The following is a 121,896-nucleotide window of genomic DNA, read 5'->3' on the forward strand; positions in this document are numbered from 1 at the left end:
GCCGATCGGCAGAAAAAAAGATGTTTTGTGATCTGGAGCACAGCAGACTTGCAGGAAATACTGCAAAATTTACTGCAGTGATCACCTTAAAGTCACGTACCTGTGTGCAGAATATGGTGTGGATTGAAGTTTGTTGACCATCTGGCTGAGACCAGCCTTGCCAGATTTAGCAAAAAAATCCTCCGCGATCCAACAAATACTGCAGTCTCATGCACATAAGCAGCCACCTTTAAGTGTGTTGAATTATGCATGGAAATGATCATTCAGCACAAGTACAAACTTCCAGCGAAGGCTAGATTACAAACACCTTAATCGATTACGGCATGCAAAAAGCAATTTATTGCACAAAACCAAGCCTCTCGTAGCTAATATATAATTTAGCAAACAATATTGTGGAATACACTTGACAACTACTGAGTGCAGTTAAATAATCATTGTTGATGAATTTTAGTAACATTATGTATGAAAAATCAATTTCTGACTATTCTATAAGAATATCTGACTGCTCTATTGGAGAGTTTCCTTCAAGTTATACATATTATAGCCATGTGGGGTTGGAGTAAATTGACCTATATAATTTAACGTGGCATATTGCATGCTATAGTAAAATCATTGTGCCTTTTTCTGAAAAATATCTTCATCCTCATACTCAACAGGGTTAAAAGGTATAGTCTAGACATAGCATCTGCGTTTTCATTTTGATATGCAATTGTACTATGCTGAGCCCACTTATGCATGGGGGCAGTATTAGCAATAATTATAGTAGTTATCAAAAGCAGAAACCATGCAAGGGTTTGCTACAATTCCATAATTGATTGTAGGGAAGAGTGGCTCTACCAACTACTGTGAGGATAAGTAAAATAAAATTGAGATATAAGCCTGAAAGCAATCTTCAAGCCAACAGTTTAATGTATGTACATTTTGTACATCCTATCTGTGCGGGCCACTATACATTCCATGTAATTTTCTAAACTACTTAAATCCTACCTCAAAAACTTCAAAATCAGGACCCAGTGCAGGACAAATTTTCGACTATTTGAATTTTGTGAAAAGATCTTAATATATTAATGTGACAAAGTCATCACGATAATTATTCTAAATTCAGTGACATGTGACCACTGGTCTTATTAACCCTTTATTACCGAAGTTTTTTTTATAAAACCGCAAGTGTGAAAACTTTTATGGCTTGTGTGAAATGTGGGCGATACGAGTGGACCCCACCCATTAATTAACCCATCAAGCTATATACCGTTTGATAGCCAACTCTCTCTTCTACCAACACAGCTAGAATACTTACAGATCACACACACAACTCACGCGCTATGAAGCGAAGAATGCGTATCTTCTCCGTATCGCCATGGCATTGAAAGATGGGCGCCGCCATCTTACTAATCAACGCGATGACATCACACTATTTATTTTTAGAATCCTTATCACGTGGGGAATGGAGTAACTCCAACTAAAGCCTCCTAGTAGCAGGGAGAAGGCGAACATGGAGTTTTAAACAGGTATTATTGTTTTGTATACGCTATTTTATATTGCCAAGTGCCATAACTTGCCCATGCTTCTTCCTATCGCCGAACGGTAAACTTCATTAAAAACGCCCGGTCCTTCTGAGCAGTTTGGTAGCAATTTCAGCTTCGTAGCCCCTAGGAAAAAGGAGTTATGGCTCCGTTTATAAAGGGCACTCGTTATGGCAATATATTAGCCATTCGATAATAAAGGGTTAAATGTTTAATCTAATCCATTATAACCAAGTCAATTTTCAAGTTCCAGTAAATCATCTGATTGGCATATCATTATAACAATTAAAATCAAAATTTCTTCCAAATCACAAATAACTAAACTTCATTTTTAGAGATTTTGTGTCATGGAAGTATAATTCTATGTTTTTACTGTCTTGCACAGGATATGATAATAGCTACTAGACATGACTGAGAATGAATACGTTGCAATTGGTATACTTTAGTACAAAATTAGCTACCAGGAAATGTCACTGCTTTGTATGATAGTTTTCCATGCAGATGTGATTTCAAGGCATGTAAAAACTTGTCTGGCTATAGCATACCATCTGACCCTGCATGCTACTGCATCTGAATATCACATGAAAATAGATGATCAGATAATTATAAGCTCTGATTTAACTATCAAAAAGGTGGTGTTATAACTATGCTGCATGACCTGCATAGCTATAGCGATATAGATCTGGCCATAAGACTTCTAATGCACCTATCAATGTCAAGCCCCACCTACCCCAGGTCGGGCAGAGGTGGGGATTTGCAAATGTTAGATGACAAATTCCCCACCCCTGAGGACAGCTTCGAGTTACAAATCCCCTACTAATTCATATTATTTACCCCAGGAATTACTAACAAAATGGCCATATTATTTATCCCAGGAATCATTAACAATGCGGCGAAGTATGGCTATTCATGCTGCAAATGCCCCTACCCTGGGGTGACGAATCCCCTACAAATTCCTAACCGCTGCCCGACCTGGGTAGGTGGGACGTGACATTGATAGGTGCGTAACCAAAAGTGACACGAAGTGGTCAAACTTACCAAAACAATTATCATAACAATACCACAAGTCATTCTCGTTACAAAATAAAGTCGTTAATGCCATGGTTCGGCTGTAATAGGATTAAATTTGTTGAGGCGCAAAACCAGCTTAAGGGCACTGGTTCATGTATAAAGTCTATGGGCATGTGATGGAGTTTCCAATCCAAAGTGGTATATTACCTATGGTGGCACTCCGATATATCCTGCACTCTGATCTTTGTCCTCAGTCAAAACGAAAGTCAAAATTGAGTCAAGCAAGAAATTTGCATTAGGTCAAAACACAAGTTCATCTGTAAAGTGCATACCATAAGTGCTACTTTTAGAATTAAACAATAACCGTATTTTTACAAAAATTCAGTCAAGAGTCAAGCACAGCTTTTAGTGTAAGTCAAGGGTCAAGGCTTTATTTTTCTAGTTTGACCACTTTGACTGAGGACAAAGATCGGAGTACAGGGTATATTGGAATGCAACCCCCTTGTTGTTTCCACTATCATTTCTTAGGCGTTGCTTTTTAAATTTTTGGGGCCGAAGTAATGGCTTGTTTGATTCCTATTAAATGCTGACCTTAGGGTTTGTGTCCGTGTGGTCTGGTTCAATGTGTCATTTGTCATGTTTTATTACTACAGTAAACAAGTTTAGGGATCACATGGCTTTGAGAAGGATCAATAAAGAATTGCAAGATCTGGAGAGAGACCCTCCTGCTCAGTGTACGGCTGGACCTGCTGAAGAAGACCTCTTTCACTGGCAAGCAACCATAAGGGGACCACCAGGTACCCCTTATGAGGGTGGAGTATTCTGTCTCATGATCCGCTTCCCTATGGACTATCCATTTAGACCACCTTCAGTGAAATTCTCAACAAAAATTTATCATCCAAATATTGATTCCAATGGTAATCCATGCATAGAAATAATAGAACGTCCACAGTGGAGTCCAGCTCTTACCATATCAAAAGTGCTTCAATCTCTCTGTTCATTATTGTGTGATCCTAACCCAGATGACCCGTATGTACCAGAAATTGCTAGGATGTACAAGACTGATCGAGCAAAGTACAATGAGTTGGCGAAGGAATGGACTCGCAAGTATGCCATGTGACCAATGGACCCAAAGTTGGTTGGAAATTTTGTACCATATAATAATATTGTTATGTGGTTTATATATAAATGTAAGGCTTATTATGATGGCCACTGATCACATCTTTTTGAACTGCAAGTCCATCACATGCCATTGTTTTAAGTTGCTTATTATTATATTTATCATGTACTATTTCTCTTTAATAAGACACCTGGTTTAGTGCTGACTTTGCATAAATTTGAAAGGGGTGTGCAAATTATGTAGAATACAATGGCTGGTCAACCGTATTGCGAGATAATGGAAGTAACAAGAACAGAAAGTTGGAAAGGATTAGCCCTAAACTTTCAAAAAATGATAGCGACTTTCAAGAGGACAAGGTCATCAAGTTGCTTCACAAAGATGGGATATTGAAGAAATATGACTGTGAGAAATTGTCCAGTAGAGACACGACCAAAGACAAGACATCTGACTTTATTGATATTCTTGCTGAACGCTTTCAATCTGTTGATGGAGTGCCAACATAGATATACTAACTACCTGGGGTTAGTATATCTGTGGTGCCAACATATGTGGTGCTTATTGTTATCTGAAGTTATGAGTTGTCAAAGTTTATGTATGTGGAAGACGCCTTCTCGTAAACCCAGTCACATTTTGCTTAAGTTTTATACCATCAAAGTTTCCTATTATGTATATGGTAATTCATTAAAGTATAATTTGAGTATTGCACATGTCAATTACTTTTAATAGAACACACACAATAGGCACTTCATGATGGTGAATTTCAGACAGTGAAACATACTTGAATCATGCCATCAAATACAACGGTGTATACTTATTTCTCTAGCTAACCTATATCTAATCAAAAACAGCCAAGCTGTAAAAAAAGGAGTGCGGCCCTCAAAAAGGCTATGGTGAAAAAAGATGTGAAATCCAAGGTGGCGGCCAAGAAATGGCTGTGATGGTAGGTTAATGGTAAAAATTTCAATAACGACAGTTCAGGTGAATTTTGTGCCAATTGACCAAGCGGCACCAAATTCACCTGAATTGTCGTTATTAAATTTTTTACCATTAACCTACCATCACAGCCATTTCTTGACCGCCACCTTGGATTTCACATCTTTTTTCACCATAGCCTTTTCAAGGGCCGCACTCCTTTTTTTACAGCTTGGCTGTTTTTGATTAGATTTCACTTCTTTTTGTATTTGTATACCCCAAAGCCGGCCTATGGCCAGCTTTGGGGCTTTTTAACCTATATATTTTTCTTTACCACAGGAAAAAGAAAAAGATGAAGCAGATTTTATAAATACTTTAACTCATTCTGATTTTATCAGTAAATGTACAAATTATATATATAATGCATATATCAAGAGTTCATAATATAAAAAGAGAGCATATATTTGTTACATGTCAATTAATCCCCACAGGATAGTTTGCAGCTGATCTCTCTACTGGGTGACTTGAAGTGTAGCTGAACTCTACAGGGTGATCTGCTTGTACGTAGATGAACTCTTTACAGGATTTTCTCTACAGGGTGACTTGACTCTAGCTGAACTTTACGCAGGGTTATCTGTTTGTAGTTGAATTCTATACAGGGTGATTTGTTTGCAGCTGAACTCTCTACAAGGTAACTTCTTCTAGCTGATCTGTCTACAGGGTGACTTGTTTCTAGCTGGTCTCTCTACAGGGCGATTTGTTTGTAGCTAAATTCTCTACAGGGTGATGTGTTTGCAGCTGAACTCTCTACATGGTGGTTGCTTTGTAGCTGAACTCTCTAAAAGGTGACTTCTTCTAGCTGAACTCTCTACAGGGTGATCTTTTCATAGCTGAACTCTCTACAGGATGATTTGTTTGCAGCTGAACTCTCTACATGATGATTTCTTTGTAGCTGAACTCTCTACAGGGTGATTTGTTTGTAGCTGAAATCCCTACAAGGTAACTTCTTCTAGCTGATCTTTCTACAGGGTGATTTATTTGTAGCTGAGTTCTCTACAGGGTGGTTTCTTTATAGCTGAACTCTCTACAAGGTGACTTCTTCTAGCTGATCTCTCTACAGGGTGATTTGTTTGTAGCTGAACTCTCTACAAGCGATTTGTTTGTAGCTGAACTCTCTACAAGGTGATACTTCTAGGTGATCTCTCTACAGGATGACTTGTTTCTAACTGAACTCTCAACAGGGTGATCTGTTCATAGCTGAATTTTCTACTGGGTGATTTGTTTGCAGCTGAACTCTCTACATGGTGGTTTCTTTGTAGCTGAACTCTCTACAAGGTAATTTCTTCTAGCTGAACTCTCTACAGGGTGACAGGTTTCTAGCTGATCTCTCTACAGGGTGATCTGTTCATAGCTGAACTTTCTACAGGGTGATTTGTTTGCAGCTGAACTCTCTACATGGTAGTTTCTTTGTAGCTGAACTCTCTACAATGTGACTTCTTCTAGCTGAACTCTCTACAAGGTGACTTGTTTCTAGCTGATCTCTCTACAGGGTGACTTGTTTCTAGCTGAACTCTCTACAGGTGATTTGTTTGTAGCTGAACTCTCTATATGGTGGTTTTGTTGAAGCTGAACTCTGTGTAAGGTAACTTCTTCTAGCTGATCTTTTTACACTGCATATTTGTTTGTAGCTGAGTTCTCTACAGGGTGATTTGTTTGCAGCTGAACTCTCTACATGGGAGTTTCATTGTAGCTGAAGTCTCTACAATGTGACTTCTTCTAGCTGAACTCTCTACAGGGTGACTTGTTTCTAGCCGATCTCTCTACAGGGTGACTTTTTTCTAGCTGAACTATCTACAGGTGATTTGTTTGCAGCTGAACTCTGGTTTCTTTGTAGCTGAACTCTGGTTTCTTTGTAGCTGAACTCTCTACAAGGTAACTTCTTCTAGCTGATCTTTCTACAGGGTGATTAGTTTGTAGCTGAATTCTCTACAGGGTGATTTATTTGCAGCTGAACTCTCTACAAGGTGACTTCTTCTAGCTGAACTCTCTACAGAGTGATTGATTTATTTTGCAGCTGAACTCTCTACATGGTGGTTGCTTTGTAGCTGAACTCTCTAAAAGGTGACTTCTTCTAGCTGAACTCTCTACAGGGTGATCTTTTCATAGCTGAACTCTCTACAGGATGATTTGTTTGCAGCTGAACTCTCTACATGATGATTTCTTTGTAGCTGAACTCTCTACAGGGTGATTTGTTTGTAGCTGAACTCCCTACAAGGTAACTTCTTTTAGCTGATCTATCTACAGGGCGATTTGTTTGTAGCTGAGTTCTCTACAGGGTGTTTGTTTGCAGCTGAACTCTCTACATGGTAGTTTCTTTGTAGCTGAACTCTCTACAATGTGACTTCTTCTAGCTGAACTCTCTACAGGGTGACTTGTTTCTAGCTGATCTCTCTACAGGGTGACTTGTTTCTAGCTGAACTCTCTACAAGGTGATTTGTTTGCAGCTGAACTCTCTACAAGGTAACTTCTTCTAGCTGATCTTTCTACAGGGTGATTTGTTTGTAGCTGAATACTCTACAGGGTGACTTATTTCTAACTGATCTCTCTACAGGGTGACTTGTTCCTAGCTGAACTCTCTACAGGTGATTTTCTTGCAGCTGAACTCTCTTACATGGTGGTTTCTTTGTAGCTGAACTCTCTACAAGGTGACTTCTTCAAGCTGATCTCTCTCTACAAGATGACTTGTTTCTAACTGAACTCTCTACAGTGTGATCTGTTCATAACGGAACTTTCTACTGGGTGATTTGTTTGTAGCTGAACACTTTACATGATTGTTTCTTTGTAACTGAACTCTCTACAAGGTAAGTTCTTCTAGCTGATCTCTCTACAGGGCAATTTGTTTGAGCTGAACTCTCTGCATGATGGTTTCTTTGTAGCTGAACTCTCTATTAGGTACCTTCTTCTGGTTGATCTGACTACAGGGTGACTTGTTTGTAGCTGAATTCCCTACAGAATAACTTGCAATGTAATATAATTGAGTAAAATTATATTAATGTAGCTGAATGCTTTATTAGGGTGACTGTTCTATTAGAGTATCTCGAATTTGCTACACGTAGTTGCCTTTCGAATCACAACTCAGTGGTTTGTAATCCGATTCTTCTGTACTACTGCAAGGACTTTCTATGATGATTATTCCAGCTACATACTGGCATTTTCAGCTCAATGCTCTAAGCGGTTTGCCTGACAGACACGAAAACTAATAGTTTTTTATTCATAAAAATTGATCGCGTAATTTTGACACAGGTCGGGTTTTGTGTCATATCTCCGTGGTCTTTATCCCGATTCCTTTCAAACCACAAAAAGGCACTCCTACGATGGTTGCTCCATCTACATAGCAATTTTCAACTGATTCCTCAAAGGAGTTTACCCTGTAGGCGTGACAGACCTTCGACCTTATTTTACGCAAATAATCGGTCATAACTCCGTGAATGTTCATAGGATTCCTACCAAAGTTGGTACAGAGATCCGTCTTAATGAGCCCTTTAAGTGTGCCAAATTTCAGCCCAATCCGAGCACGCATTCGTGTTTTATGGCGGATTTTGCGAAGTGTGCGAAATGAAGAAGTAGAAGAAGAAAACGAAGAAATTAAAACGAAATTTTGTTCGCTCGTATCTCGGAAATGGCTGGAGCAATTTTCTTCACATTTGGTGTGTAGACTCCCTATACTGGCCGGCACCTCTCTAGCTAATTTGGTTTCAATCGGATAAGGGATCACAGAGCTACATAGGTGTGAAAATTGCGTTTTTTTTCTTCCTGTTAATATACTCACGGGTAGCACGCCGGCTTCTTGGGCCGCACGACACACTACCGTGTGTCTTGATCACGGGTGGCACGCCGGCTTCTTGGGCCGTATGACACACGGTCAGTCATGTTAGGTTTGTTGGCTGATTCCGATAGATAATTGTAGAGTACAGTTATCTGGCCATCAATTATCCAAACGTTCTATTATCTGAACTATGGAAGTGACTGTTCTATTAGAGTATTTTGCCTTGGTGTATGTTCTATTATAGTATCTTAACTGAGCTCGGTATACAAATGTATGGGCTTTGTTTATCTGAACTTTCCCATTATCTGAACACACCTAGGGCCAAATGAATGGAGGGACCACTGTAATCTGAAATGTTGGTGGTAAGAAGACAGTTGAGTACTTAAGTGATGACTGTCCTCCACTTCCTATGCCTATTATACAGTTTATAGATGTTGTCAACTTATTGTACTGTTACCTGAGGTAGCTAATTTCACATTGATAGCATCCCAACATCTGTTTTGAATTCTCTTACACTGGCCACATTGGTTGCAAAACTTTCTTCACTGAGGTCAACAATTAATGAAGTATCTCAGGAAATTTTGTACTCCAATTAATTTGAGAAATCATATGTCCAAGTCAGTGTAGAAATATCAGATATTCAGCAGTTTAATTATGATAGCTTAGGATGTGTGTAATATAATCAGTTATCTACTGCCTTGTAACTAGTCTATTTCTAGTTTTGCATGGTAAACTGGCTACCAAGAAGTGGCGATATTGTCAATAAATTTGTAGTAGTACTTGGCCACCAATTTGAAGCATGAACTCTTGATTTATCTCATTAATGTGTTACCACTGTCAATAGCTAATGAGAGCAAATTGGATCCCATTAAGACATATCAAGCATATAATTATGAGAGAAAACGTCTTAGTCTACAATAAAAATGGTCCACTTCAATTTCTGTGTGGACACAGCTACATTACTGACCGAGGGGCCTTACCCCTCAGCAGACCGAGGGGGGGGGCTTCAGACCCCTAGTCCCTTCATTTCTGCCGCCTATGGTCAGACGTGGTATCACTATACAAGATATCAGTAGATTTGCATTTGATATTACTTGGGATCAGCTTTGTGCCAGTCTCAGAACAAGAGAGGGTAATAATTGAGGGCAAAGATGACAATTGCCAGAGAACAATAGTATTTGAGCGTAGTATGATAGGGGATTTTCTTCTGCTGCAATTGAAGTAGAAAAAAAAGAAAAGTCACCCTGTAGACAGATCAGCTAGAAGAAGTCACCTTGTAGAGAGTTCGGCTACAAATAAACCATCCTGTAGAGAGTTCAGTTTAAAATGATATTATAAACTGGAAAGCAACCATCAAGGGACCTGTAGATAGTACTTATGAAGGTGGAGTATTCCAATAACGTTTCCATTAAAATTTCCTTTCAAACCACCAGACGACACCTTTCAGACTAAGATTTACCAGATCCAATGGTGTTAGTGTAGGGCAAATCTGTGTTATATTTTAATTGTAGCCCAGCTCTCACTCTGTCTACAGTATATCTATCAGTCATATCCCTGTTGGTTGATCCTAATCATTACGAGCCAATGGAGCCAGAGATAGCCAGGTTGTACAAGAATAACAGAGCCAAGTTCAATGAGATAGCAAAACAGTGGACTCAGCAGTATGCTGTTAATCAGTAGCTTTATGTGTCATGAGTCAGCTAGTATACATGTACCCCTGAGCATGTATACGTATCTATTACTTTATGTAGTGGTCTCATAAGATTACATACTGGTGTGCAATAAGGCAGCAATACACAATGTGCCTGTAGTGTTATGATACTGTAAAAGTCAAAATCTCTTTTGGGAGGCATGGCTTTGAATGTAATTGTGGATTAACATATCATATCTAATGTGGCAGAGCCTTTCTTCATTTCAAAGTCTATATAATGTCATGATGTTGAAATCAGAAAAGGGGATTGGTAGAGAATCATGCATTTGGGCTTGATCTGGACGCTACTCAAAACCGTCTGGTTGCTGAAAAACAAGTTTGCTGTAGCGTAACAAGCTGCATTGTTAAATTTCCAATAAACATTGTTTACAGAATGTGAATGAAGCAGTTAACTGTCTTGCCCAAGCATTGTTCATTTGTTGGCATACACTGCCCTCCTGATGGATGGTGATGGTGATGGAGCAACTTCATTGTAGTCTAACTAAACAGTTGGAGGAGAGACACAGGCTGCTGCTGTTGCATGCTGCTATTGCATGCAGCTGCTGCTTGCTGAGGCTGTTGCAGCTGCTGCTTGCTGCTGCTAGGCGACCAGTTTCCTAGCTGTGGATAAAAGTTATCAATTCTGTCACAAGTTGGTAGAGGTCTCAGATATCTACACTCACAATCACCACCCATCATCCACCGTAACTTATCTAGTGACAATCTGTTGTTATCAGAAAAGTTGAAACTAGCAAAGATCAGTGATCTGGGAAGACATTTGACTTGTAGACTCAGAGAGATAATTAGAAAGTATAAAAACACTAAATATGGTCATCTTCATGCCACCGAAGTGTTATCAGATGAGCCTGCAGAATATGGAGCTGTAGTGGATGTGTTCTCATTCGGTTGTGTGATGCTCCACACATTATCCCATCAGTTGTCCACTCCTTCACAACCTGTAGGAACTCAATCAGAAGTTGAAAGATGTCAGAAATACCTTGATGTAATAGCAGAGCAGAGAGAAACTCCTATAAATTGACCATTAATGGTAGATGCATGTTTTACCAGAATTGTGTTGAGTTAGTGCAATGTGCAAGTAACTGTAAAGTGCCCTGAATGATTTTATGTAAACTGAGTACTGTATATAGATATGCAAGTGGTAATGATAATTGTTTCAGTAAATGTCATGATGCAAAAAAAAGTATAATTCTGTTAGAAATCCAATGTGAAGTTGAATATGGTCTATTTATTGATAGAAGCTCAAAGTTCTATATCCTAATGTGAACACTCTAGCTGTTGTCAAAGATTAAAAATAATAGGCTCATGATGTTTAAAAATCAACCAGTACAGCAACACTGTCCTTTTATCTGTATAAATATCTGTATCATATAGTACAGTGTTATGTTATGGATCATGGAGACTGGCACCTTTTCACAAAAAAAAATCTGCCTCACAATAGCTTTATGGTGTCGTGGCACTATTGGTTAGGTAGAATCAAGCCCAAAAATGTCTCCAGAATGGCCAAAAATTCTTCAGATAAGTTGCTATGGAATTTTAAACAAACTTTATTCAGTAGAATCTGACTGACTGACTGACTGACTGACTGACTGACTGACTGACTGACTGACTGACTGACTGACTGACTGACTGACTGACTGACTGACTGACTGACTGACTGACTGACTGTCTGACTGACTGACTGACTGACTCCTTCAGACAAGTGTTAACTGAGGTATTAACTCAATAACGGCTAAGGCTACTGGCTTGATTTTTCACTCGCTTCAGCCTGACAAGTTCCTTTTGATATGCTCCTAGCTGCGCCTTTAGCGGTATGTACGTAAGTACTAGTGTTTTTCTAGTATACTAGAACTACAACTAAAACTAGTTTTAGTACAGCTTTTTCTTTTTAGTTCTAGGAACTATAATTCCATTACAATCTATTTAAAAAACTGGAACTATACCAGAAAAGTGTTGTTTTTAAGTTTTTGAACAAGAACTAAACTAAAATTAAAAGTTTTATAGAACTAAACTAAAACTGCAACTGTTGTTTGAGATTTATAAGGAACCTGATTGGTGAACTGACTATCTGGCACATTAAAGCCTGACTATGAAGTACATATTAACATAATTATAAGATGATAATATAACCTTTTTAAGAACAAAGGCAACTTTCCATTGCTATCTCGAGTGGCTTGTGACATTTCAGCAACCACCACTTGAATATTTTCTTCCGGTGCATGGAGGGGAAACAAAACACATGAAAGACAGTAACTTAGAGAGATCTTCTTATGGAGAAACATGAAGTATATTTTTAGGTAGTATGTTGTTTAAATCTTTGATTAGGTTCTACTTCTCAAAGTGGTATAGGATGATAATACTAATACACCTAGTTAGTGACCAATTTTTTTGTAAAAGCAATGAATAAGTATGACAAAGTATTTATATTCTTAGCATCAGTACTGTACTATAACTGATACTTACTAAATTTCAGGTACTATAATACTAACTAAAATTGTTTCAATCATGGATACTAGAACTAATACAAACTATTATTTTTTCTAACAAGGTGTACTAGAACTAATACTAACTAAAATTGTTTTAAACCATGAATACTAGAACTAATACTAACTTAAAATATTTCTGGCAACTGAACCAGAACTAGAACTGTACTAGAACATTATACCTGTACTAGAAAAACACTAATAAATACCCTAGTGAATTTTCGTTACATACAAACATCCCGGATCACGAGATCACTATTTAACCACAATTGATATAGCGTACTTACACCATGTGCGCGAAACTGTTCATACTCTATGGAGTCAGCGGTGTTGCTAGGACTGCTGTAGCAACTTACCTACCCAGCTCAGATGTAAACACGTGACTGTAAATGGTAATTAATCACTACTTAATCTATCTGTACTTTGTTACATTGTAAGTACAGACACCTGATCCCCTGGAACATTGACAACACACTTTCATGATCTCTGTTGCTAGTAGACTGCTGTATTAATTATAGCACACTTATACAAGGGGGTATTACTCAAGCACTTGTTGTAGGTCAGTATTTGAGTGTGACCACGGTCAAAGTCTTGACCAGACAATTCAAAATTTTGACCGAATTTTGGAAAATCAACCATATGGGCGCATTTGACACCTAAAATATTTAATGATCAAATAACAAGGTTTATAGTGCAAATCTACTTGTTGATGATTGTAACCATTATCAACGCCTTGAATTACTAGAAAACTTTTGAAATATTTTTAAAACTGTGTCCTGCTCGTAATAGCAACTCACTAAACATGAAAATTCTAGGCACACCCATATGGGTGATTTTCCAAAATTCAGTCACAATTTCACCTTGACCTGTGACTTGAAGAGCTTTTCAGAGTTTGACCTGTGACTTTGAAGTACTTCTTAAGTTTTGGCTGCCCCGGCCCTATTTTCCAATTTGTTCTGTGCTTATAACATAGTATAATAATTTCTCAGTACATGTTACCAACAGCTAATGATGATAAAATGTTTACTGGAGCTTTAAAACATCCTGTTAGAGATCCTTGTGTCTTGTGAGTTACGTATAATTATTTCCATAAAAATATGAGTGACTATAGATTTCAACTCTGTCTCATCTTGACGTTTGACCTACAGTAAGAGTCTGTGTAACACCCCTTGCTTATAGAGCAAGGTATAAACAAATACCACTAGTATGATTGTGTTTAAGAGTCCAACATATTAGTCACTAGTGCACTGTAAATTTGGAAATATATAGAGCAGATCACAGCTGTGGAGTTCAACTGAAACATATGGCAATTCCTTGTGGCACTTGAATAGCCAGGTGCTGGAAAAGGTGTGTGTTTCAATTACCTGCAGTAATAGAGTGACCTATATACTAAAATAGTGAGACCACAGCCAGTCTGTGTTTGGTGAAAATTTCATCTATTTGTTCACCCATTTTTGAAACAGGTCCATGCACTTGGGGTTTAACTGCAGTAGGTATGAACATTATACAAATGCTAGTATACTCCAAGTAATTTTTGTAGCCTGGTGGCATGTGATACCCCTTCTGTAATCACTGCCATGTTCACCTCACCATTTAGCACCATGGCTTTGTTATGGCTTTAAGTTGCTATTAGTACGATGATACCTTGCACCCATTTAGATGGTCAATAATTGTTTCTTGTGTGCTTTATTGTCACTTGTGTGTTGTTACTTCAGACATTATTGCTTATCCTTTTATAAAGTATTAAACAACACTATGGAAAAAGGGTGCTTGTTTGATTTATACCAGGGGCAGTAGGACAAGCCCACGTGATCATGTAGTATTGTGCAAGTACTACAAGTATTTCACATGAGCTGACTAGTATCTGTACAAAAGGTAGAGGAAGGGACTCAACACATTTTAGTTATAATTAGTTTGTTGTTTGCAGTGGTGTGATTTATGATTGGAAAAACGCTGCTGTTATGAAATAATAAGACTTACAGTAATGACAAAGTGTGGCAGTCATGACTTTCACATAAACAGTAACGGTGATCATCAATGATTACAATACTATCATTTTTGTATGATCTATTATTTCAACAGGTAGTAGTAGTACTACTACGTTTAATAAGAAAAATATTTTTGTTAGTGCAGCAATAGTACTTCATATTGCATGCGGTCTACTCTTGTCCTACTCCTCTAGGTTTATACATTTATGCTTTATTTAAGTGTGTCACCATTTACCAGCTGGCACAGTGATGATATATTGGATACAGTAAAACCTGTTCTATTTCGGTTGCTATTGGGCCAAAGTTTCCTGACCTTATTAAGCAGGTGGCTGCATTAACAGGTCACGTACTACACTGACACATTTGGGGATTATTACAATGGTCAGTTTAGACAGGTGACATAGTGACCCTACTAAACAGGTAGGGTACACAAAAGGGCTTGGACATAATTCAATGGCCAGTTTAGACATGTCCATGACCTTAACATACAGTGACCTGATTGGGCAGGTTTCAGTAATGGCCATTACACCTATCACAGGATGGTTGTATGTGGCAACTATGTAATGTGCCATACTATGAAATATGTATCATAGTTTCAGAGTAGGGTTCAAATAATACCGATATTCCTGGAGTAAGTGATACTTCAGTAGTGAACTGACAATGCAGATAAATTAATGCGAACTTTGCCATGGCCTCATCTTACCTTGTAAACATTTTGTACAGCTTGACTTAGTACTTAGTATTAAAACACATCAATACCATGGCACAAGTTATATTGTTAGGTATCACCCACTCCTAAGAGGTATGCACACAACTTGTTCAGCAGTATATAAGGTAAATTGGGAGAGTATAATAAATGTGTTACCTAATCAAAATTTTCCTTGTACTCAATTTAGTGTTGCAGTGGTTCTCTGATGGTTAGATATTATGTACAGGCAGATTTAATGGAGATGTCTTGACTTGTCACACATGAACCTGTATGAAATGGATGGCTAACAGCAACTAGAGGAGAACACTGAAGTATCCATAATTATAGTTGTTACAGGATAGTCAAACTTGACACAAATCAAAATGTTTTAAAGTATTATTTTGGTGTCATATTTATGAGATTATGACACTTCTGTATGATACAGTGCTTATAGTTCTTATATAGATCAATCTTTAATGGATACCATATATGCATACATTTATTAAGCATACAACCAATAGCATCAAAATGAGAGTGTAAAAGTGTAAAAATTACACACAGAGTCCCCACCAGTTAAAGTAATGAAGGATGAACTGGTTAGTTGGAGAGTCTCAACATTTCATGGTGGTGGCATCTTGTCTTCTGAGCTGGGAACTTTCTATAGTTGTGTACACAACAAAGAGCAGTGAAACCACATTTGGAACCAAACTTATGAAGTATGTCTGTGGTATGATCACTAAAATGTGACCAACTGAGCAAAAAATTCCCTCACATTCTATTTTATTGATTCTCTGTTATTGATAGTAACAAGGGTGGACAGCATAAGTTTTAGCCATAGTCTTGGAGTTAGTTGGAGCAGCAAGAAATAAACTACAGCTGCAAGCTATAAGTGGATTAATCTGTTCACTATGAACAGGTAAATCTGTCAAGGTATATAGTGCTTATTCTATTTTTGTGCGCAAATAAGGCTATATTATTCTAACAAAGAAATGACAATGGTAATTTGCTCTACCACATAATAAATAACTGCCCATAATCACGTACCTTTAATTTTACCTAACGAACATGACACAGATTTTCATACACTTCCTATCAGGCAAGTCCAATTGTGTGTATATAGACTTTATTAATTCCAACTGCATACCAAAGCAATTAAATCATGCACAAAATTTTTATGAGACATACATACTTTTTACCCAATTTATTTCAATAGTAATATAGAATGTTGTCAAAACGCCTTCCCAAAAAACCACTTTTTGCTCAACTGGACACAAATGATCTACAGGGGCTTTCAGGATAGCTGTCCACACCTACATTGCACTTGTGCAGCAATAGCCAATGAAGTTGACTTGCTGTAGAATTCAAATTTGCTGGTCAAATTCCATTGGCAACGTAGTCACGAACAACCAAACCTCTGTGCCTATTCGACATAATAACTATAATGAGATAGTCTTATTATTGAGGTCATAAAGGACACCTTACTTTCTTTGGGGTCTACTTGATGTGGTCACTACAATGAGATGGTCTTATTAATGAGGTCTTCAAGTACGTTTAGTTTTGTGCGGAGCCTACTCACAGAGCAGTCTTTCATTTTTAAGCATTAAATAATGTAGCTATACTACTAATATTGTTTCCTGCTTATCAAAGGCAATAAACGCCTTCTTTTATATCATCCTATCAGCATCACTTCCCCATTGTTGTTAAGGTGATGGAAAGAAATATTCTTCATCAACTTGCAGCTGCTTTGGAGTCTAAGAAACTTTTTATAGAAACTTTTTATAGTGAGTAACTTTTGTAATAGCTATATACATTCCACCATTACCTCCTTTAGATGTTACACGTGTACATGCTAATTTATGTGCGAGTGAATACATTGGGAACTATGGAAATGTCACATGTGCATAACAGTGATAAAGTATATGCTATAACTATAATTATAGTTTTGTTGTTTGAAAAATTACACAAACACTCCTGCCACTGCTAGGTCTTCAACTATCTCTTCCGTTACTGCTACAAGATCTTCAGATTTTCTCAGTACCTCAATTAACTTAGACCAAGATTTTGGGGAAACACCTTTGTCACCAAATAGCCAGTCCTCCAACAATTGCTCACAACATTTAATCGGATCGTGATGAAACTTCTCTCCTATCAGCCTTTTGTCTTCTTCTTCAAACTCCAAACAATCGGCCACCACATTCCAGTCAGTTGCTACTCTGGGAACTACTTTCTCACGTAGTAATACCATCTCAGATCCTGAAATGAAGACAAGCGACACAATTAAGATTCCAAATATGGACACCAGCAATCGAGCCATGCATGGTATGTATTTGTGCAACAATCTTAATTATAATATTCGTATAGTTTTGACTAGCTCAAACTATGTGTATAGTATCTATCAGTAACTATCTGCTAAGCAAGTAGGCTTAAATACATTACACTTTTCAAACTTCCTCTTCTTTTTGGCACTTTTTTTCTCCTTCACCATTATTCCCAAGATTATTCCTGTAGTGTTTGTAGAATTAAAAGTATATTTCTTCTGCAGCTGTAAAATAACTACCATATAGCAAGCATACACTTAAAATATCAAGTGACTTTGATAGAGTAGTCATGCACGTATCACTGCATGGGCTAATTATTTTATTAGGGTACCATGATATTATCCGATTAGATGCCTGGGCATTTATTTCCATGCTTGTCCTTGTAGCTGCTACTGTTTGATAAGTCCCTAGTTTCACAAGTTGTAGTAAACCTGGTTCTAGTTATTGTAATCTCATACAAGACCTTGTATTAAGGTAGCACCTCTTTAGGACCCAGTGTTTATTTATGAACAACTTTAATATGGGTGACTGCTCTATTGACTTGTATTGCATAAATGTTTTTTATAATCTGAAGATCATCTGATCACTCCTGATTTTTCACACTACTGATTACTCCCAAAATTATTGTACGCATACCTGTATAACAAAAAGATCATGCATACTGTATTTGACCAGTTAATAGCTGCAGTTACGTATACAAAGGCAACTACTATCTGAGGGTGGCTACTATGGGTTTGTGTGGCAGCAGTCTATGGTGTTTATATGGATTCACAAATGAGTGACCTTGTGTTTAATTATTATCATTCATTTTAACTTCTCTCAGAACTGACTTAAAACAACTCCTTTGCCCAGTTTCCACTTCAAACGTGTCATAATTACACTTTTATCAATATCAGATACAAGCTGCAGCTCGGCTCTTATGACAATAAATCTAGGCTGTAGAGTGGCTACTATCTGGGAGCAGCTATTATACGAGCTGCAGCTATTAACCAGTCAAATACACTATTATGTTGTTACAGAAGTTTACAGTTAATAGTGGACTTGTTTACACAAGTATACTAAACTTGATAATTATGACCTTCATGAACAAGCACTGACCCATGAACAAACATACCACTTCATGTTAGCTTTAGCACTGCAATGCTGTGTTACTAGCATAAAACAGTGTGCAGTACTGCCAAACAATTCAATGTGTGCATTGGAGAATATTTGTATAGCTACGTAAATAGAAATTATTTGATGAAAAGTCAGATCATTCATTTATGATATGCTGCATGTATGTAACAAATGTAACACACTTATGGAGGTTTAAATCTGATTTGCAACTGCAACATCCAGTGGCTATATAGGTCAAGGGAAGAGAGTGTTTCTAAATACAAGATGAATGGATTAAGGTTGGAACAAATGAACAAATACATCCTCCGAAACTTCTTTTGAAAATGTTACCGAAGCTTCAAAGCTTTGTTACAAATGTCATGTGAACAATTAATGAACACAATTGATGGTTATTAGGGTGTACACTGTAGTACAAACTCCTACACTTTGTTATAGCTCCAGTAAATTCATTGTTTAAACTATAACTACACCAAAAAATACATAACTAAATGGCAGCTTCCACAAGGAGTCACAATACTTGTGCAATTGGTTTAACTTGTTAGTGTCCATGGTAATGAAGCTTTGGTGGAGTAAAGCAATATCCAAATGTTACAAAACCAAACAAAGCTTCGAAGCTTTGAACTACTTTTCTCAACCTTAGAATGGATGTATTATAAGGGTATTAGTAAGAGTGAATAATAAAAGAGGTAAAAGACCTCTTTTATTATTATTCACTCTTGGCATTAGCACATAAGATCAAAAGTGCCCATTTGTAGCAAAGAGGAGGCTGCTACAATGCTAATGACTGGTAATACAAGACTAGAAATTGCCATGAAATCAATTTTAACAAGTGTAGAGTCTACAAGTGTAAGGAAACATTAGAAATACTACAAGGGTAGTATATCTTTACAATAAAAAAATGCTACAGTATCATTACCTGACATGTAATTTACAGTAATCCTGCACTTCAGATGATAACCCTCCTTGTTTAAATACTAATGATCCTTGTATATTTCCAAAATTTTCCTTACTCTTGTTTGTTAACTACTGTATTAGTGACATCATTCATCATTGGTGAATTTCTTTAGAATGGCATCAGACTATGACAAAATGCATGCCCTTGTGTATTAATTCAGCGATGTATATGCACTCATACCCAGGGCGCATGGGTGGGGGGGAGGGGGGCAACTGGGGCATTTTGCCCGGTCCTCAGCCTGAAAGGGGCCCGGGAGACCCCATGAAGGGCTCCTTGAATCCTGTTTAAAAGATCGATATACTCTAATAGAGCAGTCACAGTATTCTTCAGTGTAGCAAGCTTATAAAAAAGGAGATATGGTTGGTGAGGAGCAGCTACTGTTATTGTCAGCATGTAATGACCTTTTTGGTCCTTGGGTGAAGTTGTGTTTCAGAATGGAACCCTCCTTGCCACTGGGGCCTCACTTTAACTCCTTGCCCTGGGCCCCTTAATTTCTCTGGGCGGCCTTGCTCGTACCCATGGCATAACTATTATGTGTATACATATTAAAAATTGTTAATTCAAAAATGAAGTAGGGATCCAAGTGTTGAAACAAGAGATATTACAGCATAGCTCGGTGGGAAAATCCCTACATTGGCATATTAGTTTTATCGCTTGGTTCCCTACTTCATTTGTTGAATTAATATTCATAATATACTAGTTTTTTTTGTTTTTTTTTGTTATAGCATACAGCTACACATGTGTTATTGTTCTATTAGAGTGACTGCTGTATTAGAGTATCTCAAGTCAGCCAGGGGGTGTGCCACTATTTCATATTTTCGTGGTGCTAGCATTATGAAATACAACTAGGCCAATAAAAATGGGGTGTGTCATCATGATAGATTGTTAAGAGATACGGTATCAGTGCTCGATTGTTATTAATCAACCAAGATTGCATCAACTAATCAATAGGTGTGGCATTGAACCTATCATGAAGTTACAGGTATCTACCAAGTATCAGTGCTTAAATAAGTTTGCAGCATCTAAATATGTTGCTCAAAAAAAGTGTTGATAGAGAAACCAATGCCTTGATATGGTTTCATTGCAACAACAAGAAGACAATGAGCTTGATGGAAGATAAAGGAAAAACTAGGCGCAGAGAGCACAAACTTGTCGGAACCCCTAAAAACAAATCCCACTGGTGAGTTTGCTATTTTAGTGTAAAATGCTGGCTGTGGGCTGTTTCATTTGGCCTCTAGGCTTGCGACTGTGGTCAGGCAGGCAGGCAGGCAGGCAGGCTGGTAGTCAGTCTAAAATTCGAGTTATAGGATTTTTTTTTAACAATTCCATATCTGGCCGCTTATTAGTGTTTTCTTGTTCTTAATGCAGTATTCAATGTTAGATGGACTAATATCATTCTGTAAAGGTGATATTCATTGCATAAGATGTCTCTAGGATGGTTGTTGAAGGCAGAATTTTAGGTGGTACATCATTTTTGTCCTACTTAAACAGTACTATCGTACCGTTTGATATTAGCAATTATAATATTATAATAATAATGAATAAACTATAAGCCATTAACAATGTGTATGAAATTTTTAGGCATAAATATCATCCACATTTAATAGAAGAACAATCATATTTAGCTAAGAACTACAATAACTATAAGTGCATATATACGTACTTTTAATATCTGGTTCATCAGATGCCTTGACAGTTAGCAGATCCATTTCAAATTCATTAGCAGACACTGCATAAACAAAAACATGATATACTAACAAGTCGCATGTTGTAGCTGGTTATTTTAGAAGAGTATTATTTATAGAAGACATACGTTTACACACTGTAGGTAGAAAATATAAACTCTCTTATTAACCCACAAAATAATTAAATTTATATACTGCATTGCCACTTACCACTGTCAGACTTGGTCATTTCTTCATACATGAACCACATCAATTGTGAAGAGTTCAGCTTCATGTGGAATGCATTGTAAACAGTACAGTCAGCATGAATTGTTGCAGAAGAAATGTTTTCTGGTAGAACAGCAATATGCTCTTCATTGGTTTTACCACACTGACACAAAAAGCCATATTGCAGCCTTTCATAATCAAAACTTAAGTGAACACAAACTTCTGTAAGAGCATATACCAAACGGTTGTAGGCCTTAACATGAATGTGAGTTGGTGAAGTATTATCAATGTGCCTCATTTGCACTTCAAGATAAGACACTTTATCAAACAATGACAAGGAATAACCACCAGGTATATTCAGTGTGGTTAAATTACTGAAGGCGTGACATACTCCATGATCAGAAAAACGAGGGTACCAACCTGTAGGCAAATTCTGTAGCAGTTGCACTACTAAAGAACAAAAAAATCCTCTTGGTAGGAGACCTGAACGAAATCGAAAAAGTAATGGCTCTCCAAGAAGTTGTCCATACTGAGCAAGAATCTTTTCCTTTTGCTGCAAAGTGAAAGTTGGCAAAACAAAAGGCATAAAATATACTCCTCTATCCTTTTCTGTCACGACAGGAGCAATAATCTTTTTGTGAACAAGCAAAGACAAGAAGTACTCTTGTTTAATATCATCTTTCCATTCAATGTGCTGAAGCAAATCCTTTGAAAAAAGACCTTCATATTTTAGTTTCTGAACAGCTTGATTATCAGGAGAATCTTGTTGAAAAGTGGCACATACCACGCTACTCAGTTTATCAAACCACCATTGGTGGTCAGTAATGACATAATTGCACAATCCTGGAACCTCTGAGAAGTATAGAAGAGCACCCAAAGAATGATGATAAAGCAAAGCACTCCTAATTTCTTCCACATCAGTAATCAACCCTGCATCATTTGCAAGGGAAACGCAATCATTAAATGAAAGATATGACATTTGATTTTTAGCACAGACATCTCGAATTTCAAGCTCAAATAGAATCCACGATACAGGTAATTCATAAACTTCCTTTTCTGAGGCTAAGGATTCAATCTTTGCTCGAATCACATCTGCAATTGGGTCTTCACTGTTTAGATTGCCAGCAGTAGTGTTATCTACGGAAAACAACACTTTACCTTCTGTTGTCTCCCAAACTGAAGCCTTACACTGTGCATTGCCTACAGTAGCAGCTAACTCGTCAGCAGTTTTCATCCCAGTATCTGATGATACTTTGTCTGCATGAGTACCCACCAAACAGATATGTGATTTCTTATTTTCACCTGCATTTGTAACTAGGTGTGGAATTTCAGAAGGCGTTCTTTCCAATGCATCATTGGCAGATGACATTAGCAACTTGATCATATCCCGGTTGGAGTAGTTCAAATGATATGGTGCAAATATGTGCTTGCCATGTTGACTGCACTCCACCAATACTTGATCATCAAGGCTTTTGGATAAGTCATGTACAACAAATGTGATTGTTGGGCTAATATTCATTGTCGGTAACAGGTGGACATACTGTGGTTGACCCCCGGTGTCCAGCACATTGATGATGTTCAAAGCCTCTCCTGTTTGGTAGACAAAGGTAGGAGTATTAGATGCTGCATGGGAATGGTGCAATTCCGGATCTTTGTTTGCCTCCAGATGTTGTCCATCAATCTGTTCCATAGCAGAATGAGAATCAACTTGTTGCACAGAAAGATTGTTTTTTTGTTTATCATGTCTTTCAGGTGGTGAGAATTGCATGGCATTGGAGGCTTCATCCTTGTTGTCAACAGATAATGTAGTAAATTTTCTTGAAAGTAATGCAGATCGAAGAAGGCTCATCTTGAAATCAGTGGAAACATTAATCAAAGAAATGTTATCAGATGACTCTGGACCAGGTGCCATTCTCACTGAAACTGTGTGGTTGTTATGGACAATATTGGTGCTATGATGTGCTGCATTAAATTTCTTCTGCAGAAGCAAGTTCACAAAACTAGTTTTACCAGTAGCTCCTGATCCAGTCACAAAAACATTCAGATATCTGACTGGAATGGTGCCGTGTAGCTTTTGCGCCTTGTCAAGGTTCTTCAGCAACATTTCTCTGTTTTTGTCTATTACCTACGTACATTAACAAAATAAGATTATTTTGCAGAAAATTGTTTAACTGCATTTGTAATTTCAAGTCAATATTAGCAGGTTGTATCGTCACTGTATAAATGTTTCAAGGAAAATACATACTTTTACTTAACCCTTAGTCCCACAAATAACTTTTGGGGAATGCATATTTACACAATATGGGCACGCATAGTGACGTTAGGTGGGGTGACTTAATTCTTGTAGCCTAAAACTACACATTGATCAAAAGTCTGTTAATAACTGGGCTACTTGGAGAAGGTCAAATGAACACTAGCTACAGCGCATTACTTGTTGTTCCTTTTGATCAATGTGTAGTTTTAGGCTATAAGAATTAAGAATTAATTCACTATTACTTGTTATGAAGCAATGAACAATATCGAGTCGCATCTCTGTGTTTCAAAATTCTTGTCACACGTTTAATTTTGATTGCAGGTATACTCACATGAGTCATATATGGCCTGATTGAAAATTTAATGATGAAGCCAATGCAATTTGTTGCAAGTTGATTGGAACAACCACCACCTAGTGTGGATTATTTTATGAAGGCATGTAAAAGGTTTACGTGTTTCCTTACTAAAAAGATTTACATGACTAGTCTTGGCCTCAGTGTTTAGCATTAGGAAAAAACTCTAGGTATCTTTTACATCCTTGTTACATCACAAGTAGAATGACGTAAATTGCGCAGCCATAGGATGGATGCTTCGAAATTACAGCATTTGGTGCAAGGCACATGTATTTGGGCCAGTTTTCTGGATTATACAAGTTTAGGACTAAAATTACATCAGGTTGGGCAGATATTTCATTACAATCTCTGTCATATTCGAGTTGACAGTTGCTTCATATAAAAGCTGTCATTTAATAGACAATTATAAGGAAAATTTAGAAAATTTACATTAGCAAAAAGCAATGTAAATTAAAAAAGTGGCCAAATTAGCTGCAAGGAGGTCATTTACATCTGCAGCTATATTAGTAGGCATTAAATTCCTACTTCAATCATATGCAGTGTTGGGAGTAATGCTTTACTTACGTAACGCGTTACGTAATATTATTACTTTTGTGGTAACAAATAATATAACGAAATACGCTATAAAAACAGGTAATATAATGCAAGTTGCTTTACTTACAAATGTAACGCATTACCTAAGTAATATAGTTACTGTAAGTCTAATATTACGTAATATTATTACTACAAGTAATGAAGTTACTAATCTCATTAGTTATCCTCTGAGTAACACCGAGCCACAACGAAGTAACTAGGCCTACTGAATGAAGCTTATTCACCAGCTTCTTACTTATAACCAAGATTTGCATATTGTCCAACAATGCAATCATGTCACGTGATAAGGTGATAGTTTCACATGTGACAGCTTAAGGCTATGGACACAAAGTAATATAACATGTAATATTATTACAGTTACTTTATTTTATGGGTAATACGTAACTGTAACTAAATAGTTTAGTTGCAAGTAATATGTAACTACCCCAAAAACACCTTCGCTGTAAAAAAAGGCGCGTCCAAGAAACTACAAGTACCTGTAATCAAATATAATTAAAAACAGCTCAGTTGTAGGGAAAGATTTCATGAAAGTAAAAATAACTGGTAACTTATAGAACTGATATCTGGAGCGGCCAAGAATCAATCTTAATCTAATTACTTATACCAATTTTGTATAATCCGTGCAAAAATACCTAGCATTCGCTGTAAAAAAAGTGCACCCATGAAAGTAACTGGCAATTGAAATAACTGATATCTGAAACGGCCAAGAATGAATGCTGATATACAACTAATTGGAATTAACAAAAAGTTTAACATTGAACCTTTGTCTTTCAGCTGTGTTCTACATTCACTCTTGCTGCATCATTATTGATTTCTTTTAACTCTAATTGGCTGGTAATTTGGCCGCTTTTTTAATATTCAGTGTATAGAGCAAAAAAAAGGCGGCCAAATTACCAGCCAATTAGAGTTAAAAGAAATCAATTTATGATGTAGCAAGAGTGAATGTAGAACACAGCTGAAAGACAAAGGTTCAATGTTAAACTTTTTGTTAATTCCAATTAGTTGTATATCAGCATTCATTCTTGGCCGCTTCAGATATCAGCTATTTCAATTGCCATGCAGTTACTTTCATGGGTGCACTTTTTTTACAGCCAATGCTAGGTATTTTTGCACGGATTAAAAAAAAATAGTATAAGTAGTTGGATTAAGATTGATTCTTGGCTGCTCCGGATATCAGTTCTTTAAGTTACCAGTTATTTTTACTTTCATGAAATCTTTCCCTACAACTGAGCTGTTTTTAATTATATTTGATTACAGGTACTTGTAGTTTCTTGGACACGCCTTTTTTTACAGCGAAGGTGTTTTTGGGGTAGATATCACTCATTTTTGTTATAGTGACAGTCTCACTGGTGGAACAACAAAATTGTTAAAATGGTAACATTTAGATGACTGATATTTGGAAATTAGCAATAATATTATTATCTTGGAGAGTCAAACATGTGCACCTGTCATCGTGTTTGACAAAGGCATGCACATTACAGACACTGTTCACACTATAAATTTGGAAGTATGAATTTACAGTGTAGAATAGACAGACTGTTCTATTAGAGTATAGATCTATGTTTACTGTGACATTCATTTACTATTAACAAAATTTTACAATATATCATCTGTGGTAAATGCTTTAGATTATGCTCATAATTAGCAAGTGCCTAATTAGTTCACAATTACTACACAGCTGGCTATTGACTGTTCTATTAGAGTATATTTATCTTTTTTAATACCATACCTGTTTCACTGCCCATACAAAGGTATCAATAGTAGCAGTGAAATTTATCCCGTATTTCACTGACAGCAGTGAAAAAGTTGTAAATGTAATTTCATTGGCTAGAATTTATGTTAACAATGTAGCGCCAATTAGTGTCGACGCATGTTTAGTACATAGTGACAAATTGCGTACATAGCAGTGCTAATGCACAGCATGCGTATATGCAGCGAGTATGGTATTAACTGGGAATAGCATGGATAGCAGTGAAATTTGGGATAAATACCACTCTTGTTGTATTGGAAATGGTAAATTTCCAATACAACACTCGTGATATTAATCCCAAATTTCACTGCTACCCATGCTATTACTAGTACTTATAATATTATTTACAAAATATATCTGTGGTAAATATTTCAGGCATCTTATGCTCAAACTTAAGCATTAACCCTTAAACGCTCACGCAGGTTTTGAGAAATGCGTGTTTACCAAAATTGGTTTTATATTGAAAGTGGTGAGAGTTTGCTAAACTGAATTAGCCTAACACCTTATATAAACAGAAAGTTTATTCAATAGGCTATCAGGGGAAGTTATAAATAACCACTGTAACAATAGGCGCTCACTTGTTATGAAGCGATGAAGAACAGCGTATTGATTTTTCGTGATTTCGTATTCCTTCCGGTGGCAGCCATATTTGTAATTGGCTGAGTCACGTGACCCATATATGGCCTGAGGCATAATTGAATGGCGAATCGATCGGCATTTATTGCAGAACAATAGAATGAACTGGGAAGGAGATATGAGTCTTTTTCCAAAGGTATGTAAACAGTTTTACGTGTTCATTTCGTAAAAAGTTAGTTTCATGGCGAGTTTTGGCCCTGTGTTTCAGTGTAGGGTAAAACCCTACATGTCATTTCATTCGCTATTACATCACGAATTAAATGATGGCAGTTGCGTAGCCATAGGGACAATAGTTCGGAAGTTACAGCGTTTTGTTTACTGCCATGCGTGAGGGCCACTATAATGGCCTTTGCGCGTTTAAGGGTTAACTGGGTGCCTAATAAATTACTACACAGCTAGCTATACATAATTTTGACTGAATTCATAATACAGACAATTTATTGCACAAGCACTGATGGGTGGTAATACAATGCAATGCTTACCAGCAGCTATAGTGATCTTACTTAGTTCACTGCAGCTATATACACGTAAGTCTCAGATTACATTTCAAGTGTTTGAGTGTTGTGGCTTTGTAGGGAAACACTATGCATCTCTTTGTCTCAATAACTGCGTCATCATCATATTTAGATCAACTGTTGTAACTGGATTGACAAGGTGTACAGATTTTCTAGTCATATAGAATCAATAAAGAGGGATCAGTAAAGAGGATGGAGGGAAACCAACAAGATATCAGTTAATTGAACAAGAATTATTGGAGGAACAGTCAAAATGCACTTAAATGAAACATCTCAATTAATATTCAAAACTCTTTGCTGATACAATAACCATGAACTCTGCTCTGGCAATTATCTTATCATTGTGTATAACGTTATATAATTTGATTCTTAGTGTGTAGCTAGAGCCTTAGGCCTCATAGTGCATGGAATAGCAATTTATACAGGCAGATGAAAGAATACCTTGTATACGCAACCTGAAAGCTCAATACATATAGTCATTATTATCAAGAGTCCATACAAGCATATAACAACAGTTCATTTTAATATGGGACTCTAACCATCTTTTGGACAATGTAAATATAGGGATACAACCAGTGCATTGAGATCAGAGCCTTTTTGACTGGAATTAAACTTTCAAACTTGATGAAGCGAATTTGGTCACTGAAGGACTAAAAGTTGCAGTATACTTAACTAAAATTTTCTGAGAGAGTATGTCCCAGAGGCCCAGACTATATAGACCAGTTGACTTAGCCTTAGCTACCACTTTCACCTTACTCTGGTGCCCCTGATGTATCAGTAACATATAATAGGGTAGCTATAGAAAAAGCTAGTTAATGCCATAGGCATATAGCCAGGGGCGGGCATTTGCCCTACGATCACGCGTTCTATGCGACCATATTCATCATCACACAAAAAATTAGCAGCACACAAACAATCCTATATATAGCTAGGCTATAGTACACACGTACCGCATTGCTGAGCCATGACTAAGGACAAGTACCACACAAGACTGACAATTATCACCGTGATCTATTTAGGTGAAGTCCCTTGGAATGTCCCTGCAACACCCCAAGCGGACACACGTGATACGCAGTTTCAATTAAAATAGAACTAATGTTTAAAATGGCAGTCCAAGAAGGAGAGTGAGAGAGAAGTAACGAGACTACATTAAGTCTTATTGTAACTGGATTTCATTTCATGGTGAGGTGTACTTTAATACAGAGGCCGTACACTGTTGCTGAAGTATGAAAGAATAAGAGTCTGGAGTGGAGTTTAATGAAACTGATTAGATCGAGGATTAGATCATCGACACACACTGATTAACCAAATTTACGGTATTTTAGAGACCCGCCAGACGAAATCTCCTAGTAGCTCCACTAGCTCGTATTATCTCATGGCCGAGCTCATGGCGAGATTGTTGACAAGGTGTACGGACCAATTACCAAAAACCCGTGGCTATCTTGTCATTTTCCACTTACATCATCATCAGAAGTCTTGGAACTTTGGCTGCAGGAGAAAGTCAGTAAGCGGATCTGTGTCAGATATCAATGTTTGTATGAAAACGTATACCCATTCACATGTTCTGGTGTAAATTACTGAATTTATGTACAGTGAAACTTATGAAGAAGTTTGCTGTATGACACAGACGTTATTTTACTTAATCATGGTACACTGTAATTTTCACAAACTAACCTGCAGAACTAATTCACAGTGCTTTGTTTCATTGTAACACTGTAATGTAGTAAAGGTTAACAATGGCTGTCAAGACATCGAAATAAATCAGAGCGTTCCTTTCCAAATATCTGGCATTCAATTTGCCATAGAAAAAGTAAGTGATTTTCAACCTTAAAATGACAAACTTAAATTTCCTCTGATTTCCTTCTGCTATAGCTCATCTTAATCGCTATTCACTGCTATTTCCAAATCTGGTTTGAATCTGAGGTATCTATCATGTGTCGTGGGTTATTACGCCTTTTATTGCATGACTCCAAAACACTCAATACAAAATGTATGGGGAAATTTGCTACACCCGGTCAGTTTAGACCATTTTGACGAGCCAAAATTTCTGTGAATTGGACTTCTTTTGGCATCATTGTACTCGCAGAGAGTTGCTCTACATGTATCAAATTCAGAAAGTTACTAAACAGACTCAAGATAGGCAGTACATGATAATTAATTTAATTTTTTAATAATTTTTCAATTGAAATGTATTGGACATGCCTGTTCCAGCTGGCATTTTTGCCATGAACAAAAGTATAGCAAATGTCCGCAAACTTCTTGATATGCCTTCTATTCAGGTCTCTTAAACGAATAAAATCCCCAAATGTTTATTTTGTGTAAAAAGTGACAAATTTAAGTGTATTGCATTTAATGCTCACCTATCTGTTTTTACAGGCAATCTAGTCATAGTGATTCACCCACCAACAGTGGATGTGGTTGTGATACTTAACGCTGGACCAGGTAGGACCCTTATTAGTATTGTGAATTTTGGATCAGTTTACATACAGAACTCGAGGAATTATATTGTGTTTTCTTTTTGTAGTGCTCAATATTGTGACGTCAAAAGGTATCATGAATTTCTACATAATTAGTTGATATTGTACTATCTCATATGATGGTATCAAACTTTTACCCAGGTCAGTTTACGTGTTGTGCGTATAGTATTAATGTTTTCCTAGTACCCAGATTTTTTGGTATATTGTACGTATTAATGACACTGTTGGTTTTGCAGGCGCCATCTGGTCATAGCAGTTCACATACTAGCAGTCGGATGTAGTCATGGTAAGTCACGTTTGACCAGGAAAAAATGCTTGTTTGTTGTTTTACAGGACTGGTCTGTTGTGTTGTCAGAATACCAAGCAAATTGTATTTTGTGGTGACCACACACCCAGCCCTAGTGATAATTGGCCAGTTGTCTGATTAGCAGCTTTGACTTAAGGTATGTGCACAAGCTCACAGCAATTGCTTTGTAAGTTGTAACTTTATGCACAAGTGTAACTTAAGATCAGGTATTGGTTGTAAAATGGGTTAAACAATACATCAGGTATTTGCTTAGCTTAAAAGTGGGAATTGCAACAATTGCAATCCGGAATTTCCTGTTGTATAGTTAAGAAATATATTTAACATGTTGTATATTCTGTTTGGTGGCCACTTGTTGTTTGACAGGTCTCCTTGTGTTCGTGTTTACATACTTAGGCACCAAAACACATTTACGTTACCTCTGGTATACCAGATTCACTTATAGCCTTGAAAATAATTTTTTAAATGTTTAATTCAGTGCCTGTTTGTCCTTTTACAGGGCTCACTTAATCTTGTGTCATCATGAAGACATCTAAGAAATAATCACTTGGTGTTAAACTGATGTTTATTAAATTTTTGTTATGTGTTGAAATAGCACTGTTACATGTTTACTCTACTGCAAGAAATTTTCATGAATACTGCAGCCATCTTATCCACAATTAGAATTGCCTTATTAGTAGCTGTCACAGCAGTTCACACTTCCACGGCAGTTTCACACCTCCACAAAGCACCATCTGGCAGTGTAAGGTGGAGCTTGTGTTGTGGCTTTCATTATGTACGTAATGTAGAGCAACAAAGTTTTGTTTGGAATGTGGTTGGTGACTACATGAGTTTTGGTCATTCCACACAACTTCCAAAATATTTCTTGTATTATAAGTGGTGCATGGCACTAAATGGAGTATTGACGAACGATTTATACACCTTCCCTAGTGTCTGTACGTTCTTCACGCTTTCACACCTTGTTTATAAGACATCTGCCGATTATAAACACTCGCATGGGGCTTGGCACTAAATGGACTCTAAAAGATTTCTGCTTAAAATGCCTTCCCTAGGAAACTTAAGGGTCTGCACGCTTTCACAACTTGTTTGTCAGACATTAGGGCTTGTGTCCACATCGTGTCTTTAAAAGTTATTGTAGGGATTACAGGTTTGAATGGAGAAAATACGTGTAGGGCCAATCAGAATTAGATAATGTCAGGCCTAGACGGCCGGTACAAACACGGGTAAGATGACTGGTATAACGTGACGATACGTGTAATACAAGGTAGAGAATTAAAGTGAAATATGTCTAAATACGGCTATATTTTTTATTTTAACAAGGTCACAAGAAAACGACGACAAATAAAGATTTTATTACGTAACCCAATACAAATCCATTGAGAGATGTTGCATAATCCAGGGCTAATATTGCAAAACCGACCCTACACATAAATAACTCACATTAGTGGCCGCGTCTTTTAATTGGGCGTGCGCTTCGTAATTTCTTGGCCGCGCACCTCACTACCATGAGTCTTGATATGTAACTAGTTACTTTTACAAAGTAACTTGCCCAACACTGATCAAATGTGACTGGCTGAGAGAAAATCAGCCATTTTCAAAAAATATGTGACCGGATCTGCAAAAAAGGGACATATCGCACAAGCCTAAATTTACAGTATAAAGCATTGAATACATTGGGTGACATACTTTCGTATTATTGAAAAAATTCCATAAATTGTTTTTACCCCTGTTTCTTAGTGAAGGAAGGGACTAACAATAAAAACGTGGCTATCATCTTATTTGCCTGCTCAAGAGGAGTTGGAAAACCTTTATTTCATTGCAGTAGACCCAAGGATACGTAAGTTATGAGCGTTTGTTTATGTCATGTCAAAGCGAAAGTACGCGATCAATTTTTTCTTCACAAATATTATTTAGCCTTTGTATGCAGTGAAGAAGGGTGAGTAAAGGACAACCTTACCCAGCAATTGATTCCCCTGGTCATGGAGAACACGATGGTGAAACGTTTAACTCCGTACCTCAATCCATTGGTAAGTTACAACCGTTTTTGTAAGCGCATGTAATTTATTTTCCCTATACTTGCTGTACAAATCGATTTTTCTGTAGTTGCTACTTTGTAGGGCTGTAACTCCCAAATCTATTCGCATATGAAACTGAAACGTTGCCAATAGGTACAATTGGCTAAGTAGATTATAAATATTTAATAACCAGGAATTCGAAAAATATGCGATTATGTCCTGTTTTTGCAGATCCGGTCACATATATATTTTGCTATAAAAACGTATAATTGGTGGGTGATACATAAAAAAACTTATGCATGTTTTAATCACTTTGGTATGAACAGACAAAAAAGCTCATAGGTATCATAGAAAAGAAGTAGGAAGACAATGGAGGTCGCCTACACCTGCAGATATAGTAGTAAACGTTTAATCCCTACTTCAGTCTGTACCCATGACTGAATTACGGATTAAATGTCCCTCCATGTGGACAAAAAAAGAAAGCCACTTCAACAAATATAATTATGACGATGGTGGTAAACTTTATTTCTATGTGTCATATTATAGATAAGCACTAATAGTTTACCTGCCTGTTGCTATACAAACATGAAACAAATATTTTCTTAATCTGCATGAAAAGGCAAATCTGGTTGTATATAGGTTTTATTGATCAGTACAGGAAAAGCACTACACCTTGATGGATTTGCCAGTTCATGGTGAACAGATTGAGCTAAGTCCCACTTTTGTAGCTTTTTTCATTCATGGGTTATGATTGATAAATTAAGCACCTGTAATTTATTTGCCATATTGTTGCTGTACAAATCAGCTATTCCACCTATAACTCCAAGACCTTTCATCATCAAAGGTAGAAATTTTGGCTGTTCACTCCTTTGTTACTGTAAATAAAATAAAATGGAATTCAAGGAATGTGCGAAAACAGCTAGTTTTTTCTCAGCAGGTCACAATGTATACCCATGACTGAAACAGGAATTAAATGTCCACTAATATAGCTGCAGCTCTAGATGACCTCATTTGTTTCATTAATTGCTTTTCGTTGCTATGATCCCTACTCAAATGCAGAATTTCTTACACTTGTTTCTTTGCTTTTATTTTGGAATGTGATTTATGACTGGTAAACCAGTGCATATTGCATCAAAGGAAAGACACACCATAAAGAAACCAATTCAGTGACTAAACTTGTGTCACCTAATAAGCCAGAGTCGAATATCTCTTTAATACAATTCAGAGTCAACATGATTTGATCACAGATATGCTTATGTAGGATCAAGAATTTCCAAGTACTCTACACACTGATGTTATATACTTCCTTTGAAACGAATATTCAAATACCAGAAATGGTATTCGAATAATCGTTTCAATCCTAATCTATTCCTGCACAGCAATATGAACTATTTTCCACCCATTGTACAGTGCTACATACTCTAAACCACAGTAGAGTTACGCTTGGAGAATTCTGATAAACAGGATTTTTATTTTTTATTTTATTTGAACCTGTTGGAAAGGTTTGAGACATTGTGAGGGAATTTACTGTTTAGCACTGAAACAAAAAATTATTCAAATATTCAACTCTTTGGTCAGTACGACATTATTTGATTTGTTAACGCACTATTCATATTTTTCCTAGCACTTTAGTAAGCTGTGATCAGATGGATGAAGCCAACCTAGAAGCTTGAGATTGTGAACAAACTGGCATATTTATAAATTTATTTTAGAAGAGATAGAAATAGTTCTCCTTACTGCCCGACAAAGATTTCAATGTTTATTCATGCTTAAAGAATAATTGAATAATCAATTGTTTTGTTCACAACTATTCATATAGTAAAAATTGCTATTCAAGTCAGCACTACTACTGTCACAGGGTAAAGGCACAGCCTGTGAATCCTGATCAAAATCACGAAGATATTATCAATGCAATTGTAATGATAGTTAATCCAGTGTTTGCCCAGCAACTTGTCAGGGCACTCACTGACCCAGACTAATTGGATTTATCAGATGGAAATGGTAATTCAAAGTCCATTAAACTAGCATCATCAGTTAGCTTTTTGTCAGCTTTAGTCAGCTCACAGCTCTTTAGCAATTGGTCAACACATCATTTTCAGACTTTGCCATTATTAACCCTTTAAGTACCAGCGTCGTGCATGTACGTCCAAATATAGCCTCACATGAAAGCCCAGCGTTGTACATGTACGTCCAAGGTATTAAACAATAAACAAAGAGCTATATCTTCACAGTATTAGAAGCTATGGGCTTTAAACAAAGACGATTTTGTTCGCCATTAGTAGGCGATTCTTTTGATATACAATGCCAATATATTATGTGAAACTACACTAGCCTTCTAATTCTAAGTACATTATATTTACACAACAACTAAACTAATCTTGTACAAATCCGTCCATAACTTTTGCCTTGTAGCTCATATTGAGCTACAATAAACTTCACGGCGCTCTTCATTTAGAGATGCATCTAATGATATACAAGATCACGTGATGGCACTCTTTAAAAGGAGTAAAGTAATGGCTTGTAACAGATCGCATCATGAAGAAGACAGATTGTCAACGGTGTTAACAAATCGCTTTGCTAGTTGAAAATGGTAAGTTCTACACACTAATAACTTAGATAGTTCTGCTCATTATTGATAGGCGAATCTGTACTGCAGTTTGCATTAGCCCTTACCACTTCCAGCGGTTTTGGTGACACTACAAACTTGCTAAGTAATAGAATACGCAATTTCATAAACTTGCGGGTTTTCAGGGTAGGCACTGCGTAAATTACTGTAGTCCTTAAAGGGTTATTAACCAACATTAGTGACCCAGTCTGGGAAAATTGGTCTTATTGCCTACTTAAAAGTATCAAGAAATTCCAATTTTAGGCATTTAGTGTGTCATGTAGCTCACCAATGGTTGAAGCTATGTGCACCAAATTTTCACACATTTTACACCAATTCCTTACCTTCCAGAGCATCCACTATGCAAGTAGCCAACAGCTAAGTTTCCTACTATTTTAGATTGTTTGTAAGCAGTGGTTGACTATATCAGGCGAGCTCCAAAAAAGGAGAGAGGTGGGGGCCCAAAAAGAGGGCAAGAGGCTGTTTAAAAATTGAAAAGGGAAGGTGTAGGGATAAATTAGGCCTAGTAATGGGCCATTCAATTTCAAAACTGGCTAAAATGAAAGGAAAGTTACAGTACAGGTCTTTATGCAACACCAAGGAGCTGTACAACCACATACAGCCATCCCCAGGCTGACCAGAGCTCCATTAAGGCCCCAGACTGCTCGTACAGATCACCACTAGGCTTGGGAAAAGCAGCCAGCAAAGGCAGATCACCCAAATCTAGCTGATTTTGATTGTGAAATTAAACAGTTTACCAATGAAGCTTTGTGTTCTTCGTGAAAAATCGAATCTGCTGACATGGGTGATAAGACCGGTTTTCCCACATTGTATAGTTCATTGGACTTAGCCTGAACAGTGTGATCCAAAGAACCCGCTTTAGCTCTTAACTGTGACTTGCAACAAATACAGGTTGCTTGATTCAAATTGTTTTGATTACTTTTCTTTCCATGGTTGATCTTCTGGTCAGTTTGTTTACCCTCAACAATTGTACAGAGGCTTAGTGTTAATGTGGTACAAATCTGATGATGAAAGAGTAATAATTTGGCAGGTAATTCTCTTGTTGCAATATTCAGGGTACTATGTACAAAATGTAATCAAAATTTTTGCCAATTTAGTATTGAAGGAATTTGTGCCATTCTTGGCAGCTTCATTGCATTCTCAAATGTTCGTACAAATCTCTCGATCTCATGGAGGGATGGTAATTAAGGGGTCTGATCTGATGTGTTTGATTCTATTCTCTAGAAATTATCACATTTCTGCACCATCCCTTCAATCTTTTTGTCTACACTAGGACACCATGCAGATATGGCTTCTTGCAAGTGATTTTATCATGACAATTCCAATGTGTCCAGCATGGAGCATTTCCAATACTTCTTGCAGTTTATAGTATTATGCTTTCAAAAGAAACATTATGCTCTAGAGTTGGCTGTTGTATTAGAGCACTAGAGTGTAAGTGACTGTTCTATTAGAGTATCTCGATCTTATTTCCACAATGTGTGAATAATCAGCCAAAAAACAATAAAAGTAGCTAGACAGATGTTAGCAACATCATGGGGCAAGCCTGAGTGAGGCTTGCATAAAATTCTATTTGTACATGGTTGATGTGTGGTGCTTTTGGTATTTTGTAGGTGAAGCAGAGAGCAGATTTGAGCAAGACTGCTAGTATGTATCCACTGCTAGCTATTTTTGGTTCACATTTCATTAACTACAGTGAATCTACATATTATACATGTTTATGAAATTCAATGATTATGTACCACTTGGTTGATTAAAGCATATATAGAAACTGTGCAGTGTTGGTGTTACTGGTGTCATGATCTGACATTGATCGTCTCAGTATTCCCTGTCTTCTGCGGTTTCATTGGCTGTCTTCAGCAAGTGTGTATAGTGTATACTTGTTTCTGCTTCACCTGGAGTTTACTCTGTCCATGTAGATAACAAGTTCTAAGCCATGCCTAAACCATGTGGCACAAATACGGTCTTTTTACGTACAGGAAATTTTCGTGAACGTGACATATGTACCATTCACCAACCAGTGTGGGGGCAAGTCGTTTTCATACAGGAAATTTTCGTGAACGCGACGTACATACCATTCACCAACCAGTGTAGGGCAATCCATTTTTGTACAGGAAATTTTTGTGTACACTAGCCTTATATGGAAGCATTTGTAAGTCAGTTGTGTTTTCTTGTAATTGTTCGTGAACGAGACGTACGTACCATCAACTCGCTAGTGTGGGGCTCGCTCAGGCTTGCCCCAATAACATTGTGCATTTTCTTGATATGAAATTTGGTATTACGGTGTAGTGTATTCATTTGCTGTATTTTTGGCACGCGCATTGCACATTTAATTTAAAATCTTAAAAATCATCCTATTATGCTGGCATAATTCTTGGTACTTTTGCTAGCCTATTATACTCACAATTATGCTGGCATGCCTACTAACAACCATGCCATGACAAATGCATGGAGCTGGTGTGTTTGAATGGCCATGCTCCTTTCCATAGAATGTGGCAATTTTATTCTTTGCTCATCCTTTAGCTGAACTTTTTTCCATGTACAGGGTACATTTGCCCACACATGACTATGTCTTGGGCCATGCGTGGCTGTGCCTTTTACCCATGTAGAAAAAACAAATGATGCCACCCACAAAATGCCATGTGTGTGTGAACTTATACGTGAGTGGACTGCATTTTAGTTTGCAACTGTTCATAAGCTTCACGCCCGGAAGGGTTACTAAACCATACACTTGAATGTTTATCATCTTAATTCATTCGCAAAAAAACTAGACTAGGCTTTCCACAAAAGCTGACCAGTCCTCTGTGTTAGAATAGAAAGTGTTCTAGTTGGGATGCTGCCATTCTAGTTTGCCAGTGTATTGTTTAGCAGGTAATAATAACAATCACAAGTTAAAATCAATGCAATGGCACAGCAGATGCGTATACAACAATAGCAAAATGTATGAAGTTCACACTGTTGTACACTTAGCCAAATCAAAAGGAATAAAGACCAAATCCTAAAAAGAGCTGCCTAAGGACTGGCTAAGTAAGTCCCTGGTAGGTGCATTGTATGTACTGCAATATGCCAAAAGGCACTTGCTGGACTGAACTGATGTCTAACAGCAAAACAATAAAGCCCATATGTAGCCTTAGCTGTTATCAAGTTACACTTGTTTGAAGGCATTAGTAAATCAATCAGCAGAAAATTCTAAGCACTTTTGTATGTAGGAAGTGTTTAGGGTCATGTGTACTTAGGCTAACCAATACTAGTAACTGCCAAGGTACTGTGAAGCTGGTTCCTGGTCAATAATTATTTTTCATTGAAAGGTGCAAACTCCATGATCCTTACTATGTTGTACTTTGCATGGGAGGATCAAAGCGATGCCACATAACATATTGTCCATACAGTACTAATCAACTGCATAACTGTACTGTATGAGTCATACAGTACAGTTATGTGTTTAATTGGGCAAATACAGTACAGTTATACGCTTAATTGGGCAAATACAGCACACTTGGGCAAATGCAGTACAGTTATGTGGAGAATTTACTTAAGGAATGTTACGTAGACAACATTAAACACACTGTAAATTGCTAAAACCAGCCAAACTAATCTTACGGATTCGTTCTACGGCTAGGAATAGATTGTATAAACACTTACTGATCATCTGATCACGAAGCTTTTTAAACACGACTCCACTAAGACAGCACGATTGATCACGTGTGTGACATTGTAAATCGCTAAAACTAGCCAAACTAATCCTATTAGTTTGTTCTACGACTAGAAATAGATTAGTTAAACACTTATTGATATTCTTGTCATCGAAAATCGCAGCGGTTTGACTACTAGAGAAAATCGCTCCAAGCCAAACGACCAGGAAGTATAATATAACACTTAAACACCGCCTTGCTTGTGTGTACGAAAAATAGAGTACTCGGGGGTGTCTCGAGGCAAATACAGCACTCGGCTTCGCCTCGTGCTGTATTAGCCTCTCGACACACACCCTCATACTGTATTTTCCGTACACACGCTTGGCGGTGCTTTAACTCTAACATACAGTACTACGTACAGTACAATATGTTAATGATATACGAATGTACAACTACCAGCTAACAGAATACATAGAAAAGCTGAATATATATATAATGATCTAACAAGCAACAGAATGTGGCTACATAATGGACATTATCTGAATTGATGTCACAACTTAAAAATGGCGGTTATATTGTGGGGACTTTAATTTGTACAGAGGGTATTGATTTCACTATGAAAACGTTCATATATTCCAGCAGGGGCGAGGTGAGACATACATACATACTTACTTATGTACAAGACAAATGTTTGTAGTTTTGTATCTATATCAAAACTTAAGTCTGGTGGGATTATTTCACACCACCACATTATGTTAACTAGCCTCTAGAACATCTTATGTGTGTTCTATTAGAAGTGCGTACTCTATTACACAAAGAGTCAAATAAAACATATAATAATTGTGTCTTCAAACCTGTGATGCTGTGAAATAATGGTGTGGCCTTATGAAATTAAAGGTACAGCCAAGAAATGGTCACAACAGCATTATTATGGCCGTGTAATATCATTGCAACCATTTCTTGGCTGCCAACTTTGAGTTTACAAATCTTTCTCCACAGGAGGTTTGAAGGTCACACCCTTTTTCACAGCTTGGCTGTTTTCACATGAATTTTATATACAGTATTTGCAACAGGCAATTTGAACTTATGTATACACATATCCAAATTTCAATTTGTCACAAAAAATCACCCATATTGTTGCACATGAAATAACTGAATTTTAATATTTAAATAGGGTGATGCTGTTTAGTGCAATTGAGAATTGATTACAATCATTAACAAGTGGATTTGCACCAACAAGCTTATTACTTAATCATTAAATACATGCGCCCATGTGGGTGATTTTCCAAAATTCAGTCAAGTTTATCATCATCATACCTTGTGGTACACTGGAGCAACAGTTCCTTTATCCTACAATATAAATATACCATAGAATAACTTACAAGCTATATAAATTTATTTATAAACATGTAGATACACAAATTTGTCTATTTGTAAATTAGACTATTACTATAGTAATTACTTAATCATCTTTGTAAATACTAACACCACTCCTGCTCAAAATAAAGTGATCATTGCATCATGACTGACAAATTCTTGTTCATTTAGTATTGTTGGCATGTATGCATAGGTAAGCAGGGCATACAGGCAAGAACCAACTTATTTGCTTATACATTTGTCACAGGTACATACTATACTGTAGAAACCGTCACCCATGGTCCTTCAGTAACTATTGCAAGTCAGTGTTCTCTTGATGGTTTGAACTTCTATTATCTGAACACTTGGTTATTTGAACAGTAGAAATGACTGCTCTATTAGAGTATTTTGTCTAAGATGTATGTTCCATCAGAGTATTTGAACAGGGTTCTATATAATGAATGGGCTTTGATTATCCAAACTTTTTGATTATCTGAACATGTCTTGGTCACAAGGGGGGTTGGATAATCAAGGAGGCAGGGGGCACTGTAATTAGACCAAGATTCTGCAAAGAAACAATAACAATGCTAATGAAGAGTGTCATTCTTAACAGCAAATCTCAATAGTGTGATTGTTACACACTGTTGGTTTTAGCATCATATCTTTATGCTCTTTAGCTTGATTTCTTCCAAATCACAAACAGTTTGAGGTTTAATAGTTTACCTATCCACATAATAATTTTCAGCTTCTTGTTTTAAGCAGTTTTCCCTATAGTTATGGGAGGACAATCTGCCTGCTTCTTACGACAGACCCAAAACCACATAACATTTGATTTGTTAAAGTTCCTGCTATCAGAAATAAAACTAGAAACTAACTGCAAATTCATTAAAGGAACTGCTACTGCAGGGATGGGTCCACAGCAAATCAGGATAGTGTTATCAGCATGCTGAACCAATAACCCGTTTGTAACTTGGAGTGGCAACTTGTTCATATATGTTAGGAATAGCAGTGGTCCCAAGGGAACTTCCTTGTGGAATACCACCCAACATTGGTTGCCAATCAGAGAACTCTTAACACGATGAATCCTCCCACTCAAATAACTCTGAAACCACTTTAATACAGCAGAAGCAACATTTAGTCTCTGCATAGTAAGATGCATTGATCTAGCGAGTCATAGGCTCTCCTCAGATCCAAGAATGCACCACATACTGATTGACCAAAGTCTAAGGAATTAACGATGTAACCAAGAGCAACTAATAAGATGTCTTCCGTAAACTTCTACGTCAGAAAGCAACCCGGTGAGGATGAATTTATTACCACTAAATAAGAATGCAACTGGGTGGACACAATTTTTTCAAACACCTTAGCAACCACAGGGACTACAGAGATGGCCAGCCTATAGTTACTAGGGTCATCAGTACAACCTCCTTTATGTATTGGGGTGATGTTGGATTGTTTCCATGCAGATGCAATAATACCTTCTCTCAAAGATTCATTATACAACGTGGTTAAGGGGAGGGGGGCAATCACTTCAACTATTTCTTAAGCTATGTAATAGGTTTGTGGTTACTATTACCAGTTCCAGGATTACAAAAGTCACTACAAATATGTAACTTGAAGCCATTGGTGATGTGGGACAGGAATTAATAACTTCAGAGTGTAGTAGAGCTAACAGTTAATGAAGAAACAAATGTAACAACATAATTATATAGCTAGCACCATAGTGTGGTTCTATTGGTATATCTATATATACATTTCTATTAAAAATATTATACATACTCTCATAGACATGGTTGCCAACATTCTTCTTGATAACACCACAAAAGCCTGAAAAATAAATACATATTAAACTGTGCGCGCATTTTATTATGCTTTTGTGTATAGCAATTCCCTATGCCAAAACCCATCAATTCTGCTGTTATCATTTTTTGTAATATATATGTACCTACACATGCTATCACAATTACCCTAAATATATACAAGTGTTAGGGCTGAGTGATACTGCCATTTTAGTATCACGATTGATACTAAAGCCACTATTCACGATACTGAATAGTTCACGATACTTACAAATAAGTCAATCATAGCTGGTGCTACATAGCATATTGCTCAGCATTCCTGCAGGAAGTCCTTATAGGTGATAGCAAACTAGCCACTATCATCCTTGTTTACAGTAACAGTTATTTTAACACATGCTTTGAGGTTGTTATGGTGTTCACACCTCTCTGCAGGGGAAACCAGATGGGTGGACTTTATCATTTCCAACTAGTACTGCATAACAAATGGATTTTTAATGACAATAATGTACAGACATGGTATCACGATAGTTAATAACAAAATATTGCGATATATCGCTAAAACGGTAGTATCGCTCAGCCCTAACAGGTGTATGTCATGAATTCCTTTTAACCCTTGTATGATTCTTAAAGCAGTTCAATCACAAGGAAATATTACATGGGATGTGTAAAAAAAGTATTTCCACTGTAGCCAAGTGACTGTTTTATTAAAATAGTTATCCTGACTACCTTATTAAAGTATTTCTCTTGAAACTCCAGAAACTCTTTGAGTATCCCCCTATATCAGTAACATTACGGTTAGGGCATCAATGGTGTGTTCTATTAGAGTAGTTAAAAAGCTCTTTGTTAGAAAGAACGGGCATGCCAATTCACAAAATATTGTGAACCCTGAAGACAAAGTTGTTTGGATTAAAAAGGGGACATACCATACCCAGGCACATCTGAAGAACTTGATACTTAATAAATTATGAATGTAGACTTTGCAAATATATTGGAACAGATGTCGTTTGCAAAAAAATCTAAGTATGTGTATAAAAGTAAAGAGCATTACTGTAATTTAAAATTGTTGCCTATATAGTAGATGAAATGTGGACAATGTTAAAGCTGTGATGTTTTAACACTAAAGTGGTCAACTGACATACATACATGTTAGCTGAGTAAACATGTACCGTAGGTACATACCTCATTGATATTATGACTGGTCTCAGTACTTATCTCAATATATGTGGCCCTGTGTTGTTCTGCAAACTATGAATATAAAGTATGATTTAACACGCAATGCCACCACACGACACTTACCATTTCAGCTTCTTTGACTGAAACTTTACGTGAACCTTCCAAATGACAGTTATTACCAACAACCACCAATTCAAAATCATCTGAATACTACACAAATACATTCACACGCAACCACGTAACACCGTGTTTACTCTTCAGATCAAATGTGACCGGATCTGGGCTTATAGCCTTTTACAGTCCTTAACTTGACTTGAGAACAAGCTACTGGCTTGACATTTGGTCACTGTATACCCATAACAAATTACTATTGCTTGGTGCCGTATGATGGTGATTGGTTAAACACCTGAGGAATTACCATTGGTCAAACATGGATTCGGTGGAGCTTCAGAATGACTATAAGACCCCTTTCCACAGATCCACTCACAAATGATTTCTAGAAGATCTATACACTTGCATTATCAGATAACAAGCTCATATCAATGAATATAATAATGAATATTACATTATAGCAAAACACTTTGCAAGGCCTGGTAACCCTGCTTTGTGACAAAGCACTCCGGCCAATCTTATGCAATGCAAAGAAACCCATGATTGTATTCCAATTATTTCTTACCTTATTAAACAGGTGGTTTCTATAGCTAGAACAGATCAATAGTTCAAACATTCAACTCTTCATTGGATTCCTTATTGTTTGTATGCCTGAACCACCATTTGGTTTTCTGTTTGTAGCTATGTCCTTTCTTTGTTTACTCCCACTTTAGTAATGGTGTGTTATTTGGACTGCTAAACTTTTTCTGTGACCAGAGCATCAATTAAGAAACCATTCATTTGATTTGCTACTTTTCATAAGCTTTGCACTGCTTTATAATGCTATAAGTAATGTTCAAAGCTGTGTTTATTTCACCAAACAGCAAGTTTAGACAAATGAGTGGAATGATTGGACAGATTTTACTGCATACAAAATATTCCACCAGTGATGTAGCCCTGATGGAGCTCACCTGGTAAATTTCATGCATCCATTGATCCAGTCCTCGAAATGATGCATAATTTGTGATGTCAAACACTAACACGATTCCCTGGATAGAAAAATAATAATAGCAATTGTGACCGAACTTTGGAAAACCATCGATCTACATACAATAGTACGTTTACAATAAAATGTATCAATTTATTTGCTTATCCAGCTGTCTAGTACTGTATTTCCCACACTGCTGAACTTATTAAACTGAAACTTAGCCAGTTCATTCCTCTGTCCCTTAAGAACCAATAAAATAAATTTTGGAAAATGTGTGGATATCGATGGTTTTTTTAACACAATTAAATAAGCTTTAATTTTGGTCCCACTAGAACATCTTCATCTAGAAAACGGTCTTAGGTCACAGTGAACTTTATCTAGCTACCTTACCGCTACATTAAACTTGTATCCTGTACTTGAATTTGTAAACAATTGAATCTGATATCTACCAATTTTACAACTATACAAACCAATGTCACAGATGTGTCAAAAACAGCTTTCATTAAAGGATGATGGTGAAGCCATTCAAGTTTATATTGCATGTGCATGCTAATTTACAATAGCAGAAATTGTGCTAGCCAACCTAGTTGCAAAACATGACACAAGCATATGTATGTAATATATACAATCCTAGTGGTTTCCATCTTTATTCATTGAGGAAGAAAACAGGCTAGACATGACTTTCAAAGTTTTTTTGACTGTGCATGTGATTACTTTATAAAAGTCACACAACACATTACAACCCCTGAACACAATTGTACAGTATGTTAGTATTGTATATTAGGGATCACAGAAATTTGCGCTTTCTCATAAGAAATTAACCAGGGGCAATGCCACTGGTCCAGTTGATCAGATTTCCACTGATCACTCTTCTGTAAAGATCGAAATACACTATTAGGGTGGTGTTCACAATACTGTCATGATGACTTCTGCAGACTATCACATTTATAACAGAGGAATCATCCATATTTTCTGTAGTGACCAGACTGACTGCAGAGACAGAGACACTTCTCGTACTGTCTTTATTTGTAATGATGTTACTGTTACTGAAAACAAAGCGAAATTGTTATTTTATTTTTCAGTGATTAAAGGTTGGTGTGTGAGTTCAGATACAAAACAAATTTATTACACACCTGGTATCATTATTCTCTTTTAATGCAGTATGCTAAGTAAACAAAAAAGTACAAGGAAAAATGTGACCGGATTTGCGTAAAGGGGTCTTCCACACACATCCAATTCTACAAACGTGGGAGACCATAATTTTGTTGCCAAAGCACATACAAACCTCAAACTTTCTCCATCAATTAGCCTATGTTGGTTCTCACTACAGCCCAAAGTTCAAGGCAATAGCTTATTGTAATATAAAGTTATGAGTCATCAAAGCTGGTATATTGGATGTGTGTGGAAGACCCCTTTTCGCAAATCCGGTCACAAATTAGGAATTTAAAGCCAACCAGGGTCCATAGAATAAAAAGTAGTGAAGCAAGGTAGGTCACATACAACTGCAGATATACTACAGTACGACATTTAATCCCTAATTCAGTGTTTTAGTTATGGCTATAAATAGGAAACAAAGTAGTATATATCTGCAACCTCCCCTGTTTCATTGTAAACTTTTCACACAGAGCAGTAGTACTGTATATTAGGGATCACGGAGGTTTGCACTCTTCCTCACAAACAAGCATTGACCAGAAACCAGCTTCACAATCCATGGTACTTTGGCAGTATTACGTATTGGTTAGGCATAACCAAGCCCAAAAGTGCTTTCAGTGTGATCTGAAATGCTTTGAAAGGTAGCTACAATCATTCAGAACAATTTTAAAACAGTCATTCAGTGGAATTTTCAACTAACTACCAACTGATGCCTTCAGAAAACATAACTCGATAACAAGTAAGGCTACAGTACATCTTGACTTTTTCACTATTCAATGTTGCTACAGCCCAACAGGTCCCTTAAGGCAAACCGCAATACGTACAATGCATTTGCTTCAGATTTACCTGTATCCTCCTTTGTGTCCCATATATCTTTGCTGATAGCACAAGGTGTCAAATCGTGGTAACTCTGTGTGATGGTTTTGACTGGGAATTGTCCCAGTTATCCATTGTGACTGGAGTGATGGCAGAGGCCCTTCTCGTAGTGTTCTTCATTTGTAGTGCCATGTAATGGGCTGAACACAACTGAAAACAAAGCATAATGGCCATGTCACTATTTCAGTAATTTATGTTGGGGCATGCGTTTAGACAAAAACAATAAGCCAGGGGCCATTCTTTCTTATAATGCAGTGGTATCTGAGGGTTTCACCAGTCATAACAATGTTACAAAGAAAGTAAACAAACAAATACAAGAAAAATTTTAAAATTTTAGGGATCAAAGTAATGAAACAAGATACAATAGTGGAGATTAATTTCCCTAATTCAGTTATAGTACAGACTAAAGTATGGATTAAAAGTCCACTAGTATATCTTCAAATATAGGTGACTTCCCTTGTTTCATTACCTCTATTTCTTTGATCCATAATTGAACTTTAAAAAATCCTAATTTATTTTTTCCTTGTACTTGTTATTTCTATGATCCATAATTGAATTAAAATTCTTAAAATAATGCTCATGATTATATACTGCTGCACACATACACGTGTTCCACTGTGATATGACCTGATCACAGATGGGTCGTGCACTGCATCCCTATAAAATAGCACAAAAGCACATCATAATAATAATAAATATTATGACTATAGCTATTCTGACAATACACTAACTTTAGTAAGGTACATGCATAAGTGAGTGTGTAATAATAATGTAGTAGCTACGTATACACACTATACGCAACCAGATTTGCAAAAAGAGGTCTTACATCTTTCCGTATTTCCAGCCTAATGATTTTAACCTATCCCTAACCAATCACCTTAAAATTACACCACACAATGGTTGTATATTAGGACTACAGTGTGACCAAATTGTAAGCTGGTGCCTTATTCACAAATCACATTATGGCCGGGTTGCTAGACATAAAAAGTTCCTGTTTTACTGGCTTTTAGTTCTATTGAAATGGCACCGGAATGTGGAACAGCTTTGGAATGGCACCGTGCCAGAGCACCATCAAAACAGAAATGAAATGCTATGACTGATGCAAATAACTATCTATATGTAGCAGTTCTTGCTGCACAACAATGCATTGATTTCTGTTCCTTTTTCAACTTCACAGGTCTACTCAAGAAAGACACTTCACGATTCAACCATTGTAAGTCTAAAGAGGTAGATAGCAATTACTTTACCAACTCAGTACTAGTAACAAAGACTTGTTGCAGCAGCAAAAGTGGCGTAAGAACAGCAGGAACACTATCATGGTATACAATACAAGCTGTAACACCTCAAGGTAGTTTATAGCTGCACTTGTGCAACAGTTTGTTAAAACAACTGATTACACAAGAGCAGCTGCGACCACAGTAAATCTTTAGTCTGAGAAGTGGAAAAGAGTGAACAAAAAATTAGTTTTCAAAAATGGAAGCTAGCTCATGGGTGCAATGCTTTCTCTTTTCATCTACTTTCTGGAGTTAACAATTCACAACAAATTGTACTAATATATCAACTCTACCTACAGACTTCCCCTTTTATTAGATAATTATTATAGACTGTGGTTCATACAGAGGAAAGGCACAGCAAGCTATGTCACCCTCATATAACAGTTCAGTTTCAGATTTATTAAAGTGATACTGCCTGACTAATAAAATATAGAATTGAAATGGAGTGGAGTCAAAACAGCAGATGGAATCAAAACGGCAGTGAAATGATGTTGAAATGGCAGTGAAATGACATCAAAACATGATGGCAGTGGATGGTGACAGAACGTCACTCAAATGGTGCCAGAATGCCATCAAAAGTGTAATGCAACAGAATGGGAACTTTTTATACCTACTGTACATACAGTTGTAAAAGCCATAAGATCTTTTTGAAGGTTCCGTCACACATACTTACATCTCAATACAAGCAATGAGCACAGTCAATAATGTAACAAACCATTAATTTACCGAATCTGTAGCCTTAATTTCTTCCAATCAACCCAGGTAGTTTTTATTCTACAATCTTGCCAGAGTTTAGCACCTAACGTTGAACAGATACAAAATTTGTATTTACCATTATACTGTATACGTACTGACATGACACAAGAACAAAAATACTACCACAAGATTGCGTTCAACAAATACACACAAAATGCATATGTGTGTTTACAAACAGTTTATTAAGGCATAGTACAAAAGGCCCCTAGATCAGCTAAAACATATTACACCAACAATAAGTTACATAACCTAATGTCGCATGTAATGGACCAAAATTAGCATTTGTATAATTATACCATGTGCTAATACAAAACAGTAATAACTTAAAATTGTCAATATAAGAACACCATCTTATAGCTTTCACCTGATTCTAAAACAAAGCTTACAGCAACAGTAATAGCAAAAGACATTCTTTATGCAACATGTACAAGACATGACAAACATAGAAAATAACTACTGTACTTGACCGGTTAATAGCCGCGGCTCGTATAATAGCCACCCCTGGATAGTAGCCACTCCACAGTCTAGAATAATTGTCATAACAGCTGCCCTCGCATGGTTGTATCTGAACATACTGTTGCAACAAGTGTTGTCCAGACACGTTTGAAGCAGAAACCGGACAAAGGAGTTATTTCAATGACAGGAAAAAATAGCGTTTTTGAGAGATGTTAAAATGAATGATAGTATTGAAGGATGATTAAACAAGATCAGTCACTCGTAAATCCGTATAAACACCACAGGCTGCTGCCACACAAGCCCATAGTAGCCAGGGTTTTGCTTCCTGAAAGTTATAGTAGCCATGGCTATTAACCGGTCAAATGTGGCACTTAACATTACTATGTGCATAGTAAGCAATATACAATATGTTTGGATTGTCACTGTACAATGTACCCCTCGGTTATCCGAATGCCAATGTGTCTCAGGAAATGGTAAAGTGTTCAAATAAGTGGATAGTTCAGATAACTGAAGCCCATACATTTATATACAAAACTCTGTTGAACTACTCTAATAGAACATACACTTGTGCTCAAAATACTCTAATAGAACAGTCATTCCAATATCAGCTACACAAAGGTACGAAAAAATTAGGGTTGGATAACTGAGGACCTATTGTACTGGAGAATCATTCATTGAGTCTGATAGCTGCTTAATTAAGTTGGTCAATTAAGTGGACAAACAGTGTGTACGGCTCCAGGCACAAAAAAATATATGGCCACTGCACTAAATGTATGTGCAACTTACTTAACAATCCACAGACCGCATTTATACCATGTTCTTTCCCATGCTAGATTGCAGTATACAGCCTTATGTAAGATTACATATTTCGTGTCTCAGAAAAATAGATGGTTTGATATGCAGGTTTGTACTAGTTATACTGACCACTCTTAGTTGTATCATACAGTATGGTAGTACTGTATATTAATTAGGAATCATGGGTTTTTCTGAAAATATCACCCAAAAACCAGCTTCACAATACCATCCTGGTGCCTTGGCAGTATTGTTTAGGTATAACCAAGACCAAAAGTGCCTTCAGTATGATTCCAAATGATCCCAATAGATAGCTACATTTATTCAATGGAATTTCTACTGACTGGCTAACTGCCTGTCTGCCAAATGCCTTCAGACAAATGTAACTTGATAATGGCTAAGGCTACAGGCTTGATTTTTCATTGTTAAACACCACTTCGTCCTGAGATGTACCTTTTGGCATACCACAGTATGTAAAATGCATGTATCATGGATTTACCTTTGTGTCTGGCCATTTCTTTTTGCTGACAACCCAAGGTGTCGAGTTGTGGTAACACAATGCATGGCTTCCCATTTGTAAGTGGGGATCGTCTGTATTTTACCATGGAGACAGAATTGATTGCAGAAGTGCTTCTAATACTGTTCTTTACTGTGTAACTAGCTGAAGCGAAGTGTAATGTCCATTTCACTTTCAAGTCAGTAATTGATAGTTGGGATGCACGAATCATCTGTATTTTTTGTGGTGACTGGATTGATTGCAGAGCTGTTTCTCCTATACTGTTATTCATTTGTAGTGCTGCGTAACAGGCTGAACATAGCTGAAAGTGAAGCGGAATGGCCACTTCACTTTCAAGTTAGTGATTGATAGCTGAGGTGTGTCTTCAGACAAAAAAAAACATTAACTCTAGCTATTCTTTCTTTTGATGCTGTATACACGGGTTCACCAGTCATAACAATGTTACAAAATAGTAAAAAGTATAAGGAAAAATTAGGAAGATTAGGGATCATAGAAAAAACCTAGGAAAACAAGGGAGGTCACCTGCACCTGCAGATTATATTAGTGAACATTTAACCCCTACTTCAGTCTATAGTATATCTGCAGGTGTAGGCAACCTCTCTTGTTTCCCTATTATTTTCTGTGATCCCTAACCAGACTTACAATCCCTAAATTTTCCTTACACTTGTCAGACAGTAGGGATCATGAAGGTTCCATCTTCCCACGAAAGAATATTGACCAGTACCCAGCCTCACAATACCTTCATGGCATCTTGGCAGTATTAGTTATAATTACACCCAAAAGTGCAACAACACCATACTATTTTTTTTATTTATCAAGTGGAATTTTCTGCTGATTGACTAATTAGCTGACTGACTGACTGACTGACTGACTGACTGACTGACTGACTGACTGACTGACCAACCAACCGACTAATGTTTTCAGACAAGAGTAGCTCAATGATGGCTAAGGTTACAGAACATGACTTTATCACTCATAAATGTGCCATTTTACAGTAGCTCAACAGGTGCTTTTTAACATGCATCACGGACTAACCTTCTGTCCTCCTTTGTGTCCCATTTCTTTTCCCTGACAATCCAAGGTAATGATTTGAGATAGCGCACCAGTGCCTTCCATGTTGCCATAAATTAACCTAAATTACCAGAAGTAAGCAGATTGGTTGTGGGCTCTTATGTAATGGCCAAAGCATAATAATCAAAAGCTAAGTGAAACTGCTGCATTACTTATTAGTTATAAGGGGTGTACATTTCACCATACTATTATAGCCTCGTACATTTAGCACCATTCTTTCCTTTGATGAAGTGTTATATAAGTACACAAACAATGAACTGAGTTACAAACCAGTATAAGGAAAAGTAGGAATTTTACAAACAGTAGGGATCATTAACAACAATAAATGTCTACCCTCCTCTGCTGCTCACTGCTATTGGAGCCAGAAAGGCCATTTTCTTATAGATTAACATGAACTAATAAATATATATCATTTACCTTTTGTATACTGCCTATAAACCTCTGACTTCCCTGAATTACTATCTCCAACCAATACAATTGGCAATAGTGCATGAAAATGACTACAGACATACAAAAAGAGTGCATAAAATGAAAAGATTTAGTGGAAGCATTATACTCATGCATCATTACCTTCAGGTTATACTGTTTTAATTATATAAAGGTCCACTATAAGCCCACATTACAATAAAATAACACAAATCAAACCAATAAACAACTGTAACACATGCATGCATCATTATGTGAATACAGCAAAATACCAAAATTATTATCACAAAAGTTACATGGGTACATATATATATATATAGAACCAAGTAAAAAGAAATTACACAAACACACTCTAAGTTTAATAATCCAAGTGTAGGCATTCACCAGTTTAATTCTCGTAATCAGCTATGTAGCAGATAGTCAAGGCCTAAAACCATTGAGTGACTTGACATATTCTAAGACCATTGGTTGATTTGTATTACGTATAATGATTATGTACTTGTGTGGTTTCTTATACCATCGTCATCCCTCAAATGCTTTGATTGTAATATTGATATGTCAGTTAGAAGTAGCTAGGAAAACAACACATACATACCACAAGATGGGACTTTAAATATTTGAGACCAAGTATTTATGTACATTGTGTCCTGAAAGCTATAGGCTTAAGTCTGTCCGATGCAAATCTTCCACTGATTATTCTTTCTACAACACTCTTTTTATTCACCTACAGTGTATTATTCCCTACCAAATAGCTTCTCAGCTATGGTGTTTGGTAATCTAGGGGACTGCTGGAATAATAAAAACTTCATAACTAATAACTGCTGTAAAATGCTTTTGTACTCTGCAATCAACCATAAAAATACAAACAGTACATTGCCCTTCATGGTTAATTATATCAACCACGGATTATTTTTATAACATATAACAGCACGTTAAGGTCACTATCAATATGTAATGCCCGACTACCACTAATACGGGCTGAGAGTAGGGAAAGGTCGGGGATGGTGGGGGAATTGACTGCTAAAATTTTCCCCCGACATAGTGGGGATTTCAGTTTAGGAAGGAGTGGTGTCTCGGGTGCTAGCTATTACGTTAATACTAGAATCCACTCGAACTAACTCATCATTAGACCAACGCCACACGACCGTACAAATCCTCTCGGCTCTTAGCGCGGGGTTTGCAGGTCGAGACTTGGTCGGGGTTTGCATCGCCAGTGTTTCCCCAGTAGGTGGGGAATTGTAATTTTCAGTTTTTCAAATCCCCACCTTCCCCCACCTCAGCCCGTATTAGTGGTAGTCGGGGATTACATTGATAGGTGCATTAGTCTGTAGAAACTCAGTGCCGCTGCCTGTGCCACTGCAGCAGCTGCTCATCCACACCTATGAAAAAATTTTTAAACCGAGGTCAGCCGAACTGATGTAGCTAGCCACGCCAGGATTCCAGATAGACTAAACTGATCGCTTCCAATACGCCTCTATATGCCTTGCTGTATAGCACAAAAGTAATAGAACATGACTCACCAATTCAATTCTGACAGGTACAATTACTAGTAGCTATAGTTAGCTACCCGGCGACGTGGCCAATCAACTTGCTTACACATCATGTTTTCAAAATCATACTACCCAAACAGTTTCAAAATCATAGCTTACGTAAGACTTACCTCTTATACCAATAATGGCCAAAGATCGCAAGTGGAATCATTCTGATATGATTTTTTAGAGTCGACTCCACACCCCAGCTGCCCGGCGAAAGAGAAGAACCGAAAATGCTCGGCTTACCGTATAATGCCATAGATTATATAGTCGTTACCCGGGGATATGAAACGTAACCGCGCACTCCAATAGCAACAATACATTCCAAATTCCGCATCCGTGTTGTTAATTATTTCTATGCGCTCCTCCTTCTTGCTTGATGGTGAAGCAAAACTACCGACTCTACTCCATTGTTTGTTCGTTTAAAAGTGAGTTTAAGTAACTGAAAGACCATGCTGCTAAAAAGAAGCGGTAAATTCGGCCGTGTTTTGACGTTTCTATGGAATTTATGAGAAATTGGGGCGAAGCGGATCATGCCTATTTTTGTGTACCAAATTCATTGCAATAACGCTTCTATTTAGACAGTCCGATGCTTTTCTACAGTAAAGAACTCACCCAAGATTAATAATAACTGGTTATATTATTGATTTCATCCTGGTACGTCTGGTTGTGGACTGCTGTTTGTAAGAGTTGTTAATAGCAACAAGAAATTTTTGTGGACCTGCCAAGCTGAACTGCTGGTACTAATTCAATAATTTTTATATTGGAAGTTATCTACTGTTGTTATAGTTTGAGATGAGCCATATAATAAAGTGTTGTGTTACTGGTGATTGTTTCTATGACTCACAGAATTCACTCATCATGTGTGATGTATTTTACATTTCTATATGTGTTGTATTTATTACACTAATTTGTTATACAGATAAATTTAGTAGAAAACAACCTGCCATTCCAATAAAGGAAGGTTGTGTAGCTACCACTGAAGCAATGGAGGTAGCTGCCTGCTTTGGCTGGTAACTACTGAAGGTGATTTAGCACTACAAAAGATGTGAAACATCAATTCAGCTGCTTTTAATAGAGCAGCCAGGTTGCCTTTGTCTTCTAAACTTTAAATTGTCTAGTTGCATTTTTGAGAGCTATTCAACAGTTTTAGTGGATCTCATCATATATATCTGACTTCGGCAAATGATGAAATTTTTTGATTAGACTTCCCTAGGCGGCACATTAGATGACACATACCTGACATCATAATACAATAGCACTATATGTTGTCAGTGGTGATGCTGTACTTTTTAATGGTCAGGCTAATGGTAGTCTCCACTGCTATCTACAGAGTGCCATCATGTACAACCTGGCCACGTGATAATATATATGCTGTTCAAATCTGCATGTACATCATATACAAATGTTTACTGTGAAACACAACTTGTAAATCAGTAGTCAGTTGACCACATGCACATCTAGCAGTAAAATGGAAGTACTCATGTTGTATATGTAATTGTAGCACAATAATTGTGATATAACACACTGTATGTAGAAAAATGTAATAAAATATGACTGTCCTTCAAATTATTTTTACATCGGCCACTTGGAGTTCAGTCATTCATTCAAGAAGCTTTGCATGTCTATCTACCACTAGTGAATCTCAGAGGTATTCCATTTATGAGGTTGCATCCATGACCATGCGGCATCGACCGTTTGATCATGTCATTAATCGCATCTCTGGTAAAATACATTTTCCACCAGTACCTTGTGAAAAGGCTTAATTGCAGAGGTTGGTTGGAAATGAATGCAATCCGGTACACTCTAGATGAAGCAAGCGACAAATGATGTCACCATATGCTTCACCATAGATAATAAACACCCCCACTCTACGGTTTCACGCAGCTATACCAATTCTTTAGCAGATGTTACATTCATGCCTGTTGTTCAGGCAAATCTGGTTGCATTGTCTTAGTTAATGGTGATTACACAGTGACACAGACTATATCTTTATCAGGGATATGAAACAGTACCATCTCGATTATCTCACACTTCATTTGTATAAACTACTGTAACTACCTCTTCCACTTTTCAGGTGTTCATTCACATGATATGGGTGTAGCATCGCATGTAGCATAAGGCATCATCTTACTGTTCCTTAGATCTGTTCTTGTAATGTCACAGATTCGAATGTCGTCTATGACACAAAACCCATCAGCCCCAGGAGCAGTCACTGAAGTGCGAAGACCAGTTAGTCCGGAATGCGTGCCGGCATAGATAGTGCCATATGCTTTCATACAGCAACTACAGTAGCCAGATCATGCTCCTCTCATGCTGTTATACATCTGCTCGGGAAGGTGCTTATAAGTGCCATGAATTCCGGTGACTGAGTCACCAGAATATGTACACAGTTCTCCTAGTTTTCTGTAAGGTCTAGCGGCTATTAACGTTTGACCACTGGTAGCTGTGCTATAAATTGGATAAATATAACGAAGTGTATATTTAGCCGGTACCGGTTTGCAAACACTAACGGCTATTGTGCCGGCACTAGTAGGTTGCCCCGAGCATTCAACTTTAGGGCACGCGTCTAGTAGGTTGCCCCGAGCATTCAACTTTAGGGGATGCGAAAAGTAGTTCCTTAGCGTTAGGGGTAGGCTAGGGTTCAGCTTTGGTTTCTTCTTCACTCTTGTTATATATAGAAGTCACTTCAGTCGGATGTTTATAACGTAGAAACTAAATAATATGACTAGCTGCAGCACCGGTGGTATAATCGTTACAAACATTGCTTATGAGTACGGATTCCCGGGTTCGAACCCTCGCTTAGACAACTTTTTTTTCGCTTTCTTAGGTTTTTTGTACAAGATTTTATTTAATGCACGTAACATTCTAAGTATTATACCCTCCACTGCCGGCAAAATAGCCGGCAAAACAGTGTAACCGGTACCGGCTCTATATAACCTGCCTAAAAAAAACGAGGATAAAGAATGTAGCTTTGTAATAACTTTTTTTTTTCCCCCGGGCTGGATGGACTGCCCTTGCCTACCACCCCCAGCACAAAGAAAGCACGTGCTGGACAACTGAATAAAAAGGACCAGATTGCTAAAAGTTTAAAAGTCCCTGTGCTCATCAATGCGGCCCATCTCAGGAAAGGCATCAGAGGAGCGATGCGAGATGGACCTATACTTCCACGTATGCACATTGTAGCTGACCGAAGTAAAGAAAAAGACAATGTGCATCGGATAAAAGCCAGAGTCTGACTGTAACTAGTAGAGCCGCGGCGAGATAGATGGTCAGCCAAACGACGGTAGAAAACTATTGCCTCCCTTCCCATACCTCCAGTGGTCGCAAACACAAGGGGAGTGAAGGAGGCCTGCTCAACCTCTCTGACACGGTCACCATACTCACGTTTCTTCTGTGCTTCGTGACGCCGATACAAAGAGGGGACACTGGTGTTGCAGTAGCTCGGTGCATTAGGATGAAACACCCTTACGTCAAAAAAGGCACTTTGCCGCTGCCCCCAGAATCCCCTAGCTTGGTAATAACTACCTTATTTTTATCTTAGCTCACCTTCAAATAGTTCTTTTAGCGAGTCATTTAGGAGTTTGCCATCACCTGTGCATTGTAGTTAAGCGCCTCAACAACACGGAGTGTCAAAAGCGAAGTACTCCGTTTCATATCCCGGGTAACGACTATATAATCTATGATAATGCTGACTAATTTTTTAAAACCTGCAAGAAAGTTTCTCGTGACACGCAACTGCAGGGAGTGGTAAGTAAGTAAACATTGCCAAATTTGAATGTGAAGGGTTCCTGCTCTTGCAATGCCTTGGAGAGGTCTATGCCATATAGACTCTGATCTGGCTGCAGAAGCTGCAAAATTGACCTGTCCAAATGTTCTTTGGACAAAACTCTGTATGGCTGAAGTAGCAGCTTTTGTATTTTTTGCAAGGCTATAATTATACAGAAAGGGCTAGCAGGGAGTCAGAAATATGTTGGTTCTGTTGAATGCAGAAAAAAAATCCTGCATGACCAGGTGATGCATGTTGATCCCAGACTTGATCCACATATACACTGAACTGATGATGGTAGTTTGTTGCTGTGATTTGATTTGATTGTGGCTTTACAGTAGTGTATACATGTGCACAATAATTAAGACTCTGAATAATTACAATCAAAATTAATTATATTGGGGGTAGCTACACTAACGTAACAGTACTGAAGGTCCGCTATAGCGTCCACTAAAACATGAAAAAATTACTTACAACTAAATTACTTATAAAACTACAATGACATGATCTTGTCCACAACTCTGAAGTCTAAACTAGAAGGACTAGACTAACTGTTAAGACATATTTTTGTTGATACACCTAATTGTTTAACTATCTGTGCTATTTATATTCCATGTGAGGTTTTGCACAGAAATATTACAACACATTAGCTAAAGGAGGTCGGGGGTCTACTACATGGGCATGCAAAATGGCACATGTAAGGGTTGTCATGTCTACAGTTTGATAAATAATGTGTCCATAAAAAAATTGTATATTCTAGTCAGACATATATACTGACGGTAAATTTTACAGTTAGCCTATAACAAAACTAAAACTCTTGTAATGAAAGTTTTACGGCACTCAGCATAATATTTCTGACTTGATATATGATTATAAATCACTGTCAGCACTGTAAGATGCATGATCATTTCTGTTGCAAGTATGGAGTCCAGAGGTCTTGAGTGCATGGCCAGATCTATATCGCTATAGCTATGCAGGTCATGCAGCATAGTTATAACACCTTTTTGATAGTTAAATCAGAGCTTATAATTATCTGATCATCTATTTTCATGTGATATTCAGATGCAGTATAGCATGCAGGGTCAGATGGTATGCTATAGCCAGACAAGTTTTTACATGCCTTGAAATCACATCTGCATGGAAAACTATCATACAAAGCAGTGACATTTCCTGGTAGCTAATTTTGTATTAAAGTATACCAATTGCAACGTATTCAGTCTCAGTCATGTCTAGTAGCTATTATCATATCCTCTGCAAGACAGTAAAAACATAGAATTATACTTCCATGACACAAAATCTCTAAAAATGAAGTTTAGTTATTTGTGATTTGGAAGAAATTTTGATTTTAATTGTTATAATGATATGCCAATCAGATGATTTACTGGAACTTGAAAATTGACTTGGTTATAATGGATTAGATTAAACATTTAATAAGAGCAGTGGTCACATGTCACTGAATTTAGAATAATTATCATGATGACTTTGTCCATTATATATTAAGATCTTTTCACAAAATTCAAATAGTCGAAAATTTGTCCTGCACTGGGTCCTGATTTTGAAGTTTTTGAGGTAGGATTTAAGTAGTTTAGAAAATTACATGGAATGTATAGTGGCCCGCACAGATAGGATATACAAAATGTACATACATTAAACTGTTGGCTTGAAGATTGCTTTCAGGCTTATATCTCAATTTTATTTTACTTATCCTCACAGTAGTTGGTAGAGCCACTCTTCTCTACCATCAACTATGGAATTGGAGCAAACCCTTGCATGGTTTCTGCTTTTGATAACTACTATAATTATTGCTAATACTGCCCCCATGCATAAGTGGGCTCAGCATAGTACAATTGCATATCAAAATGAAAACGCAGATGCTATGTCTAGACTATACCTTTTAACCCTGTTGAGTATAAGGATGAAGATATTTTTCAGAAAAAGGCACAATGATTTTACTATAGCATGCAATTATATGCCACATTAAATTATATAGGTCAATTTACTCCAACCCCACATAGCTATAATATGTATAACTTGAAGGAAACTCTCCAATAGAGCAGTCAGATATTCTTATAGAATAGTCAGAAATTGATTTTCATACATAATGTTACTAAAATTCATCAACAATCACAAAAATGATTATTTAACTGCACTCAGTAGTTGTCAAGTGTATTCCACAATATTTTTTGCTAAATTATATATTAGCTACGAGAGGCTTGGTTTTGTGCAATAAATCGCTTTTTGCATGCCGTAATTGATTAAGGTGTTTGTAATCTAGCCTTCGCTGGAAGTTTGTACTTGTGCTGAATGATCATTCCCAAGCATAATTCAACACACTTAAAGGTGGCTGCTTATGTGCATGAGACTGCAGTATTTGTTGGATCGTGGAGGATTTTTTTGCTAAATCTGGCAAGGCTGGTCTCAGCCAGATGGTCAACAAACTTCAATCCATAGGCGGCGTAAAGGGGGGGGGGGGGGGGCTAGGGGGCTAAAGCCCCCCCTCAGAATGATATCACACCGAAATTATCTTTCTTGGAGTGGAGCTGAAAACCGTGATAAAGATCGAGATACTCTAATAGAGCAGTCACTCTAATAAAGTAGTCAGTGTGTAGCGAGCTATGTAAGGATTTTTATGTAGTTTATCAGCTAGAAATGGTAGCTGGTGAGGTGGAAAGCTCTTGTCAGTTGGTTGTGACCTTGTTTTTTTTTTTGTTTTTTTTTTTTTGGTCTTACCTTACCAAACTATAGAAATAAGTCTGGGTCAGCTCAGCGGAGCCCCCCCCCTCATATCAACTACTTCTTCCGCCGCTGCTTCAATCCACACCATATTCTGCACACAGGTACGTGACTTTAAGGTGATCACTGCAGTAAATGTTGCAGTATTTCCTGCAAGTTTGCTGTGCTCCAGATCACAAAACATCTTTTTTTCTGCCGATCGGCGAGCGACACCACTACCAAACATTAATTAAACTACCTTTACTCCATAGTAAGAGCGAACAACCTCTCAAAGCTTGAGAGAGAGTTTTGGCCTAAAAGAATAACATTGCAAATTACGACGGTGAAACATTGATCGAATTCAAGGTATTTCGCTTTCCTGATTGCCACTAGAAGAGATGGACGAAATTTGCTGCCACTCTAGTGTTTTCTTGATTAGACCTACCCCTACACATGACTATAGTTTGTAAGTTGATTTGAAGATATCGATTTTTCGGTTTGCGGACCCTAACTTAGTTTAGTCAAGAATGTGCTTCCCCCAAAGCATGTAATCCACCATTGTAAGACTTCTAATGCACCTATCAATGTCAAGCCCCACCTACCCCAGGTCGGGCAGAGGTGGGGATTTGCAAATGCTAGATGACAAATTCCCCACCCCTGGGGACAGCTTCGAGTTACAAATCCCCTACTAATTCATATCATTTACCCCAGGAATTACTAACAAAATGGCCATATTATTTATCCCAGGAATCATTAACAACGTGGCGAAGTATGGCTATTCATGCTGCAAAGCCCCTACCCTGGGGTGACGAATCCCCTACAAATTCCTAACCGCTGCCCAACCTGGGTAGGTGGGACGTGACATTGATAGGTGCATAACCAAAAGTGACACGAAGTGGTCAAACTTACCAAAACAATTATCATAACAATACCACAAGTCATTCTCGTTACAAAATAAAGTCGTTGATGCCATGGTTCGGCTGTAATAGGATTAAATTTGTTGAGGCGCAAAACCAGCTTAAGGCACTGGTTCATGTATAAAGTCTATGGGCATGTGATGGAGTTTCCAATCCAAAGTGGTATATTACCTATGGTGGCACTCCGATATATCCTGCACTCTGATCTTTGTCCTCAGTCAAAACGAAAGTCAAAATTGAGTCAAGCAAGAAATTTGCAGTAGGTCAAAAGACAAGTTCGTCTGTAAAGTGCATACCACAAGTGCTACTTTTAGAATTAGACAATAACCTTATTTTTACAAAAATTCAGTCAAGAGTCAAGCACAGCTTTTAGTGTAAGTCAAGGGTCAAGGCTTTATTTTTCTAGTTTGACCACTTTGACTGAGGACAAAGATCGGAGTACAGGGTATATTGGAATGCCACCCCCTTGTTGTTTCCACTATCATTTCTTAGGCGTTGCTTTTTAAATTTTTGGGGCCGAAGTGATGGCTTGTTTGATTCCTATTAAACGCTGACCTTAGGGTTTGTGTCCATGTGGTCTGGTTCAATGTGTCATTTGTCATGTTTTATTACTACAGTAAACAAGTTTAGGGATCACATGGCTTTGAGAAGGATCAATGAAGAATTGCAAGATCTGGAGAGAGACCTTCCTGCTCAGTGTACGGCTGGACCTGCTGAAGAAGACCTCTTTCACTGGCAAGCAACCATAAGGGGACCACCAGGTACCCCTTATGAGGGTGGAGTATTCTGTCTCATGATCCGCTTCCCTATGGACTATCCATTTAGACCACCTTCAGTGAAATTCTGAACAAAAATTTATCATCCAAATATTGATTCCAATGGTAATCCATGCATAGAAATAATAGAACGTCCACAGTGGAGTCCAGCTCTTAACATATCAAAAGTGCTTCAATCTCTCTGTTCATTATTGTGTGATCCTAACCCAGATGACCCGTATGTACCAGAAATTGCTAGGATGTACAAGATTGATCGAGCAAAGTACAATGAGTTGGCGAAGGAATGGACTCGCAAGTATGCCATGTGACCAATGGACCCAAAGTTGGTTGGAAATTTTGTACCATATAATAATATTGTCATGTGGTTTATATATAAATGTAAGGCTTATTATGATGGCCACTGATCACATCTTTTTGAACTGCAAGTCCATCACATGCCATTGTTTTAAGTTGCTTATTATTATATTTATCATGTACTATTTCTCTTTAATAAGACACCTGGTTTAGTGCTGACTTTGCATAAATTTGAAAGGGGTGTGCAAATTATGTAGAATACGATGGCTGGTCAACCGTATTGCGAGATAATGGAAGTAATGAGAACAGAAAGTTGGAAAGGATTAGCCCTAAACTTTCAAAAAATGATAGCGACTTTCAAGAGGACAAGGTCATCAAGTTGCTTCACAAAGATGGGATATTGAAGAAATATGACTGTGAGAAATTGTCCAGTAGAGACACGACCAAAGACAAGACATCTGACTTAGTTGATATTCTTGCTGAACGCTTTCAATCTGTTGATGGAGTGCCAACATAGATATACTAACTACCTGGGGTTAGTATATCTGTGGTGCCAACATATGAGGTGCTTATTGTTATCTGAAGTTATGAGTTGTCAAAGTTTATGTATGTGGAAGACGCCTTCTCGTAAACCCAGTCACATTTTGCTTAAGTTTTATACCGTCAAAGTTTCCTATTATGTATATGGTAATTCATTAAAGTATAATTTGAGTATTGCACATGTCAATTACTTTTAATAGAACACACACAATAGGCACTTCATGATGGTGAATTTCAGACAGTGAAACATACTTGAATCATGCCATCAAATACAACAGTGTATACTTATTTCTCTAGCTAACCTATATCTAATCAAAAACAGCCAAGCTGTAAAAAAAGGAGTGAGGCCCTTGAAAAGGCTATGGTGAAAAAAGATGTGAAATCCAGGGTGGCGGTCAAGAAATGGCTGTGATGGTAGGTTAATGGTAAAAATTTTAATAACGACAATTCAGGTGAATTTGGTGCCGCTTGGTCAATTGGCACAAAATTCACCGGAATTATCGTCATTAAAATTTTTACCATTAACCTACCATCACAGCCATTTCTTGACCGCCACCTTGGATTTCACATCTTTTTTCACCATAGTCTTTTCAAGGGCCGCACTCCTTTTTTTACAGCTTGGCTGTTTTTGATTAGATTTCACTTCTTTTTGTATTTGTATACCCCAAAGCCGGCCTATGGCCAGCTTTGGGGCTTTTTAACCTATATATTTTTCTTTACCACAGGAAAAAGAAAAAGATGAAGCAGATTTTATAAATACTTTAACTCATTCTGATTTTATCAGTAAATGTACAAATTATAAATATAATGCATATATCAAGAGTTCATAATATAAAAAGAGAGCATATATTTATTACATGTCAATTAATCCCCACAGGATAGTTTGCAGCTGATCTCTCTACTGGGTGACTTGAAATGTAGCTGAACTCTCTAGTCTCTACTAGGGATGCGGCGATTATGCCAGCATAATTTCGGGCATAATAGGTATGTGTGGAAATCAGGAATTATGCTAGCATTTTGAGGTGATTATAAAGCTTTAACAGTAATAAAATCTGCAGAATGCACAATTCCGTTAAAAAAGATCGAGATACTCTAATAGAGCAGTCAGAATCTCTAATAGAACAGTCACTGAATATTATTTACTCTAATAAAGCAGTCATATTAAAGTCAAATACTCTAATTCAGCAACCATCTAAAGAATTCAAGACTATTTGAAGATTAAACATCAATGAAAATAGTGTGATACAGCAATAAACTGGCATTATTAGCCAATTGTGGTGGCATAATTTTGGGAATAATGGGCAATTCTCAAAAGCATAATAGGTGATTTTTTGAGCACTGCTCAAAAGCATAATGCTCAATTTTTGGAGCATAATAGCCTCATGCCTAGTCTCTACAGGGTGATCTGCTTGTACGTAGATGAACTCTTTACAGGATTTTCTCTACAGGGTGACTTGACTCTATCTGAACTCTCTGCAGGGTTATCTGTTTGTAGTTGAATTCTATACAGGATGATTTGTTTGCAGCTGAACTCTCTACAAGGTAACTTCTTCTAGCTGATCTGTCTACAGGGTGACTTGTTTCTAGCTGGTCTCTCTACAGGGCGATTTGTTTGTAGCTGAATTCTCTACAGGGTGATGTGTTTGCAGCTGAACTCTCTACATGGTGGTTGCTTTGTAGCTGAACTCTCTAAAAGGTGACTTTCTCTAGCTGAACTCTCTACAGGGTGATCTTTTCATAGCTGAACTCTCTACAGGATGATTTGTTTGCAGCTGAACTCTCTACATGATGATTTCTTTGTAGCTGAACTCTCTACAGGGTGATTTGTTTGTAGCTGAAATCCCTACAAGGTAACTTCTTCTAGCTGATCTTTCTACAGGGTGATTTATTTGTAGCTGAGTTCTTTACAGGGTGTTTGTTTGCAGCTGAATTCTCTACATGGTGGTTTCTTTATAGCTGAACTCTCTACAAGGTGACTTCTTCTAGCTGATCTCTCTACAGGGTGATTTGTTTGTAGCTGAACTCTCTACAAGTGATTTGTTTGTAGCTGAACTCTCTACAAGGTGATACTTCTAGGTGATCTCTCTACAGGATGACTTGTTTCTAACTAAACTCTCAACAGGGTGATCTGTTCATAGCTGAACTTTCTACTGGGTGATTTGTTTGCAGCTGAACTCTCTACATGGTGGTTTCTTTGTAGCTGAACTCTCTACAAGGTAATTTCTTCTAGCTGAACTCTCTACAGGGTGACATGTTTCTAGCTGATCTCTCTACAGGGTGATCTGTTCATATAGCTGAACTTTCTACAGGGTGATTTGTTTGCAGCTGAACTCTCTACATGGTAGTTTCTTTGTAGCTGAACTCTCTACAATGTGACTTCTTCTAGCTGAACTCTCTACAAGGTGACTTGTTTCTAGCTGATCTCTCTACAGGGTGACTTGTTTCTAGCTGAACTCTATACAGGTGATTTGTTTGTAGCTGAACTCTCTACATGGTGGTTTTGTTGTAGCTGAACTCTGTATAAGGTAACTTCTTCTAGCTGATCTTTTTACAGGGCATATTTGTTTGTAGCTGAGTTCTCTACAGGGTGATTTGTTTGCAGCTGAACTCTCTACATGGGAGTTTCATTGTAGCTGAACTCTCTACAATGTGACTTCTTCTAGCTGAACTCTCTACAGGGTGACTTGTTTCTAGCTGATCTCTCTACAGGGTGACTTGTTTCTAGCTGAACTATCTACAGGTGATTTGTTAGCAGCTGAACTCTGGTTTCTTTGTAGCTGAACTCTCTACAAGGTAACTTCTTCTAGCTGATATTTCTACAGGGTGATTAGTTTGTAGCTGAATTCTCTACAGGGTGATTTATTTGCAGCTAAACTCTCTACAAGGTGACTTCTTCTAGCTGAGCTCTCTACTGAGTGATTGATTTTTTTTGCAGCTGAACTCTCTACATGGTGGTTGCTTTGTAGCTGAACTGTCTAAAAGGTGACTTCTTCTAGCTGAACTCTCTACAGGGTGATTTTGTCATAGCTGAACTCTCTACAGGATGATTTGTTTGCAGCTGAACTCTCTACATGATGATTTCTTTGTAGCTGAACTCTCTACAGGGTGATCTGTTTGTAGCTGAACTCCCTACAAGGTAACTTCTTCTAGCTGATCTTTCTACAGGGCAATTTGTTTGTAGCTGAGTTCTCTACAGGGTGATTTGTTTGCAGCTGAACTCTCTACATGGTAGTTTCTTTGTAGCCGAACTCTCTACAATGTGACTTCTTCTAGCTGAACTCTCTACAGGGTGACTTGTTTCTAGCTGATCTCTCTACAGGGTGACTTGTTACTAGCTGAACTCTCTACAAGTGATTTGTTTGTAGCTGAACTCTCTACAAGGTGATACTTCTAGGTGATCTCTCTACAGGATGACTTGTTTCTAACTAAACTCTCAACAGGGTGATCTGTTCATAGCTGAACTTTCTACTGGGTGATTTGTTTGCAGCTGAACTCTCTACATGGTGGTTTCTTTGTAGCTGAACTCTCTACAAGGTAATTTCTTCTAGCTGAACTCTCTACAGGGTGACATGTTTCTAGCTGATCTCTCTACAGGGTGATCTGTTCATAGCTGAACTTTCTACAGGGTGATTTGTTTGCAGCTGAACTCTCTACATGGTAGTTTCTTTGTACCTGAACTCTCTACAATGTGACTTGTTTCTAGCTGATCTCTCTACAGGGTGACTTGTTTCTAGCTGAACTCTCTACAGGTGATTTGTTTGTAGCTGAACTCTCTACATGGTGGTTTCGTTGTAGCTGAACTCTGTATAAGGTAATTTCTTCTAGCTGATCTTTTTACAGGGCATATTTGTTTGTAGCTGAGTTCTCTACAGGGTGATTTGTTTGCAGCTGAACTCTCTACATGGGAGTTTCATTGTAGCTGAACTCTCTACAATGTGACTTCTTCTAGCTGAACTCTCTACAAGGTGACTTGTTTCTAGCTGATCTCTCTACAGGGTGACTTGTTTCTAGCTGAACTATCTACAGGTGATTTGTTTGCAGCTGAACTCTGGTTTCTTTGTAGCTGAACTCTGGTTTCTTTGTAGCTGAACTCTCTACAAGGTAACTTCTTCTAGCTGATCTTTCTACAGGGTGATTAGTTTGTAGCTGAATTCTCTACAGGGTGATTTATTTGCAGCTGAACTCTCTACAAGGTGACTTCTTCTAGCTGAACTCTCTACAATGTGACTTCTTCTAGCTGAACTCTCTACAGGGTGACTTGTTTCTAGCTGATCTCTCTACAGGGTGACTTCTTACTAGCTGAACTCTCTACAGGGGATTTGTTTGCAGCTGAACTCTCTACAAGGTGACTTCTTCTAGCTTATCTCTCTACAGGGTGATTTGTTTCTAGCTGAACTCTCTACAAGTGATTTGTTTGTAGCTGAACTTTCTACAAGGTGACACTTCTAGGTGATCTCTCTACAGGATGACTTGTTTCTAACTGAACTCTCAACAGGGTGATCTGTTCATAGCTGAACTTTCTACTGGGTGATTTGTTTGCAGCTTAACTCTCTACATGGTGGTTTCTTTGTAGCTGAACTCTCTACAAGGTAACTTCTTCTAGCTGATCTTTTTACAGGGCATGTTTGTTTGTAGCTGAGTTCTCTACAGGGTGATTTGTTTGCAGCTGAACTCTCTACATGATGGTTTCTTTGTAGCTGAACTCTCTACAAGGTGACTTCTTCTAGCTGATACAGGGTGACTTGTTTCTAGATGAACTCTCTACAGGGTGACTTGCATGTAGCTGAATGATCTATCAGATTAACTGTTTGTAGCTGAATTCCGTACAGAATATCCTGCAATGTAATATAATTCTGTAATGGAGTAAGTTATAAACGTAGCTGAATGCTCTATTAGGGTGACTGTTCTATTATAGTATCTCGATCTCTCATTTGCTACACGTAGTTGCCTTTCGAATCATAACTCAGTGGTTTGTAATCCGATTCTTCTGTACTACTGCAAGGACTTTCTATGACGATTATTCCAGCTACACACTGATTTTCAGCTCATTGCTCTAAGCGGTTTGCCTGGTAGATGTGAAAACTAATAGTTTTTTTATTCATAAAAATCGATCGCGTAATTTTGACACAGGTTGGGTTTTGTGTCATATCTCCATGGTCTTTATCTCAATTCCTTTCAAACCACAAAAAGACACTCCTACGATGGTTACTCCATCTACATATAAATGTTCAACTCATTCCTCCAAGGAGTTTACCCTGTAGGCGTGACAGACCTTCGACCTTATTTTACGCACACAATCGGTCATAACTCAGTGTATGTTCTGTCATGCTACAACTGGTCCCCCCAAAATCGGTCCCCCCGGACCAGTTGCAGCAACCATACTTGGTCCCCCCGGACTACTTGCAGCACTGCAACTTGTCCCCCCCGGACAACTTACGCCGCCACAGTTGGTCCCCCTCTGCCATAAGTGGTCCCCCACTGGCTTTATCATAGACTCGATCATAGATCTTTGAGAAGTCGTGGGGCTAGGCACAAAGTGCCCCACTGTGCCGACCTAGCTTCCCGGCCGTTCCACTGTGGTCTTCGAAGTGGCCTTATAATTACTAGTATGCGTATGTGGACAAGATCGAGATACTCTAATAGAACAGTCATCTAACATCTACAGTTGCATTGGTACATTTAGCCTGCTAAGAATATCTTGCAAATGAAATGCATGCGATCTTGTGTATGCCATTCTTTAGGTCTATAATAATAATAATCTGCTGGCACGATTGTCACTTAATGTCCCTATACCACTCTAGTCCACATAAAAAGCAGTATGATCTAAATCATTCAACGTAATTTTGTCTTACAAAAAGCTTTAGCTTCTGGGGGGCACAGATCCCTACTCCATATACTGGTGCACCCCCTTTGATAAACCCTGGATCAGCTGCTGTAAACATTAGGGGTAAAAACACTATAGCTAGCTATAGTACATACAGTGGAACTTCTCTTAACAAACTCCCCGAATTAAGGACACAATAGAAAAAACCTCCACAATAAGGACAAACATTTTGGTCTCAAATGGTCTGGTCAATACATTTTTACTTCTGAAAAAGGAAAACCTCTATATTATTATAGCAAAAAGTGGCCAAAAATTCTGTGTCCCACAGTGTCCATAATAAAGAGGTTCACTGTACAATTAAATTTGCAGCTTAATGCCGACAAGATAAATTACATATAAATGACATAATAACAAAACTTTAGCTGATACTATTATTAGTAGTTAACTATTAGTGTTCACAGTATTGAGGTTGGCTGGCACAATCCACTGGCACAGCAAAAGGCTACTGCATGGAGGTTTATCAGCTGTGATGCCTGAGCACATAATGTACCCACATCCATGCATTACAGCTACAGTGCTATATAGATGATGATGAAATGTACAATGGCTTAATACACATCACGTAAATGCAATTATAAGAGGTTCTTGGAAAGGTAATCTTATGTCATTGATATGAAGCATGATTAAATTAGAAGCTGGATTTTCATAGAAGTACAGTAACACCTTCACTGATCTCATGCACAACACTATAATGCAGTCCATGATGTGCTGATATTGTAGTCATTAAGTCACCAAGAAGGTCAGTGCCATCTGAATCAACAGCTATGTAGCAGTTGTAAGCTGTAACTACAATTTTACCATCTATAATTGAATTACTTGAGCTCTTTACAGCTATTGACCATATCCAAGGAGTATAATGCATAAGAAGAGAATTTCATAATATCAAGCAAAAGAGATACCAGATATTGTTTTCAAGGATAGTTGTTTGTAATGATCATGTGATCAATAACTAACTTACTCACACTTAATTAATAATATTATTTTATATTACATGTATACTCTTTTAGAGTCCTACAACTTTGAGTGGCCAGTACAATCTTCGTGATGAATTGTGTCAGTGCTTTTGTGAAGTGTTGTTGTCAGCATGGTGAACCCTTTTCTATATAACCATGTGACACCCATGACCCTGTGTAAAATGGTGAAATATACAGTAACGTAAATAGTTGCATGGACATCAAGTGGAGTTTTCAGATTTGGTAATTATTTAGCTTGATTGGCTATTGATCCCCTACTGTAACACTGGCCAACAGTGAGGGTGGTTGGTCTGGTCATAACAATGATGCTTTCTCACATTTTTAGGTAAAACAGTGGATATTATAGAGAATCCACTAAATGCAAATTTTGTCAATGCTGGTATGAATCTTAACTACGTGCAGGATTCAAGAAATGGAAATCGTGAAAGTACTAGCACTGACTCATTATCACAATAGTTTGAAATAGAAATAAAAAGTAAAATTCCAATTCCACTTTTTTGTTCCAAAAATTTCTTGTACAACTCATTCAGCTTGTCTTTATCAGTAACCTCTACTGACTCCACACACACACAAGTCTGTTGACAACTGCTAAGTAACATTACTGAGTATACAGTATCTACTGTAATTGTATCTGATTTTGTAAGTCCTAAAATGTTAATCCTTGCTGGTTGTCACAATCAGTTGGTCCAAGTAACTGAAAAGCACATCAAGTTGTGAATAACAGATTTTAAAATGGAGAATCTACATAACTGAACAAATGATTTCTTATTTTCAATTAGCCAAGTTGTGTTTATACACTGTACATGCATGCTGCTTAGGCTCATTGCCAGAAAGACATGCAGCCTTTTGTATTAGCTTTGGTTATTCTCTGCTAGGTTTGAGCTAATTTAGCCTATTATGCTTTTGAGCAGTACTCAAAAATCCAACCTATCATGCTCAAAATTCAACATTGTCTTTGAACATTGAGAGGTGGTCAAGTTTGAATAGCCACCACATTGATTTTTGAAACTGAGATAATAAATGCTGCAGTGTTTAACCAAGTAAATAAGGTATAAGATATGGCTGGAATATAGAACAATAAAAAAAGTACCATTGTGTGTGGTGACTCAATTAAACTATTATGTGTCACACATTAAGTTTACTAACTTATTGGCTTGTAAGAACCACTTAAGGTCACCATCATATACTGCATTAGTTCTAGTATCATTAATGGAGAGTTTAAAGCCTGCCTGTATATACCATTTTTGATGAAACTGACATTTTAGTACATGCCGGCATGTTCAAAAGCTATTGTCTGTAGCTATTGAAGCTGTGTATGAGGTGTGAAACATGCAGCTAATAGTAGTTCCTGATCACTGTCCAAGCCTTTTTTCCAAGTGAATTAATAGTTTTCACCATTGGTAGAACAACTGTCTAACCCATACTCCAGCCTAAATCAGAGTATAGAGATTAAATCATGTTTTATTATAGAACTGAGAAAACTATAGCCAACTGTTCAGTTGGTGTGTCATGAAAGTGGAGATGGTAAATTAAGCATTGCAAGTTACACCGAAGTGATGGAGGTTCCCAGAAGCTTTATTTGTAGCCTCTTCCAGAGATGCATCTTAGTGTTATCTTGTTACATACTGACTACTTGACACTAAGCCATGTCATATTGGCGACTGTTCTGCTTGACTGACTGCTCTATTAGAGTATGTTTTGTTTATATTTTTGAAAAGGGGGATCAAAAGGGACACTAGTGCCCACAACGAATTACACGAATTAAGAACCACGTGCAAATGCAAAGCAATGCAATGTTCAGAATTATATGTTTAAGAATATAGGTCATGCATTACTCAAATTTCGCTTCACTGCGTATTTCGTGGAGGTCAGTGCGTTTTGATCAAGACGTTGAACTAGTACTGACTGGGAAGCTGATAGTGGAGATTTCATTGGGGGGACCAGCTGCAGCAGGGCGGACCATCTGCAGCAACTTTACTAGTCTGGCGCCGCCCGCCCCTTCGCATAAAGTAAGGGTCTGGTGAAATACAGATACTAAATCATTTCTAGCGCCCAGATTCGGCGCTAGCCAATTAGTGCATGCCAATGACGTTCACACAGAAATCGCCTTGGCAACACAATGCTTTTGTTCGAATTGAAGTGCAATCATCTGACGTAACAAGCATTACGTGCGCTGTCTAATTGAATTCCTTTTGAAATGATTAGGTATTTGTATTTCACCAGACCCTTACTTTTTGCGAAGGGGCGGGCGGCGCCAGACTACAACTTTACATGGTCCGGCCGGACTACTTGAGGCGCGGTAGTTGGTCCGGCCGGACCACTTGCGGCGGGGGACCACCTGCAGCGTGACAGTTCATTGGATTCCTACCAAAGTTGGTACTGAGATCCGCCTTAATGGGCCCTTCAAGTGTGCCACATTTCAGCCCTATCCGAGTACGAATTCGTGTTTTATGTAAATATTTTAATAACGACAATTCAGGTGAATTTGGTGCCGCTTGGTCTTGGCACAAAATTCACCTGAGTTGTCATTATTAAAACTTTTACCATTAAGGTTACGGGATACTGTAAACCCCACATGTACACTATCGATCATTTTTCATGATTAGGAGTTTGATTTTTCTTAATGTATTGTTATCAAATATTTATGCATTCTTAACTTCTCATAAATCGACATGGAATTCAAATGTTGTTATGGAAACATGAGTTGTCCCCATGCCAAACAGTGAAAACTGTGAACCAAAAATCAGACCAATGAAGAACCATGAGAACTTACGAACAATTCTAAAGTTTGAAGAACATCACTTGTGAGGGGCTGACAAGAGGATTTGTGAATAATGTGTATAGTTGCTGAAATATGACTACAATATGGCCTAAAGCAAGACACTAGTCACAAAATTAATTTTTAAATTGATATCACAAGCACTAGAAACATTATTTCTAACAAATGGCTCCGTCAGGACCTAGACAAGAAGCCAGACTAGTAGTCTGTTTATACAAAATGTTAACAACTAGTTTGACAGTCCTGATTTTTGGTTCAGGAAAATATCGCCATTAGTCAGCAAAACTACGCATGCGCTTACAGGTGCGCCAGTTGCTAAGTGTGTTGTATCTATGTTATCTTGTACTGTTACGTGTGTTTTCTTGTACCTTGTAACTGTCCAGTCAGCCCGCTATTATTCTCCCAACAATTTAAGCCTGTTACCAGCTGATACAAAACACAACAACACCAAGCCCGCCTTAATTACGTAATAAATTTTTTGTTTGACAGTCGCTCACTATCCCGTAACCTTAACCTACCATCACAGCCATTTCTTGGCCTACACCTTGGATTTCACATCTTTTTTCACCATAGCCTGTCTGCAGGGCTGCACTTTTTTTACAGCTTGGCTGTTTTGGATTAGATTTCACTTCTTTTTGTATTTGTATACCCCACAGCTGGCCTATGGCTGGCTTTAAGGCTTTTTTTAACCTATCAGTTTTTCTTTACCACAGGAAGAAGAAAGATGAAGCAGGGTGATTTCTTTGTAGCTGACCTCTCTACAAGGTTATCCTTCTAGCTGATCTTTCTACCGGATGACTTGTTTGTAGCTGAACTCTCTACAGGGTGGTTTGTTTGTAGCTGAATTTTCTACAGGGCGATTTGTTTGTAGCTGAACTCTCTACATGGTAGTTTCTTTGTAGCTGAACTATCTACAATGTAACTTCTTCTAGCTGAACTCTCTACAGGGTGACTTGTTTCTAGCTGATCTCTCTACAGGGTGATTTGTTTGTAGCTGAACTCTCTACAAGGTAACTTCTTCTAGCTGATCTTTCTACAGGGTGATTTGTTTGTAGCTGAATTCTCTACAGGGTGACCTGTTTCTAGCTGATCTCTCTACAGGGTGACTTGTTCCTAGCTGAACCCTCTACAGGTGATTTGCTTGCAGCTGAACTCCCTTATATGGTGGTTTCTTTGTAGCTGAACTCTCTACAATGTGACTTCTTCAAGCTGATCTCTCTCTACAAGATGACTTGTTTCTAACTGAACTCTCTACAGTGTGATCTGTTCATAGCGGAACTTTCTACTGGGTGATTTGTTTGTAGCTGAACACTTTGCATGATTGTTTCTTTGTAACTGAACTCTCTACAAGGTAACTTCTTATAGCTGATCTCTCTACAGGGCAATTTGTTTGAGCTGAACTCTCTACATGATGGTTTCTTTGTAGCTGAACTCTCTATTAGGTACCTTCTTCTGGCTGATCTGACTACAGGGTGACTTGTTTGTAGCTGAATTCCCTACAGAATAACTTGCAATGTAATATAATTGAGTAAATTATAAATGCAGCTGAATGCTTTATTAGGGTGACTGTTCTATTAGAGTATCTCGATCTCGAATTTGCTACACGTAATTGCCTTTCGAATCACAACTCAGTGGTTTGTAATCCGATTCTTCTGTACTACTGCAAGGACTTTCTATGATGATTATTCCAGCTACATACTGGCATTTTCAGCTCAATGCTCTAAGCGGTTTGCCTGACAGACACGAAAACTAATAGTTTTTTATTCATAAAAATCGATCGCGTAATTTTGACACAGGTCGGGTTTTGTGTCATATCTCCGTGGTCTTTATCCCGATTCCTTTCAAACCACAAAAAGGCACTCCTACGATGGTTGCTCCATCTACATAGCAATTTTCAACTGATTCCTCAAAGGAGTTTACCCTGTAGGCGTGACAGACCTTCGACCTTATTTTACGCAAATAATCGGTCATAACTCCGTGAATGTTCATCGGATTCCTACCAAAGTTGGTACAGAGATCCGCTTTAATTTTTTTTTTATTATTATTGGTACAGATATCCGCCTTAATGAGCCCTTAAGTGTGCCAAATTTCAGCCCAATCCGAGCACGCATTCGTGTTTTATGGCGAATTTTGCGAAGTGTGCGAAATGAAGAAGTAGAAGAAGAAAAAAACGAAGAAATTAAAACGAAATTTTGTTCGCTCGTATCTCGGAAATGACTGGAGCGATTTTCTTCAAATTTGGTGTGTAGACTCCCCATACTGGCCGGCACCTCTCTAGCAATTTGGTTCCAATCGGATAAGGGATCACAGAGCTACATAGGTGTGAAAATTGCGTTTTCTTTCTTCCTGTTAATATACTCACGGGTGGCACGCCGGCTTCTTGGGCCGCACGACACACTACCGTGTCTTGATGTCAGTCATGTTAGCTTTGTTGGCTGATTCTGATAGATAATTGTAGAGTACAGTTATCTGGCCATCTATTATCCAAACGTTCTATTATCTGAACTACGGAAGTGACTGTTCTATTAGAGTATTTTGCCTTAGTGTATGTTCTATTATAGTATCTTAACTGAGCTTTGTTTGGGCTTTGTTTATCTGAACTTTCCCATTATCTGAACACACCTAGGGCCAAATGAGTTTGGATAATGGACGGACCACTGTAATCTGAAATGTTGGTGGTAAGAAGACAGTTGAGTACTTAAGTGATGGCTGTCCTCCACTTCCTACGCCTATTATACAGTTTATAGATGCTGTCAACTTATTGTACTGTTACCTGAGGTAGCTAATTTCACATTGATAGCATCCCAACATCTGTTTTGAATTCTCTTACACTGGCCACATTGGTTGCAAAACTTTCTTCACTGAGGTCAACAATTAATGAAGTATCTCAGGAAATTTTGTACTCCAATTAATTTGAGAAATCATATGTCCAAGTCAGTGTAGAAATATCAGATATTCAGCAGTTTAATTACGATAGCTTAGGATGTGTGTAATATAATCAGTTATCTACTGCCTTGTAACTAGTCTATTTCTAGTTTTGCATGATAAACTGGCTACCAAGAAGTGGCGATATTGTCAATAAATTTGTAGTAGTACTTGGCCACCAATTTGAAGCATGAACTCTTGATTTATCTCATTAATGTATTACCACTGTCAATAGTTAATGAGAGCAAATTGGATCCCATTAAGACATATCAAGCATATATGAGAGAAAACGTCTCAGTCTACAATAAAAATGGTCCACTTCAAATTCTGTGTGGACACAGCTACATTACTGACTGAGGGGACTTACCCCTCAGCAGACCAAGGGGGGACTTTAGACCTCTAGTCCCTTCATTTCTGCCGCCTATGGTCAGAAGTGGTATCACTATACAAGATATCAGTAGATTTGCATTTGATATTACTTGGGATCAGCTTTGTGCCAGTCTCAGAACAACAGAGGCTAATAATTGAGGGCAAAGATGACAATTGCCAGAGAACACAATAGTATTTGAGCATAGTATGATAGGGATTTTCTTCTGCTGCAATTGAAGTAGAAAAAAAAGAAAAGTCACCCTGTAGACAGATCAGCTAGAAGAAGTCACCTTGTAGAGAGTTCGGCTACAAATAAACCACCCTGTAGAGAGTTCAGTTTAAAATGATATTATAAACTGGAAAGCAACCATCAAGGGACCTGTAGATAGTCCTTATGAAGGTGGAGTATTCCAATAACGTTTCCATTAAAATTTCCTTTCAAACCACCAGAAGACACCTTTCAGACTAAGATTTACCAGATCCAATGGTGTTAGTGTAGGGCAAATCTGTGTTATATTTTAATTGGAGTCCAGCTCTCACTCTGTCTACAGTACTTCTATCAGTCATATCCCTGTAAGTTGATCCTAATCATTATGAGCCAATGGAGCCAGAGATAGCCAGGTTGTACAAGAATAACAGAGCCAAGTTCAATGAGATAGCAAAACAGTGGACTCAGCAGTATGCTGTTAATCAGTAGCTTTATGTGTCATGAATCGGCTAGTATACATGTACCCCTGAGCATGTATACGTATCTATTACTTTGTGTAGTAGTCTCATAAGATTACATACTGGTGTGCAGTAAGGCAGCAATACACAATGTGCCTGTAGTGTTATGATACTGTAAAAGTCAAAATCTCTTTTGGGAGGCATGGTTTTGAATGTAATTGTGGATTAGCATATCATATCTAATGTGGCAGAGCTGTTCTTCATTTCAAAGTCTATAATATAATGTCATGATGTTGAAATCAGAAAAGGGAATTGGTAGAGAATCATGCATTTGGGCTTGATCTGGATGCTACTCGAAACCGTCTGGTTACTGAAAAACAAGTTTGCTGTAGCATAACAAGCTGCATTGTTAAATTTCCAATAAACATTGTTTACAGAATGTGAATGAAGCAGTTAACTGTCTTGCCCAAGCATTGTTCATTTGTTGGCATACACTGCCCTCCTGATGGATGGTGATGGAGTGACATCATTGTGGTCTAACTAAACAGTTGGAAGAGACACGGGCTGCTGCTTGCTGCTGTTGCATGCAGCTGCTGCTTGCTGAGGCTGCTGCTTGCTGCTGCTAGGCAACCAGTTTCCTAGTTGTGGGTAAAAGTTATCAATTCTGTCATGGCCTCAGATATCTACACTCACAATCACCACCCATCATCCACCGTAACTTATCTAGTGACAATCTGTTGTTATCAGAAAAGTTGAAACTAGCAAAGATCAGTGATCTGGGAAGACATTTGACTTGTAGACTCAGAAAGATAATTAGAAATTATGAAAACACTAAATATGGTCATCTTCATGCCACCGAAGTGTTATCAGATGAGCCTGTAGAATATGGAGCTGAAGTGGATGTGCTCTCATTCATGATCAGTCGTGTGATGCTCCACACATTATCCCATCAGTGGTCCACTCCTTCAAAACCTGTAGGAACTCAATCAGAAGTTGAAAGATGTCAGAAATACCTTGATGTAATAGCAGAGCAGAGAGAAACTCCTATAAATTGACCATTAATGATAGATGCATGTTTTACCAGAATTGTGTTGAGTTAGTGCAATGTGCAGGTAACTGTAAAATGCCCTGAATGATTTTATGTAAACTGAGTACTGTATATAGTTATGCAAGTGGTAATGATAATTGTTTCAGTAAATGTCATGATGCAAAAAAAAGTATAATTCTGTTAGAAATCCAATGTAAAGTTGAATATGGTCTATTTATTGATAGAAGCTCAAAGTTCTATATCCTAATGTGAACACTCTAGCTGTTGTCAAAGTTTAAAAATAATAGGCTCATGATGTTTAGAAATCGACCAGTACAGCAACACTGTCCTTTTATCTGTATAAATATCTGTATCATATAGTACAGTGTTATGCTACGGATCATGGAGGCTGGCACCTTTTCACAAAAAAAAAATTGACCAGAATCAGCCTCACAATAGCTTTATGGTGTCGTGGCACTATTGGTTAGTAGAATCAAGCCCAAAAGTGTCTCCAGAATGGCCAAAAATGCTTCAGATAAGTTGCTATGGAATTTTAAACAAATTGTATTCAGTGGAATTTTCTGCTGATTGACTGACTGACTGACTGACTGTACTGACTGACTGACTGACTGACTGTACTGACTGACTGACTGACTGACTGACTGACTGACTGACTGACTGACTGACTGACTGACTGACTGACTGACTGACTGACTGACTGACTGACTGACTGACTGACTGACTGACTGACTGACTGACTGACTGACTGACTAGCTGATTCCTTCAGACAAGTGTTAACAGAGGTATTAACTCAATAACAGCTAAGGCTACGGGCTTGATTTTCACTGTTCAGCATCGCTTCAGCCTGACAAGTTCCCTTTTATATGCTCCTAGCTGCGCCTTTAGCGGTATGTACATTAATACCCTAGTGAATTTTCAGTATGTACAAACATCCCGGATCACGAGATCACTATTTAACCACAAATGATATAGTGTACTTACACCATGTGCACGAAACTGTTCATGCTCTATGGGGTCAGCGGTGTTGCTACGACTGCTGTAGCAACTCACCTACCCAGCTCAGACGTAAACACATGACTGTTAATGTGACCAGGCCTGCGAAAATAGGGTATGTGGGCACAAACTACACCCAGTCATTCTACAGGTTATGGAACAGAATATTTGCATTCTGTAACTTGCATTGTAATGCCAATTAAATACGTTCTAAGAGCTAAAAATTGCATTGCCATAGCATAATGGTACAAAAAATTATGTACGATGAAAGTTTTAAAAAGTAGGCAAAAATCATGTGCCCACATGCCCTATTATCGCAGGCCCAGTCACTAATGGTGATTAATGATGAAGATCATCAAGGTGAGATTTCACACACAGAGGTCAATGCACCAATCAGTCAGTACTTAATCAGTCACCAATCAATCACTACACTGTGAAAAAGGTAGGATATTAGATGGTATTTCCAGTGGCTTATTGAATACAAATAAGCCTTAATATAAACCCTGTATTATACTCATGTTATACTTTAGTATAATGCATACTATACTATTACATATGTGACCGGATCTTGGAAAACCTACCTTTTGGGCACAAGCTAACTTTTTGGGAAAACTCAAATGAAAATTTCAACAATATTTTTTAAATTTTTTTTTTGCACATTTGGATAAAGCAACTATGAAACCTTCTTGCTATGAAGTTTCACACCCAAAGCTTCCTTTTCCTAGGAGATATGGACGATTATATCAGACCATGTAGTAATTTCACATGTGTGGGACAACAAGTAACTTACAAATTGGGTGATTTGTTCAGGTGCTGCAATGGCTAAAACTTAGTCTTAGACAATAATATATGGCCTTTTAATTGCAGAAAAGTACCAAGAATACTTCATTAACCCATCAGAAATGTCTTTTAAAGTATTTTAGATTGTAAGAATGGAATTATTAGTAAACAAAGAGATTTGTCACCCTTAATCACCCACAGAACTCAATACATTACCATAAAGTCAGTTTGTAATGTACAGGACAGAAAATCGGCCATATCTCAGGAATGCTTAAAGATATTAAGCTGAAATTTTAACACAAGATAGATGAGCACCTAGTACCTCATTTAAGCTATAAAACAGAGAATTGACCAATGTGCCAAAAAGGTAGGTTTTCCAAGATCAGGTCACATATATGGTTTCAGTTTATTTACCACATTACCTAAAAAAGCTTATATCAAATATAATGCCCACACTATACCATCACATATATGGTTTCAGTATGTTTAACACATTAACTAAAGCCTTACATGTGATTGTTAGGTTATATCAAGCTTTTTTGTATTCAATAAGCCACTGGAAATACCATCTTATATCCCTCTTTTTTCACAGTGCTACTTAATCTATCTGTACTGTGTTACATTGTAAGTACAGACACCTGATCCCCTGGAACATTGACAACACACTTTCATGATCTCTGTTGCTGGTAGACTGCTGTATTAATTATAGCACACTTATACAAGGGGGTGTTACTCAAGCACTTGTTGTAGGTCAGTCTTTGAGTGTGACCACGGTCAAAGTCTTGACCAGGCAAATCAAAATTTCACCTTGATCTGTGACTTGAAGAGCTTTTCAGTGTTTGACCAGTGACTTTGAAATAGTTCTTAAGTTTTGGCTGCCCCAGCCCTATTTTTCAATTTGTTCTGTGCTTATAACATAGTATAATAATTTCTCAGTACGTGCTACCAACAGCTAATGATGATGAAATGTTTACTGGAGCTTTAAAACATCCTGTTAGCGATCCTTGTGTCTTGTGAGTTACGTATATTTCCATAAAAATATGAGTGACTGTAGATCTCATCTTGACTCTTGACCTACTGTAGGACAATTTTGCAAGTTTATCCACATCAAAGTTTGACCTACAGTAAGAGTCTGTGTAACACCCCTTGCTTATAGAGCAAGGTATGAACAAATACCACTAGTATAATTGTGTTTAAGAGTCCAACGTATTAGTCACTAGTGCACTGTAAATTTGGAAATATATAGAGGAGATCACAGCTGTGGAGTTCAACTGAAACATATGGCAAAAACTTGTGGCACTTGTATAGCCAGGTGCTGGAAAAATTCTGTGTTTCAATTACCTGCAGTAATAGAGTGACCTATATACTAAAATAGTGAGACCACAGCCAGTTTTTGTTTGGTGAAAATGTCATCTATTTGTTCACCCAATTTTGAAACAGGTCCATGCACTTGGGGCTTAACTGCAGTAGGTATGAACATTATACAAATGCTAGTATACTCCAAGTAATTTTTGTAGCCTGGTGGCATGTGATGCCCCTTCTGTAATCACTGCCATGTTCACCTCACCATTTAGCAACATGGCTTTGTTATGGCTTGAAGTTGCCATTAGTACAATGATATAATTATTATATTCATTATTTTCTGAAAGGAGATAGACATGCCTAAAATTCGTAGTTGGGGTTTTGTAAATTTCTTCTTAGTTTTTGTTTTATGACATCGCAGTCAGATTACTGATGTTTCAGTCTGTGAAATTTGTTGAAAACCACAATTTATAAAAGTACGCTGTGAGACACTGCAAATATGTATAACCACAAAAAAGCAAAAAAATATGAAATACTAATGAGCAAAGCAACACATGGAAGGATAAAAACATTATAGAATGTATCTAGTGGCATATAGAAATAAATGCGTGGGCGAGGAAGTAAAATAAGTTTGGAGGTTTATGCCCGGTTGCACTATAGGACAAGCCCACGTGATCATGTAGTATTGTGCAAGTACTAAAAGTATTTCACATGAGCTGACTAGTATCTGTACAAAGGTAGAGGAAGGGACTCAACACATTTTAGTTATAATTAGTTTGTTGCTTGCAGTGGTGTGATTCATGATTGGAAAAATGCTGCTGTTATGAAATAATCAGACTTACAGTAATGACAAAGTGTGGCAGTCATGATTTTCACATAAACAGTAACGGTGATCATTAACGATTACAATACCATCATTTTTGTATGATCTATTATTTCAACAGGTAGTAGTACTACTACGTTTAATAAGAAAAATATTTGTGACCAGGCCTGCAGAAACAGGGCATGTGGGCACAAACTACACCCCATCACACTAAAAGTTATATCTCAGTACTGGAACAGCATAATTATTTGCATTTTGTAAGATACATCATAAAGCCAATTAAATGCTTACTAAGTAGTAAAGATTTCATTGCCATACCACATGGGGATAAAACGTTATGAGTCAAGGATGTTTGAGCTAAATCATGTGCCCACATGCCCTGTTTTTGCAGGCCCAGTCACATTTTCCTTGTAATCGATTTAGTGTTGCATTGGATCTCTGATGGTTAGATATTAGTGTACAGGTGAATTTAATGGAGATTTTGTGACTTGTCACACATGAACCTGTATGAAATGCACATGAACCTGTATGAAATGGATGGCTAACAGCAACTAGAGGAGAACACTGTGAAGTATCCATATAGTTGTTACAGAATATTCAAACTTAACATAAATTAAAATGTTTTAAAGTATTATTTTAGTGTCATATTTATGAGATGACAATTCTGTGTGATACAGTGTTTATAGTTCTTTTATAGATCAATCTTTAATGGATACTATATATGCATAGTATTGCATACAACCAAGAGTTTATAGCATCAAAATGAGAGTGTAAACTGTAAAAAATTGCACACAGTCCCGAAGTAATGAAGGATGAACTGGTTAGTTGGAGAGTCTCAACACTTCATGGTAGTGGCGTCTTGTCTTCTGAGCTGGGAACTTTCTATATAGTTGTGTACATAACAAAGAACAGTAAAACCACATTTGGAACCAAACTTATGAAGTATGTCTGTGGTATAATCACTAAAATATGACCAACTGAGCAAAAAATTCATCATTTTCATACATTCCTCAAATTCTATTTTATTACTTCTCTGTTATTGATAGTAACAAAAGAGTGGACAGCATAAGTTTTAGCCATATAGTCTTGGAGTTAGTTGGAATAGCAAGAAATAAACTACAGGTGCTTATATTTAATTAATCAAGACTGAAAGCAAGCTATAAATGGATCAATCTGTTCACTATGAACAGGTAAATCTGTCAAGGTATATAGTGCTTTTTCTATTTTTATGTGCAAATAAGGCTATTCTAACAACGAAATGACAATGGTAATTTATTCTACCACATAATAAATAACCGCCCATAATCACGTACCTTTTACCGAATGAACATGACACAGATTTTCATACACTTCCTGATCAGGCAAGTCCAATAGTGTATAGACTTTATTAATTTCAGCTGCATACCAAAGCAATTATACCATGCACAAAAAATTTATGAGACATGCATACTTTTTTACCCAATTTATTTCAATAGTAATATAGGATTTTGTCAAACTCCCCTTACCAAAAAAAACCACTTTTTGCTTAACTGGACACAATTGTCACACAAATGATCTATAGGGACTTTCAGGATGGCTGTCCACAACCATGTGCAGCAATAGCCAATGAAGTTGACTCTTTGTAGAATTCAAATTTGCCGGTCAAATTCCATTGGCAACAGTCACGAACAACCAAACCTCTGGGCCTATTTGACACAATAACTATAATGAGGTGGTTTAATTAATGAGGTCTTCAAGTATGTTTAGATTTGTGTGGGGCCTACTCATAGAGCAGTCTTTCATTTTTAAGTATTAAAGTCGGTAATGTAGCTGTACTGCTGACATTGTTCCTGCTCATCAAAGGCAATAAGCACCTTCTTTTATATCATCCTACCAGCCTCACTTCCCCATTGTTGTTAAGGTGATGGAAAGAATTATTCTTCATCAACTTACAGCTGCTTTGAAGTCTAAGAAACTTTTATAGTGAGTGACGTTTGTAATAGCTATACATTCCACCATTACCTCCTTTAGATGCTACACATGTACATGCTAATTTATGCGTGAGTGAATACATTGGGAACTATGGAAGTGTCACATGTGCATAACAGTGATAAAGTATATGCTATAACTATAATTATAGTTTTGTTGTTGAAAAATTACACAAACAATCCTGCCACTACTAGGTCTTCAACTATCTCTTCCAATACTGCTACAAGATCAGATTTTCTCAGTACCTCAATCAACTTAGACCAAGATTTTGGGGAAACACCTTTGTCACCAAATAGCCAGTCCTCCAACAATTTCTCACAACATTTAATCGGATCGTGGTGAAACTTCTCTCCTATCAGCCTTTTGTCTTCTTCTTCAAACTCCAAACAATCGGCCACCACATTCTAGTCAGTTGCTACTCTGGGAACTACTTTCTCACGTAGTAATACCATCTCAGATCCTGAAATGAAGACAAGTGACACAATTAAGATTCCAAATATGGACACCAGCAATCGAGCCATGCATGGTATGTATTTGTGCAACAATCTTAATTATAATATTCGTATGGTTTTGACTAGCTCAAACTATGTGTATAGTATCTATCAGTAACTATCTGCTAAGCAAGTAGGCTTAAATACATTACACTTTTCAAACTTCCTCTTCTTTTTGGCAATTTTTTTCTCCTTCACCATTATTCCCAAGATTATTCCTGTAGTAATTAAAAGTATATTTCTTCTGCAGCTGTAAAATAACTACCATATAGCAAGCATACACTTAAAATATCAAGTGACTGATAGAGTAGTCATGCACGTATCACTGCATGGGCTGATTATTTTATTAGGGTACCATAATATTATCCGATTAGATGCCTGGGCATTTATTTCCATGCTTGTCCTTGTAGCTACTGCTGTTTGATAAGTCCCTAGTTTCACAAGTTGTAGTAAACCTGGTTCTAGTTATTGTAATCTCATACAAGACCTTGTATTAAGGTAGCACCTCTTTAGGACCCAGTGTTTATTTATGAACAACTTTAATATGGGTGACTGCTCTATTGACTTGTATTGCATAAATGTTTTTTATAATCTGAAGATCATCTGATCACTCCTGATTTTTCACACTACTGATTACTCCCAAAATTATTGTACGCATACCTGTATAACAAAAAGATCATGCATACTGTATTTGACCAGTTAATAGCTGCAGTTACGTATACAAAGGCAACTACTATCTGAGGGTGGCTACTATGGGTTTGTGTGGCAGCAGTCTATGGTGTTTATATGGATTCACAAATGAGTGACCTTGTGTTTAATTATTATCATTCATTTTAACTTCTCTCAGAACTGACTTAAAACAACTCCTTTGCCCAGTTTCCACTTCAAACGTGTCATAACTACACTTTTATCAATATCAGATACAAGCTGCAGCTCCGCTCTTATGACAATAAATCTAGGCTGTAGAGTGGCTACTATCTGGGAGCAGCTATTATACGAGCTGCAGCTATTAACCAGTCAAATACACTATTACGTTGTTACAGAATTTTACAGTTAATAGTGGACTTGTTTACTCAAGTATACTAAACTTGATATGACCTTCATGAACAAGCACTGACCCATGAACAAACATACCACTTCACGTTAGCTTTAGCACTTAGCACTGCAATGCTGTGTTACCATCATAAAACAGTGTGAAGTACTGCCAAACAATTCAATGTGTGCATTGGAGAATATTTGTATAGCTATGTAAACAGAAATTATTTGATGATCATTTGTGATATGTGACAGTCTCTGGGAAAATCGGTCTTATCACCCATTTAAAAGTATCGAGAAACGTCGGTTTTAAATATTCAGTGTGTTGTAGCTGGCCAATGGTGGTAGCTACGCATACCAAATTTTCACACGTTTCACAACAATTTCTTACCTTCCTGATCATCCACTGAAGAATTAGTCAACAGCTAAGTTTCCTGCCATTTTAGATAGTTTATAAACCAAAGCTGTCTGTATCAGGAGAGCTCCAGAAGGGTGGGAGGCGGGGGCCCTGGAAGGCAGGAAAGATGGTGTTCAAAAATTGAAAAGAAACGTGCTGGGATGAATTAGGCCAAGTTATAGGCCATTCAAGGCTCAGAACTGGCTAAAATGAAAGGAAACTTACAGCACAGGTCATTGTCCAACACCACAGAGCTGTACAGCCACACACAGCCATCACCTGGTTGGCCAGGGCTCCATCAAGACCCCAGACCACTCGTACGTATCGCCACTGTGCTCTAAAAAAGCAGCCAGCAAAAGCAGACCACTTTACTCTCGTCGACTGTGGCAGTGAAACTTGATAGTGCATTCATTAGGCTTTGTGTTTGTGTGAAAAAATCAAACTTCCTGTCTTGGGTGATAAGAATGGCTTTCGTAGATCCAGTCACATATGCTGCATGTATGTAACAATTGTAACACACTTATGGAGGTTTAAATCTGATTTGCAACTGCAACATCCAGTGGCTATATAGGTCAAGGGAAGAGAGTGTTTCTAAATACAAGATGAATGGATTAGGGTTGGAACGAATGAACAAATACATCCTCCGAAGCTTCTTTTGAAAATGTTACCGAAGCTTCAAAGCTTTGTTACACATGTCATGTGAACAATTAATGAACACAATTGATGGTTATTAGGGTATACACTGTAGTACAAACTCCTACACTTTGTTATAGCTCCAGTAAATTCATCGTTTAAACTATAACTACACCAAAAAAATACATAAATAAATGGCAGCTTCCACAAGGAGTCACAATACTTGTGCAATTGGTTTAACTTGTTAGTGTCCATGGTAATGAAGCTTTGGTGGAGTAAAGCAACATCTGAATGTTATGAAACTGGACAAAGCTTTGAAGCTTTGAATTACTTGTCTCAACCATAGAATGGATGTATTATATGGGTATTAGCAAGAGCAAATAATAAAAGAGGTATTAGAAGGGGTAAAAGACCTCTTTTATTATTATTCACTCTTGGCATTAGCACATAAGATCAAAAGTGCCCATTTGTAGCAAAGAGGAGGCTGCTACAATGCTAATGACTGGTAATACAAGACTAGAAATTGCCATGAAATCAATTTTAACAAGTGTAGAGTCTACAAGTGTAAGGAAACATTAGAAATACTACAAGGGTTACAATAAAAAAAATGCTACAGTATCATTGCCTGACAGGCAAATTTAATCCTGCACTCCAGATGATAACCCTCCTTGTTTAAACACTAATGATCCTTGCATATTCCCAAAATTTTCCTTACTCTTGTTTGTTAACTACTGTATTAGTGACATCATTCATCATTAGTGAATTTCTTTAGAATGGCATCAGACTATGACAAAATGCATGCCCTTGTGTATTAGTTAAGCAATGTATATGCACTCACACCCAGGGCCGCGTGGGTGGGGGGAGGGGAGCAACTGGGGAATTTTGCCCGGTCCCCAGCCTGAAAGGAGCCCAGGAGGCCCCATGAAGGGCTCCTTGAATCCTGTTTAAATGATCGATATACTCTAATAGAGCAGTCACAGTATTCTTCAGTGTAGCAAGCTTATAAATAAGGAGATATGGTTGGTGAGAGGCAGCTACTGTTATTGTCACCATGTAATGACCTTTTTGGTCTTCAACCTACAGCTTGGGTGAAGTTGTACTTCAGAATGAAACCCTCCTTGCCATTGGGGCTATAACTCCTTGCCCTGGGCCCCTTCATTTCTCTGGGTGGCCTTGCTCGTACCCATGGCATAACTATTATGTGTATACATATTAATTCAAAAATGAAGTAGGGATCCAAGCATTGAAACAAGAGATGAATGATATTACAGCATAGCTCGGTGGGAAAATCCCTACATTGGCATATTAGTTTTATCGCTTGGTTCCCTACTTCATTTGTTGAATTAATATTCATAATATACTAGTTTGTTTGGTTTTTTTTTGTTATAACATACAGCTACACATGTGTTACTGTTCTATTAGAGTGACTGCTGTATTAGAGTATCTCAAGTCAGCCAGGGGGTGTGCCACTATTTCATATTTTCGTGGTGCTAGCATTATGAAATACAACTAGGCCAACAATAATGGGGTGTGTCATCATGATAGATTGTTAAGAGATACGGTCTCAGTGCTCGATCGTTATTAATCAACCAAGATCGCACCAACTAATCAATAGGTGTGGCATTGAACCTATCATGAAGTTACAGGTATCTACCAAGGCATCAGTGCTTAAATAAGTTTGCAGCGTCTAAATATGTTGCTCAAGAAAAGTGTTGATAGAAAAACCAATGCCTCGATATGGTTTCATTGCAACAACAAGAAGACAATGAGCTTGATTGACGATAAAGGAAAGACAAGGTGCAGAGAGCACAAACTCGTCGGAACCCCTAAAAACAAATCCCACCAGTGAGTTTGCTATTTTAGTGTAAAATGCTGGCTGTGGGCTGTTTCATTTGGCCTCTAGGCTTGCGACTGTGGTCAGGCAGGCAGGCAGGCTGGCAGTCAGTCTAAAATTCGAGTTATAGCAATTTTTTTTAAAAATTCCATATCCGGCCGCTTATTAGTGTTTTCTTGTTCTTAATGCAGTATTTGATGTTAGATGGACTATTATCATTCTGTAAAGGTGATATTCATTGCATAAGATGTCTCTAAGATAATTGTTGAAGGCAGAATTTTAGGTGGCACGTCATTTTTGTCCTACTTAAACGGTACTATTGTACTGTTTGATATTAGCAATTGTAATATTATAATAATAATGAATAAACTATAAGCCATTAACAATGTGTATGAAATTTTTAGGCATAAATATCACCCACATTTAATACAAGTACAATTATATTTAGCTAAGAGCTACATATAGCTATAAGTGCATATATACATATATGTACTTTTAATATCTGGTTCATCAGGTGCCTTGACAGTTAGCAGGTCCATTTCAAATTCATTACCAGACACTGCATAAACAAAAACATGATATACTAACAAGTTGCATGTCGTAGCTGGTTATTTAAGAAGAGTATTATTTATAGAAGACATAAGTTTACACACTGTAGGTAGAAAATATAAACTCTCTTATTAAATCACAAAATAACTAAATTTATAATCTGCATTGCCACTTACCACTGTCAGACTTGGTCATTTTTTCATACATGAACCACATCAATTGTGAAGAGTTCAGTTTCATGTGGAATGCATTGTAAACAGTACATCCAGCATGAATTGTTGCAGAAGAAATGTTTTCTGGTAGAACAGCAACATGATCTTCATTGGTTTTACCACACTGACACAAAAAGCCATACTGCAGCCTTCCATAATCAAAATTTAAGTGAACACAAACTTCTGTAAGAGCATATACCAAACGGTTGTAGGCCTTAACATGAATATGAGTTGGCGAAGTATTATCAATGTGCCTCATTTGCACTTCAAAATAAGACACTTTATCAAACAATGACAAGGAATAACCATCAGGTATACTCAGTGTGGTTAAATTACTGAAGGTGTGACATACTCCATTATCAGAAAAACGAGGGTACCAACCTGTAGGCAAATTCTGTAGCAGTTGCACTACTAAAGAACAAAAAAATCCTCTTGGTAAGAGACCTGAACGAAATCGAAAAAGTAATGGCTCTCCAAGAAGTTGTCCATACTGAGCAAGAACCTTTTCTTTTTGCTGCAAAGTGAAAGTTGGCAAAACAAAAGGCATAAAGTATACTCCTCTATCCTTTTCTGTCATGACGGGAGCAATAATCTTTTTGTGAACAAGCAAAGACAAGAAGTACTCTTGTTTAATATCATCTTTCCATTCAATGTGCTGAAGGAAATCCTTGGAAAAAAGACCTTCGTATTTTAGTTTCTGAACAGCTTGATTATCAGGAGAATCTTGTTGAAAAGTGGCACATACCACACTACTCAGTTTATCAAACCACCATTGTGGGTCAATAATGACATAATTGCACAATCCTGGAACCTCTGAGAAGTATAGAAGAGCACCCAAAGAATGATGATAGAGCAAAGCACTCCTAATTTCTTCCACATCAGTAATCAACCCTGCATCATTTGCAAGGGAAACACAATCATTAAACGAAAGATATGACATCTGATTTTTAGTACAGACATCTCGAATTTCAAGCTCAAATAGAATCCATGATACAGGCAACTCATAAACTTCCTTTTCTGAGGCTAAGGATTCAATCCTTGCTCGAATCACATCTGCAACTGGGTCTTCACTGTTCAGATTGCCAGCAGTAGTGTTATCTACAGAAAACAACACTTTACCTTCTGTTGTCTCCCAAACTGAAGCCTTACATTGTGCATTGCCTACAGTAGCAGCTAACTCATCAGCAGTTTTCATCCCAGTATCTGATGATACTTTGTCTGCATGAGTACCCACCAAACAGATATGTGATTTCTTATTTTCACCTGCATTTGTAACTAGGTGTGGAATTTCAGAAGGCGTTCTTTCCAATGCATCATTGGCAGATGACATTAGCAACTTGATCATATCCCGGTTGGAGTAGTTCAAATGATATGGTGCAAACGTGTGCTTGCCATGTTGACTGCACTCCACCAATACTTGATCATCAAGGCTTTTGGATAAGTCATGTACAACAAATGTGATTGTTGGGCTAATATTCATTGTCGGTAACAAGTGCACATACTGTGGTTGACCCCCGGTGTCCAGCACATTGATGATGTTCAGAGCCTCTCCCGTTTGGTAGACAAAGGTAGGAGTATTAGATGCTGCATGGGAATGGTGCAATTCCGGATCTTTGTTTGCCTCCAGATGTTGTCCATCAATCTGTTCCATAGCAGAATGAGAATCAACTTGTTGCACAGAAAGATTGTTTTTTTGTTTATCTTGTCTTTCAGGTGGTGAGAATTCCATGGAATTGGAGGCTTCATTCTTGTTGTCAACAGATAATGTAGTAAATTTTCTTGAAAGCAATGCAGATCGAAGAAGGCTCGTCTTGAAATCAGTGGAAACGTTAATCAAAGAAACGTTATCAGATGACTCTGGACCAGGTGCCATTCTCACTGACACTGTGTGGTTGTTATGGACAATATTGGTGCTATGATGTACTGCACTAAATTTCTTCTGTAGAAGCAAGTTCACAAAACTAGTTTTACCAGTAGCTCCTGATCCAGTCACAAAAACATTCAGATATCTGACTGGAATGGTGCCATGTAGCTTTTGCGCCTTGTCAAGGTTCTTCAGCAGCACTTCTCTGTTTTTGTCTATTACCTACATAAACACATAAACAAAATAAGATTGTCATTATTATCAAGACACATGGTAGTGTGTCGGGCGGCCCAAGAAGCCGGCACACCACACCATGAGTATATTAACAGGAAGAAAGTAAATGCGATATTCACACCTTTGTAGCTCCGTGATTCCTTATCCGATTGAAACCAAAGTTGCTACAGAAGTGCCGGCTAGGTAGGGGAGTCCACATTCCAAATTTGAAGAAAATCACTCCAGCCATTTCCGAGATACGAGTGGCCAAAGTTTGGGATTTTTCTTCGTTTTTTTTTCCTCTTCTACTTCTTCATTTCACACACTTTGCAAAATCTGCCATAAAACACGAATGCATGCTCCAATCGGGCTCACATTTGGCACACGTAAAGAGCTCATTAAGGCGAATCTCAGTACCAAGTTTGGTAGGAATCCGGTCCGGTGAACATTCACAGAGTTATGACCGATTATTTGCGTAAAATAAGGTCGAAGGTCTGTCACGCCCACAGGGTAAACCGCTTGAAGGAATGAGCTGAAAATTGCTATGTAGATGGAGTAACTATTGTAGGAGTGCCTTTTTGTGGTTTGAAAGGAATCCAGTTAAAGGCCATCGAGATATGACACAAAACCCAACCTGTGTCACAATTACGTGATCAGTTTTTATAAATAAAAAACTGTTAGTTTTCACGTCTACCAGGCAAATCGCTTAGAGCAGTGAGCTGAAAATTGGTGTGTAGCTGGAATAATTATCATAGAAAGTTCTTGCACTAGTACAGAAGAATCGGATTACAAACCACTGAGTTATGATTCCAAAGCCAACTACATGTAGCATATGCGAGATCAAGATACTCTAATAGAACAGTCACCCTAATAGAGCATTCAGCTATGTTTATAACTTACTCCATTATAGAATTATATTACATTGCAAGTTATTCTGTATGGAGTTCAGCTACAACAGTTAATCTTATAGACAATTCAACTACAAGCAAGTCACCCTGTAGAGAGTTCAGCTACAAATATGTTGCTGTAGAGATTCGGAACATTATAAGTCACACTGAAGAGAATTCAGCTATAAACAAGTCACCTTGTAGAGAGTTCAGCTACAAAAAGTCACTCTGTAGAGAATTCAGCTACAAACAAGTCACTGTGTAGAGGTTTCAGTTACAAAAAAACTACCCAGTAGAGAGTTCATCTAGATCAGCTACAAACAAGTTACTTTATGCAATGTTCAGCTACAAGTAAGTCACTCTGTAGAGAGTTCAGCTACAAACAAGTCACTCTGTAGTACAAACAAGTCACCGTGTAGCTGGAAAGTTCAGCAACCAATCAAAAAAATCACTCTGTAAAGAGTTCAGCTATACAAACATATTATAACTCTATAGAGAAAGATATAACTATATAGAGAGATGTCATCCAGTAGAGAGATCAGCTACAAGACATCGCCTTATAGAGAGTTCAGTTACAAAGAAACCACCATGTAGAGAGTTCAGTTGCAAACATATCACCCTGTAGAGAGTTCAGCTATGAACAGATCACCCTGTAGAGAGTTCAGCTAGAAAACGTCATCCTGTAGAGAGATCAGTTAGAAGGATCATCTTGTAGAGTTCAACTACAAACAAATCACCCTGCAGATAGTTCAGCTACAAACAAGTCACCCTGTAGAGAGATAAGCTAGAAGAAGTTACCTTGTACAGAGTTCAGCTACAAAGAAACCATCATGTAGAGAGTTCAGCTGCAAACAAATCCTACTGTAGAGAGTTCAGCTACAAACAGATCACCCTGTAGAGAGATCAGCTACAAAGAAACCACCATGTAGAGAGTTCAGCTGCAAACAAATCATCTGTAGAGAGTTCAGCCAGAAACAAGTCACCCCATAGAGAGATCAGCTACAAAGAAACCATCCTGTAGAGAGTTCAATTACAAACAGATAACCCTATAGAGAGTTCAGCTATAAACAAGTCACCGTGTAGAGAGATCAGCTAGAAACAAGTCATCCAGAGATCAGCTAGAAACAAGTCACCATGTAGAGAGATCAGCTAGAAACAAGTCACCCTGTAGAGAGATCAGCTACAAAGAAACCATCCAGTAGAGAGTTCAGCTACAATCAAGTTACACTATAGAGAGATCAGCTAGAAACAAATCGTCTTGTAGAGAGTTCAGTTGCAAAAAAAACACCCTGTAGAGAATTCAGCCACTCTGTAGAGAGTTCAGCTAGAACAAGTCACCTTGTAGAGAGTTCAGCTACAAAGAAATCTCCATGTAGAGAGTTCAGCTGCAAACAAATCACCCTGTAGAGAGTTCAGCTAGAAACAAATCATCCTGTAGAGAGTTCAGCTAGAAACAAATCACCCTGAAAAGAGTTCAGCTACAAACAATGAGAGTTTCAGCTACAGTTCAGTTATGTAAGAAGTCACCTTATTAACTGCAGTATGTGATAATCATACTTCAATGTAAATATATACAAATATTTCATCAGACAAAAGCTATACACACAATTACTTCCTTTGTTCCACAATTCCTGCAGTAAAGAAAAAAAAACAAATTAAAAGGAAGCATCAAAGCCATATTGGCCAGCTTTGTGACTTACAATACAAAAAGAAGTGATATCTAAACCAAAACAGCCAAGCTGTAAAAAAAGTGCAGCCCCCAAAAAAGCCAAGGTGAAAAATTATGTGAAATCCAAGGTGGCGGCCAAGAAATGGCTGTGATGGTAGGTTAATGGCAAAATTTTAAATTACGACAATTCAGGTGAATTTGGTGCTGAATCCTAGTGGAGAAGGCAACACAAATTCACCTGAATTGTCGTAATTAAAATTTTGTCATTAACCTACCATCACAGCCATTTCTTGGCCACCACCTTGGATTTCACATCTTTTTTCACCTTAGCTTTTTTGGGGGCCGCACTCTTTTTTTACAGCTTGGTTGTTTTGGCTTAGATTATGATCTGCAATACAGTACATTGTTTAACTGCATTTGGAATTTCAAGTCAATATTAGCGGGTTGTATCGTCACTGAATAAATGTTTCAAGGAAACTACATACTTTTACTTAACCCTTAGTCCCGCAAATAACTTTTGGGGAATGCATATTTACACAATAATAGCACGCATGGTGACGTTAGGTGGGGTTACTTAATTCTTATAGCCCTAAAACTACACATTGAACAAAAGTCACTGGGCTACTTGGAGAAGGTCAAATGAACACTAACTACAGTGTATGTAATAAGAACCAGGGTTCTACGGGATTTAGATAACTTGTATTATTGTATTGTATTATTGTATTAATGCTTTACAGTGACCAGCACTGAAGGTCTGCAGCAACATGTGCTGCAGCCTTAGCAGGGGTTAATCTAGGGGGGGGCACAGGCCCCCTCTGGGTTAGCTATTGCCCCCCCTAGGTTTATACCTAAAGCCTTGAGAAATGGAAAGGTTTAATTGATCCCAAAGTTGTATAATCCAATGGTCAATATTCAATGGCATCACAGTAAAATTTCACCAAAATTGAGTATATTTACACCTAAATTTTCAAAATTTTCCTGGGGGAGCATGCCCCCAGACCCCCCTAGAATCCGAAGCAACTTACTTCGCCCCCTCTAGGTTAATATTCTGGGTTGAGCCCTGCTTAGGGTTACCTAACCTAATTTCAAGGACTTAGACTTAGTGGCTTATAGCTGAAAAGGTGTAACAGAAAAGGGGCCAAAGTAAGGAAAAAAATCCCTTTAACCCCAGGAATCGAACTGCAGGTCACCCAATGTCTAGTCGGGGCCACACTCAGTCTCCTCCAGGAGGGATGGATTTTCTTCCTTAATCCTAAAGTATTTATTGTATTAATGCTTTACAGTGACCAGCACTGAAGGTCTGCAGCAACATGTGCTGCAGACTTGAAGACCCTAGGCTGTAGCACCCCACTGCGCTCAGGTGCTACTAGGGTCTGAGGGTTTTCTAAATCCCATAGAACCCCGTGGTTCTTGATTTCCAACTTATTTAGACTACAACTCGTTATTGTACCTTGAGTTGACAGCTGCTTGTAAATGAGAAATGTATGCCTAGTTACTAGAAACAAGCCTCTACACCTCCCTACATGGCGGGACCTCAGCGTGGCTGTTGCTACCTGTTTAAGCGCCCATGCATTGCCATTGTTACTGGTGTGTGCTATGTTTCAAAGTACTGGACTCGAGCGACTGGTCTACAACTCATTGTTGTTGTTGTTGTACCTCGACAGCTGCTTGTAAACAAGTAATGTAGTGTTGATTAGTACAAACAAGCCCATTACACCTCCATTTAATTCAGTACGCTGTTACTAGCAATTTAAACGCCCCTGCATTGCTAATGTTACAGGTGCTTAATTATTGTGTTTCGTATCACTTCAGAGTGTGGTCTCTATTGGACATGAGTGTAGCTCTAGCTGTTACATTTGTTAATGTAAATGGACATGTCCTGGAGATATCACGGAAATACTTCTCCATGTGTCACAATAGAATCGATTGTGGGTTACGACCCAATCCTGCAAAAATACGTGATGAGTATCTATCATGCCAAACTATGGTGAAATCTGCATGAGTTACTTTGTTAAACTAGTTTGTGAGTATTCAGGTTGCTAATAATTCGTGGAATACATGTTAATTACAAGCCCTAGTGTATGAAGAAGCTACACGACTAGAAAGTTCCATAAATCATTTAAAGCATTGCCTTGCTCATGCTATATGAAAAATAAAGCACTTAGCGCTTGGCCTCGATGCTAACAAAGCACTCGGCTTTGCCTTGTGCTTTATTAGCATCTCGGCCACATTCCTCGTGCTTTAATTTTCATAATATAACACTCGCGGCTATGCTTTAACATATCCTTTAATTTCCACTAGTATAGCTGCAGCTGTAGATGAACTCATTTGTTTCATTAATTGCTTTTCATTGCTATGATCCCTACTCAAATGCAGAATTTCTTACACTTGTTTCTTTGCTTTTTTGTAATGTGATTTATGACTGGTAAAGCAGTGCATATTGCATCAAAGGAAAGACACATAAAGAAACCAATTCAGTGACCAAACTTGTGCCAACTACTAGGCCAGAGTCAAATATGCTCAAAAGTTTGTCCAAAATCTTTAGTAATTTCACAAAACTTTCACCTACTGTGCTTTTCAGTGCTCTCATTATGCTTGCATTATGTTCCTAGGTTAACAACATTTCCTTGGAAAATTTTAATCAGTGAATGCTCAATTAGAGTATTTCACTACAAAGTGACTGTTCTATTAGAATTAATCTAAGGAGCTACAGCTAGTGCTCCCTTGATTATCCGAACCTCTATTATCTGAACACATACATAGTTATCCGAACAGTAGAAATGATTATTAGAGTATTTTGTCTAAGATGTATGTTCTATTAGAGTATTTGAACAGGCTCTGTGTATAAATGAATGGGCTTTGAATATCCAAACTCTTTGATTATCTGAACATGTAACACTTTCACACCTCAGATCAAAGGAGCTGCCCAGGCTACATTTCGTATGTAGCCCAGCTAGCCAGGGTACATACAAAATGTAGCCAGGCTACATACGAAATGTAGCCAATCTACAACTGGGCTATGATTATATAGATGTTGATGCTGAAATCGATTGTGGAGATCGATCAACACTCTCGTGATTAGGATGCATGACTTGGATTTTGTTATGAAAACCACTCAGACAGAGAGTATTTTGTTATCCTTGCCATCCTACGAGTTGAAAAACGTTGAAAGCTAGTGCTATAGCGTATTCATCGATCATTTCCACATGTTTTCAAAAAAAGACACACCCCCATCATGAAGTTACCACTCTGCACAGAGTAACCACTCTACAAGCAAGCTTACCTTTCTAGGCCTTTAGTGAATTGCATAGTTTTTCCATAAACAATTCAATAGCACTGATTAAAACATGAAACTCATTTAATGGAAATTCTCCGTGATATCTCTAGGATATGTCCATTTATCATAACCGAACATAACCAGAACGTACTAGCTGCTGACTCATAATCGAAAATTTTAGGTATCCATATAAAATATATCCAGTGGCTGCACTCGTGTTGGCTTGGGTGATTGGTTTCCCTGTACAGGCTATCAGCCTAATAAGTGTTACATATTAGATGTAACACGGGGAATTCGGACTTTGCCTGATATGCATGCCGTCTGCCCAAGGGCCGCAGGCCCGAGGGCAGAGGGCATATATATCAGGCAAAGCCCTCATGCCCGTGTTACAACTATTACATGCACAATGCATTTGAGTGCTCCACTTACTGCTCTATTAGGGAGTATCGATCTATTTAAATGGAATTATGTACCATAATTTGAAATATCCACCTAATATGCTAGCATAGCACTCACATATTTGATGCAGGCCTACTGACTATCTATTACTGCAAAGCAATGTGAACTATTTTCCACCCATTGTAAAGTACAAATGAAGAACAGTACAAGAAGCACTTCCACAATCAATCCAGTCACTATACAGATATTACAACTGAACTCGCAACCTGACTATTAAAGGTCCACTGAAATGGAAAATTCACTTGCCATTTTATTGAATAAATAGGTTGTTTGTATCATGCAATGCATAAAAACACCTTTTTAATAATTCAATTATGTTGTTGTACTGAGATATTAAGCCACGTCTAGTTACATCACGTTGTGACGCAAGACAAAGAACCGGAAGTACTGTTATTACACATGGGAAAGGCAGATAAAAACTGAAAGTCTAATGTGCAGGTGGCAATACCAAGCTCTCCTTTTCAACTCTGTAGTGTTCTAAAATTACTTGAACGTTCTGCTGGAAAACAATAGTACAGTTGTCCTGTAGTTGCTTGGTAGTTGCCTGTAGCAGCTCGGCCTGTGTACTTCACACTATCAAAGCTCACGCTTCATTATGCTTCACTGAAGTAAAATTAGTTCGAATTGTTTACAAAGCTGGGTTAGCAGTACCATGAAACAAACAATGGTACCTATATTACACTTCCCTGAGTCGCTTCTCTGCCTGGTAGAGCCGAATGCCTTGCCAGTGGCGCCATCGCAATTGTTTCCTCTTGTTTCTCTATCTCCATCCGCTGTATTGGACCCTTCAGTGTATTCAAAACATCTAAGAAATAAACTCGAGACATGTTTCGACCACTCTGCTATTGATTTACAGTCCCTTTAACAGGCGTTCTCGAGCGTACTTCACCACAAGACCAGCGTAAATTCACTTACTAGCTTGTGACTGGTTGTAGTACAAGTTCTTACCATGTTTTGAGTAGTTACGTTAGATACGACGTGAAACTAAATTGAATCTAGCTGTACATGGATGCTTCTGTCGCTTCAATGGTACCTCACGCGTATTAAAGTTTCTTTGTCTGATGCATTATGACGTATTATAATTGACAAACCACAATACACTAATATGTGTTATATCTACTAAACAAAACAAAATCTAACTAAATCACATACACTAACCTATCCCACTAGTAGCAAGGATTGGTAATAGCCAAAGTGTATTTACCATTTCAGTGGACCTTTAATTATTGAAAAGTAAAAAGTGGCTATTCCACTTCATTTTCAACTTTGCTCCACCCATTATAGGATCAACAAACAAAGAAGTGCCTCTGCAATCGATCCCTGGCTATGGAAATTATGAACAATTCTTCATGCAGCACCAAACCCAGTACACCAATGGCAGATCCAGGATGGGGCATTTGGGGCAAATGCCCCCCCTCCTCAAGAAATTGCATACAAGATCAAGATACTCTAATAGAGCAGTCAATTACTCTAATAAAGCAGTCACAATGTTCATGAGGCAGTGTAGCTTACCTATGAAGCTATAAATAAGGATTTTATTTTACATAACATACATGATATAATATATTTGGTAAAGGATAATTAGCTATTATTTTTGTGACCTTTTTTTTTTTCTCTTCAACTTTTTTCAGCAAGGTGCCCCCCCTCTTTCCAAACTCTGGATCCGCCCCTGTACACATTACCAAGAATCAACACTTATATAGCATGTAGAAAGAAACAAGACACAAATTAAGGAGGACAAAGGTAAGTCAATGATGCATGCTGCAGGTGGTGAAGGGCCTGACTTGGATCGAAGCAATGTTGAACAGTAAAGAAATCAAGTCCATACTCTAAACCACAGTAGAGTTATACATGGAAAATTCTGTTATAAACAGAATTTTAAAATTTTTATTTGAACTTGTTGGAAAGGTCTGAAGGAATTTACTGTTTAGTGCTAAAACAAAAAATTATTCAGATATTTAACTCTTTCGTCAGCATAACATTATTTGATTTGTAAACACACTATTTGTATCTTTGCTAGCACCTTAGTAAGCTGTGATCAGATGGATGAAGCCAACCGAGAAGCTTGAGATTGTGAACAAAGTGGCATTTTATAATAGCTCTCCTGCTTTACCTTACTGCCTGACAAAGATTTCAGTGCTATTCAAGTCAGCACTACTACTATTATAGGGAAAGGTACAGCCTGTGAATACAGATCACTAGCACAAAGACGTTACCAATGCAATTGTAATGATAGTTAATCAAGTGTTTGCACAGCAACTTTTCAGGGCACTCATTGGTTGGATTTATCAGTTGGAAATGGTAATTTTCAAAGTCAATTAAACTATCATCATCACAGTTAGCTTATCGTCAGCTTTAGTCAGCTCACAGCTCTTTAGCAATTGGTTGACACATCATTTTCAGACTTTGCCATTAGTTTATTAACCATTAATGACCCAGTCTGGGAAAACCGGTCTTATCGCCTATTTAAAAGTATCGAGAAATGTCAATTTTAAGCATTTAGTGTGCTGTAGCCCGCCAATGGTTGAAGCTTTGTGTACCAATTTTTCACAAATTTTACACCAATTTCTTACCTTCCAGAGCATCCACTGTGCAAGTAGCCAACAGCTAAGTTTCCCACCATTCTAGATAGTTTTTAAACAGTGTATCAGACAAGCTCCAAAAGGGGAGGGAGGCAGGGGCCCAAAAGGAGGGCAAGAGGCTGTTTAAAAAATTGAAAAGGAAGGCGTAGGGATAAATTATGGGCCATTCAAGTCTCAAAACTGGCTAAAATGAAATGAAATTTACAGTACAGGTCTTTATTCAACACCACGGAACTGTACAGCCACATACAGCCATCCCCAGGTTTACCAGAGCTCCATTAAGGCCCCACACTACTCGTACAGATCACCACTAGGCTTGGGAAAAGCAACCAGTAAAGGCAGACCACTCAAGTCTAGCTATTGTGAAATTAAATAGTTTACTCATGTAAGCTTTGTGTTCTTGGTCAAAAATCGAATCTGCTGACATGGGCGATAAGACCGGTTTTCTCACATTTTATAGTTCATTGGACCTAGTGTGATCCAAAGAACCCACTTTAGCTCTTAACTGTGACTCTTGACAAGTACAGGTTGGCGTAATTCAATTTTTTTTCATTACTGTTCTTGCCATGGTTGATCTTCTGGTCAGTTTGCTTACCCTCAACAATTGTACAGAGGCTTAGTGTTAATCTGGTACAAATCTGATGATGAAACAGTAATAATTTGGTAGGTGATTCTCTTGTTGTGATATTCAGGGTACTACGTACAAAATGTAATCAAAAATTTTGCCAATTTAGTACTGAAGGAACTTGTGCCATTCTTGGCAGCTTTCATTGTATTCTCAAATGTTTGTACAAACCTCTCAACCTCATGGAGGGGTCTGACCTGATGTGTTTAATTCTATTCTCTAGAAATTATCACATTACTGCGCCATCCCTTCAATCTTTTTTGCCACCATGAATATAATATTATGGCTTCTTGCAAGTAATTTCATAGTGACAATTCCAATGTGTCCAGCATGGAGCATTTCCAATATTTCTTGCATGCAGTTTATAGTATTATGCTTTCAAAATAAAGATTATGCTCTAGAGTTGGCTGTTGTATTAGAGCATCAGAGTAAGTGACTGTTCTATTTGAGTATCTCAATCTTATTTCCGCAATGTGTGAATAATCAGCCAAGAAACAATAATAATAATAACATTGCACATTTTCTTGATATGAAATACAGTATTAAGGTGTAGTGTGTTCATGTTTTGCTGTATTTTTGGCATGCACATTGCACATTTAATTAAAAATCTTGAAAATCATCCTATTATGCTGGCATAATGCTTGGTGCTTTTGCTAGCCTATTATGCTCAGTATTATGCCGGCATGCCTCCTAACAACCATGCCATGACAAACACATGGAGCTGGTGTGCATGTTTGAATGGCCATGTTTCTTTCCGTGGAATGTGGCAATTTTATTCTTTGCTCAGCCTTTAGCTGAACTTTAGTCCATGTACATTTGCCCACACATGACTATGTCTTTGACCATGCGTGGCCGTGCCTTTATCCATGTAGAAAAAACAAATGATACTACCAACAAAATGCCATGTGTGTGTGTGTGAATGTGTACATGAGTGGAGTGCATTTTTGTTTGCAACTGTTCACAAGCTTCACACCCAGAAGGATTACTAAACCATTCACTTGTTTATCATCTTAATTCATTTGCAAACAAAAAAAAACTAGACTAGACTTTCCACAAAAGCTCTCCAGTCATCTGTTTTAGAATAGAAAGTGTTCTAGTTGAGATGCTGCCATTCTAGTTTGCCAGTGTATTGTTTAGCAGGTAATCTTAACAATCACAAGTTAAAATCAATGCAATGGCACAGCAAATATGTATACAGCAATAGCAAAATGTATTGGGTTCACACTGTTCTCCAGCTAGCCAATTCAAAAGAAATAAAGACCAAATCCTAAAAAGTGGTGCCAAAGGACTGGCTAAGTAAGTCCATGGTAGGTGCATTGTATGTACTGCAATATGACAAAAGGCACCTGTTGGACTGACGTGATGTCTAACAGCAAAACAATAATATAAAAGCCCCTAGCCTTAGCTGTTATCATGTTACACTTCTTTGAAGGCATTAGTAAATCAATCAGCATAAAATTCTAAACATTTTTGTAGGAAGTGTTTAGGGTAATATGTACTTAGGCTAACCAATACTAGTAACTACCAAGGTACTGTGAAGCTGGTTCCTGGTCAATAATTATTTTTCATGAAAAAGTACAAACTCCATGATCCTTACTATACAGTACAGACTATGTACAGTACAGTATGTTAATGATATATGTACAACTACCAGCTAACAGAATACATAGAATAGCTGAAATATATAATGATCCAACAAGCAACAGAATGTGGCTACATAATGGACATTATCCAAATTGATGTCTCAACATAAAAATGGTGGCGATAGTGTGGGGACTTTGTACAGAGGGTATTGAGAGAGATAGCGTTTCGCTATGAGACCATTCAGATATTCCAGCAGGGGCGAGGTGAGGTATACATACTTACTTACAAGACAAATGTGTATAGTTTGGTATCTATATCAAAACTTAGGTCTGGCTTCACGTGGTGGGATTATTTCACATCACCACATCATGTTAACTATCCTCTAGAACATTTTATGTGTGTTCTATTAGAAGTATGTACTTTATTAGAGCACTACAAATCAAACACATAGTATTGTGTCTTCAAAACTGTGATGCTGTGAAAAAATGGTGTGGCCTTCAAAAGCAAAAAATTATGAAATCAAAGGTGCAGCCAAGATATGACCACAACGGACGGCATTATTATGGTTATGCAACATCATTGCAGCCATTTCTTGGCTGCCAACTTTGATTTTACAAATCTTTCTCCACAGGAGGTTTGAAGGTCACACCCTTTTTCACAGTTTGACTCTTTTCACATGGATTTCATTACATACAGTATTTGCAACAAGCAATTTGGACTTAACATACACATATCCAAATTTAAATTTGTCACAGAAAATCACCCATATTGTTGCACATGAAATAATCAGAATTTCAATATTTAGGGTGATGCTGTTTAGTGCGGGGAAGCATTGAAACCGGGTCACTACTGTTGACCCAGATGACCAGATAACCCGGATAGCAATCCAGGTCAGACCCAGATTAATTTAAGTGAGGCGTGCACCAAATGCTACGTTTTGAGTGCTGACTGGCGCTTTAAGCATGAGGGTGTGCTGGTGCAGGGTCCAGTTTACATATCGATTGTAATTCAAGGAATTGAGAATTGATTAAAATCATTAACAAGTGAATTTGCACCAAGCAGCTTATTACTTAATCATTAAATACATGTGCCCATGTGGGTGATTTTCCAAAATTCCATCACATTTATAATCATACCTTGTGGTACACTGGAGCAACAGTTCCCTTATCCTACAATATAAATATACCATAGAATAACTTACAAGCTATGTAAATTTATTGATAAACATGTAGATACACAAATTTGTCTATCTGTAAATTAGATTATCACCACAGTAATTACTTAATTGTCTTTGTAAATACTAACACCACTCCTGCTCAAAATAAAGTGATCACTGCATCATAACTGACAAATTCTTGTTCATTTAGTATTCTTGGCATGTACGCATAGGTAAGCAGAGCATACAGGCAAGAGCCAACTATATTTGCTTATAATTATGTTTGTCACAGGTACACACTGTATTATAGGAACTGTCCCTCATGGTCCTTCAGGCACTATTGCAAGTACAGTACTCCCTTGATTATTTGAACTTCTATTATCCGAACACTTGGTTATCTGAACAGTAGAAATGACTACTCTATTAGAGTATTTTGTCTAAGATGTATGTCCTATTAGAGTATTTGAACAGGGCTCTGTATATTATAAATGAATGGACTTTGATTATCCAAACTTTTTGATTATCTGAACATGTCTTGGTCCTAAGGGGGTTGGATAATCAAGGAGGCAGGGAGCACTGTAATAGGATGCCAGTGGACGCTTTTTGATGGATAGTTGATAACAAACATTAGATCAAGATTCTGCAAAGGAACAATAACAATGCCAATGAAGAGTGTCATTCTTAACAGCAAATCTCAATAGTGTGATTGTTACACACTGTCAGTTTTTGCATCGTATCTTTATGCTGATCATTAGCTTGATTTCTTCCAAATCACAAACAGTTTGAGGTTCAATAGTTTACCTATCCACATACTAATTTTCAGTTTCTTGTTTTAAGATGTGTGTCCTTAGTCGTGGGAGGATAATCTGCCTGTTTCTTACAATAGCCACGAAACCACATAACATTTGATTTGTTAAAGTTCCTGCTATCTGAAATAAAACTAGAAACTAACTGCAAATTCATTAAAGGAACTGCTGCTGCAGGGATGGGTCCACAGCAGATCAGAGTAGTGTCATCAGCATGCTGAACCAATAATCCATTTGTAACTTGGAGTGGCACCTTGTTCATATATATGTGACCCAGTCTGACAAAACCGGGCTTATCGCCTATTTAAAAATATCGAGAAATGCCGGTTTTAAGTGTTTAGTGTGTAGTGTGTTGTAGCTCGCCAATGGTTGAAGCTATGTGTACCAAATTTTCACACATTTTTACACCAATTCCTTACCTTCCAGAGCATCCACTGTGCAAGTAGCCAACAACTAAGTTTCCTGCCATTTTAGAGTTTTTAAACCGAGGTTGACTGTATCAGGCGAGCTGCAAATTGGGTGGGAGGCGGGGGCCTGGAAGGCAGGCAAGATGGTGTTCAAAAATTGAAAAGGAAGGCCAAGGGATGAATTAGGCCAAGTTTTGAGCCATTGAGGTCTCAAAACTGGCTAAAATGAAAGGAAATTCACAGCAGAGGCAGTTATTCAACACCACAGAGCTGTACAGCCACATACAGTCATTCCCAGGTTGACCAGAGCTCCATTAAGGCCCCACACCACACGTACGGATTGCCACTGGGCTCGGGAAAAGCAGCCAGCAAAACCAGACCACTCAAGTCTAGCTGATTTTAAATGTGGAATTAGATAGTTTATTCATGTGGCTGTGTGTCCTGGGTGAAAAATCGAATCTGCTGACATGGGCGATAAGATCGGTTTTCTCAGACTGGGTCACATATTAGGAATAGCAGTGGTCCAAAGGGAACTTCCTTGTGGAATACCACCCAACATTGGTTGCCAATCAGAGAACTCTTAACACGATGAATCCTCCCACTCAAATAACTCTGAAACCACTTTAATACAGCAGAAGCAACATTTAGTCCCTGTATAGTAAGATGCATTGATCTAACGAGTCATAGGCTCTCCTCAGATCCAAGAATGCACCACATACTGATTGACCAGAGTCTAAGGAATTAACGATGTAACCAAGAGCAACTAATAAGATGTCTTCCGTAAACTTCCACGTCAGAAAGCACCCTGGTGAGGATGAATTTATTACCACTAAATAAGAATGCAACTGGGTGGACACAATTTTTTCAAACACCTTAGCAACCACAGGGACCACAGAGATGACCAGCCTATAGTTACTAGGGTCATCAGTACAATCTCCTTTATGCATTGGGATAATGTTGGATTGTTTCCATGCAGATGCAATAATACCATCTCTCAAAGATTCATTATACAAGGTGGGGGGGGGGGGGGGGGGGGGGGGCAATCACTTCAGCTATTTCTTAAGCTATGTAATAGGTTTGTGGTTACTATTACAAGTTCCAGGATTACAAAAGTCACTACAAATATGTAACTTGAAGCCATTGGTGATGTGGGACAGGAATTAATAACTTCAGAGTGTAGTAGAGCTAACAGTTAATGAAGAAACAAATGTAACAACATATATAGCTAGCACCATAGTGTGGTTCTATTGGTATGTCTATATATACATTTCTATTAGAAATATTATACATACTTTCATAGACATGGTTGCCAACATTCTTCTTGATAACACCACAAAAGCCTGAAAAAATACATACATATTAAATTGTGTGTGCATTCTATTATGCTTTTGTGCATAGCTATTCCCTATGCCAAAACCCATCAATTCTGCTGTTATCATTTTTTGTAATATATATGTACTTACACATGCTATCACAATTACCCAAAATATATACAGGTGTATGTCATGAATTCTTTTAACCCTTGTTTGTTTCTTAAAGCAGTTCTATCACAAGGAGATATTACATAGGATGTGTAAAAAAAGTATTTCCACTGTAGCCAATTGACTGTTTTATTAGAGTAGTTATCCTGACTACTTTATTAGAGTATTTCTCTTGAAACTCCAGAAACCCTTTGAGTATCCCCTAATAAGACCAGTAACATTACTGGTCGGTTAGGGCATCAATGATGTGTTCTATTAGAGTAGTTAAAAAGCTCTTTGTTAGAAAAACCGCGCATCCCAATTCACAAAATATTTTGATGAACACTGAAGGAAAAGCTGTTTGGATTATAATGGGGACATACCATACGTAGCACATCTAAAGAACTTGATACTTAATAAATTATGAATGTAGATATTGCAAATATATTGGAACAGATGTCATTTGTAAGTATGTGTATAAAAGTAAAGAGCATTACTGTATTTTAAATTGCGCACCTATATGTAGATGAATTGTGGACAATGTTAAAACTGTGATGTTTTAACACTAAAGTGGTCATACGTACATGTTAGATGAGTAAACATGTAGGTACATACTTCATTGATATTATGACTGGTCTCAGTACTTATCTCAATATACGTGGCCCTGTGTTGTTCTGCAAACTATGAATATAAAGTATGATTTAACATGCAATGCTACCACTTGACACTTACCATTTCAGCTTCTTTGACTGAAACTTTACGTGAACCTTCCAAATGACAGTTATTACCAACCACCACCAATTCGAAATCATCTGAATACTACACAAATACATTCACATGCAACCATGTAACACCGTGTTTACTCTTCAGATCAAATGTGACCGGATCTGGGCTTATAGCCTTTCATAGTCCTTAACTTGACTTGTGAACAAGCTACTGGCTTGACATTTGGTCACTGTATACCCATAACAAATCACTACTGCTTGATGCCGTATGATGGTGATTGGTTAAACACCTGAGGAATTACCATTGGTCAAACATGGATTCGGTGGAGCTTCAGAATGACTATAAGACCACTTCCGCAGATACACTCACAAATGATTTCTAGAAGATCTATACACTTGCATTATCAGATAACAGGCTCATATCAATGAACACAATAATGAATATCACATTATAGCAAAACACTTTGCAAGGCCTGGTAACCCTACTTTGTGACAAAGCACTCCAATCTTATGCAATGCAAAGAAACCCATGTATTCCGCTTATTTCTTACCTTATTAAACAGGTGGTTTCTATAGCTAGAACAGATTAATAGTTCAAACATTCAACTCTTCATTGGATTCCTTATTATTCATATGCCTGAACCACTATTTGGTTTTCTGTTTGTAGCTATGTCTTTTTTTTGTTTACTGGTGAATTTACCTTGATGTTAATTCCCACTTTAGTAATGGTGTGTTATTTGGACTGCTACAATTTTTCTGTGACCAGAACATCAATTAAGAAATCATTAATTTGATTTGCTACTTTTCATAAGCTTTGCACTGCTTTATAATGCTATAAGTAATGTTCAAGGCTGTGTATTGTTCAAAGCTGTGTTCGTTTCATCAGACTGCAAGTTTAGACAAGTGAGTGGAATGATTAGACAGATTTCACTGCATACAAAATATTCCACCAGTGATGTAGCCCTGATGGAGCTCACCTGGTAAATTTCATGCATCCATTGATCCAGTCCTTGAAATGATGCATAATTTGTGATGTCAAACACTAACACGATACCCTGGATAGAATATTATCAATAAATAATAATAGTAATTGTGACCAAACTTGGGAAAACCATTGATCTACACACAATAGTACTTTTGCAATAAAATGTATCAATTTATTTGCTCATCCAGCTGTCTAGTGCCATATTTCCCACACTGCTTAACTTATGAAGCTGAAACTTAGCGAGTTCATTCCTCTATCCCTAAAGAACCAATAAAATAAATTTTAGGAAATGTGTGGATATTGATGGTTTTTTAACACAATTAAAGATGCTTTAATTTTGTTCCCACTAGAACATCTTCATCTAGAAACGGTCTTAGGTCACAATCAACTTTATCAAGCTACCTTAGTGCTACATTAAACTTGCATCCTGTACATAACTTGAATTTGTAAACAATTGAATCTGATACCTACCAATTTTACAAACCAATTTCACAGATGTATCAAAAACAGCTTTCATTGCAGACAACAAAACTAAAAGGGATAATTATAAGTGACCAAATTTTACAAAACCGATCCAAATTGCACATCAAGCAAAATTAAACTAACACCTCCAGTGGATAGCTACACTATTGTACTAATAGTTTTTACCTTCACTACTACTCAAACTACTCGAGGCTGATTTCAACAGACGTCTTTTCTAGGTGGTGTGTAGAGCTCGAATGGTGGTTTCTGTCTTGTGAAGGACCTGGCTTGGCAAGAATCAGTGGTTTACTGGTGGACAGCCTCGTAATGTTGGCCAGATGTTTTTGTGTTGATTTTGCTACATATCAGTCACTAAGGAGCCAGCACAGCCCTGTAATCTCGTGTCTAGACTCAAATTGTGGTCTGCCTCCATTTTGAAGTCTATCCCTTTACCACCCTGCCACCACCCACCCTCCACCCCTTTGTGAGCACTCGTGATACTACTCCACTCATCCAACTGCTCAGATTTTCTATCTTATTTGGCGGGAAACTCTACGAGCTACTACAAGTACTGGAAGTAGTCTGAAAGGTAATAGATTGATGCAGCTTTTGCGCAAATTTCATACACATGCTTGCTATCCTTGACAAGTTAAGCTGATTTGAAAACCGTGCGTTTACGTATCTCGAAACTTCTAATGTGTGATTTGGATCATTTTTCCAAAATCCAGTCACATAATATGTTGGTGAAGCCATTCAAGTTTATATTGTGCATGCAAATTTGCAACAGCAGAAATTGTGCTAGCCAACCTAGTTGCAAAACATGACACAAGCATATGTGTAATATATGAGACCGGATTTGTGAAAAGGAGTCTTCCACACACATTCAATTTACCACCGTTGACAACTCATAACTTAAAATAGGAAAAGGCTATTGATTTGAAATTTGGTCAGTATTGCAAACCAATGTAACATAGCTTAGTGTATGGAGAAAGTTTCAGGTTAATATGTTTCTTGAATACTGAGCTATGGTCTTCTGAGTTCATAGAATTGGATGTGTGTGGAAGACCCCTTTTCACAAATCCGGTCACATATACAATCCTAGTAGTTGCCATCTTTATTCATTGAGGAAGAAACAGGCTAGACATGACCTTTCAAAGTTTTTTGATTGTGCATGTGATTACTTTGTAAAAGTCACACAACACATTACAACTCCTGAATACAATTGTACAGCATGTTAGTACTGTATATTAGGGATCACAGAAATTTGCGCTTTCTCATAAGACATTAACCAGGGGTAGTGCCACTGGTCCAGTTTATCAAGTTTCCACCTGACCACTCTTCTGTAAAGATCAAGATACTCTATTAGAGCAGTGCTCACAATACTTGCATGATGCCTTAGCAGTGTCAGTTAGGTAGTATCAAACCTAAAATTGTCTTAAAAGCAGCCAAAAAGGCTTCCAATATAAGTTGCTACGGAATTTTTTCTTCCTATTTTCTAATCACCAACTAACTAACTGCCTGTCTGATGCTTTTCAGACAAGTGTAATTAAATAACGGGAAAGGCTATAAGCTTGATTTTTTCTCTGTTAGACATTGTTTCAGCCCAACAGGCACTTGTACCTTTTAGCATAATAATTGCAGTATGCACAATGCATATATCACAGACATACCTTTGACTAGACTTGTGTTTCATTTCATTTTGCTAACAGTGCCAAGGTGTTAAATTGTGGTAGAGCATTATGGCTTATCTCTGCAGACTATCACATTTATAACAGAGGAATCATCCATATTTTCTGTAGTGACCAGACTGACTGCAGAGACAGAGATACTTCTCGTACTGTTCTTCATTTCTAATACTGTGTTAGTGTTCTGAAAGCAGAGCGTAACATTTATTTAATTTTCAGCGATTAATAGTTGGTGCGTGAGTTCAGACACAAAATAACTTTATTACACATCTAATGTCATTATTTTCTTTTAACACAGTATGCTAAGTAAACCAAAAAAAGTACAAGGAAAATCAGGAATTTAAAGCCAATCAGGGTTCATAGAAATAAAATGTAGTGAAGCAAAGTAGGTCACATACACCTGCAGATATAGTATAGTGTAGACATTTAATCCCTAATTATAAGTGTTTTAGTCATGGCCATAAATAGGAAATAAAGTAGTATATATCTGCAACCTCCCCTGTTTCATTGTAAACTTTTCACAGAGAGCAGTAGTACTGTATATTAGGGATCACGGAGGTTTACACTCTTTCTCACAAACAAGCATTGACCAGAAACCGGCTTCACAATTCATGGTACCTTGGCAGTATTACGTATTGGTTAGTCATAACCAAGCCCAAAAGTGCTTTCAGTGTGATCTGAAATGCTTCAAAAGGGAGTTCTCTTTAAACAACTATTCAGCGGAATTTCAACTAACTACCTGTCTGATGCCTTCAGAAAACATAACTCGATAACAAGTAAGGCTACATCTTGACTTTTTCACCGTTCAATGTTGTTTCAGTCCAACAGGTCCCTTAAGGCAAACCACAATACGTACAATGCATATGCTCAGACTTACACCCGTGTCCTCTTTTGTGTCCCATTTATCTTTGCTGACAGCACAAGGTGTCAAATCGTGGATGGTTTTTCCTATATTTAGACCTGGAATTGTCCCAGTTATCCATTGTGACTATATTGATGGCGGAGGTCTTTCTCATAGTGTTTTTCATTTGTAATGCTGTGTAATGGGCTGAACATAACTGAAAACAAAGCATAATGGCCACGTCGCTGTTTCAGTAATTGATGTTGGGCATGCGTTTAGACAAAAACAATAAGCTATGGGCCATTCTTCCTTCTAATGTGGTGGTATCTGAGGATTTCACCAGTCATAACAATGTTACAAAAAACAAGTACACGGATAATTTAAATTTTTAGGGATCAAAGTAATGAAACAAGGAAGGTCACCTACACCTGAAGATATAATAGTGAAGATTAATTTCCCTAATTCAGTTATGGTACAGACTAAAGTACGGATTAAAAGTCCACTAGTATATCTTCAGGTATAGGTTACCTCCCTTGTTTCACAACTTTTATTTCTCTGATCCCTAACTGAACTTTAATTAATATTTTTCCCTTGTACTATGATCCCTAATTGAATTAAAAATCTTAATTTTTTGCTCAAATAATGCTCATGATTATATACTACTGCACACATACACGTGTTCCACTGTGATATGACCTGATTACAGATGGGTCATGCCCTGCCTCCCTATAAAATAGCACAAAAGCACATCATAATAATAATTATTATCACTATAGCTATTCTGACAATACACTAACTTTAGTGAGGTACTATGCATATAGTGAGATTGTAATAATAATGTAGTAGCTATGTATACACACTATATGCAACCAGATCTGCAAAAAGAGGTCCTACATCTTTCCGGATTTCCAGACTAATGATTTTAACCTATCCCTAACCAATCATCTTAAAATTACACCACACAATGGTGGTATGTTAGGACTACAGTGTGACCAAATTGTAAGCTGGTGCCTTATTCACAAGTCATGTTATGGCCGGGTTGCTAGACATAAAAAGTTCCTGTTTCACTGGCTTTTGTTCTATTGAAATGGCAGTGGAATGTGGAACAGCGTTGGAATGGCATTGTGCCAGAGCACCATCAAAACCTTTACCGACTCAGTACTAATAATAAAGACTTGTTGCATCAACAAAAGTAGCATAAGAACAGCAGGAATCACTACCATGTTTATAGCCACACTTGTGAAACAGTTTATTAAAACAACAGATCACGCGAGAGCAGGTGTGACCACAGTAAATCTTCAGTCTGCATGGGAAGCGGAAAAGAGTGAGCAACAAATCAGTTTTCAAAAATAGAAGCTAGCTCATAGGTGCAATGTCTTCTTTTTTTATCTACTTGCCAGTGTTAACAATTCACAACACATTGTACTAATAATGTTCGTGTACTCTACCTACAGACTTCCCCTTTTGTTAGATAATTCCTTATAAAAATTATAGACTGCGGTCCATACAGAGGAAAGGCACAGCAAGCTATGTTACTCTTTTGTATATAACAGTTCAGTTTCAAGTGATACTGCCTGACCAGTACAATAAATATAGAATTGAATTGGAGTGGAGTCAAAACAGCAGTGAAATGACATTGAAATGGCATCAAAACATGATGGCAGTGGATGGTGGCAGAACGCCACTCAAATGGTGCCAGAATGTCATCAAAAGTGTAATGCAATGGAATGGAAACTTTTTATGCCTATTGTACATATAATTGTAAAAAAAAGCCATAAACCCTTTTTGAAGATTCGGTCACATATACTGTACATCTCAATACAAGCAACGAGCACAGTCAATAATGTAATAAACCATTGATTTACCGAATCTGTAGCTTTAATTTCTTCCGATCAACCCAGGTAGTTTTTATTCGACAACCTTGCCAGAGTTTAGCATCTAAAGTTGAACAGACACAAAATTTGTGCATTTACTGTTATACTGTATCAAGACACACGGTAGTGTGTCGTGCGGCCCAAGAAGCCGGCGCGCCACACCCGTGAGTATATTGACAGGAAGAACGAAAACGTCATTTTCACACCTTTGTATCTCGGTGATCACTTATCTGATTGGAACCAAATTTACTACACAGTTGCCCGCCAGCCAAGGGAGTCTACATTCCAAATTTGAAGGAAATCGCTCCGGCCATTTCCGAGATACGAGCTGCCAAAGTTTCATTTGTTTTTCTTCGTTTTTTTTTCTTCTTCGTCTTTTCGCACACTTGCAAAAATTGCTATAACAAGCAAACACGTACTCCAATCGCCTTGAAATTTGGCACACAGAAAGGGAGTCCAAAGGCGAATCCTAGCATCAAATTTGGTACAAATCCGATGAATGGTTCAGGAGTTATGACCAATTATTCGCGTAAAACAAGATCGATATGTTGTCACGCCTACAGGGTAAACCGCTTCATGGAATGAGTTGAAAATTGCTATGTAGATGGAGTAACCATCGTAGGAGTGCCTTTTGGTGGTTTGAAAAGAATCGAGATAAAGACCACGGAGATATGACACAAAACCCAACCTGTGTCACAATTACGCGATCGATTTTTATGAATAAAAAAGTATTAGTTTTCACGCCTACTAGGCAAACTGCTTAGAGCAATGAGCTGAAAATCGGTGTATAGCTGGAATAATCTTCATAGAAAGTCCTTGCAGTAGTACAGAAGAATCGGATTACAAACCACTGAGTTATGATTCGAAAGCCAACTCCATGTAGCAAATGCGAGATCGAGATACTCTAATAGAACAGTCACCCTAATAGAGCATTCGGCTAATTTATTTACTCCATTATAGAATTTTATTACATCACAAGTTATTCTGTAGGGAGTTCAGCTGCAAACAGTTAATCTTATAGACAGTTCAGCAAGAAGACAGTCAACATGTGGAGAGTTAAGCAAATATATCACTATAGAGATTCAGAACATTACAAGTCACACTGAAGAAAGTTCAGCTATAAACATGTCATGCACTGTGTAGAGAATTCAGCTACAATTAAGTCACTCTCTAGAGAATTCAGTTACACAGAATCCAGCTACACACAAGTCACTGTGGAGAGAGTTCAGCTACAAACAAATTACCCTTTAGAGTGATCAGCTACAAACAAAACACTTTGCAGGGTGTTCAGCTGCAACAAATCTACCTGTAGAGAGATCAGCTAGAAACAAATCACCCTGAAGAGAGTTCAGCTACAAAAAATCACCCTGTAGAGACATCAGCTAGAAACTAGACACAATGTAAGGAGTTCAGCTACAAGCAATCACCCTGTAGAGAGTTCAGCTAAAACAAATCAACCTGCAGAGAGATCAGCTACAAACAAATCACCTTATAGAGAGTTCAGCTACAAACAGACTACCTGTAGAGAGATCGGCTACAAACAAATCAACCTGCAGAGGGATCAGCTACACACAAATCAACTTGTAGAGAGATCAGCTACAAACAAATCACCCTGTGGAGAGATCAGCTAGAAACTACACACAATGTAAGGAGTTCAGCTACAAACAAATCACCCTGTAGAGAGATCAGCTACAAACTAGACACAAAGTAAGGAGTTCAGCTACAAGCAAATTACCCTGTAGAGAGTTCATCTACAAACAAATCAACCTGTAGAGCAATCAGCTAGAAACAAATCACCCTGAAGAGAGGTCAGCTACAAAAAATCACTCTGTAGAGATATCAGCTAGAAACAAATCACCCTGAAGAGAGGTCAGCTACAAAAAAAATCATCCTGAAGAGAGGTCAGTTACAAAAAATCACCTTGTAGAGAGATCAACTACAAACAAAACATTTTGCAGAGAGTTCAGCTACAAACAAATCAACCTTTAGAGCGATCAGCAACAAACAAATCAACCTGTAGAGAGATCATCTAGAAACAAATCAACCTGCAGAGTGATCAGCTACAAACAAATCAGCTTGTAGAGAGATCAGTTACACACAAATCAACCTGTACAGAGATAAGCTAAAAACAAATCAGAGTTCAGCTAAAACAAATCAATCTGCAGAGAGATTAGCTACATACAAATCACCTTATAGATAGTTCAGCTACAAACAAATTACCTTGTAGAGAGATCGGCTACAAACAAATCACCCTGCAGAGAGATCAGCTACACTGTGATAGGAACAACACCGAGCTAGCCAACAGTAGCAGTCTCCTCAACAGCTTCACCAGGGATACAGCAGCAATCATTCATTCAAATGAAATAAGAGAAGGCAAATATACTGTACAACACAGCTCTATTTATACAAAATTCTCAGAATGTTCTAGAATAGTCAAGATTGTTATATCATGATACAAATAACAATGTTCAGTCCCTATATGGCTGCTGGGCCTGTTGAATCTGGCCTGATCTCTCACACCCCTTCCCCCTTATCTTGATGGCAACCGGGATCCGTGAGAGGGCATCAGCATTAGCATTCTCTGTTCCTCTTCGATGGAGCACTTTAAACTTGTAGGATTGTAAAGCTATGCTCCACCGTGTCAATCGGCTGTTCAAATTTTGACACTTTGAGAGCCACTGCAGTGCCCGATGGTCCGTCTGGATTGTAAATTCTCTCCCCATCAAGTAGACAGAAAACTTCTCTATTCCCAGTTTGATGGCCAAACACTCCTTTTCAACGGCAGCATATTTCTGTTCCCTGGGCAATAGTTTCCTGCTGAAGTATGCAACTGGGTGGTCCATGCCCTCCTCATCAATCTGACTTAAAACTGCTCCCACCCCATCATCAGAAGCATCTACCTGTAAGGTAAAGGGAAGGGAGAAATTAACATTTCTTAACACAGGATAAGACAACAACCTCCCCTTCAACTCACAAAATGCCCTATTACAACCTTCTGACCAACTAATTCTCTCCGGCTCATACTTCCTGATTAATTCAGTCAATGGAGCAGCAATGGTTGCATAGTCAGGAATAAAACGGCGATAATAGCCAGCTAGCCCCAAAAACGATCTGACCTGCTTCTTTGTGGTTGGCAAAGGAAACTGCTCTATAGTTTGTAACTTAGTTGCCTCTGGCTTCACCACTCCATTGCCAACCACATGCCCCAGATATGTACATTCTGCCATAGCCAACTGACATTTAGAGGGCTTGGTTGTTAGCCCCACCTCTCCCAATCTGTTCAACATTACTCTTAGATGTGTAAGATGATCCTCCCAATTATAACTAAACACAATGAGATCATCCAGGTAGGCGCTAGCAAACTTGTCGATTCCCCGGATAACCTCGTCCATCATTCTTTGGAATGTGGCGGGTGCTCCACAGAGCCCAAATGGCATCATCTTAAATTGGTATAGCCCTTTAGTGGTGATGAATGCTGTTTTGTGACGGTCCTCCTCTGCCACAGGAACTTGCCAATACCCTTTTGCAAGATCCAATGTGGTGATATACTTAGCTTGGCCTAACTGATCTAAGATGTCTTCGACCCTTGGCATAGGGTATGCATCCAGCTGTGTTCCAGCATTCAGTCTCCTGTAATCTACGCACAGTCGAATGGTATCATCCTTCTTTTTGACGATCACCATTGGAGATGCCCATTCACTGACACATGGCTCAATCACACCCTCTTCCAACATCATCTCTAACTCTTTCTCAACTGCCTCTCTGTAAATGTGTGGCAGCCGATATGGCCGCTGTCGTACCGGTAGTCCTTCCACGGTTCTTATACGATGCTGACAAATGGAGGTTCTCCCACACTTCCCACTCATTACTGTCTTGAACTCAGTCAGTAGCTCCAATAACTGTCCCTTCTGCTGCTCAGTCAACTGACTACCTACAGAGGGAGACTTACCACTCTCCCCTCTCCATGAAGGTGTGTCTTCTTCTTCTTCAGAATCAACACTAGCCGCCCACAAGCATGTATCTTCTGCCTGGTGCCATTTCTTTAACATGTTCACATGAAATATGGCCTTCCTCCTCCTCTTGTCTGGCATGGACAACTCATAGTTTACTTCCCCTACCCTGCGTATCACACGATAGGGTCCCTGCCACTTAGCCAACAATTTGTTGCTTGAAGTTGGCAACAACACTAATACCTCCTCTCCAGGCTCTAGCACTCTCTCTCTAGTATTCTGATCATACCATAACTTCTGACACCTTTGTGCCTCTCTCACATTCTCACTTACCACCTCTGACATCTCTTCTAACCTCTCTCTCACTTGCAGGATGTGGGACAATACACTCTCGTCACTCTTCTTACTCGCCTCCCACTCTTCTCTCAGCACATCTAATGGACCCCTCACTTCTCTACCGTACAACAATTCAAATGGTGAGAACCCTGTGGTAGATTGAGGTACCTCACGGTACGCAAACAACACATATGGTAACAAACTATCCCAATTCTTACCCTCCTTACTTACTAACTTCCTCAACATTGATTTAAGGGTCTTGTTGAATCTTTCCACCAAGCCGTCCGTTTGTGGATGGTATGGTGAAGTACGGATTTGGGTGATATTCAACAAGTTGTACAACTCCTTTAACAACTGCGACATAAAGTTAGTACCCTGATCAGACAGGATCTCCCTGGGAATGCCAACTCTAGAGAACAATTGCATGAGGTGTTCTGCCACTGTCCCAGCATCAATGGAACGTAAAGGAATAGCCTCCGGGTACCTCGTTGCATAATCACATACAACTAAAATGTATTGATTACCTCTCCTGCTACGTGGTAATGGACCCACAATGTCCATGGCTATCCTCTCGAACAGTTCCTTCATCACTGGTAAGGGAACAAGTGGTACTCTGAGTTGACTCCCTCTAGCAGTTTTCTGACACTGTGGACATCTCCTGCAGTATTCTGCTACATCTCGGAATACTGTGGGCCAATAAAACCGCTGTGTAATTCTACAGATTGTCTTATCCCGGCCAAGGTGTCCTGCAATTGGAATAGAATGAGCTAACTTACAAACAATATGATGGTATGGTTTGGGTAAAAGCAACTGCTTCACCGTCTGCCCAGGTGGCTGCCTCTTTACCCATAAATGGTACCACAAGCCATCTTGCTCCACTACTTGGTCCGGTTTCAATTCCCTCAGATCCTGAATCATCAAATCAGCATCTTGAAGCTTCCGTAACTCCTCCTTTGAAATAGCTGGGTTAAGATCCCCAACACATGCCCTCTGAGCTCTGGCGTGCTCATAACGCATCTTCCTTCTCTCAGACCTAGGCTTTCTTGGGCCCTTGTCCTTCTCACCACCTACAAACATATCATCACTCAAATTAAACTCACTTGCCAGCACATCCCCATCAACAGGCAGATTTGACTCCTCTTCGAGCTCCTGTAAGGGCAATCCTACACTCATATTACCCTCTTCTACCTCTGCTCTGAACTCCTTGTTGCCTGGCTCCTCTGCTACCTCTCCGCTAACTGAAGTAGTCTCTACCAATTCTCCGCTATCCAACACTTCTCCACTATCGGATAAAACTACATCATGCTCCCCCCTATCTTGCCCAGGTTGACTCCTGCTCTGCCTGCCAGCTTGGCTCCGGGTCACCACCATAAGAGACTGGTCCTCACTCTTCAACCAGCTCACCAATTCTGGAACATCAGTACCTAACAATACTGAGTGTGGCAACTTGTCTGACACGGCTGCCTCCACTATAACCACTCTCCCCTGCCCACTAATCTCTACAGTAGCCACAGGGTACTCAACAGCATCTCCATGTGCACATTGCACCGTAACCGACTTCTCCAAATTCAACTTATCCTCTCTTACAAGTTCTCTCCTCACCAAAGTTCTAGAGCAACCAGTATCTAATACCATGTCATCAACATACTGACCTTCTACAAACCCCTTACAGCGAAATGACTGTCTTACTAGTGGCTTCTTCCCACGATGGTCTCTCAATCTCTTTGCACCACAGAAGAACGCATCACTGGGGCACTGCCTTGAAGTATGTCCACGTCCCCAACAATTGTAACATAGGAAAGGCTTCTCATCCTTCTTCAGCCTCTTCTCCACCTTCAGCACATCCTCACCCTTGGAAGTGGATGGGCTCACCTTCTTACCACTACTGCTACAGTCCTTAGCCATGTGTCCCAGCTGTCCACAAGAATAGCAACCCCTCTGACCAGGTGTTCCTTTCTTAACACCAGTCTTCTGAGCAGGTTCCCACAGCTCTACCTTCCTGGCTTGACGGTAGTCTTCTGCCAGTCTACCAGCCTCCTGTGTATTTCTAGGCTTCCTCTCCTTCACCCAGACCCTTACCTCCTCTGGTAGTACTTCCACAAACTGCTCCTTCACCATTACATCTACCACAGCCTCCCTGTCTCGACAGTCCCTTAGCCATTTCTCTGCCAGGTCCTTCACTCGAATTGCCAACTCCACCGGCGTATCGTTCTCCAAGGGCTTGATAGAACGGAAGCGTCGTCGGTAAGTCTCCTCATTAATATCGTAACGATGGAAAATGGCTGCCTTCACTCTGTCGTAGTCTCTAGCATTGGCGTCAGTCATCGCGGCGTAGGCCAGACGAGCTTTCCCCGTCAACTGAGGTGCCAGGATAGCAGCACGCTTATCTCTGTCCACCCCATGAGCCTCCACTGTTCTCTCGAAAGTTGTTAAGAAAGCCTCAATGTCGTCACTCTCCGTACGTTTTGTCAACTTCAGTGATTCTGGCCCTACTTCCACGCAACGCGGCCTTCTCTCTGCCGTTAGACCTTCAATAAGTCTCTCAAAACGTTCTTGCTGCTGTTCTAGGCATCCCTCGTACCGCCTCTTCTCTTCCTCTCGCTCTGCTCGTTGCTCTTCCTTCTCCTTCTCTCGCTCCTCCTTCCAGGCCTTCAATAGCTCAGTGACCTCGCTCATCTCTGGCTGATAGCGTTTCCCAGAACGGAGCATACACGGGTAGGTCTCCTCTGACGTCTGCACGGAGGACAATCCCACTCCTGTCACCAAATGTGATAGGAACAACACCGAGCTAGCCAACAGTAGCAGTCTCCTCAACAGCTTCACCAGGGATACAGCAGCAATCATTCATTCAAATGAAATAAGAGAAGGCAAATATACTGTACAACACAGCTCTATTTATACAAAATTCTCAGAATGTTCTAGAATAGTCAAGATTGTTATATCATGATACAAATAACAATGTTCAGTCCCTATATGGCTGCTGGGCCTGTTGAATCTGGCCTGATCTCTCACATACACACAAATCAACTTGTATAGAGATCAGCTACAAACAAATCACCCTGTAGAGAGATCAGCTAGAAACTACACACAATGTAAGGAGTTCAGCTACAAACAATCCACCATGTAGATAGATCAGCTACAAACTAGACACAAAGTAAGGAGTTCAGCTACAAGCAAGTTACCCTGTAGAGAGTTCATCTACAAGCAAATCAACCTGCAGAGCAATCAGCTAGAAACAAATCACCCTGAAGAGAGGTCAGCTACAAAAAATCACCCTGTAGAGAGATCAGCTAGAAACAAATCACCCTGAAGAGAGGTCAGCTACAAAAAAATCACCCTGTAGAGAGATCAGCTAGAAACAAATCACCCTGAAGAGAGGTCAGCTACATACAAAACACTTTGCAGAGAATTCAGCTACAAACAAATCAGCTTGTAGAGAGATCAGTTACACACAAATCAACCTGTAGAGAGATAAGCTAGAAACAAATCACCCTGTAGAGAGTTCAGCTACAAGCAAAACACCCTGTAGAGAGTTCAGCAACAAAGAAACCACCATGTAGAGAGTTCAGTTGCAAACAAATCACCTTATAGAGAGTTCAGCTACAAACAAATCACCCTGTAGAGAGATCAGCTAGAAACTACACACAATGTAAGGAGTTCAGCTACAAGCAAATCACCCTTTAGTGAGTTCAGCTACAAACAAATCAACCTGCAGTGAGATCACCTACAAAAAGCACCTTGTACAGAGTTCAGCTACAAGCAAATTACCCTGTAGAGAGATCGGCTACAAACAAATCAACCAGTAGAAAGATCAGCTACACACAAATCAACTTGTAGAGAGATCAGCTACAAACAAATCACCCTGTAGAGAGATCAGCTAGAAACTACACACAATGTAAGGAGTTCAGCTACAAGTAAATCACCCTGTAGAGAGTTCAGCTAAAACAAATCAACCTGCAGAGAGATCAGCTACAAATAAATCACTTTATAGACAGTTCAGCTACAAACAAATTACCTTGTAGAGAGATCGGCTGCAAATTAATCAACCTGCAGAGAGATCAGCTACACACAAATCAACTTGTAGAGAGATCAGCTACAAACAAATCACCCTGTAGAGAGATCAGCTAGAAACTAGATACAATGCAAGGAGTTCAGCTACAAGCAAAATCACCCTTTAGTGAGTTCAGCTACAAACAAATCAACCTGCAGTGAGATCACCCACAAAAACGCACTTGTACAGAGTTCAGTTACAAACAAATCACCCTGTAGAGAGATCAGGTAGAAGAATTCACCTTGTAGAGAGCTCAGCAACAAAGAAACCACCATGTACAGAGTTCAGCTGCAAACAAATCACCCAGTAGAAAGATCAGCTGGAAGAAGTTACCTTGTAGAGAGTTCAGATACAAAGAAACCATCATATAGAGAGTTCAGCTACAAAGAAATTACCCCGTACAGAGTTCAGCTAGAAGAAGTCACCTTGTAAAGAGTTCAGCTACAAAGAAACCATCATGTACAGAGTTCAGCTACAAAGAAACCACCTGTACAGAATTCAACTACAAACAAATCACCCTGTATAGAGATCAGCTAGAAGAAGTTACCTTGTAGGTAGTTCAGCTACAACAATTCACCCTGTAGAAAGATCAGCTATAGAAGAAGTCACCTTGTAAAGTGTTCAGTTACAAAGAAACCATCATGTAGAGAGTTCAGCTGCAAACAAATCACTCTGTAGAGAGTTCAGCTACAAAGAAACCGCCATGTAGAGAGTTCAGCCTCATACAAACTACCTTGTAGAGAATTCAACTACAACAAATCACCCTGTAGAGAAGAAGTTACCTTGTAGAGAGTTCAGCTACAAAGAAACCATCATGTAGGGAGTTCAGCTACAAAGAAACCACCATGTAGAGAGTTTAGCTGCAAACAAATCACCTGTAGAGAGTTCAGCTACAAAGAAACCATCATGTAGAAAGTTCAGCTGCAAACAAATCATCCTGCAGAGAGTTCAGCTACAAAAAAATCACCCTGTAGAGAGTTCAGCTAGACGAAGTCACCTTATAGAGAGTTCAGCTACAAAGAAACCATCATGTAGAGAGTTCGGCTACAAAGACACCACCATGTAGAGAGTTTAGCTGCAAACAAATCACCTGTAGAGAGTTCAGCTAGAAACAAAATACCCTGTAGAGAGACCAGCTAGAAGAGGTTACCTTGTAGAGAGTTCAGCTACAAAGAAACCATCCTGTATATAGTTCAGCTACATTTCAAGTCACCCAGTAGAGAGATCAGCTGCAAAAAAATATCCTGTGGGGAATAATGGGCATGTAATAAATATATGTATATAATTTGTATAATTACTAATAAAATCAAAAATAATTGAAGTACTAAAATTCTTCTTTAAGTTCTTTTCTTCTTCCTGTAGTAAAGAAAAAAACACATGGGTTAAAAAAGCCCCAAAGCCAGCCATAGGCCGGCTTTGCAGTATACAAATACAAAAAGAAGTGATATCTAATCAAAAACAGCCAAGCTGTAAAAAAAGGTGCGGCCCCCAAAAAGGCCATGGTGAAAAAAGATGTGAAATCCAAGGTGGCGGCCAAGAAATGGCTGTGATGGTAGGTTAATGGTTACATTTTAATAACGACAATTCAGGTGAATTTTGTGCCGCTTGGTCTTGGCACCAAATTCACTTGAATTGTTGTTATTAAAATGTAACCATTAACCTACCATCACAGCCATTTCTTGGCCGCCACCTTGGATTTCACATCTTTTTTCACCATGGCCTTTTTGGGGGCCGCACCTTTTTTTACAGCTTGGCTGTTTTTGATTAGATAAGTATTAACATGACACAAGAACAAAAATACTACCACAAGATTTGCGTTCAATGAATAGCATAAGCAATCAACTACCGACACCCTTATTACCATGGAATGTACCTTCTACTGAAAACATTTCTCAGGCAAAACTTTTGGCAGAGGTATTCCTCTAGATATCGTCCTTCTGTGCCATAAGTTTGATGTCAATGGCTACCTTCCTTGATCATGCAGTAATAGATGAAAAAGTGTGGAGTCGAAATAACCAGTTACCAGAACCATAACTCGTTTACCAGAATACACATACGTTTGCGTGTTTCAATTACCGGAACAATATCTAACCACCAACGAAAAGGTTATTCTTAAAGCCATCAAAATTTTTCCACACAATTGTGAGTACCTAACGGACATCCATGCAAAATTTTAGAACATCAGAATGCGTAATGCAGGAGTTACAATTTTTTTAGTAACAATGTATGCATAAATTGCTTGATAAGTGAACACACAATGGTCATTTAACAGTTCTACAGTAATAAATAGTGGAACAACAAGCCCCAACCAATTCTAGATCCTTCGCTTTGCACTGTTCTTAATCTCTTGGTTTCAGAAGGGATAGCATGGTGACATA

The 121,896-nt window shown here is 38.1% G+C and overlaps 2 protein-coding genes and 2 long non-coding RNA genes across 6 annotated transcripts; 1 reads left to right on the forward strand and 3 right to left on the reverse strand.

The window, feature by feature from the left end:
- Positions 1–17,124: 17,124 nt before the first annotated feature.
- On the reverse strand, positions 17,125–107,246 carry LOC136252266 (uncharacterized). Of its 2 annotated transcripts, XM_066044677.1 has the most exons (12): positions 53,079–53,195; positions 51,410–51,492; positions 48,127–48,199; positions 46,732–46,783; positions 44,082–44,159; positions 43,144–43,230; positions 43,027–43,092; positions 41,828–41,875; positions 40,010–40,042; positions 21,544–23,665; positions 21,312–21,377; positions 17,125–17,512 (listed from the first exon to the last, which is right to left on the reverse strand). In XM_066044677.1, the coding sequence occupies exons 1-12, from the start codon at positions 53,117–53,119 to the stop codon at positions 17,217–17,219; spliced, it is 3,045 nt and encodes a 1,014-aa protein (XP_065900749.1). In that variant the 5' UTR covers positions 53,120–53,195; the 3' UTR covers positions 17,125–17,216. The 2 variants fall into 2 exon arrangements, with proteins under 2 accessions (XP_065900749.1, XP_065900750.1); XM_066044678.1 differs by lacking the exons at positions 21,544–23,665; positions 40,010–40,042; positions 41,828–41,875; ... (5 more) ...; positions 51,410–51,492; positions 53,079–53,195 and adding exons at positions 87,585–89,706; positions 101,917–101,949; positions 104,442–104,489; ... (1 more) ...; positions 105,342–105,428; positions 106,312–107,246.
- Positions 27,695–30,182, forward strand: LOC136252273 (uncharacterized). Of its 2 annotated transcripts, none has more exons than XR_010699436.1 (3): positions 27,695–29,145; positions 30,018–30,083; positions 30,166–30,182. It is a non-coding gene; the product is annotated as an uncharacterized lncRNA (long non-coding RNA). The 2 variants fall into 2 exon arrangements; XR_010699437.1 differs by having other exon boundaries at positions 27,695–29,141.
- Positions 82,504–87,343, reverse strand: LOC136252275 (uncharacterized). Its single transcript, XR_010699440.1, has 2 exons — positions 84,387–87,343; positions 82,504–82,929 (listed from the first exon to the last, which is right to left on the reverse strand). It is a non-coding gene; the product is annotated as an uncharacterized lncRNA (long non-coding RNA).
- A 2,739-nt stretch (positions 107,247–109,985) lies between the features above and the next one.
- On the reverse strand, positions 109,986–118,657 carry LOC136252265 (uncharacterized). The gene is made up of 3 exons (XM_066044676.1): positions 113,402–118,657; positions 111,173–111,245; positions 109,986–110,033 (listed from the first exon to the last, which is right to left on the reverse strand). The coding sequence occupies exon 1, from the start codon at positions 118,309–118,311 to the stop codon at positions 113,650–113,652; it is 4,662 nt and encodes a 1,553-aa protein (XP_065900748.1). The 5' UTR covers positions 118,312–118,657; the 3' UTR covers positions 109,986–110,033; positions 111,173–111,245; positions 113,402–113,649.
- Positions 118,658–121,896: the final 3,239 nt, after the last annotated feature.

This window comes from Dysidea avara, chromosome 4 (genome assembly GCF_963678975.1).
Source record: "Dysidea avara chromosome 4, odDysAvar1.4, whole genome shotgun sequence".
NCBI classification, from domain to species: domain Eukaryota; kingdom Metazoa; phylum Porifera; class Demospongiae; order Dictyoceratida; family Dysideidae; genus Dysidea; species Dysidea avara.

Excerpts from the sequence above, each read along its gene's own strand:
- LOC136252266 (XM_066044677.1), bottom strand. The coding sequence starts at position 53,119 with ATGATTCCACTTGCGATCTTTGGCCATTATTGGTATAAGAG. Across the intron at positions 43,093-43,143 it reads CAGTCAAAGAAGCTGAAATG|TTTGCAGAACAACACAGGGC; the intron begins GTAAGTGTCGTG and ends TTATATTCATAG. Across the intron at positions 21,378-21,543 it reads AATGACCAAGTCTGACAGTG|TGTCTGCTAATGAATTTGAA; the intron begins GTAAGTGGCAAT and ends TTGTTTATGCAG.
- LOC136252265 (XM_066044676.1), bottom strand. The coding sequence starts at position 118,311 with ATGATTGCTGCTGTATCCCTGGTGAAGCTGTTGAGGAGACTGCTACTG.